We start from the raw sequence: 126,522 nt of genomic DNA, 5'->3' as shown, positions 1-126,522 counted from the left end.
CTTTTATTCAAAGTTCACACTATGGTAAGGTATTAAAAAAGTAATAATAAAACCTGTGTAAACAAAATATGTAAACATATTAAAAAGTATATTGCCAATGACTCTGTGAATGGTCAGTAGTATGCAATTATACAAAATAGCCCAACCTGACTAGGACAACTCAAAATTGATTAACATTACTTCTAGCTGCCGTTCACACATCTTGAGGTCTATATGTCAAATACATGCACACATTTAATTATCAACAAACATATTCTGACAATAAAATGATAAACAATGGACATGGCATATGTTAAGAACTCTAGCAATGATATTCAAATGGAATGTGACATTTGATATAATGTAGAAATAAATTCAAAAATGCAAAATTTTGCACAGAACTGAAGTTTCGTAGTTATAAAAAAGATTCATGACCAGTTAACAACCAAACCAACATGCACTGGACCCACACAGATGAACTGGGAATACGCATCAAATAGAACAAATACGGTAGCTCCAAGTGCAGGTTGGGTTACACTGTTGTAAACGGGTTATTATCATACTAGCACTCAAACATGTTTATTGAGCACAAAGAAAATACACAGTTCAAATAGCAAATACCGCTATACAAACTACATTTGTGTTAAATTACTGTGAAAGCTAAACATGGTCTACTGCATCATCAGAATATTATACTGGACAAAATTGGCATGGCTATATTTGCCAACATCTTGGGGTCATATTTTACACACGCAGTAGTGTCTTTAATGACTGATTTTGGTAAATTATGTAGGTTTGAATGTTGTTCAGCTGTATTGCGGGTTGATCTTCAAACGTTATTTATTACGTTATTTGAACTAGTTCATGATTTTCTGATCTATCATAAGCATTTTCATTAGCAATAGTCTCTGTTTTATCGAAAGTACTCAGTTGCTCAATCACTGTATCTGGAAGCATCAGAAACTTTGCAGGTTTGCTTTGATTAAAACTGTCATTGTCGCCCACATTAACTTCTGAATCAGCAGAAGGAGGAATAGTACACAAATCATACCTGGTCTCACTATCAATTCGAAAGTCACGCTCTTCATTTTCAGAACCACTGTTGGGTATTTCTTTAGAGTCAACATCTTCTTCTGTGGCACTTACAACTTCCATGTCTTTCACAAAGCTTCTGAAATCTAACAGCTCAGCTGGATATACAGTCTTGCTCAGTAGCTCACCAGTGTCAAGTCTTTCAGTGACAATACATGGTGCAGGATTCCATTTATATTGGATCGCATTGAGTCATATTCCTATATTCTTTAAGAATACGCGAGCAACAAGCTCCAAGTCAATTTTACCAGCTCGACAATCATTCTCTGTGGGATTAAATTGGTCAAACCGGTCGTTGCCCTATGGATGTCACAAACTTAGACATAAGCAACTGTTACCGCTTTCTGAACTTTGGTTGGTATTGCTGAGTGAGCTTGGTGAACATTTGTGAGAACAAGAACATTCTCAGCACCACTAGAGTTGCGTTCGAGTACAATGTAATTCATAGCAAGTATCTCCAATGTTTTTGGAGCAATCAGGAAACCCATGGTAGGATGGAGCCTCTTCCCTGCTTTGACTGAAGTGAAATGTTGATATCTACAGTACTAAGCAAGTTCTTCAACCATTTCTGACCAGTAATATCTTTCTCTCACGAATACTGTTGTCTTCTCAGCTGCCTGATGCCCCACCTCCATTTAACACCTGGTTCTTGATCTGTTCTGGGAGAATTAGTTGTTTCACTTCACTACCAGTGTCATTGACAACTCAATACAGCACACCTTTATCTTTCTTGACATGTTGTATGCCTTTCCAACAGGGCAGGCTTGAAGATCCATCAATTACACATATAGAATGAGCAGAAATCAATAGAGAAGTCTGCCCAGCAATTGTCTCCACTGAAACTGCAAAAACAAATGGTGGCTGATAAGCTTTTAGTATATAAAGAAGTTAATTTCATCCACAAAGCTGCTCCATTATTGCTGAGAACTGGGTACCAGTGTCAAGGTCACACACACACACACACACACCCCATCTGTACCTCCAACTTTAGAACAGCTTCCACCACGCTATGTTTAAATGAGCCTCTATCATTCCTAGTCCCACCCATAACACGACTCTCCACAGCAGGCTGGTTTAGTTTAAATCATGGGGTTTATGCTTTGGTTTTGACTTCCTTTTAGAACAGTCTCGATTTAGATTATCTGGTGAGTTACATGTCCAACAGGGTTTATTTTCAGTTGACATAGGAACGATTTCACAAATTTCTGTACCATTGAAGTGAGAGAAGAATCCTGTTAGCATAGATACCTGCTAAGCTAGTGCTGCAACTTCACTTTTAGATTGGTCAACTTCACGTTTTGCCTTCAAAGATTTTCCTCTTTTGACCCATCAATTTGATAACCTGGTCACGAGCATCAAAAAAACTAAGTTCTGGCTGATCTGCATTCAGTCTTCATAACTTCATCTCCATCTAGCACATCTTCAGCTAAGCGATTTTTCAACTGACTTTCTCTACCTGTTTTGGTGATGAATCTAGTTGTATAATTCTTTCTTACAAACAAACAAATTGCAAAGATGTATTCTCCGCCAGACTGTGTATAAACAAGGAACTGTTGCTGTAGCTGGAGTAGCCAGCACTAAACACACTTATAAGTATTGCAAATCTCTCTTTGACAAAGTACCTCACGCTGGCCTTACCAACGAAATGTCCAATGAGAAATGTATCTTGCTCACTCACATCAAGTGTTCTGTGGGATATAACTGCTTCGGCATCTTCAATCCAGTCCTCTACTGAAAGAACACTGGCTTTCTCAGACTTGACACGGAATATATCAAGTTTCCTACTCAGGGACATGTACACAACCTTTCCCATACCAGTACCAGAGTCTACACTGACCATAGGCATCTTTTGTTCCAAAGCAATCAGTTGCTTTACCAGCATATTGGATGCTTCGGCATTTGCTCATGCTGCAGCCACTTCCTCATCTTCCTCCAATGCTTTGATTCTCTGCAACATCCCTTGAACATCAGCTTCAGTAGCAGCTTGCTCTGTATCAGACATGATAGGTTATACAGCAAAAACAAATCGTGCACTAACAGTATACAAATAGCACTAAACTATAAGAATCTACACTCACTAATGGCAGTATAACACAGTGTACAAAATGAAAAATATAAAATACATTGAAATAATACACATTCTCTATAGAAATAACTAAAGAATTTCCAATGCATCACAAAGGTAGAAATATGTATATTTTATTTTTAACGAAAATATAGATGATACCAAAGAAGGATGAACAGCGCCCCACACACTCAAGAAGGTTGAACAGCGCCACCATACACTCAAGTAGGGTAAACAGCACTCTGACACACTCCTCTGTTTGAAGGTTGTTGCTCTCGGCAACCAACCAAACAATGAATAGAAATTACAGAACAGAAGGTTCGTAGTTATCAAAATAATCCATGATGACATAATCAAATAAGACTGCCTTTTGAATCAAAAGATAACAACATTCCTAGACGATAACAATAGTCTGGGTTTAAAAAAGTTGTCAAACAACTTATTCATCTTAAAAATAATAATTAATAAGTATGAATAACATGGAACGAAGGAACAAACATTAAATTCTATAAAATAAATAAATACAAAAAAACACGCAAAAAACCATATGCATGTTTTGTGGATCTGAGTGTCTGGTACGAAGGCATGTTTTTGAAATTATTAAAATATGGATTACAGGTGATATGTGTAACATAATAAAAAGTATGTACAGTAACCTAAAATACAAAGTCAATGTCAAGATTGTACTACAACTCTTGCCCAATATGTTCGACCCACTTGAGGTCCTCCAATACTAAATATTAGAAAAGTCATTAAGTTTTGTCTTTTTATATGCATTCTGTCTGAAAGTAAATTAGGATTACAAATTAAATTGTCTAGATCAAATTTAAAAATAAATAAATAATTTCCAACAAAACTAATCGACTGTTAAGTACATATTTTTCGATGAGAGTTCATACACTTTAACTATCTCGGAACTACTGTAAGCATGATCAGCAAATTCAAGGGATAAAATCTTTAAAAAGGAAAGGGGGAACAACTTCGTTCTCATTGAAAGGAAATGTTGGCGATAAATGTATTCCACATTTAAAATAAACGTTATCCCTTTTGATAAATTCATTATACCAATACTATATGGCAGTGATATAATTTATTCCAATAAATGTTTTTATCAAAAGACAACTAAATAAATACTATAACCCAGGAATAAACACATACTTGTAGAGGAAGCAGCGTTATTAAATAAACGATTTTGCATTTTTCGTTTTTGAAATGCAATTTTGACATTTTTGAAGATCACAAGAATTTAAAATTTTCATTATAGAAACGATTTTTCATGTTTTAACTGCATGGTTGGTATTTTTGAATTAATGTTTCAGTGTCTAAAATGCCAAACGTGTAAAACATGTAACACATATTAGAGAGCTTTTTACCACCAACTTAGTTTTCAAACGTGCGCTGCACCATACAGATGCATGTGTATGTTAGTTTGCTGTGTGTCATACCACATATTGTTAGGCTATGAATGAGCCGACATGCGTACGTCTTTGTGAGGTCAATTAACATAACTCTTTTTATGTAAAACAGCACTGTAAATATGGATGACAGACTTCACTAGTTGCTTTGACGTGTGTGCTTATGAGTAGAGGTATCACTCTCACAAACTTCTGTTGCCGTTTCTGCTGTTTGAATTTTGCTTCTGACACTAGTTTGCCACAACCATGTTTCATCAACAAGTAAGTACAAGTATTTACCGAATAACGTCAGCACAATGCGTGACTGTAACTTCTGAATCGCCCCACCTTGTGTTCATTGAAAGTTGAATCATTCGGTTAATGGTGAGAAATCATGGCAGCGCAGGATGAGTGTCGCCAGTGCAATTTTTGTCTCAGTGTCTTGTTGGTAATTTTTCCTGAATGTTCAAATGTTTCTTCCAACACCTTACATGGCGTTTTTTCTCCCGGTGTCTTTTTTTTCCAATACTTCCAGCCACCCCAATGATTTCAATTGGGTCAACCCCTAATATCGTGGTATGCAATGTGTCATGCCATTGACATCAATTCAGTGAAATAGACACAGTTCCCAGTACGTCGCAGTACAGCTTAGCCATTCTGTACGTATGACAATGGGCCGACACTTGTCAACACGGTTAGCCTTTCTTACGGGAATGTGCTAGATTTTCAGCTCGTAGCCACTTGCTTGAGTAAGAGGTGTTTGTAACGAGAAAGTGGACATTGCGTAAGATTCCGTTCCAGTCTCTTGTTGGGAAAGAGTTCCTTTTGTACCCCCATCCCTGACCCTAACCCTACCCTCCAGCACTCCCCATTTAATTGTATCTATAGTTATCTAGAGGGGGCATATACACATGAATTGGGTATCATGGAGTGTTAAAATTAGGGTTAGGGATGAGGGGGGTACAAACGGAACTCTTCCCTCTTGTTGCTGCACTACTGTACTGTGTCTCTGCCTCGGGTGTCCAACTTGCGACGAGAGACTAGGGAACTTGGTCTTAGTGCTGTGTATGACAATGACAAGGTGTTTAAGAAAAGTAACTGTGTCAAAATAACACGTATAGATCAATAAAAACGGTTACTGACTGACATTTTGTTTACAAAGAACAGAACTTTCAAAAATCAGATCGCATTTGATACATTCACTTCTAATATATTGCACAAAAATATGCCGACCAAAGCTAAGCAGAGTGTTTTTTCTCGGTGTCTTGACAAACTTTTAGTAAATTTTTCATGACTTTTCAGTTACTGTTTATCTTTAGAATTACTCAAGATACTAGTAGGTGGTAATTCTTGTGTTTCAATTTCTATGCTCTAGTGATGTAATACCTGGAAATCTACACCCAGACGCCGATATAGTATGTTTATGTTGCCACGCATGAATCATAGTGCGCAATGTAAACAAAAACAGATTGCAGACAATAGACCATTCCACAATTTACCGCAAATTTGACGTTTTCGCAAAATATATTCGGAAGCGAGTAATTTATTTTTGAATTCATTTATTTTGTTGCTGTATATTAATTATATGTCGTATTTTATTACAATAAAACACAACAATTTTTAATTAAGCTCCCTGAAAGTCAACAATGAGCGTTGATACTGATCGCAGAACATTGCTGAGCGTGTGACGTAACGAGAGCATAATCAGTTGATGACTCTGGTATTCTGATTGGCGGAGAAATAACGCACCTCGTAAGCGTAACGAAGTAGCCGCGCCTAGTGCGTGTATAGGATGCAACTCTCGATCCATGGATGTTAAAAATCAGATTATGCCCTTTGTTTTTCGTAAATTGCAGATGCATAGTGTTTTTTTATCTGTCAAAAAAACCTGTTGGGTTTTAAATCCTGGCAGTGTACACCAAGTCAGCCGGCCCGACCCGGGCCGACGTTAATATTTTGGCTGCATGTATCCCCTTGTATAATATCGGACACAGTTGAGAGCAGTATAACAAATCGGAACAGGAGCTATGTACGCGAGGGGAAAGTGTTTGACTTGTCTTACGAATCAGGGCACAAGATGTACATGACGTAATTGAACTCGAGTTACAAACATGACCAAACCCATATTTTAGAAACCACGTGAACAGAACTTCCAGTTACAGGCAACATTCACTTTGTTTTCATTGTACGTCCACATTTAGTAACTCGAATTTAATTATCAGTTAACCGATCTTCTACCTACGGGCAATATAGAAGTGCTTACGCTGTATGTTTCCCGTAACTCGAAGGACGGTTAACTATTAATTTAAATTTCAGTTACTTAATTTGAACATTCTCTGTTAAGTTTTCTTTTTACTTCTGTTGCCTCCTCCATATACATGTCTACTCAAAGTGCACACACAAAATAAAATAATAACACTATGCCCGCCAATTATAATCAGTATACAAATTATCTAGCTATCACGATCGCATTATATTTACCCGGTGACCCCTGAACCAAAGAGTGTACACGTTTTTAACGTATGTCGGTAGATTTGTGTGAAAGAGTAAACTATTCAATTAATCATCACGATACAACCACTTGTTGACCTGTTGTATATATACTGCTTGTAGAAAGTAAACACAAATGCATGTATTTAGATGCGTGATTAACAAATCAAATATTTCAAAACTGCTTGACGTTTTTGGGGTCATACTTGTTTTGTTTAGAGTGTTTTTCTTCCACTTTTTTTTAAATATTGATTTATAAGTTATACACACAGAACAGAAGAAAGCAAGACATGTACAAATAACATTAAAAATGGAAAAAAAATTGCAGCAAACACGACAGGTGTCACTGAATTCATGGTATTCTATTTGCATTGAAAACAGCAGTTCAACAGCAACAACCTTTGGTGAATCAACTATGCTTTATTAACCGGATGGCCTTGAACTCGCAGACCGCACCAAAGTGTATTCTGTATTTTAGTCACTATTCGTACTATGGAAATGCTCAATACATAACTGACCGAGTTATTTACATTGGGAAAGGAGTGTAAACTACACAAGTCCTTCACTTTGCAGAAACACATCATGGCTGACTCACGCTTTCTACAGTAGTATAGACGCCCACTCGCCAATAGATTCAAAAGAAGACATGGTCCTCATTTAGTGTGTGTTCAATAAATATGTGGTCTTGATGAACGGCTGAAATATGAATCGATGATATATCGATAGATATAGATGAATATATTTGGTGAGGTGGATGTCTCCAGATTTATATGGCATTGTCATTTGTCACCAAGTATTTATGACATTGTCATCTGTCACCAGATATATATATATATATGGTTTTGTCATGTGTAACTCATTAAAAATGCATCGTCATTCCATGTCGGATCTCAAAAGTCGGTACATACATTTATTACAAAGGGAACTTGTTGCACCACAGGGAGCCCAGGAAGTATGATAAACTGCACGCACTTCCTATGAGCGGAGGGGGGGGGGGATCGGCTGGTATCTAGTGTAAGAAATAGATGAAGGCTCCAGCCAGCTCATAATTTTTAAACTGGAAAAATAGATGAACAGAATAAAAAATAAAATCTATAAAAAATATCAGGTTGAAGATTATTAGTTGCTCTTTCAAATTTCGTCTAAGCCTTACCAATATTTTACCTATATCTGCAGAATAAATCAAAACTACACAAATTGACTCCATTTACGAATACATAATGGTTTGATCGAACGCATGGCACAGTTTGGAGGCGTGACCTGTTCAGCATTTGTCAACAACCAACATCGAGGTTAGCCTTGCTCAACTGGTTCGTAACCAATCTTGTGATTGGTTCTTCGCCTCCAATTGTGCCGTGCGTTCGGGCAAACCGTTAAGTATTCGTAAATGGAGTCAATTTGTGTAGTTTTCTTGATTTATTCTGCAGATATAGGTAGAATATTGGCGAAATTTGAAAGAGCAACTAATAATCTTCAACCTGGTATTTTTTATAGATTTTATTTTTCATTCTGTTAGTCAGTTTTTTTCCAGATTAATAGGGAGTGCAGTGCGTGCAGTTGATCATAGTTCCTGGGCTCCCTGTGGTTGCACATCATTTTATTTTTCGGATCGGGTTCCATATGGCAGACTGATGGCCATTTTGTATACTAAAGGAAGGAAACGCACAAGTCACTTCAGTTTGTATCATGTCTGTTATATAAGTGTCAATCAGAATAATACTGCGACAATATGAGGTATTTATCGAACTATATTTCAGCTATTTGGTTAAAATATGTTGCATAAGAAAACGATTTTCCTGAGTTATTAAAATGTAATACATTTGGAGGGTTTTCATTCACGTATCACAAGACAGGTACAGATATATGCAGATGCACTGAATTGTACATTATCGGTAAAAACGACAGAGACTGTGTCGTGCCATGTCTTGTTAATATACGACGTAGCTTGCCATCAGATACACATATTATTGAAATATTTAAAAAAAATAATGTGCTGCATCTAGAATGCTTAGTATTTATTTGGAAATAATGAAATTAAACCCTGCATATGTAAATACAAATGACATACTTTATAAATGAATGTATTTAATTCCAATAATGTATGATACGCATATTTTTTTTTATGAAAGCACACATTTATTTTAAGTATTTAAGTCGTATAGATAATTCTGTTTTAAGTAATTTTCCGACAATTTAGAAATACAGAGTAAAAATGCATAATTATATGTATAATACTATAATAAGGTTATAATAAGGTGAAACCATATAACTTCAATATGACATTTATTAATTACGCACAGAGTATAAGATAAACCTCTGAATGTGTGAATTAATTACAGGGTGATGCTGGATTATTACAGTCAGTTGAAATGCAAGACCTGTATGGCCCGGAACAGGAACATTCAAGCAAAAAGAAACCGAATGATGAAAACCCAGTTAGAGGGAATTGGTCGAGGAAAGGGGAGTTTATCCTGGCTTCACTGGGTTACGCTGTCGGTCTTGGTAACTTGTGGCGATTCCCGTATTTATGTTTTAAAAATGGTGGAGGTGAGTACGTTATGGGCATATTTGTGTCTTCGTAGGAAAGCGCTTATTTCTTCATTGTTAACTATAAACGAAACTACAAAACAATACTTGTGAGATATTACTCTCTCTATAACGACACAGTCTTATGAACGTTTGAATTTTCACATTTAGGGATTCATAACGAGGCAGACATTTTGAAGAAATATCATATATTATGACCGTATGAAAAATTCTCCCGACCTACAACGTTTAAGCTTGTGCCTCTATATTTTCAATTTCTAACATGTGATACCACGATACTTTAATTCCTTTGTAGCAACGTTTCTGATTCCCTACTTTATTGTGTTCTTTGCGGCTGGAATACCAATTTTCTTCACGGAAATGGCACTAGGTCAGTTTTCCAGTCTGGGAAGTGTCTCCGTGTGGAAGTTGGCGCCGATGTTCAAAGGTAAGTTAAGTTAGTGTACATAAATATTTAAATACAATCTTTCATTAAAAACGACGGGGACTATGTCATTTCATATCCATACAATGTAGCTTGTTATCAATATCATTATTTAAATATAAAATATGTGCCGGATCTAGATTTTTTTCATTTGCCAATAATGAAATTATTGCTCGCATAAGTAAATAAAAATAGTTAATGTAAATGACATAACTAATGTATAAATAATGTACAAAATAAATATTTATTATTCTGTCAGAATCATTTTTATGGGGGCTCATCACACTCAAAAGTGCCAGAAAAGTAGTATATTAGTTTACTTAACACAAAATTAAGAAAAACAAGAATCAAAAAGTATTTTACAGGGTTATTATTACAGGCGACATTATTTTGTGTCAAAATATTCGTTTTAGTATTAGTCAACAGTATGCGAACTTGTTTGATTCACTGTCAATAATACATATAAAATGCCATACCTACAAATATTATGTTTTTTAATACTTCTCGCATCAAAAAGTTCTTGTAAGACAATTTATATATTGTTTTTCACTTTATGTCGCCGATTATTTTCATAGGAAATACAAATAAAATGCTCTATAACAGACAAAACATATTACCTTCACTATATTTTATTGATCGATCGATTCTGTCTGAACAGAGTACGGTGACAACAAATGTTTATTTTATTTTTTCATCCTTGATATATCGAATATGTAAAAATTGGGAAAATACAATATTTTTCCTGTGTATAGTTCTACATTCAGCCTTTTGCCATTCTGTGTTAGACCGAAAATTTGAGTAACTGCGAAATATTAAAGTAAACTATAACATCGTGAAAGAACTGAAGAAAACCTTCAAACAAGGCCGAACAACACAACTTTCTGGCGCGGTATAAGACTATAGGGGCGCGACTTCACATTGGCGACTCGCTAGCGTTTTCTATGGGGACATTTGCTGTTATGCTGTTTCTTTGGTTATAATTTTTTTTAGTTTTGCCAACGACTTAATAATGTATTTTTCCAGATTTAGGCGGTTATACCAAATTTGGAACGGTGACATTTATTTACGTGTTTTGGTACGAGTTGTAAATGTAAATACGACAAAATAATCACAATCGGACGGTAACTAATTTTTAAGTCGAAGGTATAAATCTACCCTAAAACAATTTTGTTTCAACTCTAATGGAAAAAGAGGTATATTTATCATATTACTAAGATTTCAAGGTGTTTTTAGTTTAGCATAGAATTAGCATAAAAACCCAGTCAGAAAGCGGCGTGACGTCATTATTCATAGCGGGCTATATGTGCTTCATTTATAACCCTTTTTATTTTTACAGGAATTGGTTGGGCTATGGTAATCATCAGTGCGTTTGTGTCTATATATTACAACGTTGTACTGTCCTGGGCGCTATTCTATTTGTTCGCTTCGTTCAGCGACTTGCCCAGCTTGCCCTGGGTTGGATGCGGAAATGCATGGAACTCGGATAAATGTTTTGACGATAGAGATCTTAATTCCACGGTCAACGTTACCGCTGTACGAGCCAATCTACCCAACGACACAGTCAGGCCGACAGACGAATATTTTGGGTATGTATTCAACTGAAACGTATCTATCGTATTAATGTATTAAGGTCCATTCTTCGATATTCTTTACATATCTTCTTTTTTGCTTTTAGTGGCTTCGTGTTAGAAACTAGTACAGGCGTATTCGATATGGGTGGCATTAAATGGCAATTATCACTCTGCCTTCTGTTAGCTTGGATTCTCGTGTATCTCTGTATCATTCGTGGCATCAAATCAGCGGGCAAGGTGAGACGAGATAGCTTTCATTCATCGCATTTTAAATTTATCCAGACTGGGACTTTTACATGTTTTTAATGGATTATCGTATACGTTCAGTTACCACTTTGACCATCTTCGCTAACCAAGGATAATTTATTCGCCTTCGCCTTACCATTATAATTTAGCCATGGATGACCGGCTTTCTGTGACGATCTGTGTATTTTATCATTCTCTCATTATGCTCTACTGGCAGCATACGTTCTATATAGTCGCATATTGTCAGCTGACTTTAGACGTATACCAAACGAACGTGTGTTGCCTAGGAAACAATAGCGATTAATACATTTTGTGCGAAATCAAAGCCTAATGTTTTTGTTGTTTGTTTAGGTTGTTTACTTTACAGCAACATTCCCGTATGTTCTTATTCTTGTCTTGGTAATTCGTGGTTGTACCTTGGAAGGCGCCAGTGATGGCATCGAGTTCTACATCGGTAGGGCCAACTGGACGAAACTCGCCGAACCAGAGGTACGTTTATCCCATGTAAAAGCCAACTTCATAGGCAGTCTTCCGTTTCAAACGCCCACGATATTTTTATTCGATATCTCAATGTTCATTTCAAAACTACGTTTGGTTTGTTTGTTTGTTCTGGCAGGTGTGGAAGGACGCGGCGGGTCAAGTATTTTACTCTCTCAGTGCTGCATCTGGTGGACTCAGCACTATGGCAAGTTACAATAAATTTCACAACAACGTATTCGGGTAAGCACATATAGATAACTAGGTTTTTCCCATACATTTCCACCAAATTAAGTAATTATTGAGATTTGATTAGAGAACGCGTGATTTTGTGGGTGATTACGCGTGTTAATTTATTTTGACGAAACAACTATCTCTTGAACTGTGGTGATTGTTTTTACAAATGTGTACCTTGTTTCATTTACAGGGACGCTGTTCTCGTAGCAATACTTAACGCGTTGACCAGTTTATTTGCTGGCTTTGCTATTTTTTCGGTATTGGGCAACATGGCGTACGAACTCGACACTGAAGTCAAAGACGTAGTAGATAGCGGCCCGGGACTGGCGTTTGTTGCTTATCCAGAGGCGCTATCCAGACTTCCAATATCACCTCTATGGTCGGTGATTTTTTTCTTCATGCTCGTTACACTCGGTATAGATTCAATGGTAAGTTTGTGTTTATTTATTCCCTTAAATGTATTACTACATTGTCTGTAAATGTAATGCGTGTAGTAGTATCTTACTACATTACTGTCTATACATGTAATGCGTGTAGTAGTATCTTACTACACTACTGTCTGTAAATGTAATGCGTGTAGTAGTATCTTACTACATTACTGTCTATACATGTAATGCGTGTAGTAGTATCTTACTACACTACTGTCTGTAAATGTAATGCGTGTAGTAGTATCTTACTACACTACTGTCTAAATGTAATGCGTGTAGTAGTATCTTACTACATTACTGTCTATAAATGTAATGCGTGTAGTAGTATCTTACTACATTACTGTCTATAAATGTAATGCGTGTAGTAGTATCTTACTACATTACTGTCTAAATGTAATGCGTGTAGTAGTATCTTACTTCATTACTGTCTAAATGTAATGCGTGTAGTAGTATCTTACTACATTACTGTCTATAAATATAATGCGTGTAGTAGTATCTTACTACATTACTGTCTATAAATGTAATGCGTGTAGTAGTATCTTACTACATTACTGTCTAAATGTAATGCGTGTAGTAGTATCTTACTAATATTTCACTACTCTCTATTTGTAAATAACACCTTTCAGGGTATCTTACAACGTTCCCACCTGTATAGCTTAATGTATGATTCTGTATTCACAGTTTGTAATTGTTGAAACGGTGATTACAGCTTTACTGGATGAATTCAAATGTTTATCACGAAAACGTAAAGTGATGCGAACTGTTTTACCCATCTTGTATTGCACATGCGCATTCATCGTTGGATTACCCCACGTGACCAGGGTAAGAATGTTATCTGTATTCATTACGTCATTGGTACCACATGTATATCCTTTAGCCTCTAGGCACGCGCATGTTGTACATTCTGATTGGTCAAACTGAACAACAATCTGCATATAATTTACATATATATCGATGACATTATTAAGTATTGAATCAATATCCCATATGCATATTTCTTAACAGGCTGGGCTTTTTTGGGTGAATTTGATGGATACGTATGCATCAGCACTTCCAATGGTTGTTGTCGGAATAATTGAGTGTCTTGTTGTGACCTATGTATATGGTAAGTAGGTTAATTGGATATATTTAGTTGGCTGGCTGACCTGCACCGCCCCTCAGACTGACTGGCTGACCTGCACCGCCCCTCAGACTGACTGACTGCCTGACCTGCACCGCCCCTCAGACTGACTGCCTGACCTGCACCGCCCCTCAGACTGACTGGCTGACCTGCACCGCCCCTCAGACTGACTGGCTGACCTGCACCGCCCCTCAGACTGACTGGCTGACCTGCACCGCCCCTCAGACTGACTGACTGGCTGACCTGCACCGCCCCTCAGACTGACTGACTGGCTGACCTGCACCGCCCCTCAGACTGACTGGCTGACCTGCACCTCCCCTCAGACAGACTGGCTGACCTGCACCGCCCCTCAGACTGACTGGCTGGCTGACCTGCACCGCCCCTCAGACTGACTGGCTGGCTGACCTGCACCGCCCCTCAGACTGACTGGCTGGCTGACCTGCACCGCCCCTCAGACTGACTGGCTGGCTGACCTGCACCGCCCCTCAGACTGACTGGCTGGCTGACCTGCACCGCCCCTCAGACTGACTGGCTGGCTGACCTGCACCGCCCCTCAGACTGACTGGCTGGCTGACCTGCACCGCCCCTCAGACTGACTGGCTGGCTGACCTGCACCGCCCCTCAGACTGACTGACTGGCTGACCTGCACCGCCCCCAGACTGACTGACTGGCTGACCTGCACCGCCCCCAGACTGACTGGCTGACCTGCACCGCCCCTCAGACTGACTGGCTGACCTGCACCGCCCCTCACACTGACTGGCTGATCTGCACCGCCCCTCAGACTGACTGGCTGACCTGCACCGCCCCTCAGACTGACTGGCTGACCTGCACCGCCCCTCAGACTGACTGGCTGACCTGCACCGCCCCTCACACTGACTGGCTGACCTGCACCGCCCCTCACACTGACTGGCTGACCTGCACCGTCCCTCAGACAGACTGGTTGACATGCACTATTGCAACTTTGTATGGAAGAGGCAGTATTTCAGACAAATACTTTATCAGATATAATGAATTCACCGTTGAGCACGTGATGCCAACGGGTTACTCGAATCTCGTGATACATGTCCCATTACATCAGGAATCCAGACAGTGCTGGTATAACAGGCGGGACATAAAATCGCAAACTCATCTCACACACACCTTGATTCTATCTATGTACTGTGTTAACTTTCATTTGTTAGCTTGACATATGAAGCTTTTAAAATGCCCGCCTGAAGAGTGGTTGTTGCGTTGTAACCCTCTTTACCGGTTTTATAGGTTGTATAACTTTTATGATAACGAGTTCGAAGTTTAAACGGTACCATTTATCTGTTTATTGATATTTAAAGAATGGTTACGAGGACGAGGTCGAGATTCTAGTAAAAGGCTTGTAACCACCTGCTTAGCTCGCGTGGCCATGCACACACACACACGTCGTCTATCTGAGAATCGCTGGTTTTAACCTAATTTACAGCTCAAAATATATATCATTTTTAAATATTGAGAGAAAACTTGTACTCTCCATCATAGACCTAAACTATGTCTCCACTTTATCATTTGAGAACAACCTTGTTCTGAAAAAACTGTTCTTTCCTAGTATAAACTGGCATTGTCGAGAACAAATAACACAGTAAACGGACACTGTTTGGATCAAAAAAAGATTACTTTCCTAATAAATGGTGAACGAAAACTGTCTATCAAATGTTAGCGGACTGTTAAAATAGAGACAGGACAACAAGTGGTATTCCTCCTATTAATTTATCTGATCAATGTTTTCTTATTTAGTAGATCGGTGTAATTTCTATATTGAGGCAAGACTTGGACAAATGTATGCATTGTTTGACGGTTGAAACAATTGTTATAACGACTTCACGTTCGCATATTCGTTAGACTACTGTTTAGAATCAACAACTTGCATGTTTAGGGTGGAGATTATAAACATATAAAACAGGAATTTGATAAATAGATTGTTTACTTATTGTATTTAGCAGTGGCAACTTTGCAAGGCTTTAACCGTGAGACACATCTCTGGTAATCACGTTACTGTGTCAACGACTGGCTGATCGCACGTTTACTCCGCCAGGCCCTAGTGTTTTTACTTTTCATATAGAGAGTTTGTTACCTTTGTAAAGGGGAGAACGAGAGAACGGTACAGCGAGGGGTTACCTCGACTGACTGCTTGTGTGAATTTAACTGGACTATCTGTAATGAACTAATGTGTATTCATTTCGGTCGAATCTGGTATCTCTACGTGTAAGTGACATCAGTCAAGCGAGACTAGGTTCCCTGATCCCCGAACACAACGCCTGTGTTCACAACACAATAAACCTTAGGTTCAGAAGAGAAAACGGGCAATAAATTATTGTACCTACATTTATTGAGCGTAAACATCCGTGCGTAAAGGCAATCCCTTATATAGAATACATATATACATTTTGTATCACTTGATTTAGTACACGATATCATCATTATCGATCAATTGTTATGAATATTCCAAAGCTCACACAGTATTCAGTCGATGTTGTATGACGTCTACATAATAAGTTTTATTTCGAGACCAGCTCATGGCAACGAACAATTAAAAATTTAAAATATTAAAAATATGGTTTTCGTAAAATATCAGACATTTTTCATTAGTTGTTGTCTCAACATGCCAATAGACATAGCTGCCCTAAGTAGACATTGCCCACTTGCAGTCAATCTTGTGTAAAACTAGCTCTAGACTAGACAGAACACCTAAAAATGTCTGTACACCATTTGAAATCTGAGTTTCATTTGCGACTGACATAAAATATAACGCGAAAAGCGTTTTTATAAGCAACACACACAACATTCAGATTTACTTTATCATGACAACCACAGGGACTGTGATACAACCCACAACTGCGAATAATGAATAATTGTGGGGGGGGGGTGTATCATTTCGATCACAGCTGTGTCCACTGGACTTGAATATTTGTTTGTTTGTCCTTATCTGTAACTGGTAAGTCAATTGATGAATGCAAACGTCTAATGTTCATGAAAACTTCATTTTTTAACAGGCCTTCGAAGATACTATAAAGACTTGAAATCGATGTTGGGACCACGTGGCAAATGTTATTGGATTATGTTGTTGGTCGTTATCTTGATTCCATTGGTCATTGCACCACTGGTTCTCATTGTAAGTACTACTTCGCAATATTTCGTCACTTTGCCCAGCCAATAATCAACTCGAATCAAAACAATAAAATTACGATATCGACACTGAATATTTACTGCGTGTTACAGTTATGCATACTATTTCACTATATTATATTTTTGTTCTACCCCACTTCTAGGGAGTTTTGATTTTCTACGCTTTGGACTACGTACCTGCGCATCTTGGTGGTTATATTTACCCTAGAACTGCAGATGTTTTGGGTTGGTTTATCGCATGTACGTCGCTAGCTGCTATTGTCTTGTATATTCCCTATTATTTGATTTTCAAGCAGAAAGGCAGTTTTGGAAAGGTACGTATCATCACATATATAACTAAAGTTAAATTTACTATGTTTATTGATTAATAGTTCTCGTGTATCCCAAAGAATAAGAAAATCAGTGGTAAAATGGTTAATCTCGTAAACTTTAGACTTATGGTGTATTCAAGAAAATATTCGGGAGTTAATTTAAATGTTATTTTGTGTTTTAAATTTCGTAAAATGTTCAGTAAATTTGGCCTAAAACGACAATTTAGAAATTGAACTTGGGCGTTGGCAAAAACCAAAAATTAATTTGGAAGACAGAAAATGCAATGCTTACGTTATTAATGACGATTCACATTTATTTATGAACCTTTTACAATGAGTGCAACCTCGGTGATAGGAATGACCATGACACGTTTTGACAATCCATCTTCCTTCATCAAAATATCTGTAGAATGCTTTATATGTGGGTTAACTTTTTGTTTCACTTCTTATTATTGTGCTATGCTTTGGAATTTACGATATTTAACGCCCTGACGATTTAAGTAGAATAATAACGATTGATCAAGTAAGTTACCCTTCGGTTACTCGCCCTTTGTCACTGATGAAACATTCCATTATTTGCACTACGGGAAGTGAACGGAGGCGTGTAAGATTAGCACCACTCTGTATTATAATTGGTACCACTTTCACAAAATAAACTTGTCAGCATTCTACTAGGTAGGTGTGTTTTGATTACAGTCCAGCACTGCTGTTTTAACACGTGATATTCATTTACAGCGATTCTTGAACTCAATTCGACCAGAATGGGACTGGGGACCGGCTCTCAATCGTTTCCGATACGAAGCAGGGTATCCATTATTACCTGAGGTCGATGGCCATGGTGCTGTGTTAAATCGAGGATTTGACGGACGAAACACCGACTTAGCTGTAGATGTAGCGGAGGTGGGGATACAGTGCGACATTGGTGACGAGAACTGACGAGTTGTATCAACAATTTTATTGCAATTTGTACATATTTACTAACATGTCAATGTTTTTTTTTCAAGTATGTTTTAAGATGCACGAATCATAGAAATTGTCGCTCTAATTGTTTAAATGAATTATGATGACTCGTAATGCATTTTAATACTTGTTATAACATAGATGCATATCGTTTGCATTAATTAGGTCGAAGAATTCAATACACGTTAACTTCGCCAAGAAACTGTGCCCGTATTAATTTGAACGCGGGAAAATCAGATATAACAAATTCATGCGTGATTTTTATTTATTGTCCTTTCACACATACAATTTTTAACCTATTGTCTTTAATACGTTATGTTAGTTTCGTGAACATTAATAATCATTTAGTTATAATATGAACGTAATGGAAACCTATTATCGCAGAGGTTTTTTTTTTAATGTTGATTAATATTTATATATACTGTGTTTGGATGTATCAATTGTCTTTTATTGCATTTTACTCAGTCGTATATTCGCGTTGTGAAAGGCGGAATGTGTAGCAAGAATGAAACATTTACAGCAAATAAACTATTTACTTTGTATTTCTAACAACAAATGTCTTTAATGTGTCTTTCAATTTTGTCGGTGAACGCCTTGACGCAATCATGTTGACAGCAAAACGTGTACAACGTGGGCTTCTGTGAAACACAATTTCTAAAAATTGCGCTCTCTAGTGATGGTACGCTTCTGTGACGTCAACATGACGTAAACGGTGAAGGCAATACAATTCATATCGAATGTTTGGTTGGGTAGTCTTTTGTCATCTAAAATGCATAAACATCTATCCAAAAAAAAAACACCGAATCTTCATTTGAACTGCATACGTGTCTACTATTCAGTCATAAATGCGCTTTGACACTGGATGGCGCGATTTATGGAGAAGGTGAATTACATCCGGGGTAGTGGTGCTTGATTAAAACTTGGTTACCCAACTTTGTTGAATGTAAAATAACTGCCATTTTTACGTACTATTGTTGAAAAGTTGTACCCTAAATTACAGTCACGTGAACTCTAACCGAACAAGACGATGAATGTATAATTAGATGTAGCGTGTCGCCATTGTTTTGCTCTGCATTCTACTATTGAGAAGCCAGCAACGAGTTTTTGATCTTTTCACAAGTTTCTCGAGGAGCACGTGATCAATATATGAACACTGCAATTTATATCCCAAGCCTAAAATCTACCCCCTAATCGTGCGTTTTTTTCTCTCAAAGCTGGATACCCCGCGTATAACGTGAGCATACAGACAAATGCAAATATAAGAGGGCAAAAGAAACGTGTATAAGTGTGCTTTGATACTAGTCTTGGCGGATCCGTTTCTTCGATGAGGACATTGTTAATGATGAAACTAGGCACAAATGTTTCCTTGTATGCCAATATAGGAGTATATATAAAAAGTATTATTTTTCATTTCTGTAAATAGTTTCTTTTTCTATTGTTTTATTTGGTTTTGTTAACATTGTAGGTTTAATTTTCTTAGTAATTTAAATAATTAAATTTGTGTATTGTATTGTATTGTAGTCCCATTCTTTTAAAAACGTGTTTTAAATCAATAAATTCTTAATTAAGGAGAAAATTGAATAGTCGCAAATTCTGGCTAGTAGTATTCGTGAGCAGGTGATGTATTATTGCACTTAATTTGAACCATCTGTGATTTCAGTCGGCGTGTAATAATTTGGTAGAAACTACGTAAAAGCCGCAGGTATTGAGTGGTGTCGATATTTAGGTCACCTAGAAGATTACAGCGGACACCACTGGTTGGCGGACTGTGAAATGTTTTCTGTAAATAACTCCTAAAACGAGTTTTTGTATATCGTTGTTTCAACAAGAGTTGATTCACAGTGCAAACTATTGCCATAGTTGGTCGTGGAAAGACAGAAAATTGTGAAGATAGAGTGCTATCTCACCATGGAGTTATCTCGATTTCTAATAATTACATTGTAAGAAGGTATTTGGTAAAGGTCTAGATTGGAAGTATGTACCCACCTCTCGGTTAGAGCGAACGAACACGAGGAATTTATGCTCCAGGGAAATAATTAGGAAAATCAATTCATCCACATAATTAGACAGTGAACGTTTATTCAAATGTAAAACACAACTTGAAAGAAAGAAGTTGAAAGAAAAATCTTTGCTGTGAGCATTAAAATGTTTAACAAAGTAATGATTACAATTATATTATAAGTGTATTTTAATTGGTTGGTATGTCATGGGTAATAGGTTAAACTAAAATATAGTCTGACTTAAGAAACCGGTGGTAGCTGAATGCCACCCTTGGTGATGTTATAATAATTGCTGGTGCGGTGTCGTTTTTATTTACAAATAAATACTATTTGTTCAGATATATCACATGGCAATGGATACCCACGCACTGATTTAGTTCAAAGTGTCGTATACCAATACTCTTAGTTTGGTCCAAGATAGCGATATAGCCAATATATTGCGAAGTCGTAAATATATATATATATATATATATATATATGTACTTGGTCTAGTCTATGGTATAGATATAATATCGCATAGTAGTAAATACTGCGTCTGTTTCGTGATAAAGATATAATATCGCATAGTAGTAAATACTGCGTCTGTTTCGTGGTATATATATAATATTGCATAGTAGTAAATACTGCGTCTGTTTCGTGGTATAGATATAATATCGCATAGTAGTAAATACTGCGTCGGTTTCGTGGTATAGATATAATATCGCATAGTAGTAAATACTGCGTCAGTTTCGTGGTATAGATATAATATCGCATAGTAGTAAATACTGCGTCTGTTTTGTGATAGAAATATAATATCGCATAGTAGTAAATACTGCGTCTGTTTCGAGATAAAGATATAATATCGCATAGTAGTAAATACTGTGTCTGTTTCGTGATAGAGGTATAATATCGCATAGTAGTAAATACTGCGTCTGTTTCGTGATAGAGGTATAATATCGCATAGTAGTAAATACTGCGTCTGTTTTGTGATAGAGATATAATATCGCATAGTAGTAAATACTGCGTCTGTTTTGTGATAGAGATATAATATCGCATAGTAGTAAATACTGCGTCTGTTTTGTGATAGAGATATAATATCGCATAGTAGTAAATACTGCGTCTGTTTTGTGATAGAGATATAATATCGCATAGTAGTAAATACTGCGTCTGTTTTGTGATAGAGATATAATTATCGCATAGTAGTAAATACTGCGTCTGTTTCGTGATAGAGTTATAATATCGCATAGTAGTAAATACTGTGTCTGTTTCGTGAGGCCAAGAAAAACAACTTATGTGGCCCTCAAGTCGGAAAATTGAAAAATTGGGTCGGTCGGTCGGATTTTTTTTTAAAACTCGTGAAAACTAAAGGTGTCGTAAATAGCCGAGGTATATGGAAAAAAATGCGACCCAATATTTCATATTTTTCGGTCGGTCGCTGAGGGCAACAAACATTTTTTGGGCCTGATAGAGATATAATATCGTATAATTGTGAATACTGCGTCTGTTTCGTGATATACTGCATTTTGGAAAATCTCATTAAGATGGTCCCTCAATAGTGTCCATATATCAGCAAAGGTGTTACAAAAGGAGGCGGTTCATCACAAACACCAATATAATAACAAATCGTGAGAAATTGAGATGGTCCTTACAAATGCACGTACTAACAAATCTGTGAAAATCAGATGGTCATAGGGTAATACCAATTCGTGAGAAATTGAGGTGGTGTCACCGTTTTGAAAACAACCAAAAGTTAATCTAATTTATCTAGACATGGTCACAATGTCGGTCTCAAAACAACCTAAAAATAATCGAATTTATCTAGGCATACGTCACAATGATGTTGACCAATCGTCACGCTTGCTGCATAATAAAAAGCTGTGAAGAACAATAAAATGTTGTGTACGATCAGAGATAGAAGAAAAGAAACACCGAACAAACAACATCCCTCACGTGAGTCTTCTGACTGACCCACAACTCTAATTTGATATACTCAGGAAATGTTCCATTAGGCATTTGATTATTCACTAAATTCGCAAAAACGAAAATACACTGTGTTCTTTATATAGTGTACGTGAGTCAGTATCAAAATCCCATATGCCCAATATTACTTCCCCGATACCAAACGTTCCAACAAACCCCACCCTTTTCGTTACCACGAACGACTAACGGGGAAGAACAGTGAACATGGCGTTTTCCGAATTAGAAACGGTCACAGTGGTTCCATACAAATGCTCATACACTAGCAAATGTTTAACAAATGAGACGGTCCCTCAATATAATATAATTGTAAATGATTGGTAAACTGAGATTGTCCCGTCTGGCGAAATTATTCTTCACCATTCACGGGTCAATGAAAAGTAAGTTCAATGTATGTGTGTGTCAATTACTTTCGATGACTGAGTACACATAATGCAGCGCCACCGTGTTGGAATGTTACCGATCCTAACGACGTCACGAGAGTAAAACGCCCTACCGCTGATCACTGACTCAGTACTGGACGGAGTATCTAAGTGTATTCGTCACTGCAGTCGGACATTCTCGCGCCGCGTATGCTGGTGCATAACAATTCAATATGGTTGCCAAGAATCGCGGAAACAGTGAGGTAAGTTTTACAAGAAAGGGGAATCGAGAGTGAAATCTTCCGTTGACGCTGTAAATGTTTGGCCCCACCTGTTCGATTTTAGTTCAGTGGGACATCCTGGAAAGAGGTGGGTCAGCCGTTGTATGCTGAGACCATGATATTTATATCTTGAATTGATTAACGTCTCATTTCAAATCGAACCAATTAAAAATGGACTCTGATTGTGTGGTGACACCAGTTCAGCTGGTAAAAGGGTGCACAACAAAACGCAGTAAAAGTTACAATGAAACCAAACAACAATGCATTCTTTATTAGCTAGTCAGGGTGCACTCGGATCATCAAGGAAGAGCGAAGGCAACAATGAAACCCACGAAGGTCAGCGTCCGAAACCAGTCATATTGCGAGATACCCCTTAACGATTGTGTCCGATGGGCTGTACGTGATTCAGCCCAAGTCATTAAATAAGGGCGCCGCTGATCGTAAAATGGAAACACTCTCGTTCAATGCTTATTAGTTTATTGAAACACGAATAATTTCACTCAAGGAATTAAATTGTTACATAACATGGAATACATAGAAAAAACCCTAAACAAAAACAAAAACAAAAAAACCCACAACACTCACAACAAAACAATATACTGTGTATATGGGACTGGTATATCACGTATCGATGGTTTAATATGACCAGTAAAGTGAACCACCGTCTATTCTTCAAAAATCGCATTCATAGTGTTCATTTCACAGAAAGACATCGGTGTATATACGACACTTAATGCGAATCGGCCATTTTTATCTCTGAATACATTAAGACGCCTCCTTTGTTTTCATTCTATTCACCGAGTCCTTGGTATGCCTCTCGGTATGTCAACACAGGGTGTGCCCTAAACTAGAACTCGTGCTAGTAAACCTGTTAATGGCTCTCCGAGGACACCGCATGACGTAAATCACGTGTGATCATTTCCACTAAAATTAACTGATCGTAACAAGCTTATTATTCTAGTTATCGTATTAAAAGCTTAATTTGCTACTTGACATGGTATGCATAAGTTATGCATATTTTATACGTAAGAAAAAATACCGTATCACATTATCACAAATTAATATGCAACTTTGCTACGTTGGAAAAAGGAGTAACTAATTAACATACACAGTTGAGACGTTCAAAGGAGCACAAATTGATATTCAAAAGCGATACGTTAGAAAAAAGTAACAAATTGATATGCAAATGTATACGCTAGAAAATTAAAATTCAAAGGTGATACGTTAGAAACTGAAGAAATTAATATTCAAATGTGATACGTTAGAAAGAGAGTAAGACATTGTTATGCAAATTTGGTACGTTGAACAAATTAATATTAATAATACATTAAGAAAATGAACATAATTATTTCGCAAGATGTCGTGAATGTTTACAGTCATTCTTATTATACGGCAAGATTCACGATGTCAAAATACATTTTTCAAAATATTACTAGGAATAATGAAAATTTGTTTCACATTTGTAGGGTGCTTTAGTTACTGCCATTGAGTTAGACGATATGTCAAATAGCGTCACAACTGACGATGGTGACGAGAACAAAAAGCGGGGAAATTGGACACGTAAGATGGATTTCATACTGTCATGCATTGGATTTGCAGTCGGACTTGGGAACGTGTGGAGATTTCCTTATCTATGTTACGAAAATGGAGGAGGTAAGGCATTTACATTATCATATATAACATAACACAGTTTTTATTGGTCAATACATAATGAATTGCATGACCTTAATACAGATAAAAAAACAATTTCCAAGCTTGTTGATATTATTTATTTAGTTACTGCAACGGTAGCCGTTTGAATTATATATATATATTGGTAAAGGTAGTCTGTTTGGTGTGAAAATTATTCATCAATAATTTGAAGTATTTCTGATCTGAAAGTTTTTACAGTATGAATATTATTGTGCGTAAGTGTGTAATTATAATCAGATAAATAATTCCGTCATCGCAATATAATTTGAGACTTTCGTAACTTCTAAAAACAAATATGATGTCAATATTAAAAGAAATATTAAAGCGGAAATTGAGTCACGAGCGACGATAACAACATACGCTAAAACACAGTCTCAGGGGTAAACGCTTGTTTGTAAACAATGACACGCTATGGCCATCTAACGCATGCGCAGGTGACGACTCCCCCCGTTTTAAATTATCTAGCACTGACAACTATGATGTTGCGATATAAACGCCTTCAAAATGGTTGTTTTGAGTACAGCAACATTGAATATTTTAAGACCCTCTGATTACATCACACATCTACCAAAGTAGCACATTAACTTGCGTAATCCGAAACGTAGGTTCTGACTTACCGTGACGAAAGAATGATTGAAACTCATTACTAAATTATTATTGATTTGACGTCACAATCTGCAAACAACAATAACTTTAAGTATTGACGTTTAGTCGTTATTTGTGATAATAAAATACTCATTGACCTTGTCTAATGCAATACAGACAGTTGAGTGTGCTAACTATTCTCAACGGTAACGATAACAACGACACTGGTATTATTAATGCTCTGTCAGTTTTACCAGACCGTACACACATTTTGCATGAACGAGTCCCCCCCCCCCCAAAAAAAAACCAATAAATAAATAAACGCGTAATTAAGGAGTAAATATTATGGCAAGGCAAATTTTTAGTTGTATTTATTGATAAGTTAAAATATACGAGATTTTCTACTGGAATCGTTCATAAAAACCAAAACAAATCTGGCACGTTGTATGCGAGAAAAGATTTTAATTCAATAAAATTGTGTTTTGGGGCAAAAGACTATGAACACACCAACATTACATGGACAAACGTAGTATATTATAGGGCCTAACAATTATTATATTCCGTGTAAGTAAACCACTGTTTAGCAGCACTCTTTGTCATCGCATTCTCAAAGGCGTGACTATGTTTATCCCTATAGCAACACAACCCATATACCGATATACATACATGTTATGTCTATATATATATATATACCTAATGTCTTAGACAAGTTAGGTATATAACAAGTATGCGATATGATATACGCGGGAAAATGCGTAACGTATACGAGATATTTTTCACACTGACAATCTGTCACCGAATGTAATACCTATCTAAAATATTGTCTAGAATTATACCTAAACTTCTAGAAACGCGATACATTTCGTCAGTACATTCCCGGTGTTGTGTACGTGGGGGAAATGACCATACTTTGACCACATGCACATGTGACAATGTAAATGCATTATATGGTGTTAGTGAAGTATGGAAGCCGTCATCCAGTGTATATGGTCTACAGGAGATTCGGTAATGGTTAGTACTGTAAACAACCATGTATGCCGTGAAGTGGAGTCATCGTACACGAAACCATATACACTTTATCCCTTTATCGGTACAAAGTAAACCAGCTTATCCATAATATATCCCAAATACTGATTCATAGATTTGTGCATATCGCCAAAATTACCTAAAACCAACTTTTGCGAAGTGCTACTCTATATTACTCGTACACTGTGACATCTAAACATTGCATTACGTATTATAACTTTTATTTGCGGAACCACATAACTACGATATTGAACTTGTTACTAAGCCAAACCCATTTTCTCTTTACAGGGGCGTTTCTCATACCGTACATTATATGTTTACTACTTGCTGGATTACCACTCTTTTTCTTTGAATTATCACTCGGACAGTTTGCAAGTTTGGGCTGCACAGGTGTATGGAAATTGTGCCCCATATTCAAAGGTACATGACTGGAATTTTAATCTACTGTGGAATATTTTATTTTCGCTTAGAAATTTTTTTTTTTTATTTTCGCTGAAGGAATGATTCAGTGAAAATAAAATCCAGCGAATATACCCTTTTCCCTATATTTTACATTCAACTCGTCACAAATCAGTGAAAATAAATTCCATACATAACACCCCAAAAGTCTATTCAGCGAAGATTAATTCCAGCTAAAATAAAGTATTTTACAGTATACATATGGCATAACATACATAAGGAAGTTAATGTACACACGAATTGAACAACTTGTACTAATTCAACAGGTACTGTATGGTAAATCTAGTGCCCGCGAGAGATCTAAAAAACCGAAAGATTTCTTTTAATAAAGTTTATATAATATCACTAACACTCGTGTTTGTTTGTTTGTTTGGTATTCTATCTAGGTCTTGGATATGGAATGGTCATTCTGACCGGTATGGTGTGTATCTATTATAACGTTATAATTGCCTGGACTGTATACTACTTCATAGCCTCGTTCACAGACATCCCGTCATTGCCGTGGGTTGGATGCGATAACTGGTGGAATAACGACTTTTGTTTTGACACCAGCAATATTACCAATACGACAAGCGGAATGGTAGTGGTTAATGGCACCAATATCACCTTGGATAGGCCTTCACAGCAGTTCTGGGAGTAAGAAACACACACGATACTGTGTTTTAATCGGATCTTGTTTTAAAGCGGAGGCAGTCGTCACCGCGCACGCGCGAGAATTGAGCCCCCAAGCGATGATAACAAAACACGCAAAACGCAAAGGCTCATGACACGCTATGGCCGTCTTTCGCATGCGCAGGTTACAGCTCCAGGACGAAAACGGCTCGGAAAAATCGATGTACAAAATGGAGTGAAAATAACACGTTTTGCCTGTTCTAAGGCACTTTTCCATACTTTCCCATGGAAAGGAATATCTTAAAATGTTGCTCAGTCGCATATGGTAAACAATATGTATAGTGTCCGACAACGTACTTTTTGATGTCTAAAAAGTATAGAACAATACTTTTAGTTATTTTTTTTATTGAGGACAGCTGCTAAAATATTTTATTTATATTATTTTACCCCTTTTATCAAAAATCAGATGACAGTGAACAGAAAAGGTCGACATACATTTGACTAATGTTAAAACAATTAATTGTAAACTGAATTTGACACGAAATATTGTCACTGTCTGAATAGTCATTAATGCAAACTGATTGTCTCACTGTTTCTGTTGTTTTAATAGTCGATTCATTCTCCGACGTACTGATGGCATCGACGACTCAGGCACAATTGTCTGGCAGAATGCGATGTGTCTTCTCTTTGCGTGGGTTATCGTATACCTGTGCATCAGCAAAGGTATCAAGTCATCTGGAAAGGTAAATTTAATCAATTGCTAAATTCCTCGTATCCCGGCTCGTATCACGTTGAATGGGGTGACTTGCGCAAATCACTTGGAATAATTAGTTTACCGAATCCCTTGGAAAGGTAAATTTATATGGTCATCTGGAAAAAAAATAGCAAATCCTGACACATAAATTTAGGAAATCGTGTAGAAATTTTAACAAATCACGTACACAGGTTTACTCACTAATGATGTAGACGATATTATCCTCTTTCATTTGTTAGCTGTTTGTGGTAATATTAATGTGATATATTGGGTTTGTATTGTTATATATTGTCACCATCATGTTTGCTCATTTTCTGTAGGTTGTATACGTCACAGCCACGTTCCCATACATTATATTGCTGATACTCCTAATACGAGGTGTTACCTTACCAGGTTCAAAGAAGGGAATTCTATTCTACATAACACCCCAGTGGGAGACATTGAAATCCCCAAAGGCGAGTATATTATTTCAACCTATCGCCATTATAATAATAGTGCATGGCGTCATACCATGCTAGAATCACAGTGACTTTGAACTTTTTTATCAATAAATATGTCGAATTACTATCAATTCTCAGATACGTGTATGTGATTGACTATTCTGAGTACGATGACGTAATATTTATTATTTTAAAATTAAATTTATATAAAACGTGCGTTATTGTCAACCCAGTAAATATGTTTTGCTTTCCACTTAGTGACTGGTTTAACAGACTATTTCTGCATATTCAACTTATGCAGTCATCCTCCCAACGCAACATTAACAGGAGGTGATTGAAATTACAACTTACGCAACATTTACTTTATCCTCGTTCCAGGTTTGGAAAGATGCCGCCTCTCAGATATTTTATTCATTGGGAATTGCATTTGGTAGTCTTCATACAATGGCAAGCTATAATAAGTTCCACAACAACTGCCACACGTAAGTACAACTCTGTGTTTTTCTGCTCATGGAGAAAACTCACAAGTCGTGTTTTAATTTAAATTTTTACATACACAAAAGCTGACTAGCATTCTGATGTCATATCATGCAGTGACGCCATTATCGTGGCGCTTGTCAACTGTGGTACAAGTATATTTGCTGGTTTCGTTGTGTTTTCTGTTCTTGGATTCATGGCCTACGATATGGGAGTAGAGATCAAGGACGTAGTAGAGAGTGGTGAGTGATTCTTCTCCATTCCTTCATTCCTTCATTCATTCATTCATTCATTCATTCATTCATTCATTCATTCATTCATTCATTCATTCATTCATTCATTAACTCATTCATTCATTCATTCACTCATTCATTCACGTAAATGTAATTTCATTCATGTAAATAAGTTTTATATTCATTTATATTTTTCATATTTCTTCTGATGCTGTTCTGAGAAGCAATGTCAAAACTGGTTTTGTTGAAACTATTTTAAGTTGAACTACTTTGTGATTGCTATTGAATAAACGGAGATATGTGCTATATAATATTTGATAACTAGATTAGGTGTAAAATCTAATAAAGTCATAAATAGTAATATTTTTCAGTTCAGCAAATATTATAATCATTTTGTTACTGTGCTGCACAAAAAGATAGAAGTTCAAACGTCCGCGGCATAATATTATTATTGTACAGTCTTCAAAAAGCTAACAGTGAGTTTTATTCAAAAATGTATCTGAAAAGCTGCTCTCATTATTTTAGGGCAAGGGTTGGTTTTCGTTGCTTACCCAGAAGCCATTGCGAGGCTTCCCATTTCACCACTATGGGCCATATTGTTTTTTATCATGGTATTCACCCTAGGATTGGACAGCCAGGTATGTCTGTTTTTTTTATTTTAACGTCACATTTCGTTTGATATATTTTGGTTACAGGAGAGACAAACTGTACATATAATTTGCCGTTATCAGAAACAATCATAACTAGTAAAGCCGAGCTGTGAATACTCACGGGTAACCTAACTGGGACGTTGACTCTTAGGTTTTACTCGTACAGCTGTCGACCAACTCTTCCATAAACCAAGTTACGACTTCTTCGGCTTTATCAAATTCTAACACAAGTGTGGATTGGGAACAAGAGTGTATTCTTACTGCGAAAATAAGTCAGATACTCGTGGTTTATTTGCCATTTGTCTTTTACTGTATATCTTGCTTCGATCGCCTTATCAAAGCCCGGTTACCAAAAAATATATATATATGAAAACGAAAAAGAAATCAAATTGGACAGAACCTATACTCATATCGCGTTTCAATCGAATTATGTGAGACTAATAATAACTTGAACATCTTTCGCCGATACATGTTTTGGCAATTTCTTGAATATTTTCTCTGCTAATGTTTAGTGGTTTGGTTGTTTTTATTAGTTCGCTATGCTAGAGACTGTGATTACCGCCATATTTGATGAATTGTCATATGTTGTAACGAAAAGAAAATCACTTATCATTGCTATAATTTGCATATTCTGGTATTTGATGGGACTACCTTGTGTGCTCAATGTAAGTATTGTCAACACTATGATTATAAATGTCATGTTTATATTTGCATATTACAGTGTACAGAGTGTAATTGTATTTCTAATGCAGTCGTATCGAATCGAGTTATGTCCGTGCAATGTTGTAATCAAATTCCCTGTATAAGTAATGATGTTGATTGATATTGACAAGCACTGAAACCGGGTTGGGCGACAAATCGGGTTATAAGACATATTGTAACGATTAATATTGTCTCTTTCACAGTCCGGAGTTTACTGGGTTGCTTTGCTGGATACTTACTCGGCAAGTTTCTCTGTGATGATAATTAGTACACTGGAATGTCTTGTCGTGTCTTATGTATACGGTGAGTAATAACAAATTATAAGGGTTTCCTAGATTACTATCTATTCGTTGTGTAAGAGAATCCGCAGGCGGGTATCCTCCGATGGCTTTTGTATTTTGTAGCACACACCGGGTGGTGTGGTGTGTATATCATTACGTGAAGTGTTAATGTTTTCAGTTGTCAACACATACAGCAACACGTTTTATTTATATTTTGTATTTTTTCATTGACAATGACCATATAAGGGTAAAATTGGTTATTAAACGTGCCAGGTACGTGAAGTATAACAATCACAGTATGACTGTGTCGCATCTATTTTGAATATTCGAAGTTGAGAATAGATATCTCTATATAGTACGTAACTTCTGTCTGTGGTGTAGTGTGTTACATCTTTCTATATATTTCTATACAGATTTCTATATACATATACAGATGTAGTTGATATACTTGGTGCACTATGTCTATATAATTTTGCTATCAGAATAAGAATGTCTTAAGAAAACTATTTTTCCCATTCACAGGAATTAATAGCTTCTGTGACGATATTCACACAATGCTGGGATTTAGCCCAAATGTGTACTGGAAAGCGTGTTGGCTCGTCATTTCGCCACTTATGCTGATGGTAAGTCACTATAAACGCAAACCTTGGAAAACAGAGACATAAAACTGAGGGTACAGTATTCCGATGCTACATTATTCATAATATCTACCTAATTACAACTTAGCGAGAATGAGAACAATGTCAACACCAATGTTAATCTTCTCCTGTAACATAATCCAAACATCGCCGCCAGCCTGTAGCTACACAAAGCCAACTTTGTAGTTGTAATATAATCAGAATAATTACATTTTATGAAACTGAATAGCCAAGTACATTCTATTCTATTAATGATACTAATAATTGCGATAGTAACAGGTTTTTTTTACTATGAAAACAGAGAAGGGAAATAAAAAGAGGCAGTTTTCTCTACAAGGAAACAAAACTGCCTAAAAAGTAAGCAATGACCTGTCAAAGTCTGTACCATTATTAATGGGTTTGTCATCATTGTTAGAACCGATATATCCTAGGTAACCCGTAATACTGCGACAAATGGTAACATCGGTACAGCACAACTTATCAAACATATATAAAAGTGATTTCAGATGTAAAGTCTACCAGTTATACTATTAAGTGTACTGGACATTATAACCCACCTTTTCCACAGAAAGTTGGATTTTCCTTTTTTTCAAACAGAAGATACAAGTCTATGCTATAAATAATTAATCGAAGCTAGTAGATACTACCTTCCGTGGAATGACTACCATGTTGATATGCTTTATATTGTAAAACATGTTGAAAAAGCGACATGCAATTTTAGCGAATTGTGGTCAGATAGCGTAATAGCGAAATGTTGAATTAGCGAATCTCTCTTGTCAATGTAGATTTTCCTGTTTTCACAATACTCGTCTGTCGTCTGTCAAAACATTTGCGCAGTTATCACCTCCATAAAAACAAAGAAAAACTGTCAAGTGTAATTAGGAAGCGCCCCAGATTTTAAATAGGCATTAATATTAATATTACTTTCTTTCAGTTCATTCTTATTTTCAGTTTCGTTGTGTACTCGCCAGCAACATATGGTGCCGACTATGTATTCCCTGTGTGGGCCGATGCACTAGGTTGGATGATGGTGTTAGCTGCGCTATTCCCACTTCCTGTCTGTGCTATAGCGGCCGTGCTTTCCGAGGATGGGTCATTGTGGGAGGTAAGCACGCTTTCTGGCTAAACCATATCTTGAATCGCAGTTTGATCGTATAGTTGCGTATTACTTTGCATTGTAGTATCACTGTTCCGTGTGTGGTACATGTTTGCATACTACATTGTATTGTAGTATCTCTGTTCAGTGTGTACATGTTTGCATACTACATTGTATTGTAGTATCTCTGCTCAGTGTGTACATGTTTGCATACTACATTGTATTGTAGTATCACTGTTCAGTGTGTACATGTTTGCATACTACATTGTATTGTAGTATCTCTGTTCAGTGTGTACATGTTTGCATACTACATTGTATTGTAGTATCACTGTTCAGTGTGTACATGTTTGCATACTACATTGTATTGTAGTATCACTGTTCTATGTGTACATGTTTGCATACTACATTGTATTGTAGTATCACTGTTCTATGTGTACATGTTTGCATACTACATTGTATTGTAGTATCACTGTTCAGTGTGTACATGTTTGCATACTACATTGTATTGTAGTATCTCTGTTCAGTGTGTACATGTTTGCATACTACATTGTATTGTAGTATCACTGTTCAGTGTGTACATGTTTGCATACTACATTGTTTTGTAGTATCACTGTTCAGTGTCTACATGTTTGCATACTACATTGTATTGTAGTATCACTGTTTAGTGTGTACATGTTTGCATACTACATTGTATTGTAGTATCACTGTTCAATGTGTACATGTTTGCATACTACATTGTATTGTAGTATCTCTGCTCAGTGTGTACATGTTTGCATACTACATTGTATTGTAGTATCACTGTTCGATGTGTACATGTTTGCATACTACATTGTATTGTAGTATCTCTGTTTAGTGTGTACATGTTTGCATACCACATTGTATTGTAGTATCTCTGTTTAGTGTGTACATGTTTGCATACTACATTGTATTGTAGTATCACTGTTCAGTGTGTACATGTTTGCATACTACATTGTATTGTAGTATCTCTGTTTAGTGTGTACATGTTTGCATACTACATTGTATTGTAGTATCTCTGTTTAGTGTGTACATGTTTGCATACTACATTGTATTGTAGTATCACTGTTCAGTGTGTACATGTTTGCATACTACATTGTATTGTAGTATCTCTGTTTAGTGTGTACATGTTTGAATACTACATTGTATTGTAGTATCTCTGTTTAGTGTGTACATGTTTGAATACTACATTGTATTGTAGTATCTCTGTTTAGTGTGTACATGTTTGCATACTACATTGTATTGTAGTATCTCTGTTTAGTGTGTACATGTTTGCATACTACATTGTATTGTAGTATCTCTGTTCAGTGTGTACATGTTTGCATACTACATTGTATTGTAGTATCACTGTTCAGTGTGTACATGTTTGCATACTACATTGTATTGTAGTATCTCTGTTTAGTGTGTACATGTTTGAATACTACATTGTATTGTAGTATCTCTGTTCAGTGTGTACATGTTTGCATACTACATTGTATTGTAGTATCTCTGTTCAGTGTGTACATGTTTGCATACTACATTGTATTGTAGTATCACTGTTCGATGTGTACATGTTTGAATACTACATTGTATTGTAGTATCTCTGTTCAGTGTGTACATGTTTGAATACTACATTGTATTGTAGTATCTCTGTTTAGTGTGTACATGTTTGCATACTACATTGTATTGTAGTATCTCTGTTCATTGTGTACATGTTTGCATACTACATTGTATTGTAGTATCACTGTTCGATGTGTACATGTTTGAATACTACATTGTATTGTAGTATCTCTGTTCAGTGTGTACATGTTTGCATACTACATTGTATTGTAGTATCACTGTTCGATGTGTACATGTTTGAATACTACATTGTATTGTAGTATCACTGTTCAGTGTGTACATGTTTGCATACTACATTGTATTGTAGTATCACTGTTCAGTGTGTACATGTTTGCATACTACATTGTATTGTAGTGTCTCTGTTTAGTGTGTACATGTTTGCATACTACATTGTATTGTAGTATCACTGTTCGATGTGTACATGTTTGCATACTACATTGTATTGTAGTATCACTGTTCTATGTGTACATGTTTGCATACTACATTGTATTGTAGTATCACTGTTCAGTGTGTACATGTTTGCATACTACATTGTATTGTAGTATCACTGTTCTATATGTACATGTTTGCATATTACATTGTATTGTAGTATCACTGTTCAGTGTGTACATGTTTGCATACTACATTGTATTGTAGTATCACTGTTCTATGTGTACATGTTTGCATATTACATTGTATTGTAGTATCACTGTTCAGTGTGTACATGTTTGCATACTATATTGTAATGTAGTATCACTGTTCGATGTGTACATGTTTGAATACTACATTGTATTGTAGTATCTCTGTTCAGTGTGTACATGTTTGCATACTACATTGTATTGTAGTATCACTGTTCGATGTGTACATGTTTGAATACTACATTGTATTGTAGTATCACTGTTCAGTGTGTACATGTTTGCATAATACATTGTATTGTAGTATCACTGTTCAGTGTGTACATGTTTGCATACTACAATGTATTGTAGTGTCTCTGTTTAGTGTGTACATGTTTGCATACTACATTGTGTTGTAGTATCACTGTTCGATGTGTACATGTTTGCATATTACATTGTATTGTAGTATCACTGTTCAGTGTGTACATGTTTGCATACTACATTGTATTGTAGTATCACTGTTCAGTGTGTACATGTTTGCATACTACATTGTATTGTAGTATCACTGTTCTATGTGTACATGTTTGCATACTACATTGTATTGTAGTATCACTGTTCAGTGTGTACATGTTTGCATACTACATTGTATTGTAGTATCACTGTTCTATGTGTACATGTTTGCATATTACATTGTATTGTAGTATCACTGTTCAGTGTGTACATGTTTGCATACTACATTGTATTGTAGTATCACTGTTCTATGTGTACATGTTTGCATACTACATTGTATTGTAGTATCACTGTTCAGTGTGTACATGTTTGCATACTACATTGTATTGTAGTATCACTGTTCGATGTGTACATGTTTGAATACTACATTGTATTGTAGTATCACTGTTCAGTGTGTACATGTTTGCATACTACATTGTATTGTAGTATCACTGTTCAGTGTGTACATGTTTGCATACTACATTGTATTGCAGTATCACTGTTCAGTGTGTACATGTTTGCATATTACATTGTATTGTAGTATCACTGTTCAGTGTGTACATGTTTGCATACTACATTGTATTGTAGTGTCTCTGTTTAGTGTGTACATGTTTGCATACTACATTGTATTGTAGTATCACTGTTCGATGTGTACATGTTTGCATACTACATTGTATTGTAGTATCTCTGTTTAGTGTGTACATGTTTGCATACTACATTGTATTGTAGTATCTCTGTTTAGTGTGTACATGTTTGCATACTACATTGTATTGTAGTATCACTGTTCAGTGTGTACATGTTTGCATACTACATTGTATTGTAGTATCTCTGTTTAGTGTGTACATGTTTGAATACTACATTGTATTGTAGTATCTCTGTTTAGTGTGTACATGTTTGAATACTACATTGTATTGTAGTATCTCTGTTTAGTGTGTACATGTTTGCATACTACATTGTATTGTAGTATCTCTGTTTAGTGTGTACATGTTTGAATACTACATTGTATTGTAGTATCTCTGTTCAGTGTGTACATGTTTGCATACTACATTGTATTGTAGTATCACTGTTCAGTGTGTACATGTTTGCATACTACATTGTATTGTAGTATCTCTGTTTAGTGTGTACATGTTTGAATACTACATTGTATTGTAGTATCTCTGTTCAGTGTGTACATGTTTGCATACTATATTGTATTGTAGTATCACTGTTCGATGTGTACATGTTTGAATACTACATTGTATTGTAGTATCTCTGTTCAGTGTGTACATGTTTGAATACTACATTGTATTGTAGTATCTCTGTTTAGTGTGTACATGTTTGCATACTACATTGTATTGTAGTATCTCTGTTCAGTGTGTACATGTTTGCATACTACATTGTATTGTAGTATCACTGTTCGATGTGTACATGTTTGAATACTACATTGTATTGTAGTATCTCTGTTCAGTGTGTACATGTTTGCATACTACATTGTATTGTAGTATCACTGTTCGATGTGTACATGTTTGAATACTACATTGTATTGTAGTATCACTGTTCAGTGTGTACATGTTTGCATACTACATTGTATTGTAGTATCACTGTTCAGTGTGTACATGATTGCATACTACATTGTATTGTAGTATCACTGTTCAGTGTGTACATGTTTGCATACTACATTGTATTGTAGTATCACTGTTCTATGTGTACATGTTTGCATACTACATTGTATTGTAGTATCACTGTTCTATGTGTACATGTTTGCATAGTACATTGTATTGTAGTATCACTGTTCAGTGTGTACATGTTTGCATACTACATTGTATTGTAGTATCACTGTTCAGTGTGTACATGTTTGCATACTACATTGTATTGTAGTATCACTGTTCAGTGTGTACATGTTTGCATACTACATTGTATTGTAGTATCACTGTTTAGTGTGTACATGTTTGCATACTACATTGTATTGTAGTATCACTGTTCTATGTCTACATGTTTGCATACTACATTGTATTGTAGTATCACTGTTCAGTGTGTACATGTTTGCATACTACATTGTATTGTAGTATCACTGTTCAGTGTGTACATGTTTGCATACTACATTGTATTGTAGTATCACTGTTCGATGTGTACATGTTTGAATACTACATTGTATTGTAGTATCACTGTTCAGTGTGTACATTTTTGCATACTACATTGTATTGTAGTATCACTGTTCAATGTGTACATGTTTGCATACTACATTGTATTGCAGTATCACTGTTCAGTGTGTACATGTTTGCATACTACATTGTATTATAGTATCACTGTTCGATGTGTACATGTTTGAATACTACGTTGTATTGTATTATCTCTGTTCAGTGTGTACATGTTTGCATACTACATTGTATTGTAGTATCACTGTTCGATGTGTACATGTTTGCATACTACATTGTATTGTAGTATCACTGTTCCATGTGTAGTAGGTGTTTGCATACTACATTGTATTGTAGTATCACTGTTCGATGTGTACATGTTTGAATACTACATTGCATTGTAGTATCTCTGTTCAGTGTGTACATGTTTGCATACTACATTGTATTGTAGTATCACTGTTCGATGTGTACATGTTTGAATACTACATTGTATTGTAGTATCACTGTTCAGTGTGTACATGTTTGCATACTACATTGTATTGTAGTATCACTGTTCGATGTGTACATGTTTGAATACTACATTGTATTGTAGTATCACTGTTCGATGTGTACATGTTTGAATACTACATTGTATTGTAGTATCACTGTTCAGTGTGTACATGTTTGCATACTACATTGTATTGTAGTATCTCTGTTCAGTGTGTACATGTTTGCATACTATTGTATTGTAGTATCACTGTTCGATGTGTACATGTTTGAATACTACATTGTATTGTAGTAACTCTGTTCAGTGTGTACATGTTTGCATACTACATTGTATTGTAGTATCACTGTTCGATGTGTACATGTTTGAATACTACATTGTATTGTAGTATCACTGTTCAGTGTGTACATGTTTGCATACTACATTGTATTGTAGTATCACTGTTCGATGTGTACATGTTTGAATACTACATTGTATTGTAGTATCTCTGTTTAGTGTGTACATTTTTGCACACTACATTGTATTGTAGTATCTCTGTTCAGTATGTACATGTTTGCATACTACATTGTATTATAGTATCACTGTTCGATGTGTACATGTTTGCATACTACATTGTATTATAGTATCACTGTTCGATGTGTACATGTTTGAATACTACATTGTATTGTAGTATCTCTGTTCAGTATGTACATGTTTGCATACTACATTGTATTATAGTATCACTGTTCGATGTGTACATGTTTGCGTACTACATTGTATTGTAGTATCACTGTTCCATGTGTAGTAGGTGTTTGCATACTACATTGTATTGTAGTATCACTGTTCGATGTGTACATGTTTGCATACCACATTGTATTGTAGTATCACTGTTCGATGTGTACATGTTTGCATACTACATTGTATTGTAGTATCACTGTTCCATGTGTAGTAGGTGTTTGCATACTACATTGTATTGTAGTATCACTGTTCAGTGTGTACATGTTTGCATACTACATTGTATTGTAGTATCTCTGTTCAGTGTGTACATGTTTGCATACTACATTGTATTGTAGTACCTCTGTTTAGTGTGTACATGTTTGCATACTACATTGTATTATAGTATCGGGCAACTGGAACTTCAACGTGAAAGAAACCCATGTAATTGAACTCAAAACCAATATGTCAAAGTCCATGTCCAAACTCATCTGAGTCGCTGAGTGTATTTGGGATGTACTTTCTTTGACTATATAACAATATTTTTCCGATCTTAGCTCCATACCCCAATCCGTTTCCAAATGGGATATATTTGCATGGGAAATTTATATACGCCTTTTGTTTAATCTTGTGGTTTAGTCTCCAGAAATAGTGATTTTTGATAACAATTTTCAATATTGATTTGTTGATTTTCAATGGTCACAGTCACAGCGTGAATTGGTTGTAGACTTATTTCCATACCGTCAATGAAATAGTATGACCTCAGCATTTTTTGCCAAATAAACTCTTCTCTAATACTTTCTCAACACTATCTTTTCAATAGTGAAGATATAAATCGAGACGTAAATCAATCAATAAAATTATCGTAACCCTACAAATATTTTTTTCAGAGAACCGTGAAAGCCAGTAGACCAGCACCAGATTGGGGCCCGGCTTTAAATAAACATAGGATAGAGGCGGGATATGAACCTCTGATGGAAGACGCTTCGGTTGGCGTTCGTAGCTACGAACCGACAACGGAACGTAAAAACGGTATGCCACACAGTGGCAGCGGCAGTACTTACGTAAGACCTGGAGCACCCTACCTGTACCCTGCCAGCAGTTCTATGGGTGTACAGTGCGATATGTAGTATCCACCGTATTCAAATGCTACATTTTAAAGACTGCTTTCTATTACATTATTTTATATGATGCAATGCAATGATTGTGATTTTGTAAAAGACGTAACGTAACTGTACGTCTGTATATTTGAAAGGGCACATAATACACGTGGTGATATCGAGTGTTTGGGAAACTGGAAGTCGAACCAAGATGTGAATGATTGGCTACATACCTTGTCTATAGTAATTATTCATAATATATATAGATACTAGCTGTAGTGTACGTTGTGTTTGATTATATTTTAGCGCTAGCTTGATAGGCGTGTTCTTGATGAGTTTGATCTCGCATATTAGTGTTACATGTTCCTAAAGTAGTACATGTTACACGGTGCTTTTTTATTACAGAATTGTCTGTTTTTCTATTTCGTATTTTATTTTTCATATTATATATTACATATAGCGATAATGAACAGTCTTTTTTAAAGTAACTAACATTTTGATATATATCATTATTATTAATGAACCTTTTGCAGTTTTACGGCAGGTACAAATATATAAACTGAGTTGGCCTTAATTCGAACAAAGCAATAGAAATGAACTTAATGTAACAGCCCTACTCGACACAAATCACTAAACGAGGGACCTCCATCTTATTCCCTGTGTAATCTACAAACGGGAGTGTTTGCTTAAATAATGGGTTCGACTGCGTCTCGTCCGAAATTGCGAACATCCCGGTCCTGTACCGTTATCACGCAATAATGTACAGTGCATCGTCAACTGCATTCAGTATGTGTGTTGACAGGGTACTGAAGATTTGAATATTATACAACTTTGCTACGGATGCACAGTGCACCGCCCAAGGAATAGTATCTGATTTTCCCCAACTATTCATCTGAACTAAAATTGAAGATATATTTGTCAGTGCATAACATGATATTGGTTCTATCTCGTTCTAATCAACGCATTATCTTAATCGTATTATCTATTCTATTTATTATGAATGCTTTTAACATTGTATGTCACACGTGTGTGTTATTTTCTATGTCATAGTTTCAAAATAAATCTTTACAAAACAATATATATATATTTTTTTAGTGACTGTTTTTTCATGTTTGGTTGGGGTTAAATTTCTAAGAGATTAACCTCTTGAAGTATTTGCAGTAGCATGGTTTATATTTATAAAAGTGATATGAGATTGATAATAATCGTTCACAATCTCCATATACAACCCTGGCGGCTTACAATCTGCTTATAAAATGTAAAGAATCACAATAGTAGAATGGAATACTTCTGAATTTACAATTACATCTAACAATCATAATGTCACGTGTACAGTCACTGAAGTACTTCCAACTCTACAATCACATCTGACAATCATAATGTCACGTGTACAGTCACTGAAGTACTTCCAACTCTACAATAACATCTGACAATCATAATGTCACGTGTACAGTCACTGAAGTATTTCCAACTCTACAATCACATCTAACAATCATAATGTCACGTGTACAGTCACTGAAGTACTTCCAACTCTACAATAACATCTGACAATCATAATGTCACGTGTACAGTCACTGAAGTACTTCCAACTTTACAATAACATCTGACAATCATAATGTCACGTGTACAGTCACTGAAGTACTTCCAACTCTCCAATAACATCTGACAATCATAATGTCACGTGTACAGTCACTGAAGTACTTCCAACTCTACAATAACATCTGACAATCATAATGTCACGTGTACAGTCACTGAAGTACTTCCAACTTTACAATAACATATAACAATCATAATGTCACGTATACAGTCACTGAAGTACTTCCAACTCTCCAATAACATCTAACAATCATAATGTCACGTGTACAGTCACTGAAGTACTTCCAACTCTACAATAACATCTGACAATCATAATGTCACGTGTACAGTCACTGAAGTACTTCTAACTCTACAATCACATCTAACAATCATAATGTCACGTGTACAGTCACTGAAGTACTTCCAACTCTACAATAACATCTGACAATCATAATGTCACGTATACAGTCACTGAAGTACTTCCAACTCTCCAATAACATCTGACAATCATAATGTCACGTGTACAGTCACTGAAGTACTTCCAACTTTACAATAACATATAACAATCATAATGTCACGTGTACAGTCACTGAAGTACTTCCAACTCTACAATAACATCTGACAATCATAATGTCACGTGTACAGTCACTGAAGTACTTCTAACTCTACAATAACATCTGACAATCATAATGTCACGTGTACAGTCACTGAAGTACTTCCAACTCTACAATCACATCTAACAATCATAATGTCACGTGTACAGTCACTGAAGTACTTCCAACTCTACAATCACATCTAACAATCATAATGTCACGTGTACAGTCACTGAAGTACTTCCAACTCTACAATCACATCTGACAATCATAATGTCACGTGTACAGTCACTGAAGTACTTCCAACTTTACAATAACATCTTACAATCATAATGTCACGTGTACAGTCACTGAAGTACTTCCAACTCTACAATCACATCTAACAATCATAATGTCACGTGTACAGTCACTGAAGTACTTCCAACTCTACAATAACATCTGACAATCATAATGTCACGTGTACAGTCACTGAAGTACTTCCAACTCTACAATCACATCTAACAATCATAATGTCACGTGTACAGTCACTGAAGTACTTCCAACTCTACAATAACATCTGACAATCATAATGTCACGTATACAGTCACTGAAGTACTTCCAACTCTACAATAACATCTGACAATCATGTCACGTGTACAGTCACTGAAGTACTTCCAACTCTACAATCACATCTGACAATCATAATGTCACGTGTACAGTCACTGAAGTACTTCCAACTCTACAATCACATCTGGCAATCATAATGTCACGTGTACAGTCACTGAAGTACTTCTAACTCTACAATAACATCTGACAATCATAATGTCACGTGTACAGTCACTGAAGTACTTCCAACTCTACAATAACATCTGACAATCATAATGTCACGTGTACAGTCACTGAAGTACTTCTAACTCTACAATAACATCTGACAATCATAATGTCACGTGTACAGTCACTGAAGTACTTCCAACTTTACAATAACATCTGACAATCATAATGTCACGTGTACAGTCACTGAAGTACTTCTAACTCTACAATAACATCTGACAATCATAATGTCACGTGTACAGTCACTGAAGTACTTCCAACTTTACAATAACATCTTACAATCATAATGTCACGTGTACAGTCACTGAAGTACTTCTAACTCTACAATAACATCTGACAATCATAATGTCACGTGTACAGTCACTGAAGTACTTCCAACTTTACAATAACATCTGACAATCATAATGTCACGTGTACAGTCACTGAAGTACTTCTAACTCTACAATAACATCTGACAATCATAATGTCACGTGTACAGTCACTGAAGTACTTCCAACTTTACAATAACATCTTACAATCATAATGTCACGTGTACAGTCACTGAAGTACTTCCAACTCTACAATAACATCTGACAATCATAATGTCACGTGTACAGTCACTGAAGTACTTCTAACTCTACAATCACATCTGACAATCATAATGTCACGTGTACAATCACTGAAGTACTTCCAACTCCACAATCACGTCTAACAATCATAATGTCACGTCTGCAGCTACTGAAGCACTTCTAACATAATGTTAGATGCACATAGTCTTTTCAATTGGAACTATTTCAATTTTTTATTATCACATCTATTATCACCAGTCCCTGTGGGTTACTTTAAGTTATCATTCGCTCAATTGATCTGCTCTCCAGTGTAGTAACCCTGGTTAATGTTTTGAGCTGCTTGACTCGTTCAATAAATTAAATCCACATTCTGTGTTGAGTCAATGATTTAAATATTTAATTTTTATTGAAATGAGATGTACCAGCTACACAAGAAAATGGCTAAAAGTTTTTTTCAAATTTGACGATGGTCATCACATGCGTTGAACGACATGCCTGCCCGGGTCAGAGGTAAAAATATCATGATACATATTTGGAGAAAAATTCTGAACAAATTGTTAAATCGCAACTACAGTAACCTTCATAGGAATGTTGTTATTCTATAAAAGTCACATTTAAATTCCAAGTTCGTCAACCGGCCCATGATTGAGGAAAACGCGCAAAGACTCGTGGGTAATGTGGCCACCAAATAATTTCTATTGCCAATAAAATGCATATTTGTTAGATATGAATGAAGGACGATGGTCTGCCAGGGGAAATATTTTATAAATTTCCATATCAAATAATACTTTCCTAAATTCGCTGCAGCAATCAAATTGTTACTTGAATGTAAGAAAGTACAGTAAAAAAGTTGAATATCTGTTTAATAATCAACAGTTTGCCTCCTCATCCATCTAGTTGAACAGTCGTTTATCAGTGTTGAGCTATGAATTTAATTTGTCACAGATGGTTTGAAAATCTAAATATCCTGAGTCATTTCATAGTCTGTCTCCGGGTAATTTTCGTGCTCTCGTTTGTCACGTGGTAATGGTGGTGTCTGGTACGCATTTGGAACTGTCTTGACATTGATTTCCGGAATACTTCCTGGTAAAGCCTTGTAGCCAGCTAGAACCCTGTTGCTGTTCAAAGCTGGTCCCCAGTCCCACGATGGTTGTAATGATTGTTGTAAACGCTAAAACAAAAGTACAAACACTTTAGTTAAAACACAGTACATATTGGGGGTATTCACTTACACCAAATGTAGGATACCCGTCACTGTTGTCGCATCAGAATCATGATCGGTAGACCCAAGTTTAAATTCTACTTTTGGCTGAACATTGAAAGGGTTGACCCCTACCCTGGGTGAGTGTGCCACAGACTCAATGGGAAGGTCAATTCACCTGATCAAGATTCACTCACTAACGAATGCGACTTTGGGAGAACCTTGGTTAAGGTCTGCAGGTGCTTGTGTTCGACCGAGCCTGGTTGACGACAGAATAGCGCATTAATTTGTCATTTGATAGAGATGGCCGCACAGTCTGTAATGTAGTCCCAGACATGAATATGACTTCTGTGGTGAAAGAGCACTATGTGTCAGCTTTAGCGCTTGCAACTTGCAATTTGTCAGGAGAGACAGCAGTGACATTCAGTGCCTGGAAATGTCGCCTGACACAACAAAAAGTAATCTTAGCTCCTTATATAGTGATCGTTAAACCATGGAAGGTACGGTACTAACGGAGTACCTTCAATGGTTAAACATAGGTCATGATAAATTACTTAAAAATATTTCCCTTAAAGTACGTAGTAGTCGTTAGATATATGTTACTGCCAACCCCATATTATATAATGTCGGTTGTAATACCGGTCAATATATCTTACACCAAACATATTGCCCTGTCATAGTGAGAAGTGGTAGTTGTAACACATTACGCACACAAAAGATATTGCCCTCTCAATGAACGTAGTTGTATGAATAACGCACCTGTAGTATATTGCCATGTCCTCGCATAATGGGTATAATCATATACCCAGGTATAACAAGTATTGACGACATGGCCACCAACCAACCAACAGCTTCAGCCCATGGCGGAAAAACATACCCACTGTATGATGCGGGGGTGTATTTGACGAAACTAAATATCATCACAGCCTGATAGATGAGAAGTAGAATAATGTATTGTGTTACATGTAATATATCATCTAATAAAACAATTTATTATTCAAGTAGCAGTAAATGAATAGTTTTTTAATATTAGTTAGTAAATGTTGTTAACTAGCATTGACTGAATGTTGTTAACTAGCATTGATTGAGTGTTGTTAAGTGTCATTGCGTGAATGTTGTTAACTAGCATTGAGTGAAAGTTGCAAACTAGCACTGAGTGAAAGTTGTTAAGTAGCATTGCGTGAATGTTGTTAACTAGCATTGAGTGAGAGTTGTTAACTAGCATTGAGTAAAAGTTGTTAAGTAGCATTGCGTGAATATTGTTAACTAGCATTAAGTGAAAGTTGTTAAGTAGCATTGCGTGAATATTGTTAACTAGCATTAAGTGAAAGTTGTTAAGTAGCATTGCGTGAATATTGTTAACTAGCATTGCGTGAATATTGTTAACCAGCATTAAGTGAATGTTGTTAAGTAGCATTGCGTGAATATTGTTAACTAGCATTAAATGAAAGTTGTTAAGTAGCATTGCGTGAATATTGTTAACTAGCATTGCGTGAATATTGTTAACTAGCATTAAGTGAAAGTTGTTAAGTAGCATTGCGTGAATATTGTTAACTAGCATTAAGTGAAAGTTGTTAAGTAGCATTGCGTGAATATTGTTAACTAGCATTAAGTGAATGTTGTTAAGTAGCATTGCGTGAATATTGTTAACTAGCATTAAGTGAATGTTGTTAAGTGTCATTGCGTGAATGTTGTTAACTAGCATTGAGTGAAAGTTGCAAACTAGCACTGAGTGAAAGTTGTTAAGTAGCATTGCGTGAATGTTGTTAACTAGCATTGAGTGAGAGTTGTTAACTAGCATTGAGTAAAAGTTGTTAAGTAGCATTGCGTGAATATTGTTAACTAGCATTAAGTGAAAGTTGTTAAGTAGCATTGCGTGAATATTGTTAACTAGCATTAAGTGAAAGTTGTTAAGTAGCATTGCGTGAATATTGTTAACTAGCATTGCGTGAATATTGTTAACCAGCATTAAGTGAATGTTGTTAAGTAGCATTGCGTGGATATTGTTAACTAGCATTAAATGAAAGTTGTTAAGTAGCATTGCGTGAATATTGTTAACTAGCATTGCGTGAATATTGTTAACTAGCATTAAGTGAAAGTTGTTAAGTAGCATTGCGTGAATATTGTTAACTAGCATTAAGTGAAAGTTGTTAAGTAGCATTGCGTGAATATTGTTAACTAGCATTAAGTGAATGTTGTTAAGTAGCATTGCGTGAATATTGTTAACTAGCATTAAGTGAATGTTGTTAAGTAGCATTGCGTGAATATTGTTAACTAGCATTAAGTGAAAGTTGTTAAGTAGCATTAAGTGAAAGTTGTTAACTAGCATTAAGTGAAAGTTGTTAAGTAGCATTGCGTGAATATTGTTAACTAGCATTAAGTGAAAGTTGTTAAGTAGCATTGCGCGAATATTGTTAACTAGCATTAAGTGAAAGTTGTTAAGTAGCATTGCGTGAATATTGTTAACTAGCATAAGGTGAAAGTTGTTAACTAGCATTAAGTGAAGCAGCATTGCGTGAATATTGTTAACTAGCATTGAGTTAAAGTTGCAAACTAGCATTGAGTGAAAGTTGTTAACTAGCATTAAGTGAAAGTTGTTAAGTAGCATTGCGTGAATATTGTTAACTAGCATTAAGTGAAAGTTGTTAAGTAGCATTGCGTGAATATTGTTAACTAGCATTAAGTGAAAGTTGTTAACTAGCATTAAGTGAAAGTTGTTAAGTAGCATTGCGTGAATATTGTTAACTAGCATTGAGTTAAAATTGCAAACTAGCACTGAGTGAAAGTTGTTATGTAGCATTGCGTTAACTAACACTGAGTGAAGTTGTTAAGTAGAATTGCGTGAATTTTGTTAACTAGCGTTGGGCAAAATTTAAGTGGCATTGCGTTAATGTTGCGAACTTGTATTGAATGAAAGTTGTTAAGTAATTTTGCGTGAATTTTGTCAACTATCATTGAGCGAGAATTGTTAACTAGCATTGTGTGAATGATTTTTAAACTAGCACTGCGTGAATGTTGTTAACTAGCATTGCGTGAATGTTGCTAACTAGCATTGCTAGAACTTGGTGGTAGTAGCAAATATTCAAGTGAGTTAAACTGGCATAGATTGAATGTTGTTAACTGGCATCGATTGAATGTTGTTAACTAGCAGTGACTGAATGTTGTTAACTAGCACAAATAGTAAACTTACTATCATTATTAAGGGTGAAATAACCATCCAGCATGCCTTCCACCAAACAGAATTTGGTAATATACCCGGCATCATGGAGGAGATATCGTTACCAAATTGTCGGATTCCTGGGAGAATAACATTGCGATACCATTAGAGATTGTAACGCGCATGGGCGTCAATACATTGTGAGAAAATATTTCAATATGTATAGAACACACAGGAATAGAATGCCAGCTAGCTTGCATTCCATACAAAACTACTGATCATATAGTATGTTACGAAGTACGTAATACAGTCTTAATGTTACAAATGTACGTAATACAATCGTAATGTTACAAATGTACGTAATACAATCGCATTTTTACAAATGTACGTAATAAATCGAAATGTTACAAATGTACGTAATACAATCGAAATGTTACACATGTACGTAATACAATCGAAATGTTACAAATGTACGTAATACAATCGAAATGTTACACATGTACGTAATACAATCGAAATGTTACAAATGTACGTAATACAATCGAAATGTTACAAATGTACGTAATACAATCGAAATGTTACAAATGAACGTAATACAATCGCATTTTTACAAATGAACGTAATACAATCGCATTTTTATGGATTAAAAATTGTACGTTTTCAGAGTAAAACATATGGATTACATGTGGACTGTCTTTGGTGGGATCACACAAAAGGTATCATACCATCAATTAACCTCGCAGCGTTTAAATTATATTGGGCAATGTTTTTTTTTTCACGGCGTTTTATCAGAAACGCGATGAGTGAGGGCGTACTTCAATTACGTACGCTGTTAGATTCTTGTGTGAAGCTTTGTTTATTGACGAGTAGCCTGTGTGTTTTGTTGACAAACATTTTGTAGAAGTTTGAGCTAACCAACATGTGTTTTTCTGGCCAGAATTCTATTACATACATGTGGTTTCAACACATGAAAACAGTATTTTGATCTTTGTAACCTGTTTTTGAACAAATTCATCCATACGCTAACATTGTTGTCTATGGAGTTCAATTAGTTGTATGAGCCCATACGTCACGTGACTTACCGTAAATGTAACTTATTACAACACACATCATAGTAGCTATAAAGAAAAGCGAGAACCCAGCTGAATACCAATCCATTAATGTAAGTACGTAAATACCACCCTAGAAAATACAAAATCAAATATTAGGCACATTAGCTTAGAAAACAATAAAATAATTAAATTTAAACACAACATGAGATTGACCTTGAAATCCCCTGATACAAATAAGATAGACTTACCCTCGTAGTGCATGGAAGCCCCAAAAGAAAGAAAATAAAACATATTGCACCAGTGATTAGTGGTTTCTTTGATGAAATCTTCTTCGGTAGTTCATCAAATACTGCCGTTATGACGGTTTCCATCATTGCAAACTGAAAGAAGGTAAGATATCACATGACTTTTTTGGCACACTGACGCTCGTCGTGGAAATGAACACGTGACTGTGTGACGTAGATTAAACAAGTCCATTATACATATAGGATTGGGATTTGGAATTACTGCCAATGAGCTAATGACTCTAAAAACAATAAAGACGCATTTGTATCTACTCTCTATAACGTCTAATGTAACGCGTCATGACTAGCAACTATTGAGACATTATAGTTGACGTTGGTTAGTTTTTTTTTTTTTTAGTTTTTTTTATTATTATTTACGTTAATCACATATATAATTACATAGATTTATCCCAACAAAAGAGTAAAATTTCTACAAAAAAAATATGGCAACGAGATAATTATAGGAATACGAAAATAAAGATAAAAGAAAAGAAAATTTTCCTCCCCCTATCGCTATCACTTTTTCTAAATTATAAACTTGCCTAATGAGATATAAACATCCATGCAAAGAAGGTTTTTCGTTTCTCATTTTGGAAAAGTAAATATGACGTTTAGCTAGAAGAATAATATGATTTGTCATTTTTGAAAAAAACCTTGTTCCCAAGAATAATGTCTTGGTTGGACATATTACTAAGGGCGGGCAGATGAGCGAAACGCACCGAAATAGTTTGCCAGAAAGTCTTCACAACTATACACTCACAGAATAGATGACTCAATGTTCCATCATACGTTTCACAGAAACTGCATTTTGGTGATGTAACCAGGCTAGAGTTCATGGAATATAAATCTTTGTTTGTATAGAGAACTTTATGATTTAGTTTAAATTGAAAATTTCTTGTTCTATTATCAATTGTAGTGGTGAATGGCAAATTATACACATCTGAAAAATTAATACTAGTATGGTCAATATTCAATATTTCTGACAGTTTTTTTTTTCACTCGTAGGACGGGTGGCAACTTTGTTGATTAACTCTAAGCGTATTTTCCTGCTGCCAATTTCGTTAACTTTGGTAAAATTATTGTTGATATGTAGTCCAAAATCGTAAATTCGAAAATTTCCTTTAATATTTGGAATAGCGCTTACTACCCTATTCCACAACATAATTCCCAAATGTGATAACCCACGTGTTTGCCATTCGTCCCAAGGAATAAGATCGCCATTCTGTCTGAAAAGATCTGATACATAATTTATACCAAATGTGTGCAGTATTCTATAGAAAATAGACTTTCCTCCAACCGTAATTACCTTATTATTCCACAAGTACATACCAATACCTAAATCAGTTTGGTTATTTAATTCTGATCATGCGCTAAAATAATCTATGTAAAATGGTGGCAAATTAATATCAAGTAATTCAGTGGTGAAGTTACATTTAAAAACAATACTCCCACCTACATTTTCAATTCTCTTTGTTAAAAGATCCTTCCAGACGTGGCTGACATTTTTATCTAGATAACGTATGATCCAGTTTAGTTTTTGTGTTTTATAAATTATACCAATATCTGGTGCCCCAAGACCCCCATTGTCAATGCCCGATATCATAGTTTTACGGGAAACCTTGTCTTTACCGCCCAGAGAAAACTAAACAACATTGCATTATTTTTTCTCAGTTCTTCGAGCGGAACCGTTATCAAATTTAAAATGTACTGTAATTTAGAAGTACCAATTGCTTTCATAATCTAAACTTTGCCAATAAGAATAAGGTTGCGTTGTTGCCAAATATTAAATATTTTGAGGAGATCAGATTTAGGTTTTAAGAGATTAAACTCCAACGCTTCATGTTTATTGTATGGAAAATAAATGCCAACTATTTGAATTGGAGACGTATAAGACGTTGGAGACGTTGGTTAGTTGATACAATCGTTAAACTAAAAAATAGTGTTTTGTTTGCAACAAATATATGTTAGAATGGCAAGACGATGAATTATCCAGGTGTCATTCACGTTGAACAAATTTTACATAATAATATTCAAAAGCGCATGCGCATTTACGTGGTCCATGATGTAAACGGGCGTAAACAACGCTGTGAGTATAATTTATCATAAACCAATATGTGAAGAGTGTATTACACGCGAAGGATTCGTTGCATTTATCCCATATCTAAGACGCATTCTTCTGACGTGCGCGCGGGTATATAATAAACTACATCGAATGTACCGATATTTATTGTACATAGTAGACTTTTTGACAGTAAATTTCAGAAAATTTGTTAATATATTCCCACTTGTACACCAGCTGACTGTGGGCGAAAACGACGTCCTTTATCATGTACGAACCATATCTGGTACTGTTAATTCCAAACTAAATGCACGTATTGCATTAATTAATGCACATTATTGTTTAGTATATATATATTTTTAAGAAATACTGATACTTACCTGGCTGTCAAGTCCTAGTGTGAACAACATGAAAAAGAATATGAATGACCAGAAGGGCGCCCCCGGTAAACGACTGATAGCTTCAGGATAAACGACGAATGCCAACCCAGGGCCTTCGTCGACGACTTCGCTGACTGGAATGTCGCTACCATGAGCCATGAACCCCAGTGTAGAAAATATAACAAATCCAGCGTACAAACTAGTGCCACAGTTCACCAAGGATACAATGAGCGCGTCCCTGGAAATATGTTTACAATTTGTTTCAATATTGACAGATTTAATTTTTTTATCCGTTTATATCAACTACAAGTATATTATTATTTGGTTTTATGCACACCTGAACCAGGAATATGGTACTCCGCCCGAAATATACATGAGCGTATTTTATTTGTGTTTTTTCGAATTTAATATGGTTATATATAAATAAACACGGTGATCTGTTATCAGCCACAGCAGTACTCATTGGACGAAATAATGAAAATTGCAAGCGCATGCGCACTAAATTAACTGTACCAGTAATATCTTTTTCTTTATCTCATCAAACTAATAGGTTCGAAGTAAACGTTATTACCATTCGACTGGTTCATCAAAAATATTTAAAATAAAATAATTTAAATATGCCAAGAATACTAAATTTACCCTTCCTTAATCATCCTGTCTCCTTTCGCTGCAAGAATAAAACATTCACAATATCATAATAACATGCCACGAATCAACGTACCTGCACGCGTTGTTATTAAACTTATTATAACTGGAGAATGTGATAATGGCGCCGAAAGCAACCCCAAGTGAATAGAATATCTGAGTGGCTGCGTCTTTCCATACCTGTATGACAGTGGAATACGTATAGGGCGTTATGAAATAATATTCTAACAACTCAAGACGGATGTATGCGTAATGTATCTTATCTACAATCTTGTCACACGTGGTGATTTTTACAGAAATTCAGATATTCATCGCGTAAAGACAAAACAATGTTAGTGGCGAAGATTGTGTTTAACTGGTCACGATACTGGGCACTAAGACACCGGACAATTGTAGCTGACGCTCACCGTGGGCTCTAGCAGTAACTCCCATCTAGGTGTTAAATAGAACTTGATCCCATCGGCGGCTCCAGGTAACGTGACGCCACGTATCAACAATATAGTAAGAATAACGTACGGAAACGTTGCTGTAAAATATACGACCTGCATGCGAAAAAATAATCAACTGTTAGTAAGTTAATCAGTTTAGAAAGAAAATGAATCATATGCCAGTCATTCATTCATTCATTCACTGGCTAATCACAAGATCGTATTAGAGGAATTGAACTTTATAAAGAAAGATGGTATCACGTTCGAAGGATTTGATGTAATGTTAAAATATACACACCTTTCCAGAGCTCTTGACTCCTTTGATGATGCATAAATAAACAATTATCCAACAAAACAACAATGACAAGGCCAGCTCCCATCGTATTTTACCAATGTTGTTCATGTTATCGCTCATATCGAGTACGAATCGCCTAATTTAAAACAAAAAGACAAACAAGATTAGTGATGTTCTTGTTCAATGGCAGTTGCTATTTGTGACCTTAGCAAACTGACATCCGGGTACTTACGTATAGTATTCCTCACTCGACCAAACTGGTTTAGTCCCAGAATAGTTTGAGATGGAGCCACCGTCATAACAATTAAGAGTGTTCCATCCATGGTAACAGCCAACCCATGGGAGTTCAGAGGTCAAGGATGCAAATGCGTAGAAGACGGTGTAACATATCACTACGTTGTAATAAATAGTTACCAGTGCCGTTACAATTACCATGCCGTAACCAAGACCTGGCGTATGTAAATATAGTAACATGTAATCACGTTGTAATAAATATTTACCAGTGCCGTAGAATGAAATCAACATGGTGAACAAAATTTAAGGCGGAAGGGTCGTCACCTGCGCACGCGCGGGAATTGAGTCTCAATCGACGATATCAAGACACGCTAAAAACGCAAAGGCTCATGGGCAGACGCTTGTTTGTGAACCATGACACTCTATGGCCACCTGACGCATTCGCAGGTGACGACTCCCCCGCTTTAAAACAGAAATAAGACGTACGGGAGCATAGTCTCTTCTTCTGGGAAAGTACATTTAAGTATGACATGACAACTTCAATCGATGTTACAAAGCTTAACCACTGCACGTGAACTTGGATTAAATAGAATATCGTTACCTTTGAAGAGTGGACATATTTTCCATACTGTCAGACACCCTAGACTGGCGAATTGACCAAATGCAAGTTCAAGATAGAATAGAGGAATACCCGCTAACACCAGCATAATAATATACGGGATCAGGAAAGCACCTGCAATAAGTCATATGCACGTAATACGGCGTTACAATAACAGTTACTTAGTTAAAGGGGCACCTCCAATTAAGCCTAATCTCACAACAAATTTACTTTCTGGGTTAAAATTACAACGGATAACAAAAGATAGATTAACATTTGTAAACAATATAAACAATAGTTTCTCATAATTCTTTGGTGCAATCCCTGTGTTTTGAAGGTCCCCCTTTAAGTAATAATATTTGTAAGTAGGATGGACGGTAGACATGCCAGGCACACTCAACAGGGTCACAGATTTCGGACAGCGACACTTTAGTTAATCAATGAAACCGCTCAATACACCAAGCCAACTTATCAATATAATATACTTATCAACTATTCGCAATAATTTGTCAATCGTTTTTATTTTGCGCAATAGTTCTTGACCCTACAAATGTTCATTCAATGGAGACCGGTTGTTCTATTACAATCTCGATTGAAATGTTGAACATTGGCAAAGTAGGTAACACTAATAGATGGTATATATAAAATATAGATGTAGGCGCGTACAGGGAACGACAAGTACAAATCTTTAACATGATACATACGTTAATCAATATAGTAGTATATCAATTATTGTTTTTAATGTCAATTTACAAACAAATATGTATATGATTATATTTATGAGGTACCTACCGCCACGGGTTTTGTAACACCGATTGGGAAAAATTTACATTTACATGGATCCAATAGTTGATCAATTATTAAATATATATATCATATAATTAATTAAATTATTTATATAATGTATGAATACGATAGGTTAGTGAAGTACCTACCACCACCATTTTTATAACAGAGATAGGGAAACCTCCACACATTGCCCAGACCAACAGCGAATCCAATAGTTGACAAAATGAAGTCCATTTTATGACTCCAATATCCTCGCTGACTTTCTTCTTCCGGTTTGTCAACTTCCTGTTATATAAAAAAGAATAAATATGCCACATCCAAAATATATGGAATGACGTCACTACGCGCTGGAATATATAGAGTTTACACACGTGGTGATTTTTTGTTTGGCCAAAGTGATGTCACTTTTGTAATTGTTATGTAGACTATGGAATTTTCCTGGAAGCACACGTGATATCGGTGAAATAAACAGCTATGCATATTAATTGCATATTAATTGTTTTAGTTTATAATATCTGTAATTATAATTGTATAACAGATCTGTACCAACGACTGAGAGACATTGTACGTAATAACAGTCCATGTTACGTCATTCCTGGTTGGATTTGACTACGGTTTTCGTATCATCTTCCAGGTCATCTTTATAATAATGACAGTAATGATAATAGTGATATTTAAATTACCATATAGTGCTATTGTACACTAGAAAAGGCTCTAAATAAATATAATTTGAATAAGTATGCGAAAGTCGTGATTTATAACAAAATAAACTAAACTAATAATAATAAAATGATACACTATTATTCATCAGCATTTAAACCAATCAAACAAATCCACAACTGATCAATTTCAGTCAAAGATGACATGATTTTTTTAACAGTAAATCAATGTAATTCGCCGACATTGAAAACAAACCAGCCTATTTGACCAGTCACATTAAGGAACCAGCATTTGAAAACATCGGGGGAGGGGCTGGGAGGAAGAGTTTGCATTTTTTTCGCGGTGTCGTGTCTGTACATTTTTTTTTACTACACCAACATTATTTCTGCAATGCATTTCGTTTTCTATCCCGGAGTCTATCTTGCAATTTTTTCTTCCTCAGCGAATCTTGCAGTAACCCCCGTGATATTAAATGGCCCGCCTCCAAGCTAACTCAAACTTACACCTGAACTTGAAGGTGGTCGAAATACCACACGATACTGCACTGGAGATATTAAAGATGAAATATAAACAAAAATATGTATTTTATTTTTGTCTTGTTGTTCATTACTGATTATCGACAGATATATTTAACTCTGATAAACGCTGATATTCGTACAATGAAATAATACAAGTCTGCAAAACGCACGTGTACAGATTGGTTTAGTACCTACAATAACAATCAATACACTATTTGTGTTCGGGTTTTTTAATTTTCATTGGAAGGGTACAGAACGTTTTTTAGTTTAGGATAAATCATAATCCGATTTTGTCTACAGTATGAACTATCGAAGAACAATATTAAAAAATTATATAATCACGTCTATATATCATTTTCAACAACACAGCACACGCATGACGTAACAGTCACAATAACACATTATTGACCCGGATGTAAACACATTCTTCACAGCATAGCGTTTTACTAATACAATCAAAGTGACCCGTAACGTACACCCAGCCTCATTCTAACTTAGGCTTTCATATGCAAATGAGCATGACATACATTCGTACATAGTTGGCCTTCTAGTCTTTACGGATTTAAACCCAGTCACAACTACTGTCATTTACATGAAATACTCACTGGTAGACCAGATCAACGACAATATATTGATCTGGATAATAAGAATATAGCCTAGTAAAATTCATTTTACTTGCCCTATCTGCAACACACACCCCTATAAACATACAGAACGTAACACCATACTAGTATCTGAGCCTTACCGCATTCTGTTCTTCTTGGCCGCGAACGTTATAGGTACGCTTCTTGTTCAAACATTTCTCAAAACAGGAACCCATTTCGCAGAGTAGCTAATATGACAAACAGGTTCTCAATTCTGCCAAGCCACTGCTCTAGGTTAACAAGGTGTGTTTACTTCGATGACAAGAGGGCATATGCAAATTGTAATTCTTTGCAGTGAAAGAAAGTACGTAAATGTAGTATGCGAAACCCTTGACCTCGCTTCGCATTGTTGTTAATGGTAAATTGTACAATTGTAGGATTGAAGCTCAAACATAAACCTGTTCTACGGACTTTTGAATTATGAGTTACTATTCGGTAAAGGAATATACCTCCAGAATAGCCAGAAAATAAGGTAGAGACAATTAAGGTACCATTCTGTACAGGTTTATACCCCGGAATGGTGGGAAAATAAGTTACCATTCTGTACAGGTTTATACCCCGGAATGGTGGGAAAATAAGTTACCATTCTGTACAGGTTTATACCCCGGAATGGTGGGAAAATAAGTTACCATTCTGTACAGGTTTATACCCCGGAATGGTGGGAAAATAAGTTACCATTCTGTACAGGTTTATACCCCGGAATGGTGGGAAAATAAGTTACTATTCTGTACAGGTTTATACCCCGGAATGGTGGGAAAATAAGTTACCATTCTGTACAGGTTTATACCCCGGAATGGTGGGAAAATAAGTTACCATTCTGTACAGGTTTATACCCCGAAATGGTGGGAAAATAAGTTACTATTCTGTACAGGTTTATACCCCGGAATAGTGGGAAAATAAGTTACCATTCTGTACAGGTTTATACCCCGGAATGGTGGGAAAATAAGTTACCATTCTGTACAGGTTTATACCCCGGAATGGTGGGAAAATAAGTTACCATTCTGTACAGGTTTATACCCCGAAATGGTGGGAAAATAAGTTACCATTCTGTACAGGTTTATACCCCGGAATGGTGGGAAAATAAGTTACTATTCTGTACAGGTTTATACCCCGGAATGGTGGGAAAATAAGTTACCATTCTGTACAGGTTTATACCCCGGAATGGTGGGAAAATAAGTTACTATTCTGTACAGGTTTATACCCCGAAATGGTGGGAAAATAAGTTACCATTCTGTACAGGTTTATACCCCGGAATGGTGGGAAAATAAGTTACCATTCTGTACAGGTTTATACCCCGGAATGGTGGGAAAATAAGTTACTATTCTGTACAGGTTTATACCCCGGAATGGTGGGAAAATAAGTTACCATTCTGTACAGGTTTATATCCCGAAATGGTGGGAAAATAAGTTACCATTCTGTACAGGTTTATACCCCGGAATGGTGGGAAAATAAGTTACTATTCTGTACAGGTTTATACCCCGGAATGGTGGGAAAATAAGTTACCATTCTGTACAGGTTTATACCCCGGAATGGTGGGAAAATAAGTTACTATTCTGTACAGGTTTATACCCCGAAGTGGTGGGAAAATAAGTTACCATTCTGTACAGGTTTATACCCCGGAATGGTGGGAAAATAAGTTACCATTCTGTACAGGTTTATACCCCGGAATGGTGGGAAAATAAGTTACTATTCTGTACAGGTTTATACCCCGGAATGGTGGGAAAAAAGGTTACCATTCTGTACAGGTTTATACTTTCAGAATATAAAGGTTATATGTTTATAGTATACTCTTTCTACATATATGATTCTTTCAAGAAAAACATGTCAATGACAGTATGGATTGAAGTAGCTTTTGAACAATTAATGCAATTCTGTTTGTAACTTGTTCGGGTCTAGCACGCATATGACATTACCAAATAAAGTGGCAAATGCAAATATTACAATAATACCATGCGTGTGTATGATGAAGAAAGTGGAAGGCAGAAATCAATCTGAAAAAATAATAATAAAAATATGAAAATGCAACGATTTATAATGAAGGCAATGTACTTTTTTGATAATTTATAACCCGTGGTATCTAGTCATACTCCACGATGACCCGTAATACCTAGTGATAACCCATGGTGACCCGTGACACCTAGTGATAACCCACGATGACCCGTGATACCTAGTGATAACACACGATGACCCGTAATACCCAGCGACAACACATGGTGACCCGTGATACCTAGTGATAACCCATGATGACCAGTGATACCTAGTGATAACCCACGATGACCCGTGATACCTAGTGATAACCAATGATGACCAGTGATACCTAGTGATAACCCACGATGACCCGTGATACCTAGTGATAACCCACGATGACCCGTGATACCTAGTGATAACCTATGATGACCCGTGATACCTAGTGATAACCCACCATCACCCGTGATACCTAGTGATAACCCACGATGACCCATAATACCCAGTGATAACCCACGATGGTACACAATTCTCGTAACAGTGCTTTCAGGAAAGCTATTTCCATTTGTAGTTTTTCGAACGTTTCATTCAAATCATATTGAAACAACTAGATTGGCCAAAATAATTCGCAAGATGCAAAGCTATTTTTGTTTTTATAATCCAGGACTTATTATGACATATCACGTGTTCTGTCGATATGATTCATGAAACAAACTCAAGACTGCCAGTGAATTTAGTACTGGCAGAAAAATTGTTCCAAAGTAAGAGAACAAAAAAAACAAAAAACGAAATACCAGATCTACGTTGCACATGTCGCCGAGGGCGTCTGGGAAAGTCGAAGCAAAGAGTCTGAATTGAGAGATGGAAAACCTGGAATATAATTGATCATGAAATGTTGCGCCAACTCGTTATAGTATAATGATATTGCCTTAAAAACAGTTGGGGTCACTAGCCCAATTTGTCGGCCATTTCGTCAGTAATGCTGGCTGAGATAAGGTTTTGTCAAGATGAATTCGGAAAAAACAAACAATCAAAAGTTATCCAAAAGTCATGTCAAACTATGTGGTGTCTCACCAAGTACAATTTGACTTTGGCCACCCGGGTTATATAACGCCCTCTATACGTCAATTATAATAATGAAAATTATAATATAGAAAATTCCTAGACGCATGAGCCGGGAATAGCCACTGGTGGCGCTGTGTACAATCGAAACCTATTGAGGCTTGCCTACTCTCATTCGGTTTGAGGCCAGAAACAGTTGTAAAATTTAGTGACCAGTTTAGCATGATAGAAAGCATGTACAGTTTTCGAATTACCACAATAGACAGAGTGGTGGCCAAGACCGAATATACGTGATATAAATGCTTTCTGTTAATAATTGCACTTTCAAATAATATTGTCGACGTTATAATCTCGTTAAAGTTCATTAGAATATTGTATACGCAGTGCGCATGCTTCGGTTCCTTTTCCCGTATTCCACAACCAATGCGTCATCACAGTGAGGTCAATCTCACTACGTTTTATGTAAGTGACGTTCAGCACTGTCAATGAGGTTTGACAATCAGACCTCATTGATGGTGCTGAACGTTAACGTTGCGTTTGTTTTCGAAACCTACACATAAACGACGCTACCAGATATAAATACAAGCTAACAAGCCACGCCAGCCCAGCGATTGCATGCCCAGCAAAAAAAGATTTGCGCACTCTCCTGCCTTGTCATACTCTGTAATATGCAATTACAATTCTGGTTCCCCAGTAATTCTGGATTCATGCCTGCACGCAGTACATATATATTCAACAGTTATTGACAAATCAAAATGTAACCAAAAGGTGCCTGTATTCTGTTAAACTTTGATGGACGTGTTTGGTTTGTCGAGTAAACGTGCAAGTTTATTGGCTAAGAGTCATTTGATAATTGGGCCTAACCGAGCCGATCTTTTATTCACTCATTTCGCCACTGCAGAACGCCCTCTGTTGACAAAGTGATAAAACCTGCAAACTTTACGCGCAGTCAAATATTTTAGCAAAAAACAAGTGATTTAATAATTGCATCAGCAATCGGGCACTGTAAATATATGTTTAACGGAAAACATTAATTCCCTCTCAAATCAGGCAAAAACCTACACTGTCAATAAATATTTACACTGGCAGTGCTTGATCGATATATTTACCTTTCACATTTCCTTATGGAACTAATGGTGTTCAGAATACACAAACTTTTGGTACCAGCTATGCAAATTAGGGGGCAGCAAGACTAATATGCAAATTTTTAACGTCATATAATTTGACAACATATGTGTATCTATTTTGGGTTTGTGCATTGTAAACCTTGTTTGATATTGTCTTTCAAAAGAATGAACAAATTGAATTTCAATACTACTTTCTATTAATTTTTGGACTGGCAAGTTTTTAACAAAGTGAAATCTGCGCAATGAATCAATGAATGCACAAAACCCAAAACAGGTGCATACGCGTTACATTTAGCGCTCGTTTTATTATGCTCGTCAAATATATTACATTTTTCTTCAAAATCCGCCATCTTGATTCTCCGGCAAAGGATTGCGGGTAAAGTATCCACTTGTGAAAAATTTATCCTTTGGTAGAAAAACACAAAAATGAATATTTTCATTTCTGTTGCCATCAAGTTTGGCACCGACGTATGCAACTATGTTCTAAACTTTCGGCCAATTTGAGGGTCTACTTTTGAAGTTGTGGATGAAATCATTTTCTCACAACAGCAGATACGTTATACTTTACCCACAACTCTTTGGCGAAGAATCAAGACGGTGGACTACATAAACTGATGAACAGTTGAATCTTCCGAATGAAGCCTGAGAGCGACATAAAAAATGCAAATTATTTGTTCTTGCATTTTTCGAGCTATCTGGTTAAAAGTTACAAATGATGACATTCAAAGACAACGTGCAATATCAAGTAGTAAAACGTTTTATTTTAAAAGCGACGATTACATATATTGACCAATTATTAATTCCCTTAGAAAATGTTAAAAAAAAACAATATATATACATATAAAAGTAAATTCCATGTCATAAATTGGAGTCAACAAATATTCACATAAGGAGCACGGTTTTCTCATCGACGTGGATGGTAGGCGACAAATGAATCTTTAAAACTAACTTTACATTACAAATACACTACATTGTGGTAAAGAGTTCCAAAAAAATTATGAATACATGAAAACGTGCAATATCGAATGAGTAAACTATTTAGGGATTCGAGCCCTATGGGGCGAAACCCTATTGTAATTGCTTTGCTTATTATTTTTCCGCCGTTTTTTGTAACCACTGTAACTTGAAAAATAATGCTGCGATTGATTTGCTATTTTGCATGCTGATAAAGGGCCATGAGTTGTGGTGCATACCCAAAAACCAGCTATGTAGGTCACATGACCTGGCCGCCATCTTAGGTAGAACACAAACCGGAAGTGCTCAATTGCTCCACTTTCTGAGGGTCTTGGAACTTCCGGTTTTTTGTGTGGCATCATTGGCTCATGTCTAGCAAATATCAGCAATAAAATCTTTAGCGGTCATGTGACCTTGGCCGCCATATTGGATTTTCTGAAAATTGACAAAAAACTTTAAAAATCTTCTTAAAAATGGCTCATTCATGTGATTAGAAATTTGCTTTGCAGCACCTATGGCCATAGCTCTATAAATTTACTGAAGCAGATTTTTGAAAAATGGCTTCCTTTGGTAGCCATCTTGGATTTAGTAAAAAGTGAAAGTACGCTATAACTCATGAACAATTTGTCAGATTGACACCAAAGTTGGCATACAACATCCCTTCAATAAGATGATTATGGGTTTATAAAAATATTTTCCACGATTCAAGTGGTTTTGGCGGCCATCTTGAATTTATCAAAAAAATGCAAAAACCTCAAAAATTATCTTCTTAAAAACTGCTTGCTTGTTTGACAATCAATTTAGCACATAGTATCTCTTGATAGTTCTACAAAGTTACTGAAGCAAATTTTTGAAAAATGGCCTTCTTTGGCAGCCATCTTGGATTTAGTAAAAAGTGATGTTACGCTATAACTCATGAACAATTTGCCAGATTTAAACCAAAGTTGGCATACAACATCCGTTCAATATGATTATGTGTTCATGAAAATATTTTCCACGATTCAAGTGGTTTTGGCGGCCGTCTTGAATTTATTAAAATAAAGCAAAAAACCTCAAAAAATTATCTTCTTAAAAACTGCGTGATTGTTTGACAAGCAATTTAGAATGTGGCACCCATGTTGATAGCTCTACAAAGTTTCTGAAGCAGATTTGTGAAAAATGGCTTCCTTTGGCAGCCATATTGGATTTAGGAAAAAGTGATGTTACGCTATAACTCATGAACAATTTGCCAGATTTAAACCAAAGTTGGCATACAACATCCGTTCAATATGATTATGTGTTCATGAAAATATTTCCCATGATTCAAGTGGTTTTGGCGGCCATCTTGAATTTATCACAACAATGCAAAAAAACTCAAAAAATTATCTTCTTAAAGACTACCCGCTTGTTTGACAAGCAATTTAGCATATAGTATCTCTGTTGAGATACTATATGCATGCAAGCAATCAATCAAGCAAGTGCAATTTGCCATGAGCCACGCAGGCTCGAAACCCGTCATTGCTGCTATGCAGCTATATTTTATTTTGAAATCGACTTTTACATAGACTGGCCAGTGATTAATTCCCACTAAAATTATAAAAAAATAAACAATATATAAAGTACATTACATTTCCATTTCGAATCGCATCAATATTCACATAGCAAGAGGCATGGATTTCTCATACACGGGTGTGGTGGGCGACCTACTGCATATACGATTCTGAATATCATTCAGACCCAATTATTACCTCACGAGCTACCAAAATAGTATGTTGAATAAAAATAAAAAATACAATTTAGAGTATATGAAATAATCCCACAACTCATAGAAAGTGAGTTATTTTTCATTTACATTGTAAATATATCACAATTAGTACGAACTGATGAAGGATTCGGTATTTTTAGGAACGTTGTATCATATCACTAACATAGCAGCTAGAACCCTGTCGTGGCTGTCATGGGACCATTTTTGCCATCACTGTCATCGAGTACAGTGTAAGGTGGCAAAGCGTATTTCCCCGTACGATGCTTTTCAAGTGCTGGTCCCCACTGTGGTGTTGGCCTCAATAAGTATTTCATTTTCTGCAAAAAAGAGTATGGGTGAAATTAATACAGCTTGTCTATTAGACTATCACGTGTCTAGTTTATTTCACCATGTGGCATGCTGAAACTCGCACGATCATGTACCTAACCTTATCCAGTTTTCAACGTCACTTTCAAGAATGAACATCACAGCCATTTTTGTGTACGACAACCACATGTAATGAATTGTGTTCAATTTGACGATTGGAAATCGCTGTTACCATTCGTGAGGTTTTCTGTTTTTATTGCCGCAGTTGAGGGTCATCGCATCTCAGTACACATTTGGTAGTTCTTCAAATTGAGTTCACGTCTTTGTCCAGTACAGTTGCACAGAATACAATGAAACGCATACCATAGAAGGCACGATAACGTTTAGTTCCGTTTCAATCAATCCCCGATGACAGAATACACTATAGAACCACTGTGTTTCAGAAACAGGGGTTCACCGACTCGCCGCGAACTCCCTTCAGCAACCTTGCGCTCGTTCTCATGGGATTCGTCCCGAGTTGACAAGCCTCTAGTTTTAGACTTGTACAACATCACGGCTAATTACAGAGTCACACCAACACATTCCTACAGTAATCTAGACCATCACACAAATGCATCAACAGCACACCCGGAAGTGTCACTTGTATTAATTATATACATCACGGACCGGGAGACAACATTCCTCAAAAACTCACTTTTTGAAACAAACAAATAAGAAGAACCCAATCCTTATTAACGAGGTTTGAGCCGAATTGAAGCTTATATGTCATGCTTTCATTATTACGAGTTCATATCAGAATACAGAAAAGAAAAAATGATCACATCGTTTTTTTGAGATACAAGAATGCGAAATATGAAAAAAATATTAATCATTTCTCGGTGACATCAATCTTTCGCCTGGCATACACAAAATAACGTACCTCTATGAAACCATCTCCTTCCGCATAAAAGCAGTATTGGATGAACATAAATAGCGGTATCATAACCAAGGAGGCACACGCCATCAACCATCCTATAATCTCTGCCCATGCTGGATAGACGTACGAACCGTAGGAGACTGGCGCGTACAACACCAAACCAAATATAATGATGCCCTGTCAAGTAAGAAACAGAATAAAGTTGTACAATTAAGTCATGATTAATAGCTGCATATTGAATATTCTAGCCGAGAAACTCTGTGGGGGGGGGGGCGATGGCAAGAAACTGCAAAATAGTTTAGTTTCGTGCTATTTTATTTGTTTATTCACGTTAAAGATCTCGAAATACAGATTGACAGAATGTGCATCTGAAAAGGTCGGGACGGATTCAGCACATCGAGAGAAAACTTATCTCTTGATCCAACTCCACCCGTCAATGCAGAGATTGGTGACCTTATGGTGCAAAGTGACTCTGAAAGTGTTTTTTTGCATGAAGTGACTAATTGCACTATTCATCTGTTTATATATTCACACACATACTTAACACTAACAGTTAGCTGGTGCATGGAGGTAAAAAGAGTTATGGCTGGTGCGTGTGTAATTATAGAATAGACCCCAATACTTGTAATTTTTAGTTTAGTCAATGGTCAAACATTTCAAGGTTTCAAGTTGTGACGCGAAAGTACAGTTTCTCTCAAACTTATGAAACAGGTAGCCATGGTAGTGTCAAACCACGACGTTGATCAAGTTCTTGTGCCAACAATCCCACTCTAAGGGATTCGCTTGCGAAAATGCTACGTAAATACGGCGAAATACTACAAAAGGATGATTTATAAATTTTCTTTACTGTACTAACAAAAGCGTTGAAGGGCACATTTGACATTGCTTCACACACATGGTATAAGCGAGACAATACACAATTCGTCCACCTCAGACTTCTTTAGTAAGCTTTGTGAAGTACTGTAGAACTGACAGTGATTGTTCTAAATACAAAGGGACACTAGTGACTCGTAGGTTGTAGCAGGTTAATAAGGTTTAAATAATATTAATTGAAAATAATACATTAAGTATTTCAAGAAATTTAAAAGATAACATAATTTGCAATGATATAATGAAATGTCAACTTACTAAAAGTTTCTACTAGGTTAATGAGATATGTTCTATGGTTAAGCTACTGACAGAATTTGCAGAGTACCAGAAAGTTACGAGTCACTGTGTATTAACGTAGGTTACAACGCTTCAATGGAGTGGAAACGTAATGCATGACACAAGCATATATCTCAAGCATTGTTAAACATAGCAAATCATTGTGAAGACTTCAAGTGAAACGAAATATAAAGGTGTGCCACCAAAACACCACAGTAAATGTGTTCGTGTTCGCACATATGCACTGAAGGAATTTCATTAACTGATTAAATACTGTTGACTATTCGGGAAATTATTTTTGTGTTTTACTGGCCAGTATCAAATGTATTCTAACATTTTAGCCCTGAGTCCCCCCTCTAGGATTAAAGATCTATTTGATAAACGCTAGCAGTAGTTTAACATTGAGAATGTTAATCCCAATTTTCACATTGAGCAAAGTAAATCAATTGGGTCAATCAGCGTTTTGTTAGGATAAGTTGAACCTCTCATCAACATACACAATAAAGTGAAGGCGGTATATTTAGTAATGAGTTGAATATAATCAGTTGAAACACAATAATGTTTTAATAATAGTAAACCTCAAATTACCAGTATGATAAGAGGAGTAATTCCACACCAGCACACTGTGAACCATAGCCATAACACAGGTTTATAGCCAAGCATCATTTGAATATCGTCCCAGAAATTATTGACACCTGGAGAACAAATAATATGTATTGGATTATACTGAATGCATGTTATTACTAATTATAAGACATGAGAATTGTTATATACCAAAAATACAGAATAATTATTTTGGTGTTCTATGTAACGAATTATGCTTGGAGGGCGATTCTGTATAGTAATGCCAGTCATGTGACCACGACCACGCAACAGGCACGGAACACTCTTGCGTTGAACAGATTATTCGGCGACAAGGCATTTATGTGACGTACACTAGTACGAGGGAGGCAGTTTTCAGCAGCGTCGTTAATATTGTTTTGATCAGCCGTCAATGAAAAGGAATGTTTCTGGGGAATATACTGTTAGGATATTCTAAATTATGAACTGTTATGTAACCGAACACAGTTGTTAACAGTGATCACCCAGCTACGTCATTAAAAGATGGGGGCAAGGGTTATTTTCGTTCAACGTAATTGTAATATTTTTTTGTTCGTACAACGTAAATAGAAAAAAATAAATTCCGTAATCACAGGCTAGACGTACAACGTAATCAATCAAATATTTTTTTCGTACACTGTAAAAATGTGACATTTTCTCGTACGTACACAAATTCACATCCAAATAAAAAATCGTAAAGAATAATCCAGGGAAATTACATTTTAGAAACTGTAAAACGACTAGATGACACAATTCACTACAAAATTGAATGTCAAGACGTAAAAGGCCCTCTAACCGAATGAAGAGCATTACGAGGGTAATATGCGCATGCGTCTCTTCACACGGCGCAGCAATGGTGGAGAATTTGAGTCGGAGAGCTCTTCGGACCATTCAATGTTCCATTTGTTAACACTGTAAACTGTAAAAACGTCTTTTTTTCTTCTTCGTAAATTGTGAAAAGCCCTTTTTATTTCCCGTAAAACCGTACCAGCTACCCCCTTGCCTCCCCTCTTAAAAGGTACATTCAGCCTCATCCTCGTTCGCAAGATACAAGTTCAAATATATCCTTACCATAAATGCCTGCAATAACCAGACACTCTGTAACAGCCACTAACATGAGGGATATTCCTGCGCTGTACACGTCAACTACTTGCAGTAAATATATGCCACCCTAAATAGAAAACAAGTGCCTTTGAAATGCTGAGTTTACAATTTTATGTGTACTGTCAGCACGTGTATATAACGTGTGTTGTATCATGGAAGGTACTACGTTAGTACCTTCCATGGTTGTATCAGGCTGAATTGTCACTGATGTATACATGCAAAGTCAATTCTGCGAATTGATTTTATTAATACATTATGTACTTGAACCATTCATATGGTTCGAAATTGAACTTGATGGTACAAGTGAACCACTAAATAATTGTGATGTCAAAACTTAGAGGTCAATAATAAAATAGTATAAACGTCGGCGCAGTAAAGTATATATTTGGCGCGTCGCAATGAAACACTCTGATCCTTGGCCGAATAAAGATATTTCAAATAACTAGAACATGTTGAAGTGCTTTGTATTTTGTCAATAGGCAGATTGATTATATATGCAACTAGATGGTATGAGAGCGACAATCTCAACAGATACAAAGAATTTATTCTTATAACGACCCAGCCGAGCAACGGTAAATGATCGCCCCAAATTAAATTGAAACAATTTCATGAAAGTTTTCCCACAACCTACTTTATCTAGTTAATAATATTCATTGTACAAAATGGACCGATAAATCACTAAGAATATATTGGTTGCGTCAAGAGCAGATGAAGAGATAAGCATAATATCGACGAGTATAACAATACATGTTGGGCGATATGCGACGAAGATGCAATTTCCGCGCAAATTTCACGCGCGCGTCAATCGAACTTCTTCCAACTTAATTGCATTATATAACACCATGGACACTCAAGCATAACTATGTAATTATGTGTCCAATCGTGGAACCTTCATTACATGACACCACTAGGCCTTACAACTATATCTGATTTTGAACGAATCGACAAATCTAACGAGTTCGACGGTATGAAAGGACTATGATACGTACCTGTGTCACCATTGGAAGTCCAAGCAAACATGATGCTGTGCAAACCCCACCGACGACCCAGGCTTTCTTCTGACGTAGTCTTGGGTACTCGTCCATAAATGAACTCACAACGGTTTCCACCATAGCAAACTAAATAAATGCAAAAAATTGTAATGTTCCAGAATTACAGCATTATACTTTAAATATATTTATTTTTATGTTTTGTTAGTTTGTGAAGCCCGGAATTGTGTACATTTATATACACGTTTACAAGAGTAATCAATGTAAACTGACGTTGATATAGCGACATTTTGTACTATGGGTTGTGGACATGTAGAGGATTTACTGCACACATGACATACCAATCATAGTGCGTGTAGCACTTCGTGTACTTGAACTACTTTTAATCGAAGTAAAACTCACCTGCGAGTCCAAACCGAGAGTGAAAAGCATAAGGAAGAATAAAATAGACCACACTTGTGACCCCGGCATACGAGCCAAAGCCTCTGGATACACAATAAACACCAAACCGGGTCCTACGAATAAATACACAATTTAATTCAATAAGAAAAATTAATAATCTGACAATTATGAAATTGTTCTTTACAACTTACACTGGCTTCCTGTTCAACAACGCATTAATTTCAAGATCATGTTAATCGCCTTTCGTGCAATTCACAACACCCTACCATCATACATTTGTGAACTGTTTGCATCTTACAAACCTATCCGCAGTCTACGCTCCACTAATAATCTTCTCCTGAACGTTCCGAAAATTAATACTAAATCTTACGGTCAACGCGCCATCTGCCATGCTGCACCTGCCTTATGGAATGAACTACCTCTACATATCAAACTATCTGACAATATTGACATTTTTAAGAAGAAACTTAAAACTCATCTTTTTAAACAGACTTTTGAAACTCAGTAGTTTTTCTTTGTTGTTGCTATTAATGTTTTATTCATGATTTAATATTTTTATTTATTTTTTGTCTTGTAAAGCGCCTATGAACATTTATTTTGGATATATGGCGCTATATAAGTGCATACTTATTATTATTTATTATTAAATTAAAAAGGAACAATTATATAGAATGTCAATTGAAGTCACCGCGTTTTGAGTGTCGGGGCGTTGCGTGTCACCACCCTTGTATTAAGTTGAAATGTCCTGTAAATGCGGAATACGATGGTAAAGTGCATACCTTGGTCAACAACGTCCTCGACAGGTACTCCAATTTCATGACTAATAAATCCAATAATAGAAAATACAACAAATCCCGCAAAGACACTGGTGCCACAGTTCACTAAGGACACTATTATGGAATCCCTGAAATGAACATTAATTGATTAATTGTTATTCTCAAACATCACAGTAAATCATTAAGTGTCACTTTGTTGCATTTTTGTCGTAGTTTTACCTGTAACAGTTATTGTGGAATTTATTGTAACTGGCCATTGTCAGCAAACCTCCCCACGCTGGACCTAGAGAGTAGAAAATCTGTGATGCGGCGTCCTTCCATATCTTTGGTTTCATCAACAGTTCCCACTGGGGCGTCATATAGAAGTCAATACCCTTGGAGGCACCTGGGAGAGTTAGGCCACGAATCAAAAGAATTAACAACACCACATACGGGAAAGTCGCTGTCACGTAAACTACCTGTAGAAAACAGTCAAATGAAAGGGAGGTCAGGCACTATGTTATTTACTTCACTAGGAATATACGATTCAGATTTACTCAAAGATTCAATGGACATAAAACTTACTTTTCCCGACGACTTGATGCCTCTTATGAGACACAAGAATACGACTACCCACGCCAGCACCAGGCACAGTGTCAACTGCCACCGCATTTTCCCCATATCATCGATACCATCACTGATGCGAAGGACTTCGTTGCTATGAAACAAGACAGTTTGAGATCAATGAATGGGCATCATATGGTGAGGTTAAAAACCTGCCTTAGAATTGTGAGTTAATACAGTTAAACATAAAAAATCCCGTAGTATATGATTTGGTGAAATGAACACAGGATTGTAAACTATCGTCCATAGATTTGGATTCGTCAAACTTTACACAACAGTAATTAATAATGAATTAATGGTCACCGCAAGATATGCTGTTAATTAGTTCTAAACACAGTTGATCCCTATATCCTAGAAAACCCATTCTGGGTATCTTAACAAAACGATATGACCCCTTACTTCCAATATTCCTGTGCTGGTGAGATTCTCAGTGACACATTCACAGTTATGTTCATATCTTCCACCATCTCTTGACTTATCCAAGTGCCATTTATGACGGTTCCGTTTGGTTGAGGTGGGTATCCACAGCTATCGGTGTTCCACTCATGGTCACATCCTACCCACGGCAGTACGTCAGCAAATGACGCAAATATGTAGTATATTGCGTAGCCAATGATTACGTTATAGTAGATGGTGACCAGAAAAGATATTGTTACCATGGCATACCCAACGCCTATGGATAAAATAAAACAGAGCTGTAATCCTCAATAGAATAGGGAGAATTGTCAGAAATGAGTTTGATCGATACAAATAATTGCAACTCTCGTGCATTCGTTCAATGGCGTCGTGGTTTAATGGTGATTTAATGACTAGTGACTGTACATAACAGGTAAACGAATATAGGTCACTGATACAACCGACCATGTACTACTGTAAAATACTTTATTTTAGCTGGAATTAATTTTCGCTGAATAGACTGAATAGTTTGGGTGTTTTGTATGTAATTTATTTTCACTGAATCATTCTTTCAGCGAAAATAAAGCATTCTACAGTAATTAATGTGCTATTGCCTGGTCATCTGCGCATGCTCACCTTTGAATAACGGGCATATGGTCCAAATTGTGAAGGGACCTTGACTTGCAAACTGACCAAACGCCAATTCCATGAAAAACAGCGGTATGCCAGCCAGAAACAACATTATTGTATACGGGATCAAGAAGGCACCTGTAAGCGAGTATAATTGTTAATAGAATACACACATGAATTTCGTTGTCGCAACACAGGCAATCTTGGTATGCTATTGTTATCTGCACATCAAATGAAAATACGACTCATTTAATGTACTGAAAATTCTTATTACAACTTCACTGGCAAAGTAGTATCTATTCTATGTAGTACATTGATATTATAGATTATAATGCGTGTCACGTAAATCAGAATATTTTCACCAACCTCCTCCATTGGAATAGCACAGATACGGAAATCTCCACACGTTACCAAGCCCTACTGCAAAGCCAATACACGATAATATGAAATCTAGTTGTTTTGACCAGTTACCACGTTCTTCATTCTCGTCACCCTCGAACTCGTGAGGTGCAATGTCGTCTTTTTTGTCCTGTGAAGAAATAACAGTTGAGATATTTATTTAAATTATTCCATAACTATGCCCTTTTACAGACACCGTTAAACAACTACACTATTGGTATTATTATTGGGTAATTCCGACATAAATAGGGCAGGACAAAACAAAACAAAACAAAACAAAACAAAAAGACAAAACTAAATCAACTCCACACTATCTCAACATGAAATAATTCTCTAAGGTATAATCTCGTCTTCCAATTTGTCTGAAATTTTGTTCCGTTTACAGGCAGGAAGTAAAATATTTTTTAACTGAACAATGAGCATTGTTGAAATGCGCACCACCCTAAGCAAGTATTACATGACATTCACTAGAACAGTAATACATAATACATGCATTGTTTTAGCTTGTAAAAACGTAATCAACAACTACCATGTTGCACGTTTCGATTCAGAGCACTTGTATCTTTAAAGAGCCAGTAGTTATTTACAGTGTTATATGATGACTAATTTGAAGTAATAACCATGGTGTATTTAATATTATATTATACCAGTATATTGATGGTGTTAATCCATTGATTTGATTGGTCTAAACACAAAATTTGCATATGCAATCCATGGTATATTGGCTGATAATGCACGGCTAAACCAAGTGGCCCTGGAACATGAATTGACTACAGGTTTAATACGGAAATACATAAAACCGGTATTATTTGATTTTTAGGGAAATATAGTGGTTGAATTTTAGAAGAATATTAAAAAAAATACTGAATTAAAAACATCTGAAAAGTTATATAACTATAATATTGCTTTTTGTTAATGGTGGGATCCAAGTTGTGAGCGTCGGTCGTTCGCCACACAAACCTAAACCACCGTCCCTTAACACCGTGAGGTGCCTACACGAACGCCAGAACGCTATGTTCTCAGTGTTGTTACTTTGAGATGGATTGCGAACTTCCAACAAAGAAAACATGATATAATTGAGGGATTTAATGACATAAAAATGCGAAAAACTATGAGTCACAGGCAAAAATGTATGCCACCAATAACAACCGGTGTCCGGTAGCGGCAGATGACAAAATTGCAGTGCACCCGGGTAATTGCTATCTGTTTCAAAAAACACGGGACAACGCAGGATTCGACGACGATATATGGTATTGTAATTCTTCACTATGGGTAAATAAATTACAGGAGATGATGAAGGTAATTTCGAAAGCTACAGATTTGTGCCGAATGTACACCAACCACTGTATTAGAGCGACGGCGTGCAAAGTCTTTCGGCCGGAGTTGAGACAAGGCATATCATGTACGTGTCACAAAAACGATGCTAAAATCCGATCTTACACCATCAAACTTACCCCAGAACAACGACAAAACTTGTCAGTCATACTGTCACAAAACTTTGGTTATACCAAAGGTATCCAGGTCAGATGTTGGAACTGAGGTCGCTGTGCCCGTGATACACCGCGTCCCGCCGCGTACCGCTGAACGTCAAATATCCACAGTTACAAGTAGTATGATGAGTCACAAAACCGGTTTATTTCACAACTGTACTTTCAATGGGCAAATTACAGTCCAAATTGTACAAAAACCGGAATGAAAACGTTGAAAATCCGTTGTTTAAATGATCCAAACTGTACACGACCCTGTATTTCAAATCGCGTTGTGCGTCAGTAAAAGGTCAGAAAGGTCATCCTTTGTTATGCTAATTTGTGTGTTTACGCTGCTCTATTCAACGTGGATATGTTTTTTTTTTCATGTGGAATAAAAATTAGTTTGTATTCAATTTGAACTGTGTTGCGCATGTAATTTTTTTTTATGCATTCAGCATACAACTACATACTATTCTTATAAATAATCATGTTCAAGGGCCATAATCATGATCTTTTAGTAGATGAAAGTAAACTCTTTTTACAAGTTTTATCGAATTGTCAATATACTGGTATAATATAATAGCAATAACCCCCGCCGAAGGCGGGTATACCACGAGATATTGCACAATTCACGACATATGTATATGCACGAGCCGCAGGCGAGTGCATATATGTCGTGAATTGTGCAATATCAAGTGGTATACCCAACTTCGGCGGGGGTTATTGCTTAAATAATACTAGTCTCACCTGCTTGCCTCCATTTTGCGTCTCCGAAGTGTACCTTATTAATAAAATCAAGAACAAATTAATCTGATGTCACATGCATATTAATATTGTAAACAAACACGATTACTGAGGGACATTTAACACACGTGTCGTTCCGTTTTGGAGGTCGTTTGCTCACCTATATCTTTGAGGGTCGACTTCATTCAGCACTAAACCAGCATGTCCGCGTAAAACCCCACATTGTACCAAATCGTCTTTAGAAGCGTATTTTAAAGTTTCCGTCGATTCGAAACCATTGTTTACCAATGTCTGCTCGTACGACTGTAGATTGACCTTCTTGAGTAATCCGCGGACTGATGAGTTTAGCTCTCTGGGTACCGTGACTGCATCTGTAGAGTTGATATTTGGGCTGCTAGAACTCATACTGCTGTTCAACTGTACCGAGAAAATGTGCAAAACGTTAACAAACATTTCTAATGAAGAAAGCATTGTGTAGAAATTCTCCCACACATTTGAAAAATATTTTTATCCGTGTTTTTCAATAAATGAATGATTTTTTTGAAGATTGGATTATATTTCAATTAGACAACTTACTGACAACATATTTTCGATTTGGTAGATATTTGCGACATTCTAAGTTGAATTCTGTTAACGCGTTAAAAAACCTTTTTACTATATATTGTTTGAAAACCTGGATATAACGGAACATATTTGACCATACTAGTACTAGGTCACCATTTGTTTTCATACGCTTCACATGGTGGACTAAATGGCAGACCTTGACTAATTCTGTGACGATTTCCAAGGAAACAATGCAGCATTGCTGAAGTTTACGGGATGCACTGAGACCATGTCAACGTGTTTCGTCTGTATAGCATCCACAAAGAAGTGTTTCCAGCCCCGTAATTCACTACTTGTCAGTGGCGGATCCAGAGGAGGGCAGCGGGGGGGGGACGCATGACGATTCTTATCATCTAGATTACGCATAGCTTCTCTGCGATTTGCGCTTCGTATATCTTAAGCGAAGCTTGGATACATTTTGCTGGATCCGCCACTGCTACTAATTACCACACCATTGTATTTGTATTTCAAAACCCAGACACGTTAACAACGCTGAATGTCCTGTGAATCAGTGGCACAAACCTGGTATATTTAGTACGAGTTTCATTCGTGTTTCGTTAACAAAACAAAGAAACAATGTAGCGACTAATAAAAACAAATGGTTTCTTTCTAATATTACATCGCAAATACATAAATGTAGCAATGTATTGACCAGTGCTACTTCAGAACATATGAATCATGTTTTCAAGAAAATAATTTCATACCGAAAGTTGCAATTTGTGGGATGTTACGTCATTGTAAAAATGCAACTTTTCTTACATTAGTCAGTAGAAAATGGCATTATACAACATCTTGTTACTCGGGTAACCAACCAAAATCACTGTGGTTGATTTCTAGATTGCAACCAGGATGGCTTGTATAATTAACATAACATTAACTTACGGAGTTGTCGAAACCTTCAAATTTTGCATGCACCAGCGATTCCAAAATTATCTATTTTTAGCGTTTTTTATCAAAATGGTCCTCAAATGTGAACATGACAAAAACTAATATTTTAATAATTAAATACAATTGGGAGAAAGATGTGCATCAAAATGGGTGGCAAGAAGCTTAGACAACAAAACAGATTTGCTAAAATAAAATTTCAACTCGTACGTATTATTAACGGGTACAAACCCAGAGAAATTGGCCATGTGATCATAGTAGAACTCTGTCTCGTTATCCCAGGTTTAAAGCGCGGCTCTACAACCACTGGAATTATGCCACCATTGCCTGCTTTGATCAGACAAATTGTCTTTGATTTTATCCGTAAGATTGAGAATAATTTTACGATGAGATATTCACAAGATTGACCTGTCAGTTAAAACTTTCGTGCCTTGCTTTTCAGGGCTCATACCACTAATTACATTTCCATAGACGACAATGGTAACATATGACGAGATTGCTATATGAAAATGATTAAGAAAGTTGAAAACATGGCTCAAAAATTGGAAATCAACATGCCAGTAATCAACCATATGAAAAAAACTAACATGTTGGCCGGCTCAAACTCTTACAAATCTCAGGTAAACAAGACACACCTACTGTATTTGGATTGCACCTAGAGAAATCACTGAAAAAAACACCAAGATTAGAACATCCAAATACACACAGAATAAACCCACAGGTACACAGCCGCTAAGTAGTAAACAAAAGACCGCATGTTGGTCTCACCTTTGACCCAGGTGATTTCGCCCACAAACAGAGAGCACCTGAGAAAAAAAATATTTAAAAAATGTCATTGGTTCTTGCAAGGCATTGGTTAATTAGTGGCATGAGACCTTCTGTTCACATCGCCAATCTTTTGCATTTCGCGATGTCAAAGGTCAGAGCAATCGACGAGCGTATAAAACTTGCATTTGTTCTTCAACTTGAGACGAAAGTTCTATATTCGCTGACGGGACGTTTCAAATTAAGTGTCATTGCAATTTGTGCTACAGCAGCAGCAGGAGCAGGATCCGTATTACAGCCAAGACAGTTATGTATATCGTATCTAACCAACGTAGATTACGTATACAACCAAAGAAATGTTACCACTGTGGCACCAAGGGATTTTTTCGTCTGAGGTAACTGAACCTATGATTAAAACATACAATGCACGTTTGTAAAGGTCGTAAATTTCAAACCTTCGAAAGAGTAAGAGTTTGATGTTTGTCTGCGAGTTTGTGTTGTATTTAATACCTTCTCAGCCAAGTCACTGAGTACAACATTGATATTTACACGTTTTGTGCATTTTTCTTGAACTTATTAGATTTCATCTCAGCATGGAAGGTACCTTCCATGATCTCAGTCAAGGTTGCAATGCGGACACTGATGTTAAAAGTGCTGTAATTGATTGGTTGCTAGGATTCAGCTGTCACCGACAAATATTTATAAAGATGAAAAGAATGCCTTTCAGCGGCCTTTGTTATTAGTGCATTGTTCAAAACGAAACACACTGACAACCACTGTTTTAAATAAATCTTCATATAACTGGTTTCTAACAACATCTCAAGTCAAATTGTAATTTCGAAAAAGTTACAGTAATTAATCAGCAAGGCTATTTTCCATTGGGAGATGCACCTAGTAATAGGACGTGGCAGACATAGCAATGCGACCTCGTTTTACAAGAAGGGACTCGAAGGTCAAACTACCGTGAGTTATGCGCACTTCATGGGCGATTGGACAATGAATATTTTATGAGCTAACTTAAACAGTTAAACTTTTCCCAAGACAGGAGAAGACATTGCAGACAAGAAAACATTGGTGGCCTCAATTGTTTGCACCAAGGGCAAAGGTCAATGTAATCCTATTTTTAGTTCATAGAACAATCAAAATGAACATCACCATGTATTCAAATCTGTATGCTATTATATTACTGCTGTTTAATCCATTTTTTCATTCAAATATAATTCCATAGAAACGACCGATGTATTTATTTTATCATCGACTTCAAGCAATCTCGTTTTGGTACTTTTTTTTTTATTTTGACTGCATTTTGAACCTGATTTAAATCATTGAATATAAGCTAAACCATTCTCTATTCCTATCGTCAGTAGTGTGTGTGTATCAACGCTGTTAACAAGAATAATAACATTTGCTTGTTCCAAGATGACAATGGTTTACTTGTCATTTACGGGGGGACCACCACAAACTAGGGCAACATTTGTGTTCAGTGCAGATTGTTTTGTGTACATGAAACTTGCTCTCCGGTGATACTGACTCGTATAACACGCGGCGCCTAACAAAGTACATTATTTCACAAAGCGAATGGACCATTATAACAATATCAATATTCAGCCAATCAAAAAAAAATCTTTTTTTTTTGCATACATGAATGCAAGGCACAGACGAAAAGTATTGTCGACCAATGATCTATTCCTAGTCCGTCCATCTGTCGACAACGGGCCCGATCATATTTTGGTACAAATCCGTGATGTTAATTGGGGAAAAATTGAATAAAAATCAAGTTCAAGTGAACAAAATCTAATAACATTATTATCACTAATTTTGTCAGCCCCATGTACTTAACATGACATGACCTTGACCACACAAGGCTCGATTATTCTGTGCATACTAATTTAGTAATTATCTGTTTTACGTTCATTTATTCTGTTACAATGACGATTGGAACTTGCAAGTGCATATCAAATTGTGTATATAAACTAATTAACATTTTAAAATGAATCTTCATATCTTGAGAATAATTTTGAAAACATTTTTTTACGACGGAATTGTTTTTAATTTGCAAATAATCCACTGCAAATCCTGGATTTGATTGGTCGATAGGTCTAGCTGCGCGAAAAGCAATGCCAGTGTCTGTATATGTGTCTATAAAGTCCATACAATGCGAGTGAAAGTCTCTATACATGTAATTCGATTAAAATTCTGTAACAGACGTGGGTGGCGACCCGTGGTAATTTTCGTCAATACTGCGTAAGAAAAAAATATTTGAACAAGTCACACCGAGGTGAAGAGGTTTGAAAATGGAGGACTTTGAATCTACTTAAAGACGGGTATCAGCACCGGCGTAACTGTTACATACAGGTTTAGCCCTGGAATCAGGTACCCGAGGGACAGAGTTAGGATTGGAGTTATGGGCGAGTGGTCTTAAGGAACTCTTGCCAATTGAATTTCGAGTTTGACGTAATTTGCTCGAGTAAGGGAAATCGAAGTTAGTTGGTGCTCGTATGCGCATTCCATGTACTCTGAGAACCTGAATACTTCGTTGAACCCGAAGTATGCCGATGGCTTCAGACATACATTTTTAAATACATTAGCTCTTTGTCCTAACACATACGTGTATTACGACATTTTACATGATGGCCCAGGACTGTCGATTGAAAAATACACAAAAAACAAACCAATACATTACCAATCTACGAGACAGTGTCATTGTTTGCATTTTATGTATGCTCCTTGTAAGAATAACTAATGTGAAAGCAAATGTATGAGATCCTTATCGTTTTAAAATGCCGGGCGTGACTTGCTAATGAAAATGAGTGAAAACACGGAATGAGATTCGCACGACTCATAACAATTATGTGTTGAGATAAATAACGCAATACACCAGTTTAGAGGTTAATGAGTGGATTTCGACACCGTTGTTAGTTACCACCGGGACGGTGGTTAACACAAACATGGACGTGCTTGGAGTTGCACGAGAAATGTTCAGCAACTTATCACGAAATCTCAATTCCGCGCGAACTTGTTGGAACTTTGTGAATATCAGCCGGGCGTTATGTGAACACCCTGCCCCGTGGTCATTATGTTCGACACAGCATATGAAATGTATACAGTGTGAATATACGATAGTTATGCAACTTACCGTGCGCCGCAAATCAATGATAACTGACTTCACTGTCTTGCAGTTTGCACAGCGAGTGAAAAGGCACTGGCCTTGTGTTCACTAACAACCGCACCTGTATGAATAGGAACAAACCAAATTAACGCAGGTGTGCAGCCATTCAATTGACGGAGTAACAGTTGAACAATTAAAAAAAAGTGACGTGGAATACGTTGACCAAGTTCCATTTTGACCCGGCACAAAAAAATTGTTTCAGTCAACTTCAATTTGGGTTGGGAGCCCGAGTTCAGTAAATATCTGCTATACTCTAGGGTCCATGGCTATACAGGTGTTTTGTAATGGCGCACTTAGCCTCGATTTCAGATTAATATCAAATCTTTGTAGAACTTAACACGTGCAAATAATGTTCATTATATTTTACTTATTAAATTATGAACCCACTGATAATGAATATAGCTATTTTATGACAAAGCTTTTCTGTCTGTATTGAGTTGTTTTCTGGCATCCTCATAATACACATGTATACATCCTCATAATACACATGTATACATCCTCATAATACACATGTATACATCCTCATAATACACATGTATACATCCTCATAATACACATGTATACATCCTCATAATACACATGTATGCATCCTCATAATACACATGTATACATCCTCATAATACACATGTATACATCCTCATAATACACATGTATACATCCTCATAATACACATGTATACATCCTCATAATACACATGTATACATCCTCATAATACACATGTATACATCCTCATAATACACATGTATACATCCTCATAATACATATGTATACATCCTCATAATACACATGTATACATCCTCATAATACACATGTATACATCCTCATAATACACATGTATACATCCTCATAATACACATGTATACATCCTCATAATACACATGTATGCATCCTCATAATACACATGTATACATCCTCATCGCTGGATCCAAAAGCTGGAAATAGATCACAAATTATTACAAGTGTTTTTAAATGCCTGGTTACCTCAACTAACTCTAATTCTGATCAACTCTCCCACCTCAATTTCACAATATCATTTCATATGGTAATATTCCCACCCTTATACTACATTTTAGTCTGAACGACAGCGCCAACTCAGGTTCAGTATCTTTTACACTAAATGACTACTATAAAATACTTTATTTTCGCTGGAGAAATAAATCAATGAATATAAAATCCAGCGATTTACCTTTGTTTTTGAAACATAAGTGTCAGTATGGGGTCTATGATCAGGACTCACAAAGGGTAGCTGGCACTGGCACACCGTTCAAGTTGACCCAAACCAAGTACGAATCTCGTCTGGCAAATCACGTGACATTCGACGTTATAACGTGATTGGTTATAACTTTATGGCTTGCCAAAAAAGAAGTGCCAAACAGTCATGATGATATTTAACGTAGCGTACACGTGTTACCATGATTGTAGGAAAACACATTTGAATTTATATCGTCTATATTAACCGTCAAAGTTTATTAAAATACGCGGATAATATTTAAATCCGTCTCTAGCGTGAGAATACTTTTACCATGTAATTATGGTACACCTTCCTGAATTCAATTAGTCATTTGTTTTTTAAATTGGATATATGTACATATTTCTAAAACGGCGCAACACGATGGTATTCAAGCTTTAACTCGTCACCAGATTGTCCGTGGCTCACTCAAATTAAAAAAAAAAATACATCTCATCACATGTTCAACACGCATCGTTCTTATATAATGTTATCCTCTATAATATTTTGTAGTCGGGGTTGGCAGCCCGACCAGAGAACAAAGTTGGCGGTTTAGTTCGCAACCCACGCCATTTGTCTTTAGGTCGAGCATAAAATAAATGCTTCGGGTCGATTCATCCGGGTACTGTGAACTCCACATTGCAAGCGTGGGCAGTGGAGTAAAAGTTCTCACGTCTACGTTCATTCATAAAACATACACAATGCATTGGAATGTCAACCATAGGTGTTAAGATTGAAAAGACAGGGGTAACAACATTATGGGAAAGTTAACACATACTGCCATAGACAATTAATTGAATGCTGGTTACAAGGGACACACTAGATAGTTGCCACTGTCCCTTTCCCGAAAAACAGTGATTATGATTTTCCAGATGATCGACTCTGACACACTTCCCCTGACCAGCAACCAAACTATTTTCATTGATAAATCCCAAATTGCGACCTTGTTTAAATCGAGGTGGTATTTGTTCTACTACATTAGCAATAATTCACAAAATGTAATACACATGGCTGTCTGAGTATCAGCAGAATGAATTGACGTTGAGTGACAAGCATGAGAATGAGGTGTCCTGCCAGAAGCACTGTGCCATCCGTAGATATAACTCACAGGGATCGTAGCCGACACAGGTCCGTTCCTTGTGTGTTTCATCATCATTACAGCCTTGAGTGAAAATTACCACATCCAAAGTTACACTGAATGAAGTACAATTGTTGTTTTTTTTCATCTTACAGAAGTTTAAATGACTCAGGGCACCAATTTAGTCACATTTTAGGGTACAGACTGGTAAATATATTGTTACCGGGAGGTGTTGTTGGTAATGCCAGCAGCTCAGCCATTATATGTGTACGAATCATATGTCATGAAGTAGACTTGTATGCGATTTCGAGGAAAAATTCTTGAAAAATAAATATAAATTACGTAAACGCGAAAGTCATGTAACCGCGAAACAGACCGAAAGCAGGTCTAGTAATGAAGACAAAATTGGGATTTGTTTTTTGTTAAGACACGCAAGTACATAATGTTATCGGGTGGTCAAGTTCTGTCAATTCATGGTGGTTTTCAGTTCCATGTTACTTCCGACCTTTAGCCAGTATGACCCCGATCCCACAAATCTTAGTCTCTTCAACCTTGATATTATTATTATGCAAAGTTGTATAAGGATAATATCGTGCTTCCCTTAAAAGTTACTAAAATAAATTTCTCTCAATCATGTATGGCTTTCTTTTAACATGGAAGGTAATAGGTCCTACTACCCTCGTAACCTCAGACTACTGCTTTACTGTAGTCCGAGTTTTAACCACTTGCAGGTCCGTATTTTGTTCCCGGGAGGTGTTTGGTACGACCCATTGTTACGGCCAAAAGTAGTCCGATGTGAGTGGGGAAAATACATGCCCAAAACTGCACTGTAAAACCATTTATTTTCGCTGGCATTTAATGTCAGTATAACGATGTGTTCACCAGTTTTACTGCGTTTTAACTACACAAACTCACCAGAGAAACAATGAGTGTCTATTGTTATTCCACACATTCACGTCGATTTACAAATTTCACCAATCGACGAAAATATCAGCGAAATAAAAACCAACAAATAATGCATTTACAGTGCGTTGTGAAGAAAGTGTAAATATCCTATGAGTCAGAGACAATAAATCAAACATATTTTCGTAGTCGTGGTACGAACCTTTGAATTTAGTCTTGTGTCTTGTCTTGCGTCCCTTGCCGAGTGGAGTCGCCTCCGTGTAAACAAAGCGGGAGTCTACCAGGGTTGTAAAAATGGCAATTTTTATATATCGAAAGTGTTAACTGTTTAACCAATGGGCGTATTACATTGCATACGTCGTCATGACAACACATGGACTCCGTGACTAAGGACGTCGTCTCGTAGCACCATCATTACAACATCAATGCAGTTTCAAGCGCGAAAGTTGTCCCATTCCAATAACAAAGTTTTTTTTTTTTCATTCACAAACTTTGCCAATATATTTTTTACCCGTTTTGCCAATTTTAAACCAAAAATGTATTCTTACAATGTAATATAAAGTTATGGAATATATTTTACTATAATCGATATCACGTGATACGAATGTCTACTTACTCGTACAATAAAAACAAAAAAACGCAAGTGTAAGGACTACTCAATTGTTCAAAGTTTGACAAATGTTTTATAGCGTTGTATACGTACTCAGGATATTACTATACTTGCAAACTATTGACAAGTTTGTGAATATTTTGCACAGGGGACTCTTAATTCGCAGATATACAGAAATATTGTTATCTGTATTCAGAGAAAACAAATAAAATCACAACTTTCGACAATTTTTCATGTCGACGGAAAGATGAATATCTTATCGGACAATTTACGTTGTTCCATTTTCTTCAATATTATATTTATAGGCTATGCTTCAGTCGGGGAATGGAATGCTTGGAATAATTTACGACTTCAAGTTGCATACATATTGAAAAGAGGATCACAATTGTTTTAGATCACCGTTGTGCAAGTCAGTCCCCGGTCAAATCTGAATATAATGCGAATTATTTTTATACAGCGCCACCAACCGTCGAGAAGTATGTAACACTGCAAGAACTCCCTAGACTGTTTTTCCTAAGTCCGGGGTTCCGCCACCATGTGTACATTTAACATACGAATTATATGTGACATGTGTGTAACACATGAATATATGAACTAGCACATGTGATAATACTCAGTAATTACATATGACATATGGATTCCATTTTTGATGTTTTATGTGTGTATTTATAATGTCTATATTTACTAAGCTAGAGGGTCCTCACACTTGTCGATAACAAACAACCCCAAACTTAGGGGCAAGAACAACGCTTGACGTCGATAGAGGCGTTCTTCAGAGTGCAACTCTCGCACTGAAGGTAAGTTAACAGGACAACATCGTGAATTGTGATCCAGGCAAGAATTGCTAGCTCACAGCTTACGGTTGGTGATGAACTGTGTTTAAAGTTGTTGATCTAAACCTGATCTCTCTTGTCGCAATGTCCGGATCACGTGACACACGTTGTATGATACTGTAAGTTCCTGTCTTCTCAGTACCGTTTGCTATGTCACGATGTTATGCTCAGTGTCGCTCTACTATTTCACCCATTCGTGTACCCCCAATTCAGGTTAATCTTTGCTAATCACAACAATTAACATTCACCCATTCGGCAAACGGGTGCGAGATGGTAAGGCATTGTCAGATAATTTCTAAGATAAGGGAATACAACTTTGACATCTATATATAGTGTTATATGATGAGGATCTTGAGAGTTCCATGTGCACGTCAATCAAACGTATTTTAACCAATTACGTCACAGAATTCAGTGGACACTTGGAAATGTTTGATTGTGGGGTGAGCAAGATTGTTGTCTTATATACTATGAGGTTATTACAAGGATACTGCAAAGTATGCACAAAGACAGTACAGTACAGTGGGAGTATCGATGGACACACAGGTTGATGAGGCCGCGTACTGTCAGAGTGCATACTTTGCAGTATCCTCATAATAACCTTATTATTATACATCTTTTCCTCCCAGGGATACATCATGGGAATGACGAAATCCACAACGTTTAGAACAGATTTAGTGAACTTCTTTGTGTCATACTGTTTTTATTAATAGATGACGCTTATGCACAAAATCGTTCCATATTTGGAATTCACGTTTCTTATTATGGTAGAACTAAAATACCCCGTGCAATACCACAAAATTATGGCACACTGTAACTTATCGCATTATGGTAACTGATGTATAATAGAATATGTTATTATGCAAGGTTGTACTTGTGATTTTGTAAGTGTCTCACAGATTACATATCTCTTCGTTAATTTATTCGAGTTTTTTATCACATATCACACCACTTACGTAGCCTTCTCTTATAAAGCTTTGGTATTATCAATAATCTGCTTCTACAAATCCATTAGTAATATTCATGTGTCCTCATATTTGCGAGCAAAGTGCGATGACATTATTGAATAAGGATGTCTCCGTCTGTTGTCACACTTCAAGTGTTAATCATCTCAAAAGCATAGGGGAACTAGTTTGTATTTGCTGGACAGTCATTGTTGACATATTAATTGCCACCTGACAACCAACCAAAATTTATCTGATAATGAAACTTACTATGTATGTTGATCGTTTTTACATTCAGGTAGCCAAATCTTTAAAATGTATATTTAACAAAAATCGCTGATGCTGTATTTTTCATATTTACTACATTTATAATCTCTTAAAAAAACGTGAAGCAATCTGATACTGCATACTGAGTAGTACTATTTAATTTGATTGATCATTTTGATGTCAGAATTAAAACTAATTTGCATATAAATAGATGAATAGTGGAATTAATGTTTTGATTATTTGAATGGTAAAGAGGTTTTTTTGTGACCGCTTTGTGAACGCTTTGACGTTCAGTAAATTGTAGTTGATTGGTACTGTAAAACCTGTATTGGAAACCGCGGCTTCTATTAAAATGGTACAATGCAACGAAGGGGATGTGGCTTTTATGAGAGCATGTACACATATGAGAAATCATGAATTTTTGCTTTTCAATTATTCAAAAAGAATAGGTGCGACTTCTATTATGGATGTGGCTTCTAATACAGATTTTACTGTATTAAAGCATCTAAAAAAGTTATAAATTATTTCTTATTTGACAGTGGAATTTATTAATTATTTAAAATATATGCAAATATTCAAATTTTACACTTCATAAAATTACAGATCATCAATTTTGACCATTGTTTTAAAGCATGGTATTCGTCGTGCATTTGTGTTGACTCCTTCGATGCCTTCCATAACATGAAAATTACTTAATTAAAGCTTGGAAACGTCTCAGTTCGTACTCACCATCTTTGTTTATATGAGACCCATATATCTCGCACATGCGCAGCGCAAAGACTACAGCGCTTTAAGTATGTTTTATTTATGCCAAAATGTTGCCGATTCTCTTGTAATTATAGTGTCGTTGAGTTTGTTTATTCATCATTTATTTAACTTTATATATCTGACTGAGTCTGTCAAAAGTGGTTTTTTAGTCCCCATTCGGACTGACTTATGTTTTGACCTCTGTGCATCCGTGCGTCCGAACCTGTATCTTAGAAATGCCTGGACCAATCACAATCAAACTTCATACGTACATCATACATGATATTATCCATATGCACGTTAATTTGTTTCACGATCTGATTCAAGATGGCCTAATAGCAGCCATTTTTGTGCTAAAAATCATCAAAATCAAGCATTTTTTGGCTGTGATGGATTTTGTTCAAAATTGGTATATACGTTAGACATTATGGGTTCCTGTCATTATATTTCTCAGATCGGATTTAAAATGGCCGACTTAAATTCGATAACTAACAAGGACTGTGCCATGCATGGCTTGATTTTTTTTTGATTTATTGATTATTAACATGATATACCTTACTTTTCATGTGTTTGACAAAAGACAAATAAAATGATTTAGTGTGGTATGACCAGGAGTTCGCGTGCCATTATTGTTTTATTTGTTAGTCTTCTGTCTACATCCCATGTAGTCCAACATTAGAATCGAAGACAGTTTACAAATTTAAACAATTTTGAATTTTGCCGTCTTAAATCATAACTCAACTGACAAAATCACATGACTTCACATTTGATTTCCCATGGATAAATGAACATTGGGTTGCAAAGATAACATAGACTTTACATTGAATGTGTTCCAGATTCTTTCATCACAATCACAAACTTTTCTTTGGACATAGCTGCAGTTTAGCGAGTGTCAGAAATGAAAACCATAAAACATTTCTTGTTGTAGTTATTTTATTTTTTAAATAAATTATTCAAAAATGTATGAACAACTGAAATCATTCTTTTTTATGAAAAATTAAATAGTGTATACAAATTAATGTTTTTCACTTTTCTTTAATTGCCAGGAAAGACTGCACCACACCGTGTCGCCAACATGTTTGCGTTGAAATCGAACTTGGAAAAGGAAAGATTAGCAGCTCCGATTGCTGCCGAAGAGAAAGAATTTGATGATGATTCGTTATCGTCCAATGAGTTTACGGCTCAATCAATGTATGGCGATTCATTCTCTGTATTATGTGAACTGTTTGAAGCACAACAGCTTTGTGATATCCACCTTCGTATAGGGAAAAAATCCATTAAGTGTCATCGAATAATTTTAGCGAGTGCTAGTCCATACTTCCGGGCAATGTTGACACTAGAGATGTCGGAAAGTAAGCAGGATGTCATCACTATCCGTGACATTGATGAGCTGGCCATGCATGCCTTAGTCAAGTTTATGTATACATCAAAAATTAAGTTGACAACCGAAAACGTTCAACCACTGTTGTATGCGTCTTCGATATTACAAATGGAAACTGTTGCAAGAGCGTGCTGTGAGTTCATGAAAAATCATTTACATCCATCTAATGTGCTCGGTGTGCGTAATTTTGCAGAGCTGCATGGTAGATCGGCTCTGGTAAAAGCGGCTGACAAGTATACGTATGACAATTTCATCGAAGTGACTGAATGTGACGAGTATTTGCATATTAGTGCACGCCATCTTGGATTGTTACTGACATCGTCGGATCTGAAGGTAACCAATGAAGAAGAAGTTTACAATGCATCTATTAAGTGGGTTTCGTATATCCCGGAAAAGAGACAAAAGCATTTACCTGATTTGATGTCTAAAATACGTCTACCGATGTTATCACCAGAATTTCTGATGAATGTCGTAGAGAAAGAAGACATGATAAAAAAGAACCACACTTGTAGAGACTACGTGGATGAAGCCAAGAATTATCATTTGTCTGTTGCTTCTGTTCATCCAAAGACAACCCCACAACATAGATTCTCGTTAAGAAGTAAACCAAGGAAAAGCACTGCAGGTAAGCATGCATGATATTTGCAGGTTTTTACTTCTAGTTAGGTACTATCAGGTAAGCATGCCAATATTGTTGACTGTGGTCATGCCTATACATTTGGAAGAGATCGTGCCAATAACTTGTAGGCTCATACGAATGAACGAATTGAGGTCATACGAATATTTGTTGGCAGCGGTCATATGAATATTTGTTCGCCCAGGTCATGCCATTATTTGTTGGCCGAGGTCATGCCAATATTTGTTGACTGGGGTCATGCTAATATTTTTTGACTGAGGGCATGCCAATATTTGTTGACTAGGGCATATGAATATTTGTTGGCTGAGGTCATGCCAATATTTGTTGGCCAAGGTCATGCCTGTATTTGTTGGCCAAGGTCATGCCTGTATTTGTTGGCCAAGGTCATGCCAATATTTGTTGATCAAGGTCATGCCAATATTTTTTGACTAGGGCATATGAATATTTGTTGGCTAGGGCATATGAATATGTGTTGACCGGGGTCATGCGAATATGTGTTGACCGGGGTCATGCGAATATGTGTTGACTGGGGTCATGCGAATATGTGTTGACCGGGGTCATGCCCATAATTTGTTGGCCGAGGTCATGCCAATATTGTTGACTGAGTTCATGCCAATATTTGTTGACTGAGTTCATGCCAATATTTGTTGACTGGAGTCATGCTAATATTTTTTGACCAAGGGCATGCCAATATTTTTTGACCGAGGACATGCCAATATTGTTGACTGAGTTCATGCCAATATTTGTTGACTGGAGTCATGCTAATATTTTTTGACCGAGGGCATGCCAATATTTTTTGGCCGAGGGCATGCCATTATTGTTGACTGAGTTCATGCCAATATTTGTTGACTGGAGTCATGCTAATATTTTTTGACCGAGGACATGCCAATATTTGTTGACTTAGGTCATGCCAATATTTTTTGACCGAGGGCATGCCAATATTGTTGACTGAGTTCATGCCAATATTTGTTGACTGGAGTCATGCTAATATTTTTTGACCGAGGGCATGCCAATATTTTTTGGCCGAGGGCATGCCAATATTGTTGACTGAGTTCATGCCAATATTTGTTGACTGGAGTCATGCTAATATTTTTTGACCGAGGACATGCCAATATTTGTTGACTTAGGTCATGCCAATATTTTTTGACCGAGGGCATGCCAATATTGTTGACTGAGTTCATGCCAATATTTGTTGACTGGAGTCATGCCAATATTTGTTGACTTAGGTCATGCCAGTATTTGTTGATCAAGGTCATACAAATATTTGTTGGCTGAGGTCATGTGAATATGTGTTGACCGAGATCATGCGAATATGTGTTGACCGGGGTCATGCGAATATGTGTTGACCGGGGTCATGCGAATATGTGTTGACCGAGGTCATGCGAATATGTGTTGACTGGGGTCATGCCCATAATTTGTTGGCCGAGATCATGACAGTATTTGTTGGCCGAGGTCATGGCATTATTTAATTTTCACATTAGGTGGTTCACATTGGGAAATAAGGCAGGCTATAGGCTTACTCAAATTTTAGGTTTTATTAAATTTCGTGTGTGAACACAAACCTAAATATTTAGGCCGGCCAAAATAAGTCATGCATGGGAAGAGGTGCCAGAGCTGGCCTTACTACAATCTGAACAAGCACCAGATTATACATGTATTATCACCAGAATCGCAAATCACCTGATTTGTGATGAATAGTGATTGTGAGCTTTCTTGTGCAGTCTCAAAACCTTTTTACAAACGTAACAATAGTGGCGGTGAGTGTGAGAGAAGTTCATTTGAAGTCAAACAAATTGTATTGATTGTTATACGGTCAGAAGACCAAATTCAACACAAAAAGACATGAAAAGATCACAGCTCAGTTAGGAGATACTGAAATAGAAAGAATGGCAGTGAAAAGAACGTTGAGACTTATGTGAGCAGATTCATAGTGATAGTTGACAACATCAATCGTAGTCTCAGAAAGAGAAAATCTTTTGATTTTTTTCCTCATGTCCTCAAAACTATTTGTGTCTCGCCATTGTTGCTGAGTCTCAGTCACCATTTTATTCTTATCTTAAATCAAATTAAACAGTTCACTTGTGTTCACTCCACCCGCCATCCATCTATCAAATTACTTTGGAGAACTGAAGGATGATTTAATATACCACTCGGATGATGTGAACTACGTCTCCATCAAGAATACAGAAAAACTTAGAAGACAAACAACATGTTGAGGTCTCTATGTTAGATATATTTCTGACTTTACAAATCTGCATTGCAAAGAAAAGGCTGGGCTTAAATAATGAGGTTTGACTATATGAAAGCGAACTAAATTTTAACCTTGTTTATTCAACAAACAGATTTGGGCTGGCCTTAGATACGCTAAATTTAATCCTCTTATGACCATTTGGTGTTTATTGTGATCACCAGAAAATTCAAGATGTTTCAACTCATTTGAAACCACTCTTGATTTAGTGTGATTGAGCCAAAAGTGAACATTAGACCTATAGTGATTAAGTGTGAACATATGTGGGAGTGGGGAATATGACACTGCTTTTATGATATCAGATTGAATTTCACTGTCCTTGAGCAGGAATGTTTAGTGTGAGCTAGTTGTTGTTTGACAGGAGTGCAGTCAATTTCCCTGTGTGCAAAAGTGGCAAAAAGAAGCATTTTCCCAATCCAGTGGAGAAAAATATTGGATTTAAAATATCATTTTCAGTCACAGTCGGACAATCATCCATTGACAGTAAGTACCAAATGGCTTGTATTCTAATCACAGTAAGTTGCAATCGGACAAGTTTACAATCACAGTGTATGTAGTGTGGGCACTGATTGAGTCACAGTAATGCCTATGCGGACAGTCCTTGAGTTCACAGTAAATACCATATGGACGGCAACTGATCACACAGAATAATAAATGGACAGAAGCAATTTCACAGTAAATGACAAATGGATAGACATACAAAATAAATCATGTTAACAAGCTTGTTTTTCAATTATTTTTTTTACTTAAATTTTCAGTGCCTTCCAGGAGAAAGAAAAAGCATATTGCCACTTTGGGTGAAAACATGACTCTGAGAGATTTAGCAGCCCTAAACCTTACTCAAGCCGAAAATACTCTGCTGATGGAGGGGAAAAGGACCAGATCAGGTGAGGTATCAAGGTTATATATGCATAAAGCTGATGCAACTGCTGATGCAACTGATGATGCCTCTCATGGCCCCTCAAGCAGTGGTAATTATAGTGCCTCAGTCAGTACTGCCAACACACAGTCAGATAATAAGAGAAAAAGTAGAAAAAGAAGGCGTGAGAAGAAAAAAGAAAAACGTATGGCGAGTACCACCTCACAGTCAGAAAGAGAGGAGAGTGAGCATAGGAGAAAAAAACATCGTAAGAAGAAAAAAAGTAGAAAAACAACAAAAAATGAATGCAGTAGTGTCCCTGAGCCAGACAGGGTAGAGGGTAGTGAAGGGCAAATTTATGACAGGGAAGATGGGGAAATTGTCTCAGAAGGAGACTATGACAAGCACCAGACAGGGGGAGAGTCAATGGACATTGATGAGTCGGGTAATGAAGAATTTAACCAAACTAAAATAGTGCAACATGGAGAGACTGAACATGGTGATGGGAAAGCAGGTGAAAAACCAAACCATAAAGAGCCTGAGCTTTGTGATGGGGAAGCAATTGAACAACCAGATAATGGGGAGGCTGAACATAGTGAAGGGGAAGTAAATACACAAACAGAAGCAGCAGAGACCACAGAAATAGAGTACGATACTGATGCTGGCAGTCTTGTTTTCCCCAGTGACTCAGGGGAATCAGAAGGGTCTGATATGGATACAGTTAATCCCTATATTGGACTAAGCAATAGATCCAGGCAACGTATAGGCAAAAATATTGCTGTTAGAAGAATAGAAGACACATGGACACATAAATATAGGTATGATGAGCCACAGGAATATCCTAATGATAGCAGTGATGATGATGCAGATGATGAGGGGTGGTCATCACATTTGCATCGCCATTCAGAAAAACCATTCACTGGCCCTGAGCCTGGGCCAAACATACACATTGCTGAGAATAGCACTCCCCTTGATGCATTTCATACAATTTTCACTCATCGCTTAATGAAAAGACTTCGCAAAGAAACTAACAAGTATGCTGAATGGAAGCAAAATAAAAAACGCAAAAAAGATGTATCATGGTATCCTGTTACTGATGAGGAGATGCAAGCATTTTTGGGAATAGTCATAACCATGGGTGTTGATCCGAAAATGGCACTTAATGATTATTGGTCTACCACAGAAAGCCTAAGAAATGAATTTGTAGCCAAAACCATGTCCCGTAACAGATTTAAAAAAATAATGCAGTATTTTCACTGCAATGATGCTGACAAGGATCCAGCCAATATATCCATGCCTTTATTACGTGATGCTGGTAGACGGGCACAGCCATTGTACAAGGTAGCACCAGTGATGGATGAAATTATGGAAAAGTCATGTTCATCATACAACCTCCACAGACAAATTGCAATTGATGAAGCCATAGTGGGCTATAAAGGGAGCAAATCTGGTATTCCCACTGTATTCATCCATGGTAAACCTCGGGCTAAGGGGTTCAAAGTGTATGTAATGGCTGATGCAGTATCCAGCTATGTAGGTGCAATTGAGTTCATGACCACAACTGCAGCTGACCACACTAGAGCTGACAAAGTAACACTCAATTTATGTGTTGACTTGATTAGACATATCGGTGGACGTAACCACATCTTGTACACCGATAGTTATTACTCAAGCCCAGAGCTTGCAATGACCATGTTGAATGAACATGCTGTACTCACCATTGGTAGCACTCGCCAATCAAGGATAGGATTTCCTACTTGCCTCAGAGGGGAAAAAAAAAACCCAAACATGGCTAAAATAGAGCATTTAGAGCGGGGTCAGTTTGAAGCCAGACAAAAAGGAGAATTGGTTGCAGTGGTTTGGAAAGACTCCAAACTATTCAGTGCCCTAACAACATGCCATGATGGATTTCGCCATGGAGATAGTCGGGTAGTTAGATATGTGAAGGATAAGACGACTAGAAGACGTGTTGCATTTACTCTGCCTGCACCTGATATGATAGAAAACTACAATGAATATATGGGTGGAGTTGACAGGGCAAACCAGCTGAGATCATACTTTTCTGCACAGCGCCAGGCTCAGAAATGGTGGAAGTATGTTTTCTACTTTTTCTTGGATATTGCTCTGGTCAATAGTTTTGTAATATACAAGGAGGTGACAAAGAGCAAAATGGCACACAAGCAATACCAAGCTGAAGTGGGTATTTCTCTGGTAGGTGGTTATACATCTCGAAAGCGACTGGTCCGAAATGCTGAACAAACCATTACAACATACAAAAACCATGTATTGGTGAAATTAGCAGGACGTGGCCACAGCTGCAGATTTTGTATAAAAATGGGGCGCAAGACAAGGGCTGGAGGATACCACATTACTAAGTACCTATGCAGGGAGTGTGGCATCAATCTGTGCAAAGATTGTTTTTTGCCATATCACCACGTATCCACAGGAAAAAGCACCATAACCTGTGAGACACAGTATGATGAAGCAGACCAAGTGCAGGCACAACAACTATGGGCAGATAGAAGACTCACTACAGGCAGAGGAAGAAACCCCACAGTGAGAGGAAGACCAACACTGAGAGATGCAGGCAAAAGGGGACAAAGACAGCGAGGAAGAGGAAAAAAAACATAAACCAGGATGGGCTCATTGGGGTGGGGGGACATGAACAAAAACATAGAGTAGGAACAAGGAGGTGGGGGATGGGGTTAGTGTTGGGGGCATATGAAAAAAAATTACCAAGAAAGTTGGGTTTTGGAGCAGGGACTTGGTCAGTATTATATAATCCTGACCATGTGCACTTATATTTTGCAGGATTTGAAGAAACGAAAAAGATACATCTGCCATAGTTGAAATTTAGCCTGTAGATACTAGGTAATAGCATTTATTTGTGGCAAAGCAAACATTATTTATTCAGTAAAAATTTATAATTTTGTGTGATTTAGTGATAACTTTTGACTAACCAATTGTGATTCACCATGATTTAGTGCCTGTCCAATTGTCATTTACTGTGATTCAATGCCTCCGATTGAGATTTACTGTGAATGAGTGACTGGCCACTCAAGATTTATTGTGACTCGATGTATGTCCAATTGGGTTTCACTGTGAAAATTTACCTGACCAGTTGTGACTCACTGTGAAGCCAAAAAGTCAAATGTAATAAAGTGTCTGCCTATTGTGATTTACTGTGATTCATTGCCTCTCCAATTGAAATTTACTGTGAATGGGTGTCTGTCCGATTGAGATTTACTGTGAATGAGTGACCGTCCGATTGAGATTTACTGTGAATGAGTGACAGTCCATTTGAGATTTACTGTGAAGCAACATAGGTAAGTGGAATACAGTGACTGCCTATCGTGATTTACTGTGATTCAATGCCTCTCCGATTGAGATTTACTGTGAATGAGTGACCGTCCGTTTGAGATTTACTGTGAATGAGTGACCGTCCGTTTGAGATTTACTGTGAAGCAACATAGGCAAGTGTGATACAATGACTGCCTATTGTGATTTACTGTGCCTGATGCCTGACCATTCAAAATTTACTGTGATTCAGTCTCTGTCCGATTGTGAATAATTGTGAGTTTGCCTGCCCAGTTGTGAATAAATGTGAACCATGTACAATGCCCGGTTGTGATTTAGTGTGTCGGTCTACAAGGCTCAAAAACCGGCCAGCCAAATCCCATTCACATTAAATCACAACTGGGCTAGAAAGAGTCTTACCCCCTGGTCATAAGAGAATTAAAACACAATTATTGTACATTTAACCTTGGCAATTTAACACACCCGTGTACCTTACTCATTCTTTGTTCATGTTAATATGAGGAATGACAATGATATTGATGCTCTGTTGGAAAACTAAGTTGATTTTTATGTTTTTTACGTGAAATGTGTATTACAAAAGACTACTACATTTGTATCTGCCCTATCTTGTACAAGGTGTAGAGTTGAAATCGATTTGAATGATGTTGAACATTCAACATCATTTGATGTAATTTGAAAATTAGGATTGTCTAGTTGCTGAGCTTTCCCATAGGTCTACTGGAAAATGTGATGGACTCTAACAATTTATTTCTAGTTAAAGTCACCATTTAACCTTTAGCATATTGACTTGTGCTATGCATCGACCGCCCCCTGTAGAGACACATGCAATGTCTGCTTGATATAATTATTCTTTCTATTTGTCCTTTTCCTTCCTAATATTTTAAGTCTTCTAATCTATGGAAATTAAATCTCAATCACACTGTTGTTTTGTTTAGATTCAAACATATCATTATCCGTAGGGAATGTCATTGAGCGAATATACTACATGTATATATAAATGTCTTTATCCACCTTAGAGCATTTCATTGCCTGCAGAGTGACGGTTTCTATATGTACATGTCTTAGTACATGTCTTGTAGTTAACTCTGCTTAGATTGAGTAAGATGGTCTCAAGACAGTTAACTTCTTAGTACTGGTTTTAGCAAGTTCACTGAAAAGTAGAAGATGTTTCGATTATTTCCTATAATCTAACAATAAACAATTTTGTATCATTTTCTTGTAACCTGTTCGCTATTCCCTCAAATCAATTGAAATTTAGTACATCTTTTGCTCACTTGAATAACTGATAATAATTCCTGTTTAATATGTGCATATTAATTAGCTTATTTGCATACTACTTAACTACCTTCTTTTTATTTGTATTCTAAAATTTTTTGCTCAAATCAATTTAATCTTAGTAAATGTAATGTGCATGTCTCAAGGTAGTTGATTGCCTTATGCTGTACAACAATTTTTCTTGAATGAAAAACTGTCTGAAAATTTGACAGGTTTGGAACTATTTCTATAAAAATTTATGTTTTAAAGCATTATTACAAAAGAGCTAAATAGTATTCATCGGGATTTCCCATTATTAATTTAGACAGCCTTTATCGTCTTGTATACTATTTTCGCACAATTTATAAATATGAGAAAACCCTTTCATCATATATTGTAGGTTCCATTCTTGAATGTCTAAAAAGTTGCCATTTTGATGAATGTTTGACAACTTTTTTAGCTCCGCTGTTGACAAAGTCGACACAACGGAGCTGTTCATATTACTGATTGTCCGTCGTTGTCGTCAGCGTCAACTTTACAATTTCAACTTCTTCATCGAAACCGCAAGTCAGAATGTTTTCAAATTTGATATGCAAGTACCTTGGGTGGTTTTTTTCTCAGATTTGTTCATTTCATGTCAAAATCTCAAATTCTTTATTTTTGGTGAATATTTTTGTCATTTTTGGTAAAAAAATTGATATTTTCGACTTCTTGTAAAAAACTGCAAGTCCGATTGCTTTGATATTACATATATAGGTACTACATGTGGACCTCTTTTAGATTTGTTCATTTTGTGATGATATCTTTAATTCTCTAATTTTGATAAATATTTTTGTAATTTTTGGTAAAAAACGATATTTTTTACTTCGATTGCTTCGATACTATACATAGTTCTGTTCTTTAAGTGCAATGTGCATTACTAACAGCGGAGCCGACAGGCTGCTTGTTTTTGTTTAAAAAGTAGTTTGGGGACCATACTTTTTACCAGGATTTTATGAGCAATAGTAACAAATAAAGCCGTATGGTATAAATCAGTAAGTTTTATTGGTACCAAACTAGCTTATTATCTGGGTTTTAGTTCTACATATTTCACTGATAGATAAATGCAATAAAATGAGTTCAGTGAATATACATTTAACAATAGGATGTATGTTTCCTTCACAAACCGATAAAATTAATTAAACTCGCCGTCCCCTTCTACAGTTGGTTGCATATTAATTTGCAACCACACAATCATGCTACTGTGTTCATCTGTTCATACAATGATTCCTAATGCCATACATGGGTGAAGTAATCAATTACATGTAACTGTATTTAAGTCTGGTTTTATGTGTCTATTATGTGTATAATGTTATAATCAATCAAAGTTCTCATAAACCTTTTATGGCGACAGCTTAGCATTCATTGTCCTAGTATTTTCGTTCAGCTTCTATTTACAAAGCTATAAATATTTGTTGTATACTGTAGTGAGTTATTATATACATGTACTTTTGGAGTGTATTAATTTAAAGGGTGGTGGTCATTGCACTGCACATGTGTGAAGTTTGTGTTGATAAACATTGATTTTCCAACAATTCAATGCACTCTTCTAATGAAAATCACAAGTATGATATTTGACCTGGGTGCAATGTGCAATAATTACGCCGGGGACTAAGTCGATACCCTCCATTCACCAAAGAAATTATCTAGTTAAAGCTTGGTAACGTCTCAATTTGTACTCAACAGCCAAACTTGTCATCTTTGTTTATGCGAGTCCCATATCTCGCGCATACATGTACATCACACGATGAACACTGGCCTGTAAATCTCTTTTGTGATTTGGATGGTAGCAAATGGTAGTGTTTTATCTGTTCACCAAGTAAACCTTTCCACAATTAAACAATTCACCAATGTGCAATGTCTTCGCAATGTTTTATGTTCTAAATACATTTCATACTGCGGTATATTTCAGTGTTGACTACAAAGTTACATTCCTGGTTTATATTATATCCAGAACACCTCCCTAATTATTTTAATCACAATGACGAAGTCCGAAAACGGGACTTATAATTTGGTCTCCGTCTGACCGTACATCCGCCCGTTCAGAGTCATATTTAAGAATCCTTCGGACAGATTTCGTTCAATCTTTGCATGTGCCTAGTACTTTATGTGGGACTAATGCACACGACTGGCAGCCATCTTGATTTTTGAAAATGTTGTATTTTGGACATGCTTTGTCAGTTTTCATTCAAGTTTGGTACATAGATTATACATGTTAGGATACATGTGCTCCGACCATCTGTGCGTCTGTCTGTCTGTGCGCCCGTCCGTTTGGAGTCATATTTCAAAATCCTTTCTCCCGATTCTGTTCATTCTTTGCATGTACCTAGTACTTTATGTGAGACATATGCACATGCAGTGGTTTAGTGATTCGATTCAAAATGTCCGACTGGCAGCCATCTTGTTTTTTGAAAATGTTGTATTTTGGACATGCTTTGTAAATTTTCACTCAAACTTTGTACATAGATTATACATGATAAGGTACATATCCATGACAATTTCTTTTGCAATTGGATCAAAGTTGGCTGACTATACGGCATCTTGTTTATTTTAGCTCCGCTGTAGACTTTGTCGAGCGGAGCTTATATGAGTGATTTTCTGTCTACGTCGTCCGTGTCAATGTTTTACTTTTTCGACTTCTTCTTGAAAACTACAGGCCTGAATGCTTTGATACTTGGTGTATATGTACCTTGGGTAGACCTCTCTTAGGTTTGTTCATTTCATAATGATATCTTCAATTCTCTAATTTTGGTGAATATTTTTGTAATTTTTGGTAAAAAGTGATATTTTCGACTTCTTGTTAAAAACCAAAAAAGTTAAATTGCTTTGATATTACATATATAGATACTACATGTAGACCTTTCTCAGATTTGTTCATTTTGTGATGATATCTTCAATTCTCTAATTTTGGTGAATATTTTTGTAATTTTTGGTAAAAAAGTGATATTTTCAACTTCTTGTTAAAAACTGTAAGTCCGATTGCTTTGATACTATACATATTGTTCATTTTCTAATGATGTCTTAAGTTCTTTAATTGAAATGTGCATTGCTAACAGCGGAGCTATCTCAGCCGATAGGCTGCTTGTTGGCCTTACTCGGTACTATATTTCCAATATTTATGTACCATTTTCACCAGTTTCATAATCAAATCAAAGATGGCTGAATAACGGCTGTTTTTATTTTTGGCCATATTACTATACACTGTATCTCTGTCACCCATTTTCATTTTTATTGATATTTAACATGTCATAAATGGATACATGTACATGTTAATTCAATTTGCAATTTGATAAAATATGGCAGATTGGCGGCCATCTTGTTTGTTAGCTCCGCTGTCGACTTTGTCGAGCGGAGCTTATCATATGAGTGATTGTCAGTCGTCGTCCGGCGTCTGTCGTCCGTGTCAATATTTAACTTTTTCGACTTCTTCTTGAAAACTACAAGCATGAATGCTTTGATACTTGGTGTATATGTACCTTGGGTAGACCTCTCTCATATTTGTTAATTTTGTAATGATATCTTTAATTCTCTAATTTTGGTGAATATTTTTGTCATTTTTGGTAGAAAGTGATATTTTCAACTTCTTGTTAAAAACCGCAAGTCCAATTGCTTTGATATTACATATATAGGTACTACATGTGGACCTCTCTCAGTTTTTTTCATATTGTAATGATATCTTTAATTCTCTAGTTTTGGTGAATATTTTTGTCATTTTTGGTAAAAAGTGATATTTTCAACTTCTTGTTGAAAACCGCAAGTCTGATTGTTTTGATACTATACATATTGTTTATTTTCTAATGATATCTTCAGTTCTTTAATTGAATTCCCAAGCCCTTGTGATGCTTACAGGGGTCAGCGAGAGTTTTTCTGAGATACAAATTGAAAATTCAGCTTTAAATTTAATTGTCTTGGGGGGGGGGGTAACTTAATTGAAGGGACCAACAACTTTACAGGAGCATGTACTCTATACAGTTTATGACAAATGTAATAATAAAAAAGGTTACTATGGCGATACTGAAAATTATGCGTAAAGGCAGTAAGCATCGTTCAATGCTTAGCAGAGGGCAATGCAACCGCTCACTGTCTGAACTGCTCGATATAATCATTCCATATTTGGAATATGCATTTCCTAATATGGTAGGATACAGATGTGCAAACCCACAAAAATTGCAGCACGCTGTAACTTATGGCGATACAGTGACAGATGTATAATGGTATCTTTTATACACAACTGTAAAAGCATATTAAGTATGGTATTGTAGACAAACTTTTGAATACATTATTATAATCTCTACTTTATTATCAGTATGCATACTGTAAACTTATTTTATTTCACAAGAGGCATTTTTTTTCATGAAAATATTTTCTGTGATCCTACGAAACTCAGTAATTTTTGTACAGTTTTGTCCTCATAAAATCATTAAACCGTGAAAATTCTTAGCAGTGAAAATGAAGTGGTTTACAGTACGTATAACATATGCTTTTAAAATTAAGAGGTTTACAGTATTTCCCCATTTATAGTGTATACTGGCAGTGTATATCCTCTATTGATATAACTTTCTTTACAGGTGTTTTGTTCACTGTTGGTGGGCGTGGTAATTTGGGAGATCCTTTTAGAAGTATTGAATGTTATGATTTGAGAGAAGATAAATGGTTCCACATCACAGAGATGAGTAGTCGCAGAAGACATGTTGGATGCACATCTGTTAATGGTGAGTTCAAATTGGTATGCTGCCCTCTAAGCCCACTATCACAGATGCATTTGTTTTAGACCATTACCATTGAGGGCAGCACAATATATGTTACCAGGTACTGTGAAAATTGATAATGTTGCTACTGAAAATGTAATTTTTACCTAAGAAATTTGTTTTTAAGGAAAACAATTATTCAGCAAATTTGGCAAAACAACAGACTCTGTAAAGATTTTTTAACCTGTTACCAATAGCATAGTACTGTTAAATACTTTATTTTAGCTGGAATTAATTTTTGCTGAAAAGACTTTTTGGGAGTTTTTTATGGATTTTTTTTTCACTGATTGTTGATGAGTTGAATGTGAAATATAGGAAAAAAGGTATATTCGCTGAATTTTATTTTCACTGATTCATCCCTTCAGCGAAAATAGTGAAAATTAATTCCGAGCGAAAATAAAGTATTTTACAGTATTTGTAGATCAGACTTATGAATTGTAGATCTGAGTACAAATACTATATTAGCTAGGCAAGTGTACCAAAGACTAAATTGACTACAAAATTCATTCACCAAGGAATGCGACTTTGGGTAAAACTTGGTTAAGGACAAGGCCTTGTTAAAGTTAAATTGTCATATTGTCTTTATGATAAGAAGACCGCCACATAGCATTGTCATGTAGTCCCAAACTGGAATATGGTCTCTGTGGCAAAATGCACTATATATGTCACTACGTATTATTTCTGATTTGCAAATTTTTTTTGTAATATTGTATTTGCATATCGTTTTGTCACTGAAACATTTTTATTTTAAAACACGCAAATCTGTGATTGGGCGATGAGCTCTGAACGGATTTTTTTTTAAAATCGCTGTTATGGTATTATAAATAAATAAACTTGCAAATGTTCAGTTATGCAAATGACCGTAACGGTAAAATTTACTTGCTCGAATTCAAACCTATTGACAAGTACATGGTTAAGACAAAAGTTGATGTGAGAACACTGTTATATAATATTTTTTTTTTGAACTACTCTAGGTAAGGTGTATGCTGTTGGTGGTCATGATGGGCGTGAACACTTGAATACCATGGAAATGTTTGATCCAGTCAAGAATATATGGACTATATTATCACCTATGAAAACATACAGGTAAGATAAACTCTCAATCTAAAATTCTGCAAAGATAGCCATAACTGATGGGTCAGCTTTTTAGAGTATTTTGTCGTCCATGGATTTGATATCAGTACACTTTGTCAATTTGTTAATGAAAGATGACAAAATGATGTGGAACCACACAACAAATATGGGGCCACATGGCAAATATGGGGACACAAAAATATGGGACCAAACGATAAATATGGGACCACATGGCAAATACGGGACCATGGGACAAATATGGGACCACGCAACAAATACAGGGCCGCACAACAAATATGGGGTAACAACAAACATTGGACCACACAACAAATACGGGACCACACAACAAATATGGGTCCACACAACAAATATGTGGTTACACAACAAACATTGGACCACACAACAAATATGGGGCCACGCGACAAATATGGGTCAACACGACAAATATGGGGCCGCACAACAAATATGGGTCCACACAACAAATATGGGGCCACACGATAAATACGGGACCACACAACAAATATGTGGTAACACAACAAACATTGGACCACACAACAAATATGGGGCTACGTGACAAATATGGGTCAACACGACAAATATGGGGCCACACAACAAATATGGGGCCACACAACAAATACGGGACCACACAACAAATATGGGTCCACACGACAAATATGTGGTAACAACAAACATTGGACCACACAACAAATATGGGGCCACGCGACAAATATGGGTCAACACGACAAATATGGGGCCACACGACAAATATGTGGTAACACAACAAACATTGGACCACACAACAAATATGGGGCCACGCAACAAATATGGGTCAACACGACAAATATGGGGCCACACAACAAATACGGGACCACACAACAAATATGACGTCACACAACAAATACGGGACCACGTGACAAATACGGGTCCACACGACAAATATGGGGCCACACGACAAATAATGTGACAGAATAAAATTACTGACTGTTTGGTGAGATCATTATCTCTGTTAATTTTTCTCGGTGCTGAACACCATGGCATTCAACAACAGTTATAGGCTCATACAATGTCCATATATTCACTGCAAATTACACTTTGGGTTTACTTGCCGTGTCTGTGTAAATCAGTGTACAATATCGGTGTGTAAATCATGCATTACTGCCAATTAAAAACCTGTGTAAATCAGTGTACAATATCAGTGTGTAATTCATGCATTACTGCCAATTAAAAACCTGTGTAAATCAGTGTACAATATCAGTGTGTAATTCATGCATTACTGCCAATTAAAAACCTGTGTAAATCAGTGTACAATATCAGTGTTGTAATTCATGCATTACTGCCAATTAAAAACCTGTGTAAATCAGTGTACAATATTGGTGTGTGATTCATGCATTACTGCCAATTAAAAGAACAACAAATAAGTCTCAATCAATTACATATACCCGTCATCATTTCTCATTTCTACAGTAACTTCAATCGATGATTTAGCAGTCTGTAAAAACTCTCTAATGAGGCATGAAGACTTTATAATTACTAAATATAAACCTATTTGCCTGGGTCTTCATTCATTAATTGACAAATGTCTTGATCTGTTTGTGTAATGCTCAAAGACGTAACTCAAACTTTCAGAGTCTTCCCTGAAACCCTTTCACTATAAGAGGACACTATAACATGCAACTAACAAGGGTCTATAAAAACAATCTAAGTAATAAAACCTAGCTATACAATCGTGACAACTAATATGGGCTAAATATCATATCTGAAACATTATTGCAGATATTGGCATTTAACCAGTGCTTTATTTAAGACATTAGGCGCAGGATCTGATCAACCTATTTAATATATGGTCATGTGACCTAATTAAAAATGCATAAACATTTTATCTGGAGGGTTATTGCAGATAGAGATGTTCAGTCTGTGCTGTTTTGAGGACATTGGTTGCATGATCGGATACATAATTGAAATGATTAATTATCATATCTGGAGCACTGTTGCAGATAGAGCTATTCAATGCATTACTTTATTTAGTGTTGTCTATTGTGATATGACTGAAGAATTTCAAAAATGGTCTTATTACAGTATTAGTGAACTAATTACTTACTCCCCAATCATGATATGAACTACTCTTAAATGTGTTACTTTATGGAAACTCAAAATTGTGTGTACATGTATGTCTGTTTATATTAATGTGTGTTCTTATAACTTGATTGCTTACTGCATCAATTGTCTCCAAACTTGATATGTATAAGCAGGGGTTTTTCTAGAAAAAAACTGCAAGAGGGAGCACTGCAATTCAGCGGTGCCACCAAGTAGGGGAGATAGGGTTCTCCCTACTAGAGTGTGGAGTTTTTGATAATTCTAAGTTAAAATGGAGCATTCTATAGCTTCCTTGGGGCAACATTTAATATCAGACAGGTCACAGTTGAAGACTGGCCACATGTGATCCCTGGTCAATCAGAATTTTATGATTGCCAAAGAATCTGCTCCCCAGGGTAAAGGGGCGCATGGCCATGGCATGAGAGCGTTGCGCCCCTGTTCCCTTGTTTAAAAAAATCCCTGTATGAAGGTGATCGAGACAACTTGTGAAATTTGTCATTTGCATATATTAATAATTAATTTTTCTGATAATTGTCTCAAGGCTGTGTTAGTCAATTTCACTTCACACTATGTTCACAAGACTCGTTGGTTTCAAATACAGTTTCAGACATAATAATTAGTTTAATTGCTTTCTTAATTGGAAATTGTACTTACAGCTGTATCTCAGAAATCACATTTTGATGACACTTTGCAATAACACACTGTGAGATATTGTTTACAGGTCTCATTAGCTTTAGATACAATACACATTTATAATTATATCAGTTAGGTTAATTAGTTGCTTTAACATATCAGGTCTCGTTTGCATATTTTAATCCCATGGAATTAATGCAGTAGTGTATTATTAATTAGTACTAAGTACTTCCTAAGTAGACTCATCTGCCTAAAGCTTGAATGTATACTATGTATTGTTTAAGGTAGCGAGAAGGTTTTGTGACGTTTTTAAATAAAACATTCTCTGTCTGTTGTCTCGTTCAGAACAGTAATTTAGGTTATATATATCAAAAGACTAAGTATAGAGGTGCAAGTTCGCACAAACTGGACAGACATTGTTTACATAATTATCACGCGACATCAAAAATGGCGAACCTTGTAAAAATGACCAAGTCCACCGCGATTGCGAGAGCACACTGCGGAATTTCCTGGTGAAATTTTCGTCATGCATTGTCTGTAATCAAGTCCATTGAAATGCGTCTCCGATAATCAAAAGACCTATTATTCCGATTTCTATGCAGGTTTGTTTTTTTGTCCCCAAATTATTTCATACTTGGCACCTTTAACAGACTATTATTCTGTGACAAAGCATTTTCTTTGAAAACCCAGACATATTTCGCACCATCATTATCTTTTGAACGATAACTGCGAGTTTGAATGTCCTAGTTCGAACGCACTTGATTTGGCGGCGGTCCCAATGAGTCGTACTCGATCAAAACTTCAACTCGAGAAAAACGCGAAAAACAGTTTTGGTTAATAAAACACTGTAGATTTGCTGCATTATTATAAATATACACTAAAAATGGCCAAACATATTAACCACTGATATCATAGAACTCATAAAAAGTGTCAGATAATGAATAATTTCAAGCTCGAGCGTGAAAAATGAAGAAAACTGCTGGCATTTGAGTCCGTACTCCAGGTTCGTTCGGGTTTTCCATTGTTATGCAAACGAACAACAAGGGATAATCCTCTGACAAACATTACTGTCCCACTGTACACGCTGACAGTTTACAAACAAGCTAATCCTTCAAGTGTCTCTGATAAGACATCTAAAAACGGTTTTCATGGTGAAACAAAATGGCTGATGTTTGAAAAAAATTGCTGTGTCAGAGTGCGACACTGAGTGGCAGATTTTTCTTTGCCTCGTCTGTCAACGCTTTTTTTCTTTTCTTCGCCATTGCGTTAGAAAAAAAATGTATTAGTAAAATAGAATATTGACTTGGAAAATAAAACGATTTAAAAGAAAGTTGTGCAAAGTTACAGTACTCCTTTCGCACAACCTCTCGCCCGCTTCCGCTTTCCAATCACGCTTTTGCGACCGCTTGTTGAATTCAACCAAACAATTTCCGCTTTATTTTCGACCGCGCAAACCCCAAAATATCACCGCCCACCTGCTCGCTCACGCGCATTTAAAATTCGGACTAACAGAATAATTTCCGAGGTTCACATTGTCTTATAATTGTCTTTCTGGTTTTTATAGATGTTGAACAGCTGACAAAAGTTCATATACTTTTTGTTTTAACTATATATAATTATATGCACGCAACCTGACCCTTTGACCTCGATTTGGCTTGGACTGAATATTTTATTTTAAACACTATTCTGACGTGAAATACATAATGTATTTCAACACAAGTACGACATGGTTGTCTGGGGTTTCTTTCCTGATTGTTGAGTCTTCGCAATGTGTTTTGTATAATTATTGTTGTTTTCCCCCGATGCTGAAGGACCGTAAAGCTAAATGGCAGTTACATGCATGAGCTGAGTGAAAGAAAGTATTTCTAAGCCTAAAATAAAACCTAATATTACACCTCTTTGTGTATTTGTTAATTTTACATATGTTTGTCATGACAGTATGTTTGTAAATATCTAGAAAAATCTCGTCTTTCGTTGATAATTTCGATTGTTTGTTTGGAATGTCGATCCCTGTTGGTTTCTTCATACTGAGTTTAGGAAGGGCGTCGATCAATACCGTGACAATCAGCCGAGAGAAGACAAACATTGACCGTAATTCATGGGGATCATGTCCTTAATTTGTGGGCTGAAACCCCAAATAATTAATCAAGTATTATTATTTTAATATATATTTTATTTTACATCGCAAAACTAAACCATGCCCAAAACAGAGCTAGAGTTGTTCGCGGTGAAACAACCGCATTGAAGACGATGCAACTTCAACTAGCCATTTTTTACCTTGAAATAAAAAAAATTAAAATTCGAAGAGCATCAGGGAAAATATTAATAATCATCCTTATCAATCGCTTGCTTTATTTTATTCGAATCCATGAAATTCACAATTTTTTTTTAACATTGTTGGCAACTTCCGCGCTAAAAAAGATTGAAAATGTGGGTGTGGTTATTTTGCAAAGTCCTGTTGATAATACGGACAAATATGGTTCTGTGACCCAGGTCGTGCTCCGATCAGGTGACTCTCAGCCAATCAATGATGTTGTAACAAAGCATATTTGACGCTAATTGAAGGGTCGTCGTACAATCCAATCACCGGCGTCGATTCACATAGTTTTTTGTGCTGTGACAGGCTTCAAAATTATTCGCTGAAAAACATATATTTGGACAAACTGATGGAATTTGACCTTAGTTCAAAAAGAAAATACTAGGCTAAGATACATTAGAGTTCACGCGAATCATTTTTCTCTGCAAGTTGTGAAATAAAGTAAACCAGAGTAGCGTCGATGATTTTCAGCCCTGAAGGACTTCCGTGTGAATATTGAGTTTTGAATTGTTCATCGACTGGCCACCAAATGACCATGTTTCTTCGACGAAGTCTCGACTGACAATAATGCTGACAATGGACATTAGATAAACACGCATTGTTTGCAACTGGAAGCTTATCACCCGTTATATCAGAATCGTCAACAACAGAGTATGCAGATAAGATGTTATCATTTAAACCCTTTCAAAGATAAACATTATGCAAATATCCACGAAACGCCAGTTTTCTGCTAGTGTTTTAAAACACTAATTTGAGCAACGTTATTTTGCAATTTCGATCTTTTGTAAACCTGGGGTGATGTATCAAGGTCTAAAGTAACCGTTTTATCAATTTTTGAAAAATCAAGAAAAAAGTGAAAATTTCCCTTCTCGCTACCTTAAATACCCAACACAATTACTATACAAAGTCATGCCAGGTTGCCTGGGTGATCTGAAATCTCTGATGGCTTTCTTGTGTCACTCACTTAACATTACAGCATAGTACAGTACACACATTTATCATGTGTAAATGTTGGCAATATAATGAAACAAAGCGTTGGATCTTTTTTGTTCTCAAGTATGTCTAGAACAGATTTTGCGCAGCCCAATGAAAATGTTTCTGCCCCAGAAATTGCGTTCATATCTTACCCTATGTAAAAGATTACTGTTTTCTAAATGCAGACGAGGCTGTGCAGTGACGCATTTGAATGGCCCAATCTATGCTATCGGTGGCTTGGATGAAGGTGGTTGCTATAGTGACGTGGAGCGCTATGATGTTACCTCAGATGAGTGGGATTTTGTGGCCCCTATGAATTGTCCGCGTGGAGGTGTCGGTGTAGTGCCGCTTCTGAATTGTATTTTTGCAAGTGAGTACATCACAATTACTTGATTTTATTAGAAGCAGAAGCCTACTGATAATTTATGAGAAAGTTGGTTATGAATCGCATGACAATGTTTATTGGTTTATTATTATGTAAAATCTATTGTCCAATGGCATCCTTTTCTGTGCTACAGTGATATATTTTGAGAAACTTGTAATTTTTCAAAAAAAAACACGCTATTTTAGAACAATTCCTTAGAAAACAATGTTGAAGAAAAATTGCATTTTTTGATATTTTTTATAACACAAATTTTAGAAATAATACAAAAAAACAATAAGTACCCCATTATTCACAGTATATTATTTTTTCATCCTATGAGATATGGCATAATATCTTTGCCATGGAAACCTATACTATATTACTGACATAATGGCAACTGTCCACTAACAAATATAATTTTCTCAAAAATTATTATATACTCAGTAATATAATAATATCTTTATATTGTCCGGGAGTACAATGTATTATAAAATGAATAAATTTTTCTGTTGTCATGTTTGTTTTTTTCACAATTCTGAAATTCTGAAATAAAGTGATTTTCTGAAGTTATCCACTGCTCTGGTGATGTTTGTGTAGACAGACATTTTTTGTTGTTGTTTTTTTCTTTAAATAAATACTGAGTTTACTTGTGTCTTTGATTCTCAGTTGGTGGTAATGATGGTGCTACGTCTTTGAATACATGTGAGAAGTATGATCCGCACATCAATAAATGGATAGAGGTTGCTAAGATGACAACAAGGAGAGCCGGTGCTGGTATGGCTACTATGAATGGACTCATTTATGCTGTTGGTGAGCAAATTTGGAATACTGTATTTGCTCCATTAGTAGCACAGCCGCTTACATATAAGTGTGTCAATGTTAGTTTCAGTTTACAACACATGTAATTTTTAGTCTGTATGATGGAGATGCACCTCTAATATAACAAATATGACAACAATATTATGTAAAGATAATTTAAGTTCCATATGGTTTTACTCATATATAACTATGTTTACTGGTACTTCAGTTGTAGTGATAGAAAAAGATCTACACAGTCCACAAGTTATGTTAAAATTGTCTAACTGCATTTACAGTACAATAATTAGTATTATTGTACGCTAGTGTTATTGTTCTGTTTGACCCTTGACCTTTCATTTGATAGATGTAGACACAATTGAAAATTAACACAAAATAAAAGAGAGGTTTAAAAAACAAACAAAAAATAGGATACTATGGAGATCTTGTTTTGGGAGTGAATCTTTTCATGTATTTCATTTAACAGCCACAGATGATGTCAATGGTAGACATTATGGTTGAGATTCTCTGCACAAAATTTGAATTCTGTTAAACCTAATAATGGTCTGAAAAAATATATAAAGATACTGCATAATTTATTTTGGTATTCCATGCATAAAATTAACTCTGTTAATACACCATTCAATATGTAAATTTTCTTGGCCTTGTATCAGTCTTAACCAAACCAATGTTTGCAACATGATTGTGGTTGATTAGTCTAGCCGTTATGCCATGTTTTTTTTACTCCAAATGTGTATGATTAATTTGCATAATATTTTGTTAACTACAGGTGGATTTGATGATAATTCACCGCTAGACACGGTGGAATGTTACGACCCACAGTCTAACACCTGGAGTTCTGTTCCAAGGATGGCCAGTGCACGTGGTGGTGTTGGTGTGACTGCCCTCGGTGGTAAGATATATGCAGTTGGTGGACATGACGGCTCTTCATATTTGAATTCCGTGGAATGCTTTGATCCTGTGTCCAGCAGGTAAAAATACTAAGTATTTCAGATTGTCAGGTGTAAATTTGTTCAAGCGCAAAAAAAAAAGGGTTTAGCTGTTAAGATTATTCAAAACCACAACAAGAAGACGTTTAAATGACGGTGGTCACCGCGCCGTGCATGTGCGACATTTGTGTTGATAAACATTGATTTTCCCACAATCCAATGCACTTTTCTAATAAAATCATCAGTGCCAGTTTTGAACTGGGCGTCTTTTGCACAAATTACCGTCGGTGAATTCTTCGATACCTTCCACTCACCAAAAAAGAAATGACCTAATTAAAACTTGGAAACGTCTCAGTTTGTACTTGTTGATCTGCCCAATAGTCAAAGTCGCCATCGTTGTTTATATGAGACCCATATTTCATGAATGCATGGCATGACGACCACCATCCTTTAACATTTATTAAACAATGCATTTAAATACACACATTAAAAGTTTGTTTTGATCTAAAACAAAAAAAAGATAATTATTCTTCATTCTACTGTGAGTTTCAAACTTCATCAGTATGCAAATATTGCAAAATGTAAGATGCAGGTTGCAAACTGTCGCACACGCAATGGAAGGAGTGAAACCTTGTTTTGGACTTAATATAATCAATGCATACAATGCTTATTGCGAGATACCCTTGCATGTAAAATTATCACTTGTACATAGGAAAGCAATGACTGTAATGCTTAATACAGGAAGTGTAAGTCAACAAAGAATGATTACTAAGGGGTACATTTCTGTGATGACCACCTATCTTTGTACAAATTATCATGAGTTAAAAGCCATCTAATTTATACCATCACTGAAAATGTAATCTTGATTTTCATCATGTCTTTAATTGCAGATGGGAGACTGTATCCCCCATTAGTATTTGTAGAGCTGGTGCTGGTGTGGTTACGTGTGAATGCTCTGTCAGTGAACTCAAGATGATGGGTCAAGGCATTAACGTAGTCAGTTGCGTATAGCGGCTAAACACTTCTGATGAAAATGTTTTAGCAATCTTTTTCACTCTGTAATTCGGTTGTACACTGTCTGCGTGGAATTTACACCGAAAACTGAAATTAACTCTATTGTTCTGATCCATAATAAATACCTTGTTGTTCACAGACACACTTTATGTGATTAATTGTGGTGTATCTCGCCATTTGAAAGTTTTTGTCAATGTTGCGCAACACCAAAACTATCCGAATTTTGCATATCCAACTGTCTTCACAAACAAAATACTGACTTCCAATCAGGGTGTACCAGGGTAAGTACTGACATGTGAGTTCCACATTTGTGGGGGAGTGGGGAGGGGGTTACTGGGGCCAGTACTAATATGTGCCAGGTAAAGTATGGTTACCTTGACTATTGTAGGATATGTTTAAATAGATATATATCAATCTGAAAGGAACACAATATTTTTTTAAGACAAGTGTATTTTTATAACAAGGTATAATAGTCCTTTAGATACAAGGTTTTAACAAGGTATTATGTTCTATTTGATGTCAAATTTAAAATCTTAACCATAAATTGAAGAGAACACATGTTTTAACTTAAAGACCTGTATAAACAGTGCTCTAAGCTGTACAGGTAATGGTGTCAGGACTTTAAAAACTGTGCTTGCTGCATGCTAAAATGACACCTGAGGTGGAGAGGTGGGTTTCATTCGAATGTATAGACAAATGAAATAGTTGTAGATTTCTGATCTGCCATGTAAAATTGCCTGGGATTCTAAAATGATAAAATTACAAAGCGACAATCCAAGAAACTGCAACTTGAGACATGGCATGGTTTAGACTGACATTATTTGCCCAGAGGAACTCTCAGGAAATTTGTTTACTACTTTTTTTGCATTCCCATTGCACCAAATGGGTCTCGTGCATGCGTTTCTTCTTACTATGTAAGATCACTATATTAAAGAGCGGTGATTGTTGTGCCGCTTCCCCTGTTCGATATGGAACTCTAGCGATGAATACAACGTGTGTGTAAAATACATTGCTTACATGAAATTTGATTACGCGCTGCGCGACAACCAGCGCTCTTCAAGTTATATATAACAACTTTATAATGCTCTAAACAATCTGTTTTTTATCATCTTTTTTATTGTTACTAACAATGTGCCAATTATCCCCCCCCCCCATAAAGTTTATTTTATTTTAAAGCTATATGCTAAACTACATATACACATGTTTATAGTTACGAATTACTATTACCCAACTGTTTTTCTTTAAAGTCTCATTAAAATCCAAACAAGTCAATTAGATTGGCTAGGTAGACACCTGCTTCAATTTTGCAAAGTGCTTGTGTATCTATCAGACAGCTGCAGTCAGTGACTATTTGTGATTATTCAACACTTTTGCACCTCACCATTACCTACTCTATGAGTTTGCTAAATCTGTGACGTCTCCGCACACACCCGTACCTGCTGTTTATGTTTATAAATATTTAGGTTTATATGTAACATTTATGGCTTTATTGATTATTGAAATTCAAATAAATTATAAAATTCTGATTTTGTAAAACAAATATTATTTTGTCAGCAATATTTCACTAGCACTGAAATTCCTCTTCACTTATTAACCAGTGTTAAACTGTTCAATACTTCTAAACTCAAGAAAATCTGGACCTCAATTAGATTTGTTAATTTTGTGATGATATCTGCTGTCAATTGTCAATTTTGGTAAGACGTGATATTTTTGACTTCTTGTAAAAAAACGCAAGTCTGATTGATTTTATATTATACATATTCTCTAATTTTGATGAATATTTTTGGTAAAAAGTGATATTTTCGAATTCTTGTTGAAAACAGCAAGTCTGATTGCTTTGATATTATACATATTGTTCATTTTCTAATGATATCTTCTGTTCTTTAATTGAAATGTGCATTGCTAACAGCGGAGCTATCTCAGCCGAGAGAGAGACTGCTTGACTGAACCCATCTGTTTGGGCATTGCCAAATTTAATTCCTTATTCTGTCTCATGAAAAATTGTTTTAATTTTATCATGTTTGTATGCTGACAGCATAATTCTCTTACTCACCCAATCAATTAATTGAATTTAATAATACAGGTTATCAAAAGGTGTGGAGATCTTATCTCACTAGTTTAATAGCTGCCCTTATGATTGAGGAACTAATTATTAAGTGCCAGTCAATGTATCACAGATGTAATCATGTCACTTGTGTTGATAATTGGCATTGGTGTAGATGAGGGGTGTAGATGAGGGGTGTAGATGAGAGGTGTAGTTTGGTCATCATTTTGAATATAACACAGGTAAAATGGTGAAACTTAACCCAAAACCATTGAAATATACAGTCTCCTACGCCACCCCAACTCCGACCAGTTTTTCCTTTCAAAAGTGTATAAATCACTTATTTTTTAAAACTATAAATAAACCCAATAAACTATTTTTGTTTTACATATGTTGAGTACTTTTGTTACATTTGTGCATTTCAATTACGTAAAATTGTTAATTTCTTTTTATGCTTTTGCCATGCCATGCATGATTGCATCAAGTATAAAACATAGTTATATAAATATGATAATATAATACAATATGTTATCACGAGAATACCGCAAAGTATGGATTCTGACCATAAGATGATTGTATTGACTGTAGCGTAGCAGAGGTCATGCACTGCCTGGGTAGTCATAATCAGTGATTCGTTTTCCATTTCAGTAATCAATGTTGTACCAATATATTTAGCACACTTGATTCGGAAGCAATAAAAAAAGGTTATTGATACAACAATATTCTCCTCTTTGAATGTATTACTGTCTTTTTGACAATGGGAGTTCTATGTTTTTTTTTACATAATTTGCATATTATTTAACCAAATTTAATCATTTTCCCCTGTTTCTCATGTACTATTGAACAGATTACAATGAAACTTTGTACATGGATGCTCTGGAATAATGCACAGACCTGATTTGTTTTTAATTGAAATTCCTTGCATGTTAATTGCCCAATTTGCATATTAACTGATTTCAAGCATTTCCATTTGTTTCTCATGTACTAACAGATTTCAATGAAACTTAGTACATACTCTAGAATAATGTTCAGATCTGATTAGTTTGTGGCTGAAATTCTGTGCATATTAATTACCCAATTACCATATTAATTAACCAAGCATTTACACTTGTTTCTCATGTAATATTGAACAAATTTCAATGAAATTTGGTATGTAAATGCTCTGGGATAATGCACAGAATTGATTAATTTTTGGTTGAATTTTGTGTATACATGTATTAATAACCTAATTTGCAAGAATATAGTAGAGGTTTTTCAGGAGTAAAATACTTAATTTTACTTTTTTGTAATACTTACTGTATTCATGGTGGGATTGGTTACATAATTTTGTCAAAAGTCAACCCAAAAGATATCTAAATCACGTTTTATGGCAAGTCTGACAATTGTCACAGGAAACTGAGATGAACAGTGAATTAGTAGAAAACGCATCATTGACTCTAATTTGCATGAGAACCAGCAGAAACAATATACGTGAGTGCGAGCAGTAGCTCACACCTCGCAACACATTGACTAGCCTGACTAGGTTGCGTCCTCCTCGGTGCTCCAAACTCAACACATGCCTGACAGAACGATGTAGTTTTTTTACTTCCCATACGATTTGTTGTCGGTACCAATCAAATTGCAGGAACGTCAGATAGTTAAGCCATCAAAGAGTAACCATTCATGGTTTATTTGTTTGTTGACATAATGTGTGATAAGGTACTGGCAAATTTTCTCCCAATGTTTATAATCTTGTTGAAAACAATTGTCGCATACGACTTATGTACCACTTCCGTGTCACTGAGAATGTTCTAGAAACGTACTGTGTCTGGGTGGAATATTCTAGATTTTGTTTAGATGTCACACGCAACGTAATATTACCGTAATTGGTATAGTACAGGTGTGATGGTTCAAATACCAAAATGGCAACAGTAACAGAAGACTTCCCTGGCGGCGATGATAAAATACGCACACGGAGCCAACAGATGAGGTTTCAACTGGTACTGGTATTATTATACTCTGCAAACATCAAGTACAATAACGTAGTAAAACTCCACTACTCCAATGACTAGATACTTAAACTCCAATACAATTCAACGAGATCTCCGATCTGAACTCAGTGCTGAACAACTCCCCTATATATACCCACACTGTCTATAAATAGACCATTACATCAGCATACATAATGAGTCTGGAACTTACTACCAATTTCTAGAATGTTCCATTACCTTCTATTGCCTCCTACAGTGTTCTATTACCTATTCAACCAGTTTCTAAACAAAATCTAGAATGTTCCACCCAGACACAGTACGGTTCTAGAACATTCTCAGTGACACGGAAGTGGTAAACAAGTCGTATGCGACAACAATGCAAAGCTTTGTCTCCTTGCTTGAGTGAGCATCTGCACAGAAAAGACAGTATGTTGTAGCCTGATATGGTCTCGTGAGTTGCGCCCTCCCCCGGGGGGGGGGGGTGGTCACTCTATATGCCATTACTCCCCTATGTGCGTTTCAAATTTAGCGGGGAAAGGGGGTGTTTTTCACCTTCTAAAGTGGGCCCGAGTGGGGGGCAAATAGTCCCCCTTTAAAATTATAATGTTTGCAATAGGCCCCCAGGAATAAACTCACAGGGTTGCTGCGCTCGCTGTAGCCCCCCTCTTGCAACAACCACTCCCATACACCGCTCCAAGCCATAGCTTGTTTGAGTTGATCAAACCCCACTTGAGCGAAAAAAAAAAAACGACAGAGAATGCTCACAATAGGAGTAGGATGTTCTCAATATATGTCTGCAATAGGGGGTGTTTTTTTTCTTCAATATGTCTGCTCCAGGTGGTACTAAATTTACATTGCGTCCGCAATAGGGGGTATGGTTTGCCAATGTGCTGCCAGCCCTAGGGGCCTCTTATTTTTTTAGCAAGAACGCACATGGTGTAAGGTTTTAATATTGAGTGACACCCCCCGGGCGCCCTCCGCACGGTGTTACCGTGACCACCAAAATGAATATTCATTGCAAGAAGGCATGAACTTTGCAAATTCGCAGGCGTTAGCGGGGTCTGATGCCATTCGACCGGCGAGGGCGCCATTCACGCCTACATGTCAGGCTACGCATTAACTAGCGAAGACGAGTATGAAGAGAAATACGAATAAGCAAAAAGAGGATTGAGTACCTGGCACGAAAGCGAAGGTCGTATTACAAAGCCGAGTCAGACAGTGAGCTTATTGCGACGAAAGATATTCACACCGAAGACGGCGCCACACCGTGTCGGCTGAAAAACTTTCGCAACCGAGTTTGTGGTTATCGCATTCCCCGGATTCGGACCAGGAAATTAAAACATAGTGTCAAGGGGTCTTGGGATTTGTGGATCTCGACATACTTAATTAAAGGGCGGTAGTCGTGCCGCGTCCTGTTCGATATGCGACTCATAGCGACGTATACAACGTCATTCTCTACCATCGGCCCCACGGACCTCCATTTCGCGAATTTTTTTTATTTTATTTAAACTACAAAAACAAATTAATCGCCCGACTGCGCCAGTCTAGGTACATAGATGTCATAGGACACTGCACAGACCTGATAGTTTTTAGGGTAATATCAGTACATATTAATTACCTAATTTGCATAATTATTAATTTTCAGCTTTTGATATTTTAAGTAGTAATCATCACATTTCAATGAAACTTGGTACATAGATGTCATATGACACTGCACAGACCTGATAGTTTTTAGGGTAATATCAGTACATGTTAATTACCTAATTTGCATAATTAATTAATTTTCAGCTTTTGATATTTCAAGTAGTAATCATCACATTTCAATTAAATTTGGTGCATAGTTACTTAAGGACTGTGCAGAGACCTGATTAGTTTTGGGGTAAATATTTGTGCATATTAATCACCTTATTAGTATAATTAGTAAATTTTCAGCTTTTCGCCTGATAACTCAAGTACTGATCATCATATTTCAATGAGACTTGCTACATAGATCCTGTAGGACTATGTAGAGACCTGATTAGTTTTAGGGTAAATAAATGTGGATATTAATTACCTAATTCGCACAATTAGTTATTTTTTTCCATAAATGTTCCACTGATATATAAAGAACCACTAATTGGATTTTAATGAACCTAGGACTATGCAGAGACCCAATTAGTTTTTGGTAAATATTTATGCTTATTAATCATCTAATTAAAATGATTAATTGACACTGATATCTCAATTACTGATCACCACATTTGAACAAAATTTGGTACATAAATGCTCTAGAACAATAGACAGGCCAGATAATTTTGGGTTGAATTTTTTTCATATTAATTCTCTAATAATAATTCATAGTTATTTTGCAGGCCTTTACACTCAAATCTGTTCATATCAGTTACCTGATTTACATAATTAGTTTTCAGCTATTCCATCAATATCTCAAGTACAAGTAATTTTAAATTTATTTTTAATGTGTCTTCAATACTCTTAGCACACGGGAGTTCTTTCTAAGATTTCTTTGATTATTTTTATAATAATTAGTAGCTTCGCGGTAAGTGGCTTTCGCGGTAAGTGGCTTTTGTATTGGGTGAGTCTCGCTGGGAGTAGGGCTTTGTCACAGTGACTGGTCCTTTCATCCTTGTTGAGAATTAAAGTTTTATGTTTCTTTAACAACTTGCGCTATTCTAGGAATACCATCCTTGGAAGCTATTAATTTTCCCATGCTCTGATAATGCCCATAGTTTCAAAGACCAAGAAACATTATCATTATGATCTTATTGTAAAGGATAGTTGAATATTGTTTATTAAAATTAATAATCCCCATGACCGTTTTCCAGTATAGATAAATTATAGTACGTAACGAATGTAGAACTCAGTCTCAACAATGAAATAAAGAAATGTATATATATATATTTACATTGTTACTAATACATTGCAATACAACTAATTAAAATTGAAAGAAATTGCAATATGAAATATTCCGTCAGTAACACTTCTCAAGGGCGTATTTCACGGTCAGTGTTATTTACGAAAATATTTGTTTATAATTTTAAAAACTGGCTTGGCAATTTCCACTCCAATTAGATATAATGTGTACATATTTTAATAAATAAAATTAAAGATACACTAACAAAAATAAAATATTAATTATTTTATTATATAACCTGCAAACAAGTAATCAATATTTTTCCTTGCTAGAATGATGTGTAACTTCATATGGGAATCCTGATAAAGTTCACAGCTGTCGATTTAGCAATACCAGTATCAGGGATAGTCAACTTCTTGTGAATTTGATTTCCTAACGTTTTTAGGTTCATGTGCTGCAAGTTACAGAGCACGTACCTAAGCGGCCATTCCTCAGCAAACAATTAAGCCAAGGCATTTTCGATGTCGAAATCGCGAAATTCGAATTACTAAATGAAGTACAGGACGACAAAGCTAAAATATCCAAAAACCAACACATACCAAAAATTATATCTCAAAAGTGAATATTCGTGGTGTATTTTAAGTCTAGCCATGGAGGTATAAACTTCCATGGTTTAATTGTACCGGAAGTGGAAATGTGTTAGTACTCTAAATATCTAAACATATTTTAGTATAAGGTAGTAACAACTTGTCAATTATGGGATTATTTGTAAGCATGAGATTGTTATGTGAATTTCGTTCATTAATGGAATACTGCCTGATGACGCTATCTTCAGGGCCTAACTGATTCAGACTCCTATATTGACTATGTCCCGGACTGTTTACTAGTACTTTCTTACTCGTCAGTGTCTGACTGTTATATACTTCCCAGAACACGCCAGAATAGTAAAAAGGGCAGGAAATGTCAGTTGCCCGTGCCTTGAGAGCCGTAGAACCAAAACAATCTGTCACCCTTCGCCGCCCACAGCATCGATATGATTTTATATTGCATAGAAATGAACACTAAATACAGCTTTCCCGGCCAGCAATCGAATCATCAATCTTCATGATTTATGTAACTGGTATTTCCATCTATTTGCTTAATGGTCTGAACTTTAAAAGTGTCAAGTTCGAGAATGTGTTTTTACGTACGGTGACGCGAACATTCAATAACGTGTTGAACATCCATCCATCTCGGGCTAGTGGGATTATCAAATTTTAGAGAGTACAGGAAATGTTTCAGTAAGGAATTTTTATGCATATCAAAATCCTTTATTGGAACAGAACATGTCATTTATTCACCAAAAAACAACGTTGCCATGTTTCTAGGCGTGCAACGAATTGTCCCATCCAAACGACTCGGACCCGCGTCCTTGAGAATCTAGTCTTATCGCCTTTGCCTTTCGAGCGAAAAAAGGTTGAGGCCAACAATAGGATAGGTTGTTTATTAGAGGCGCCCGCGAAACCAAACTTGGAAAGTGAATCACTATGATGGCGAGAAATCAGTGATACCTGTAATAACCACAGTCCCTGTGTAATAACCACAGTCCCTGTGTAATAACCACAGTCCCTGTGTATTAACCACAGTCCCTGTGTAATAACCACAGTCCCTGTGTAATAACCACAGTCCCTGTCCTGTGTAATAACCACAGTCCCTGTGTAATAACCACAGTCCCTGTGTAATAACCAAAAGGGTGAGAGACAATTTACCAAATCCAAAATTTAGCGTAAATGCCTTTCCAAGCGAAAAATGTCGAGGTAAAAAAAAAAAGATAAAAGAAAAAAGAAAGGATTTTCGCCCAATCATCCATTTTTTGGTGGTATATCATTGATTCGGCCCAGTGGTAATGTAGCTTATATATTAGTGGCGCCCGGGATGGGACGTGAATGATTTGGACAACACCCATAACCAAAAACTTCTTACCGCGGCGATAGCTACCCCAATTATATTTTGATTTTAGTAATCCAGGGTAAAAACCGTGTTTATGCGTAGTGCAAATACATTTTTGCCTATCACGCGAACGCAATTAAATGCGAGTGAATTTCCCTACTAATTTTCCTCGTTGTATGCGGTGTCCAATATGGCGACCAAGGGTCAAATCATTGTTATGAAAATTAGCTTTAGTTGAAAATTTGAGTTTTCTCGGCGATATCTACGTGAATTTGAACCAAAATGTTATCAGCAAGACTCAGAATACGACTATGAGTCGTGGCGTAAAAATGGAGGCACATACCATTGTTGACTTTTGAGGGGAATGGAAATCAGTGATTTGAGGGTGTCACAATAAGCGAGGAAGCAAATCATTTTTATGCTACGAAAAAATGAACACCTTAAACGTACTTTTGGAATTTAGTACAACGTCATTTTTGTTTGATTACCTAACGTTTTTAGGTTCATGGTGCTGCAAGTTACAGAGCACATACCTAAGCGGCCGTCCCTCAGCAAATAATGAAGCAAAGGCATTTTCGATGTTAAAATCGCAAAACTCTCCCTTTTTACGCAAACTGTTAAGTTCGAATTACTAAACGAAGTACAGGAAGACGAAGATGAAGTATCCAAGAACCAACACATACCATAAATGATATCTCCCAAAAGTGAATATTCGTGAGGTACTTAAGTCTAACCGGACCGGGAGTGAGAATTTGTTAGTACTCTAAATATCCAAACTGGCATATTTAAGTATAAGGTAGTAATTAGCTCTACAGTTTTTGTAAATGCAGCACTGTCATATCTGAAACAATGTATGTGGTGAATAGTGTTAATAAAAAAAATGCTGTGCCAATATCGCCACACACATTTTCACAGGAGAGTTGCACAATTTGAAACATTCGAATGGACATTATGCAAATAAAGGAACACTATTTGAATTCTAGCCTTACACTTTATATTGATAGCAAATACAGACTATATTTGTACAACGACAAGTTCATATCGCGTATTTAAACTGGTATTGATGTCACACCTGCATAACAAAACTGCATTAAAACAGTTCCCTTGAAAGAATTGTAAAAGCCAAAACCGTCTTCATGTCTTTTCAAATTGTTTAAAGCGGGAGGGTCGTCACCTGCGCCTGCGCAGGACATATGTCCCAAACGACGATTACAATACACGATAAAACGCAAAGGCTCATGGGTAGACGCTTGTTTGTAAACAATGACACGTTATGACCACCTGACGCATGCGCAGGTGACGACTCCCCTGCTTTAATCTTAGTAAATTGAACGAAATAACGCGTGATGTCGAATATCGTCTAGCCGTAGGTGAATACATTGAATCCGCCATATGCGCCTCGGCAGTACATATTAAGACACACTTCTCCCTCGGCTGTACAGTCGTCATCACTGGAACACGTCACGCTCTTGTAACTTGTCTCACAAATCATTCCGACACACATACCGCCGAAGCTGTAGCAGTCGTTGTCTGAGTAGCAGCTCACGTGGAGATACTGTGGGTAGAAGATAAGAAATTTAATTCAGAAACCCAGTGATGTTCTGTACGCTTTAGCAGACATGCGATGATTTCCCGCGGGTATTGCATTGTAAAGATCATTCAAAGTTCAATATTAAAGTAGTTTTGCTCAGAAACCTGTTCTCCAGGGTTTATGGTATACTGAATGATTTATGACGTCATCTATGCTTATTACGTCGCAAACGTATTCCGCTATTGAATCATTTTACTGTCAATTTATTGTGATTCTTTTGTATTCTACACTATGTTGTAATGTATCGTAGTTCCCGTGTAACCTAATTTCAAGAGAGGGAGTCGTATACCTGTCATTGGTGTCTGTGATGAACATCTCCTAACCTCGCTAATTATTCAGTTCTACAGCAGGATGGCATTAACAGGCTATATACATAGATATCAATCAGTTAATTGTCATAAGTGCAAAGGCCGTACACTGGCCTTCAAAATCCGGCTTACCATAGATTAAATGAATCTACGCAGAGTTTGACGTCATCGTGAATCAATGACGCAATACTTTGCACGAGTCTTTCGAACACCATCTCTGTCACGCCTCAGAACATATTTAATACTATTTATATATACAAATGTATATATGCTGTGTCTCGTTGTTAAATGGGTCATTTTCTCCAAGTATGCTCTCTAACCGGAAATAGTTTTCTCGAAAATGTACCGTGTTATTAATCGAAATAATCCGACGATCGTATGCTGTACACAATAACACAGTGTAAATTATCAGATTTAGATCTAATCTCGTTTGAATCTGTGTATACACTCATGCCAGTGAGTTGCGAACTTTATTATTGATGACGTATTTAGCTTGTTTAGAATAAAGGAGATATTAAGCGATATCGGACGTTGCACCCTGTTTTTGCGCCAGTGACAACTAACGTTTGAGTCGTAGTTTGTAGTTTGTCTAAGGTTTCCTGGTGCGTAACTTCATTATCAATTGAATACTGTTCAATGAAACAAATTTATGAAACAAGGTTATCGCTTGTGATTGATTTATTTCAGAGTATGCCACTTGATACGATTTTGATACACATTAAACGATTTCCACTGACAATCGTGAAGTACTAGTAATTAAAACACGCCTTAGAAGTCGGTTTATAGTACTGTATAAGAGGGAAATGGTCTACAATATAACAAAGCTATTAAAACAATCTAATCTCAAGTCACCAAACGAGCAATGTATTTAGTGATTATCAGTCGATGACGTCAGCTGCTTACAAGTACTCATCAAATTGCCGATTCGAATCGTGTTATCGAAAATATCACACTGATTTCTCAGATATAAATTGGTGTGACATGTGATAAACACGTGAACAAGTTCCAAACTAGTTTATTTGCGTCACTGTGTATGTTAAATTGATGGGATGGTGTATTTGGTCTATCAGCCATCGGATTGACAGCTATTGAAGGATATTTTAATTTTATATAGTTGTGTCAATCATTTCTTTTGTTGAAAATCATACCTATTAATACTTGTAAATATCTAGGGAAATGTGGCGATACTTAACTATATACTCGTGTGGGGGGGGGGGGACAGCAGCCTGTTGATGAGTGTTACTTCCGTAGCCACATGCTGAGTTTTCTAAAGAACTCAAAATAAAAGATTCAAACTGCTATAATTGAATTGGAATTACTAAAAAAAAGAAATCATATTACCGGTAATTGATACTATAACACAAGTATACTCTCTTGGTTATAGAAAAAGTACGAAGTGCATTAAACGAATCATTTCAATTAAAGTGGACGATTACACTGTAGAACGCGTGCTTTCAATTAATTGACCACTGTCTTTCATGGTTCCAGGAAACATACCACTTCATTTATCGACACAATTAGATATATGACGTCATAGACACTGACAGCTATTTTCATTGTACAAAGTGGAAGTATTTATTATCACGAAGTCCGTTCATTGAAACTCCTGATTGCGCAATCACTGTCGTTGCTTTCTGTTATACTCCGTATATGTAATTTACCTCTCTGTTGTAAGCCAACGCAATTTCCCAGTTCTGCCACGTAATTGCTAAATTCGACGTGGTATTTCACCAGTAATAAATAGTTTTATATGTTTGTGGTAAGATTGCAACTCGTGCGTTTTGTAATATGCGCATACTTTAGCGTATACATGTACAGTAGAAGCAATACACAGGTCAAGATAAATCTTTCTGCAATTGATTAATTTAGTATTTGTCAACAATAAGTGGAATTTTTCCTTCATTGCCATTCTTGATTTTGAGAGTAACTGTCAAACAATATGCATAAAATGGTAATTTAGCAGCGGCTTACATAATTTATTTCGTCATTAAACCCTTAAAGGAAATATTGTAAATATGTTAACACTTCCTGATATCAATTCTTGGCATGGAATGCATTGTGGCATCATTTCCTTTTGTCAGCCTATGTAACCCCATGTCAGATTATGTTAGCTTATGTCAAGCTATGTCACCCTATATCAATATATGCTACACTGGCCGCCCATGTCATCTTATGTTGCCCTATGTCAGCCTATATCAATCTATGCCACCCTGTCCGCCCATGTCAGCCTATGTCAACCTATATCAATTTATACCACCCTGTCGGCCCATGTCATCTTATGTTGCCCTATGTCAGCTTATATCAATTTATACCACCCTGTCCGCCCATGTCAGCCTATTTCAACCTATATCAATTTATACCACCCTGTCGGCCCATGTCATCTTATGTTGCCCTATGTCACCCTATATCAATATACACTGTCCACCCATGTCAGCCTATTTCAACCTATATCAATTTATACCACCCTGTCGGCCCATGTCATCTTATGTTGCCCTATGTCACCCTATATCAATATACACTGTCCACCCATGTCAGCCTATATCAATTTATACCACCCTGTCGGCCCTTGTCAGCTTATGTTGCCATATGTCAGCCTATATCAATCTATGCCACCCTGTCCGCCCATGTCAGCCTATGTCAGCCTATATCAATTTATACCACCCTGTCGGCCCATGTCAACTTATGTTACCCTATGTCACCAAGTTAGTCTATGTAAGTCCACGTCAGACTGTCATCCTTTATCACCCCATGGTACATATGTCATTCTATATCACCCTATATCATCTTATATCACCTTATATCACTGAAAAAATGTTGAGATATTATAGATAAAAGAGTTTCTTCCCATTTTGTACATTAGTGATCTGAGTAAGCTGACGTCATAGGTTTATCTCATTTCCTCCATTCTTATAATATGAAATGCCACATAATGTGAAAATACATTACATTACTTTTTGTTATTTTGAGAAGCGTTTTACATTAATAAAAAGTGTACATTCGAATAATTGTTCGGGCTATTTCCATGCATACAACCGTATTCACCAGACAAACCACTCATATTGCAACCTATTTGGCAAAGGTTAATTAAGTGCATCATGTGTGGGGAAAAAAACCCACAAATTATTCAGTGCCGTCGCATCTTATCAAAGTATCTAAAGTCTTTACGAGGCCATTTACATGAATGCTATATGTAAAGTTGTTCATTTCACAGTTGTATTTATGAGAAATCAAGGGACTCCTCTTATCTATGTAAATTAGCCTACTCGCAAATGGTGATTACAACAAATTAAATGCTACCACAATTTGCTGATTATCTGTCAATTCATTTCAGCATATGTATCTACTTGAGCGATGAGATCATTAAAGCACTGTCCAATTACACGCAGACATAATAATATATCACTCCTGGCATGCACACTGACAGGATTTCAATTCACTCGCATTATTAACACGCTACCAATCCCGATTTAGTAGGTTCAACATAATTATGATTGGAAGGCAAATTTGAATAACACAACTCATCGCGCTATGTTATTAAGCTACTCAATTACACGTGTATTAACGCGAATGATGTCATTCATCGACACCAATTGATAATGTATGCATCAATAACTGGGCTTCGAAATACTAGGCATGCTACGAAGCATATCAAAGAAGCTACGTAAAATGCAAACGTCTATGCTCTGTCAGGAACACATATGCGCATATGCATTAATAATACTGAATTAAACATCCGCGGGAATATATCTTTTTAAACAATCAATTACAAAATGACCTTTTTTATTTACTAGTACCATACCATCGCTACAACGTCCAACCCAAACTTTCGTCAAGTATGTCCAATATTGTTGAGTGGTTGCTTAGGAATGTGGCCACTAAGTTACCAATTTTTACGTGACCTACGATTTTGTCATAAGTCGAGTCGTTATCGACACATGGGACAGTAACATTCACAATTAGTGAATGTAAATAATTGAGTATCATGTTCATTTTTTAGAATATGCATTCAATTCATATGAGATTCAATGTACCAACGCCACCATCGTCAGTCGATATATTTAATTTAACAAATGGATTTTCAGACCTTATTCGACTAGTATGAGTTTACGGTTAGACATTTGTAACATTAATTTGATGGGATGAATATTATACAGTCGAGTAGACAATAGACCAGTCTCAGTAGCAGATGACATGAAATTCAGAAACACCACAGCACACCTTGAATATCTTGAGAGTGTATTAACTGACTACTTACCGGTCTAGACGATGAAATCGCGATAATATTGCACACCACACAAATAGCGAGTACAACTTTAAGAAACATCTTTTAACGCCGGCTTCCCTTTTGATCTGAAATATATAATTTTTAGAAAAAAAAAGCAAAATTAATAAAAGTCTTTAAATATTATAATCTCGTACCGTCTTTTACCAGCTAAAACCAGAATTATCACATGATTTTTATCCAGTTGACAAAATAGAAAGAAATAATAATGATAATTTTTGACTGTTATAAAGTTTCACTCGATGAATTGCTCAATAAATGTATTTCATCATCGTCACCGTCGGTTTGGTAAACAAGAGTAACACATGTATTCTCACCGCAATACTTGACTGTTGCACGAAAGCTGCACGAATATGGAAAAGATGTGTGTTGGAAGTTGTTCGCAAAGAACATCTACCGTAATGTAGCACTGTGGAGATTTTATTAACATATTGATGTAACCAATCCGAATGCACATCAGCAGCCGGAAGTCTTAGATATCAACCAATAGAAAGACACTGTGGAATAAGCTATTTAAGTATTGATTTAATCATATGTCTTTGCTTTATTAGGGACTGTTCATTTAACACTTCAAGGGGGCGGATGATTTTCTCGGAATACCTACATTTCTCCAAATATATAAGCGTCGTCACTGATGTTTTTCAATGGCTGCAATTAGGGTCGTTTGTGGGTATTCAGCCTATTATATAAGAGCAACAAAAATATCACTTTTTGTGATACCTAATTGTTAATTTAAACACGGGTTATCGGGTTTTGCTTTATTTTACCCGGTGCAAAATGTTGTTTTGGGACAAAAACTGCCTGAAAACATGCAAAATATAATAGTGATTCCGGTTAAAGTATTGTTCAAAACAAATAAATACGTAGTATTTGGATAAGCATAAAGATTTTTTATCATTTTTAGACCTTATGTATCTGAAGAATTTTTTGAGAAAGATTTTTTTCTAAAATAATCAATGATAAAGAGCTCTAAAATCATGGGTGTTTGACACATATTTTGTCTAAAAAGTAGTTCGATGGCCATACATTTTTATCCAAATTTTTCTAGCAACAGCATTTATTAAAACTGAATGCTAAAGGCCAATAACATGTTGATATAGGTTATAATGGAATATGCTATAGGTCATAAACCGAATACACCAGATCAAAATACAGCAAATCACGTGTAAAATGTATATTCATTGAAATTAA

The 126,522-nt window shown here is 36.3% G+C and overlaps 5 protein-coding genes and 1 long non-coding RNA gene across 6 annotated transcripts; 3 read left to right on the top strand and 3 right to left on the bottom strand.

The window, feature by feature from the left end:
* The first annotated feature begins 4,626 nt into the window (after positions 1 to 4,626).
* Positions 4,627 to 19,050, top strand: LOC100375809 (sodium- and chloride-dependent glycine transporter 1-like). Its single transcript, XM_002733032.4, has 13 exons — positions 4,627 to 4,812; positions 9,360 to 9,567; positions 9,863 to 9,994; positions 11,328 to 11,577; positions 11,667 to 11,799; positions 12,160 to 12,297; positions 12,425 to 12,528; positions 12,713 to 12,950; positions 13,632 to 13,772; positions 13,956 to 14,055; positions 17,091 to 17,209; positions 17,367 to 17,537; positions 18,270 to 19,050. The coding sequence occupies exons 1-13, from the start codon at positions 4,798 to 4,800 to the stop codon at positions 18,468 to 18,470; spliced, it is 1,950 nt and encodes a 649-aa protein (XP_002733078.1). The 5' UTR covers positions 4,627 to 4,797; the 3' UTR covers positions 18,471 to 19,050.
* A 3,879-nt stretch (positions 19,051 to 22,929) lies between these two features.
* Positions 22,930 to 39,991, top strand: LOC100375664 (sodium-dependent proline transporter-like). Its single transcript, XM_085497655.1, has 14 exons — positions 22,930 to 23,075; positions 24,560 to 24,746; positions 26,685 to 26,816; positions 27,242 to 27,491; positions 28,078 to 28,210; positions 28,542 to 28,676; positions 29,040 to 29,143; positions 29,256 to 29,380; positions 29,897 to 30,009; positions 30,555 to 30,686; positions 30,927 to 31,026; positions 31,527 to 31,627; positions 32,577 to 32,747; positions 39,616 to 39,991. The coding sequence occupies exons 1-14, from the start codon at positions 23,046 to 23,048 to the stop codon at positions 39,853 to 39,855; spliced, it is 1,953 nt and encodes a 650-aa protein (XP_085353781.1). The 5' UTR covers positions 22,930 to 23,045; the 3' UTR covers positions 39,856 to 39,991.
* A 3,728-nt stretch (positions 39,992 to 43,719) lies between these two features.
* Positions 43,720 to 56,556, bottom strand: LOC100374349 (sodium-dependent proline transporter-like). Its single transcript, XM_002741051.4, has 13 exons — positions 56,397 to 56,556; positions 54,620 to 54,758; positions 53,688 to 53,819; positions 53,085 to 53,301; positions 52,856 to 52,988; positions 52,537 to 52,671; positions 52,206 to 52,309; positions 51,485 to 51,722; positions 49,010 to 49,141; positions 48,792 to 48,891; positions 47,743 to 47,849; positions 45,312 to 45,479; positions 43,720 to 44,522 (listed from the first exon to the last, which is right to left on the bottom strand). Exons 1-13 carry the CDS (start codon positions 56,469 to 56,471, stop codon positions 44,310 to 44,312), a joined length of 1,893 nt encoding a protein of 630 aa, XP_002741097.3. The 5' UTR covers positions 56,472 to 56,556; the 3' UTR covers positions 43,720 to 44,309.
* Positions 56,557 to 63,177: 6,621 nt separating this feature from the next.
* Positions 63,178 to 79,103, bottom strand: LOC146746182 (sodium- and chloride-dependent glycine transporter 1-like). Its single transcript, XM_085497656.1, has 15 exons — positions 79,017 to 79,103; positions 73,788 to 74,044; positions 73,631 to 73,664; positions 71,382 to 71,544; positions 71,022 to 71,153; positions 70,389 to 70,662; positions 69,951 to 70,083; positions 69,606 to 69,844; positions 69,390 to 69,514; positions 68,611 to 68,723; positions 68,209 to 68,337; positions 67,187 to 67,286; positions 66,104 to 66,210; positions 64,373 to 64,546; positions 63,178 to 63,464 (listed from the first exon to the last, which is right to left on the bottom strand). The coding sequence occupies exons 2-15, from the start codon at positions 74,030 to 74,032 to the stop codon at positions 63,318 to 63,320; spliced, it is 2,115 nt and encodes a 704-aa protein (XP_085353782.1). The 5' UTR covers positions 74,033 to 74,044; positions 79,017 to 79,103; the 3' UTR covers positions 63,178 to 63,317.
* Positions 79,104 to 83,560: 4,457 nt separating this feature from the next.
* On the top strand, positions 83,561 to 110,498 carry LOC100373448 (kelch-like protein 8). The gene is made up of 8 exons (XM_006824388.3): positions 83,561 to 83,665; positions 86,703 to 87,662; positions 99,961 to 100,104; positions 101,115 to 101,226; positions 107,419 to 107,603; positions 108,264 to 108,407; positions 109,183 to 109,384; positions 110,233 to 110,498. The coding sequence occupies exons 2-8, from the start codon at positions 86,732 to 86,734 to the stop codon at positions 110,351 to 110,353; spliced, it is 1,839 nt and encodes a 612-aa protein (XP_006824451.3). The 5' UTR covers positions 83,561 to 83,665; positions 86,703 to 86,731; the 3' UTR covers positions 110,354 to 110,498.
* A 9,623-nt stretch (positions 110,499 to 120,121) lies between these two features.
* On the bottom strand, positions 120,122 to 125,734 carry LOC144341981 (uncharacterized). The gene is made up of 3 exons (XR_013418685.2): positions 125,649 to 125,734; positions 125,305 to 125,399; positions 120,122 to 120,705 (listed from the first exon to the last, which is right to left on the bottom strand). It is a non-coding gene; the product is annotated as an uncharacterized LOC144341981 (long non-coding RNA).
* Between the last annotated feature and the right edge of the window lie 788 nt (positions 125,735 to 126,522).

This window comes from Saccoglossus kowalevskii, chromosome 4, assembly GCF_978046115.1.
Source record: "Saccoglossus kowalevskii chromosome 4, keSacKowa6.1, whole genome shotgun sequence".
Classification (NCBI taxonomy): Eukaryota; Metazoa; Hemichordata; class Enteropneusta; family Harrimaniidae; genus Saccoglossus; species Saccoglossus kowalevskii.
The sequence above is the reverse complement of the archived record's forward strand: the minus strand, read 5'-3'. Positions and strand labels throughout refer to the sequence as shown.

Excerpts from the sequence above, each read along its gene's own strand:
- LOC100375664 (XM_085497655.1), top strand. The coding sequence starts at position 23,046 with ATGGTTGCCAAGAATCGCGGAAACAGTGAG. Across the intron at positions 24,747-26,684 it reads ATGTTACGAAAATGGAGGAG|GGGCGTTTCTCATACCGTAC; the intron begins GTAAGGCATTTA and ends TTCTCTTTACAG. Across the intron at positions 30,010-30,554 it reads CCCTAGGATTGGACAGCCAG|TTCGCTATGCTAGAGACTGT; the intron begins GTATGTCTGTTT and ends TGTTTTTATTAG.
- LOC100375809 (XM_002733032.4), top strand. Across the intron at positions 11,578-11,666 it reads CCGACAGACGAATATTTTGG|TGGCTTCGTGTTAGAAACTA; the intron begins GTATGTATTCAA and ends TTTTGCTTTTAG. Across the intron at positions 17,538-18,269 it reads AGAAAGGCAGTTTTGGAAAG|CGATTCTTGAACTCAATTCG; the intron begins GTACGTATCATC and ends ATTCATTTACAG.
- LOC100373448 (XM_006824388.3), top strand. The coding sequence starts at position 86,732 with ATGTTTGCGTTGAAATCGAACTTGGAAAAGGAAAGATTAGCAGCTCCG. Across the intron at positions 108,408-109,182 it reads TGGACTCATTTATGCTGTTG|GTGGATTTGATGATAATTCA; the intron begins GTGAGCAAATTT and ends TGTTAACTACAG. Across the intron at positions 109,385-110,232 it reads TTTGATCCTGTGTCCAGCAG|ATGGGAGACTGTATCCCCCA; the intron begins GTAAAAATACTA and ends CTTTAATTGCAG.
- LOC146746182 (XM_085497656.1), bottom strand. The coding sequence starts at position 74,032 with ATGAGTTCTAGCAGCCCAAATATCAACTCTACAGATGCAGTCACGGTA. Across the intron at positions 69,845-69,950 it reads GCATCAAGTCGTCGGGAAAA|GTAGTTTACGTGACAGCGAC; the intron begins GTAAGTTTTATG and ends TGTTTTCTACAG. Across the intron at positions 67,287-68,208 it reads GACTTCCAATGGTGACACAG|GGTGGCATATATTTACTGCA; the intron begins GTACGTATCATA and ends TTTTCTATTTAG.
- LOC100374349 (XM_002741051.4), bottom strand. The coding sequence starts at position 56,471 with ATGGGTTCCTGTTTTGAGAAATGTTTGAACAAGAAGCGTACCTATAAC. Across the intron at positions 53,302-53,687 it reads AATATGTCCACTCTTCAAAG|GTCTTGGTTACGGCATGGTA; the intron begins GTAACGATATTC and ends TACATACGCCAG. Across the intron at positions 52,989-53,084 it reads TCGAGTGAGGAATACTATAC|GCGATTCGTACTCGATATGA; the intron begins GTAAGTACCCGG and ends GTTTTAAATTAG.